Source organism: Pecten maximus, chromosome 1 (genome assembly GCF_902652985.1).
Source record: "Pecten maximus chromosome 1, xPecMax1.1, whole genome shotgun sequence".
NCBI classification, from domain to species: Eukaryota; Metazoa; Mollusca; class Bivalvia; order Pectinida; family Pectinidae; genus Pecten; species Pecten maximus.
In genome coordinates, this window is record NC_047015.1 from 39,950,867 (window position 1) to 40,095,045 (window position 144,179).

The window sequence follows — 144,179 nt, forward strand, 5'->3', positions numbered from 1 at the left end:
TATTATATAATGTATAGCTGGTCTGTCTTTATATATTATATAAAACCTATATGGTCTGTGTTTATATATTATAAAACACATAGATTGTCTGTCTTTATATATGATATAAAACATAGATGGTCTGTCTTTATGTATGGTATAAAGGCATAGATGGTCTGTCTTTATATATTATATAAAACATAGATGGTCTGTCTTTATATATTATATAAAATATAGATGGTCTGTCTTTATGTATAAAAGACATAGATGGTCTGTCTTTATATATTATATAAAATATAGATGGTCTGTCTTTATATATTATATAAAATATAGATGGTCTGTCTTTATGTATGTTTAAATACATAGTTGGTCTGTCTTTATATATCATATAAAACATAGATGGTCTGTCTTTATATATTTTATAAAATATAGATGGTCTGTCTTTATGTATGGTATAAATACATAGTTGGTCTGTCTTTATATATTATATAAAACATAGATGGTCTGTCTTTATGTATTATATAAAATATAGATGGTCTGTCTTTAGGTATGGTGTAAAGACATAGATAAGTCTGTCTTTAGGTATGTCACTATGGACATTCAGACAGTCGGGCTATTCCATTGCTATGTAAATGACATTGGGGAATTGAAAGTAGTACAGCGTTTTTATATTGGTATGATCATTCAACTCTCAGAGGACATTAACTGTTATTTCTGTGTTCCTCATGCATGGATGAATCAAATGCCTGAAACATAGATCGTCGACAAAAGCGCCTCAACTGCTCAAGGGATTTTGAAATTCTCTTCTCCCTGAAATACGTTCGTTAGTTGAAAATTTGCTGTTGTTTATTACTTTACTCTCTGTGCAATCTCTCTGGACATTCGTCTCCATATGATTTGTAATTTGGTGTTGGAATGTATACAGAATCCGATTATCAGGGTGATATATTAAAGAAATGGTTTTTTTTTTCAATTCTGAACAGCGCTTTAGTTTGGCAAATGCTATATATTATCATCACTTTACTAGATTCAAAAGGACTGTACACTCGCGTGTCATATATACAATCATTGGAGCTACTTTATGTATCTACCATATGCGACACGTAATCATGTATGTATCATATACATAGTATATACCTCACCAGCAACCATTTATAACCACAACAATGAAGACATATAGTACGCCAGTGAGCGATAAATCACCATACCCCATATAAACTGAGGCTACATAAGCTTTTAAATAGATTATAATCTCATCTACACATTCCCGTCCTTATTTTCACTGCTATACAAAGGAGATTGATTCGACTTTTAATGGATTTTGGTCTTCGACGGTTACCTAGATGTCCGCTTAGCGTCTTAATGCCCTCTTTACAAGTTGGTTTGTTTGGTTTGTTTTTGTTTAACGTCCTATTAACAGCCAGGGTCATTTACAAACAATATGTTATGCATATTTAGAATTTCCAAGAATCGGATTCATTTTCACGGGATGGAAATCTTGTCTTGTTTGCTAAACGAGAGCATTCATGTTTTTATGCTGTTTTTTTTCGAGCATGAGAGAGGCGGACCTGTTTCATGTTACATGTTAGTTCTCTAATCAATTTAAATTGTCACGAAAAAGATCTCCCCCGAGGTGGCATTTAAATGAACCCTGCTGCAAAATGACAAATACAGGGTTGCTATAAATAGCCTTTCCAGAGAAGTTTTGTTGATGAGCAGCCCAGACATAAAACAAAAATAATTTTGAAGTTATGTGGAGGCAGGAAAGATGGTCGTGCTATGATTCTTTGGTGCGCGCAAGTAAAACATGTCGTGGATTTAGTTTGTCTTGTTGACAATATAGAGCGATTATTAGCCGTGTAAACTACCTAGCTGTTGTTACTCACACATTTTCTAATTATTCTTCCTTACTGTATCGGTACCATTATAATGCTTTTGAACGACTATTCATTCAACCATATTGTACTGAAGATATAAAAAAGGATTTGGCACAAGTTCTTACAACTCACCAGGCTCTTTCCTGGAATCGCAATACAAATTATATATACAAAATATAGCTGACACGCGAAGACAAAGAACTTAAGACATGATATTTATTATGAATATTGATATGAAAAAGAAACGGAAAGGAAAGAAGTGACGGACAAAATGTCGGTAGGATGCAATGCTCTAATTACATGCCGGGTTTCGTTGATGAAGCAGAAGACGTTTAACCTTCCAGAACACATGGTCTTATCCACATTGTACATTTTCAAGGATCTCCATTTACAACTTTATTTTTCTTGCATTTTCCCCTCGATTTAAAAAACCCCATTTCAGTTAGAATTGTTATTTTGTTTCATTGTAAGTATTCCTTGTTTTTGTTTTTTGTTTGTTTTTTGTTTTGTTTTGGTGTTTCTTTCATTAGTCAACTGATTCAAAACCATTTTTATGATAACAGTTTATAGCAATGCTGTATATGCATTTATATAGATGGGTATCAGAAATCTATTCGTTGTAAATTACAACCCCTACCGGATATCTTTTTTATCTTATGAGAACATTCTAACTGATTAAATGAAACCATTCAATATCAATTCATACTTACCTGTTCAATAACCACTTCATACTTACACTATGTACCTGTTCAATAACTTCTTCAAACTAACCTGTTCAATAACTACTTCATACTTACCTGTTCAAGAACTACTTTATACTTACCTGTTCAATAACTACTTCATACTTACCTGTTCAATAACCACTTCATACTTACCTGTTCAATAACCACTTCATACTTACACTATGTACCTGTTCAATAACTTCTTCGTACTTACCTGTTCAATAACTACTTCATACTTACCTGTTCAATAACTACTTCATGCTTACCTGTTCAATAACCACTTTATACTTACCTGTTCAATAACTACATGTACTTCATACTTACCTGTTCAATAACTACTTCATACTTACCTGTTCAATAACTACTTCATACTTACCTGTTCAATAACCACTTCATACTTACCTATTCAATAACTACATGTACTTCATACTTACTTGTTCAATAACTACACGTACTTCACACTTACTCTCTGTAATACTATTATGTCTGTAATACTAATATGTCTGTATACTATTATGTCTGTAATACTATTATGTCTGTAATACTATTATGTCTGTAATACTATTATGTCTGTAATACTAATATGTCTGTAATACTATTATGTCTGTAATACTAATATGTCTGTAATACTAATATGTCTGTAATACTATTATGTCTCAAATACTATTATGTCTCAAATACTATTATGTCTCAAATACTATTATATCTCAAATACTATTATGTCTGTAATACTGTTATGTCTGTAATACTATTATGTCTGTAATACTATTATGTCTGTAATACTAATATACATGTACATACGGCTTCATTTCATATTTATCAAGTAAGAGTGTATCAACTTTCAAATCAATGCTCGACATACATCCTTTTTGATGCCAAAAACCTATTTAAATATCCCATTCACTGGCTTGTCTTTGTACAATAATTTGTTGGCAGAAGCAGCAAACCTACTGTAATGCGCAATTTTGACTTATTTCCCCTGAATATGGTTTTGACAACGCGATTGATATTAAAACTATCGTGAGTAAACGCATCTGTATCGTGCTGTTGGTACAATGTTCCAAGTATATTATACACTAATGTTACATATGTTTAGGGACACATTTTGACAGTTTTACGTTATTCCAATTCAGACCTGTCTTCAGTTGGAGGGGCTCTCACTTTTTAGAGTGGGGCAATCTTTCTGCCCCCTCCCCCCCCCCCCCCCCCCCCCCCCCCCTTCCACTTTTTGTCATATAAGATTTAAGGAAAAAAATAACAAGGGATTTTCAACTTAACTTTGGTAAAATATCTGTAAATTTTTCAGTTGAGCGAAATTAAAATATGTTCCTGACGGTACATGTATCGTTGTAGCTAGCGTTACTACTATCAGCCTTATCATTTATAGTCAGGTAGACATAAAGGTAAGATATAACATGAAGTCTAATTATTATTTGGAAAGGTTATTAATGCAATCGTTTATTTTAATGAATCATGTCTGCCGGTGTTCAAAACTTCGGGAATATTCCGAAGTTCATAAAATAACGTGTAACATTACTACAATGTACTATGTATATCAACCCTCAGACTTGTCAGTCGTTTGCATGAATTGGAAAGTTAAAAAGCTATAAGATATAGAAGGAAAAATATAGTTTGAAAGTAAACGTTTAGGTAAATTAAGAAATTTACTTAAGGATTAACATCAATTATTTTTTCTGTTATACAGTCATAACAGAAAAAACTGGAGTGTACTCTAAATAAACCGCGAAGTCATGTTATGACTGTATAACAGAAAAAAAAATTAATGTTAATTCTTATAATTTAATTTCGTCTTATACACACCAAGATATTTCACTTTCTTTGGCGAACTCTTTTCTGTGATAAATTATTACGCAACGTCATCAGCCAATCAAAAATGACGTTACATTTCGCATCGTGAAAAATTTTGTTATGGAGGTATAACAAAATTATTTCAGCCAATGAAAATGCGTGTTTCATACAAAATTAAATTATAAAAAAAGAAAAGAAAAAAAAAAGCAAATAAAGAAAGCCTTATAAAATGTAACAATGTTACCAGTAACGTTTATTCCAATTATTTCAATGCAACATGCTCTTCCATGTTTTTCCATGGGTTGAAAATGGTTGTGTTCAATTGGTTTTGATTACAGAGGTAGATAATTATGCATCTGAACATTTGTAATTTGTGTTGGAGTTTAATATAATTATTTCATTTTCACTTTTCTTTTCTTTGAACTACGTCGAAATATTTTTGTGAAATTGCATGTTAGATATATCTATTACATGTGATTATAATAATTTCCACATCATCTGGCGGTCAATATGCGTTAAAACAGGTTTGAAAACAAATCAACATAAAAAAAACAACAACAAAAAAACAAAAACGAAATCCTACGACGTCGCGTTCCTTCCAACACATCAAAATTGCTCTGCAAAATGACATTTTGACCGATTCAAATTTGGAAAAAAAAAATAGGAAAAAAAAAATCACTTCTGAAATAAAGAAGGCAATATTTGTTTTTGTCCATCACACATCCATACAATGAATACAGAAATATAATTATTGTAACACACATGCATAACATACACGTGGGATCGGATTTGAATTGGAAAAAAAAAAAAAAAAAAAAATTTGCCCCCTCACTTTTTTAAATACCTACACCACTGCATTAACTAGCAGAATCATTACTGTTTCAGAAGTTGAAGACAGTTGAAGAGGTAGTTTTTCCATTTTTTATAACCACTTTTGTTTCAATTTTAAATACACCAACTCAATATATCAATCTATCAGGACAGGAAATGTCGCTTCAAAACATACTGCTCTAAAATCCATTAATAAAAATAATGCCAGCGGACTAGTTCACACTTAGAGTGCAAGTTGTAGGTTGGATGTGTCTTGCCAGTGACGCCATTAGCCCTCTGACGGAGGAAGATCTGACGCCCTTCAAACGTTATACAAGAGTGACCTCCCCTCTTTCGAACATATTTTCCTTGATGTGGCTACGGTATAAACATATGATTGCATACAAGCGATATAATTTATTTATTAGCTGTTCAAAAAGAACCAGGAAGTGAAAGAAAGTCGCCTTTAGGTGCATTTGGTGACTCACAAAGAAATTGAAGACCACGGTTCGAAGATATTGAGTAATATGTACCAATGTTAGGGAAACCTTTTCAGTGCGCACGAAAACGCTAATTAGGCATGCCTGTTGTTTGTATACAGATAAAATAGATAGCAGGAAAAGCGAATGAGAAAAAAACAAGTTCACCGAGGACGGAATCAATCGTTGTATATCTGTGTTGGTCGATTGAGGTGTTTGCAGTGATAGGAGAATGGTGTGTCCTGGTTGTTTTCAGTGTATCAGTACAATATTATAGAAAGATAACAGTATCTGTGTTGGTCGATTGAGGTGTTTGCAGTGATAGGAGAATGGTGTGTCCTGGTTGTTTTCAGTGTATCAGTACAATATTATAGAAAGATAACAGTTCAGAAATAATTTTCAAAAAACACCAAAAACCAATAATTATAATTATATTATTTTCCGTAACACATCTCTTCTCAGCTTTCCACATAGTGGACTCGCAAATTTTACTTTGAACTGAAATATCCCATAGGTGGTTTGGTTGATACCTGGAAATGTATCAACTCTTACGATATGTAAAACGCCAAATATATACCAGGTGGAATTCCTCGTTTACAAAATAGATATCAGTATGAGGTAATAACAGCCATATGTCATTTAGAAAATGTTTAGTAGGTACGGCGGGATCTATGACAGAACACGTGGTATGAACACACTGTCGTCATTAGGTAATTAACGATATATACAGGTTTGTGTATTTCGATGTACTAAATTAACACGTGACATACTGTATGTATCTTTTAAACAATCAATGATAAAGGGTCAAACATTTAAAAAAAATGTATACAAGTAAATTACGTCTTTTAGATATATTGTTTGAATATGTACATTTTTATATAAGTATTTGAATATGTAAACATTTAAATATTAATGATAATATAGATTACTAATATAGGACAAAGGAAATTTCTATTTTGGATTTAGAAATTTTAAAACTTCATGTTCACATAATTATTCTGTACTATAAAGCATATAACGGTGTGCTCAGATAACAAATGTTTTCGGTGGACTTTTTGTTGTTGCTACACAATTAAAAAAAGATGTTTAGGATATATTCAGATGATTTATCTCCACGATCTTTCACGTTTTGTACATTATGTTTCAGTGGCCATACAAAACATCGAATGTCATCTTTAAACAATGAAAGCCCTTGGGATGAAATCAGGACACTATTTCACAGTTTACATATGATTCAAAGCACACCTACATATATAAACTAAGTTTCAATACTAGCTAACAGATGTCAGCGGAAGTTCAATACATTTAAACAGATGTGTAAACTTAGGCGTGACGCCTACCGTAATACTCAATATTACTGGCACGTTTTATTTGTACTCTTAGGACTATCAAGTTAAGTGTTACGTTATCATTTTGATGCTAAACAAGTGAAATCAATTAATTCCAGAGAATTCAAAACAGGTATAAAGCATTTTGTTTATGATCCGTTCTTGAAATGACTTTGCCCCTCATTCCAAAACGATAGAATCCTTTCGCTTTGTTCGTATGATTTTTTAAGGCGAACTGTAATACACACACTGACATTTCCTTTCGTTTCACATGTACAGTAAATCAATGCTTCTCTTCATATACCTTTACTTTGCTTACACTTCTACCAACCAGACAGGCTTACAACTTAGCTGTATAAACCTCTACCAACCAGACAGGCTCACAACTTAGCTGTATAAACATCTACCAACCAGACAGGCTTACAACTTAGCTGTATAAACCTCTACCAACCAGACAGGCTTACAGCTTAGCTGTATAAACCTCTACCAACCAGACAGGCTTACAACTTAGCTGTATAAACATCTACCAACCAGACAGACTCACAACTAAGCTGTATAAACATCTACCAACCAGACAGACTCACAACTAAGCTGTATAAACCTCTACCCAACCAGACAGGCTTACAACTTAGCTGTATAAACATCTACCAACCAGACAGGCTTACAACTTAGCTGTATAAACCTCTACCAACCAGACAGGCTTACAGCTTAGCTGTATAAACTTCTACCAACAGACAGGCTTACAACTAAGCTGTATAAATCTCTACCAACCAGACAGGCTTACAACTTAGCTGTATACAGCTAAGCTGTATAGCTTTCTACCAACCAGACAGACTCACAACTAAGCTGTATAAACTTCTACCAACCAGACAGGCTTAGAACTTAGCTGTATAAACATCTACCAACCAGACAGGCTTACAACTTAGCTGTATAAACATCTACCAACCAGACAGGCTTACAACTTAGCTGTATAAACATCTACCAACCAGACAGGCTTACAACTTAGCTGTATAAACATCTACCAACCAGACAGGCTTACAACTAAGCTATATAAACATCTACCAACCAGACAGGCTTACAACTTAGCTGTATAAACTTCTACCAACCAGACAGGCTTACAACTAAATGTATAAACTTCTACCAACCAGACAGGCTTACAACTAAACTGTATACACGCGATGCTTGCAATTTCAATATTAGATACATTTCCATTTCATAATGGTAACATCCATGTTCCCCAATGTACGAAGTTTGCTTATCGTAATTAATTTGACATTTAATACTTAAGACACAGACGTCTACTTAACATTACAAAGGAACTTTTGAAGGCTATTATGTTAAGGGTTATGGCCATGAGATGTAATGTCTTTTTTCCAGATATTTTCTGTTCTTATTCGATATGAAGTTTGCCGTGTTCCGTGCTCATTTATAAGCTAGGTGGACCCATTGTCACAGCATCGGTTCTCATGTTGAAAACATAGATAACCTAGATTCGGCCACTATTTACACGGCGGTTGTCGCCGATTCAGCGAGAGGAAGATGCTTGTTCTTACTCTCTTTGTAGGCTAATGACTCTCAATGTAAATATTTCCTTCTTTCATATTTTGTTCTCGTTTAATTGATGCTAAGTTTTGAACAGAAATCAGAACAGCTACCAGTCGAAATTGATAAAAATCGACGTTGGCAACTAAGGCTAGTTTCATATTAACGGATTTATAAACCAGTATTTAACACATAGGTCCTACCTAAAGAATTAGATTTATTTTTATCTCATTTGATAGTGCATAATTACTGTTTTTCATCCCTTTTTGTATTATTCATTACCAAATATATATCATTCCACGCGAGCTCGTATTGACAGGTAGGGCGCCCCCTACCGTCAACGCTGTTGTTACGTGCAACCGAGCTAATACACGTAATCATTGTAGCCAATGGAGCCATAAGCCTCGGATTTCAGAATCTGTCATGGAAAGTTATCCACCATTTATAATCAACATTCAGAGCGTGCGTCTAAAGGTCACCACACACTCTGAACTTATGACCCCTATCAATAGAGCACAATCCAGCCACCAGAGGGAGACATATACTCGCTATTATAAAAGAAATCTGACAAACTCAGTCTTTGAGCTTTCTTATCTGTACTATTAAATATGTTATTCAAGGCTAAACAATGACCATTATTGAGAATTCTTCCAAATTTTCTTATTTCGTTATGTGCCATTTGATTAATAAGTAAAACTCAACATTTTTGAATTCTCATCATCGACGAACTGCTGATACATGCAGGGAGCAAGTTATGATAGCATGATCATAAATCTACAGCAATAGTAGACAATTAATTGATTTGGCTTGACGTAGTGGAACTGTACATGACCTCCACTATATATATACTACATCTCATTTAAGTTGGAGTTTGGTGTGTTTTATTTCTGTCAATGTCCTGTTAATCTGGAGTTGTTGCCCTTAATGACTAAAATGATCGATGGGCCGTACAACAATACAATACATGTACAGAGGTACAGCCCGCAAGGTCATATTTTCAACTTTAGAATATGCCTGAAAATCGTTTTAAATTATATTATTTACATCTTGAGTTATATAACGTAAGAATACAAAACGCTGACTTGGTGGAATTGTGTTTTTAATGACGAAATGTTTCCAGAGACAATCCCTGTGAAGCCTGTTTACACAAGCTGTGGAAGTCTTTTCTGTACCTATTAAATAGCAAATGACAACGGAATGGTAAAAACGTAGAAACGAAACTCGTCAGAAAGACCCTAAGGAACTGACTGGTATCGTTAATGGCGTTACCCTGGTGTCCTGTACTTGAAGTAGCATGTTTTATTTGATCTTTAACATTTTGATAATTATTTTGTACAAAATGTTCGTAATGAATGTGAACTATGTTAGTAAAATACCATTCCATCCAAATTAAATATTTCAAAATTAAAAGTATATATAGCGTGTCAAAGGTTTTTGATATTTTAACACATGTGATATACTTTTTGAAAAAAAAAATATAAAATTTCAAATCTGTTAATTGATACATTTCAATTTCATAGAAAATGAAATGTATTTAACATTAAATATATCAATCAAAATATATATTGAGTTTCCATTAATACGATAATCTGTAGGTTAATATCAACTGCACGAGTCGCAACGTCATACTTATCATGACGTCACAACTGGTCCATGATATTTATAACAGTATTGGGAATGTGGTGATTGGTTGGTTGCTATTATGTTTGTCACCTATAAACACATTAAGGTCAAAGGTCAAAGGCAAGCGCCCTGGCATCTCTCGTCGGGATGGGCCAATTATGTTTCCAAGTGCAGCTATTTCATTGCGTCATATATGGCTCCTTTATGTCCATTTTAATGTCTCTGGGATGTCACGCACAAGAAAAGAACATTAAAGATCCCTCTAATTAGGTTGATGTTCAACGTTTGTGCCACAATTGAGATAGGGTCAAGGGATATGTTATAGAAAGAAAATATTTTAGAGTTTAGAGAGGAGAAAGGTAACAGAGATCTCAAATTGAACCGTCTATCATGAATCTTCTACCGGAAAAAACAAATACCCTACTAACAGGACAATGATGGACTGGTCTGTTTATATCAGACGTGGTATTGCAAATCTTTATTCTTAGTTGTAGGATTAGAAAAAAAAAATAATGCAGCACTGTAAAATTAATTATTAAAGAGAATTGTTCAAACAGGTAAATAAAAAAACACTTTATCTCCATTTACTTTCATTTGTTTAGGTACACACAGACATGATGTTCCATGTACATCTATCATACTCCATGATGTATCCTCGGTAAGTAGACGTCCATGATGTGTTTGATCGGCGGCCAATGAAAACAGTCAACGGATCACACGTAACAACTATATTGACCATTTTTTTTTTTTATAAAATATCAATATGCTTTTCTGTCCCATGAATCAATATCTAAAGATAGCAAAATCCAATCTACAAGGAAACAAATATTGTGAATATTTTTGGTGATTTCTGCCCATTTATGTTGACTAAATGCTGTGGTTTTGAAATCATTCAAGGTAATGCATATCTGTTAGTATTCACTCGGATTTGGTTTCGTTATATTTAAGGTCTTTAGATACTGGGACACAAATAAAAACACGCGAATATTTGTATCATGGATTATAATCTCTGTCATTGTACGTAGAAATATTTGTACTTTTAGGCAAAATCTGGTGCATATGTCAGACAGACAATCAAAGTGACCATGTCGTATGAAAATAACGCACACTTGATGTAGATAGCGAATCTATATTTCAGATTTCAATAAAAAAATCCTATAACTCTATGGATAGAGACAGTGTTCATGTGATATATTCCGACGACTTACCGGAAATTATATTTATGAATCAAACGATCTGTCTCTATGACAGTTTCAAGTTTTCTTAATAAACATAGTCAATTGATGATAAATCATTATCTAATTTATCATTTGAACATGAATCGAGATTTGGAAAAATAGCGCTAAAAATGATATACTATGAAGCATAGACGTCTGTAACTCTCCGTTAAGGATACAAAAGAAAAGGAACAATAGACAAACCTTTTGTTTGCCATCCTCCTGTCCTTTTGGGAGTTTCTGCTTAAATACGGGGTCATCGGGACTTAATATAGATAAAAGTAAAACATTCGGCCATGACCAGGGACTTCATACATTGTAGGTATACGTAATAGTTCTAATGGATTCGGGATCGGTACGTTACATCATAAAAAAAGTGTGTACAGATATTTCTGTGACAGATCGACTGGAATCGCTGCCCTTAAGGACTATTAAACACCGGTTCAGAGGTCAAACAGTCAATCGCGAAAGGATTTAAGAGACAAATCCATTTCGTCGCATCCAATATTTTTTCAGGGGTATTCCTCTTAAATGAAGTTTACACGGGCTATCAATTATATGGGATTAGATCATCTAAACAAAAATCACCAACAAATCGGCAGAAAGGTACGCGTGGCTTTGTAGATTCGTAAAAGCTGTCTCATTTGAAGGAAGATGAACATTGTTAGTAATACCATGTTTTTTAGCTGGAGAAAGGCACTTGCAGTGTCCGTATTGGACTGAAGCTGTAATAAAAGTGCTTTAAAAATCCATTAGAATATTTAACTACGTAGAAGTTCCATACGCTGGTACATTAGCTTTGGTCTCCACAATCGATATTTGCAGATAGTTACATTTAACTTTAATTACTCTGAATGCTTGAAAATAATTTGAAAGATTTATGTGAAATCTGACACTTAAGATGAAAGAGAATTGTACACTTCTTTCCTAATTCGTTACATTATACGGAGAAAGCAATTCCATCATGTCTTGCGCAATGGCTGTACCATTCTAATACCTTTCTAAAGTAAACGGAGGACAAACTTCAGACTGTTAACCTTCTTGGTTGATGTCATCAAGTACAGGTGTAAAAAATGGTTTCCTGAGTGAAATGACCATGCGTCATTCCTGTAGGGAAACAAATCGTATTTTTTAATTACTTGGAGGACCATTGGAATGTCGTCTTGGATCGTTTGATGCAGAACTGACAAATTGAGTCAGATTTATACTCGAGACGTGACAGTTTATTTTCTCGCACTATATAGTTCATTTTGCAGCGAAAGCCATCAACAATAATAAAGTTGTTATTACCAAAACCAAAATGAATTCTTTAGGTCCATATTTTATCATTTGTAAGAATGACTAAGCTTTCAACATACTATATCTGAATTCATGTGACTTAATTGAGATTTTAGCTAGATTTTGCATGACGGGTGTGGTCGATGAGGAAGAAGACGCTTGCAGATTCGGAACACATGGGCATTTATTCTCCTTATTATCCTTGTACGTTTTAAAGGGTTTTCATGCATATCTATATATTTGTTCGCCATTTCCCCCGTTTTGTCAATACCGAGTTAGAATCATGGTATTATATATGGTGTTGAATTACAAACAATTCTGTAAGTCATCTGCTACATACAATGTATACATTCAATATAAATTGTACCTTGCGATGCATGTTACATAATTGCAGTTCCAATGAGAATAGCGGCAAACGAATTGTAAGTCTTGACAGCGTAGCTACCCTGAAATATACATCATCAAAAGGAAATATGAAAACAATGACAAGGGAAGCAACTCTAGACCAGAGTTGTGGAAGGGAAAGTACATCACTATTATAACGTATGTGACAGTGATACATCATAACCGTCAGACAAACTGTGCCTGTCTGTGTCCCAAACACATGTGTTTAGCGTTTTCTGGTTTCTACGTATACACTTCGGGAAGTAGAAGCGGGTTGTATTAAGGTAAGCATCATGCTGGGCTACGATACATGTCACGATGACATCGGGAATGATGATTTGCTGGTGAATAGAAACACACTGGCGTCAGAGTACAGCTAGAGATACCAGTGTCACATATAGTTAATTTTCTATACAAATGCACCTGTGATATACCACAGAGATGTCAAACGATATTGAAACATGGCCAGATTCTCGTTTCAGTATCTTCTAGCTGTAGTCATGTTTGTTGAAACGTCCGCAGAATGTCGAATGACTTAAATAATTAAAACGCGGATACGTTAGGATCATCTCCTAGATGAAAATAGCATCATCACTGGCTTTTAATTGGTTTTTCAAAATAAAAATACCGCTCACGGATAGAAATGCATAGCTATTATTTGAGTTGTTTTAGATTATCTTGCGCTGGCGATCACGCAAGGCGATTCGGTATATCATTCGTTCTTTATAATGTATTTGATGATAATACAGAGTAAAGGTTACCCTTACAGTGCAGACATTAAACTATAGATCGAATTGAATTAATTCTAACCCATGCATGTTTTCTTTTTTTTTCTTTCCATTTTCAAAGCCTCATCTTCAGGGTAATAAAACTCTAATTTATTCTCTCTATAACCGGTGATGAAACGAATTTAACTCCTATCCGTATTCATTTCTTCTTGTTTTTTACAATATTTTCAGATGACAGAGAAGTAACCCTGCCGGCGGACGTCCCCGATGTGCGTCGTTACCCTGTATGCCATATTGTTTTATTCTATTAATACATATTTTATTATCTGTGAAACTATCAATATCAAAGTAATATGATTTTAATTAAATTATCTCTGAAATGCACCAACTAATATGACTTTTAGTAATTTTATGTCTGTTTATAATTTGTTTTAGTTATTTTCCACGCTTTCCTTGTGGACTTCCCACACATTTATCCCTTAACATCACTGGCGAGTCCTAAATAGGCAAAACAGTTGTGTGTAGTATGGTTAAATTGACAAATGTACGGTGGTCGGTAACACGCTTGCCTTTCACCTTGGTTACTCCGGTTTCCTCACACAGTCAAACCCATCCGGGCCAACAAGAGTTCTTATTATCAGATAATATAGCTTGTTTCGCAGTTGTTCTAAAATAAATAAAGTTTACCTCTTTTTATTAGGCATCAACTGTTTCTTTGACTAAATGGTATAAAGGTGCTGGTCACCTGTGTGTCTGACCTTTGACCTCGCCTTTTCAGGATATCAGACATAACCAGACAGCATATTTAATTGTAGTTCCATAAAGGTTTATAGTACTCTCTATAGTACCTCTAGCCATAGCTACATTTTTATACAACATGTCATGTCATTCATATGTAGTCGATGGACACTTTATACAACTTCAAAGGAGATCATGGAGATTCCGAATATGAGGACGAAGAGGGCGTAAAACTTCAATAATATATATGAAGTCATACTTTTGTATGATTTCATATAATCATTAGAAAATTGTCATGCCATCTTGGGGCTTTTGTGTCAAATTAAGGATAGCAAATATGGCATCGAGGTGGTTTGGACTCTTCATCAATCGTCTTTAGTTGGCTTATGAACAGCCTTTCCAAAAACAAATATGTTGATAAAAGTTTTAAAGGAGACGGAACTAATTTGAGATAATTTATATATGAAGATAATAAAGTTACGTAACTCGCTATAATTCCAACCCTGATTATACAATAACGGAGTCTGCACACATGACATGGGCAATAAAACGTCACAATAAGTCTCCGTGGATATCTGTCAATCAGAAATACTAATCGGGTTAAAGCTGATAGGTTTTTTTCCCTTGGAATATGAAAACTGCAAAATACTAATGAAGACATGTTGATCCCATATTAAAGATAGAACATATTCCCACTGGAAAATACTCCTTTTATATCAGCATTAACTCGCCTTTTATGTCGAAAACCTTGCTATCTCTGTATGTATAAAGTGTTAACGCGACATTATGGATGGTAGTGAGTTCCACCGATACAAACAAATCTTATACTCTGATCGATCGCATGGGATAGATTGAAATACCGAAATATCTTTGAAATGCTAGCTTTGTTGCATCAAGATACCAATTAAATTAAAAACATTGATGTATGGGCATGCTTAATCCATGTATATGCAACAGGCCCTGCTCAGTTTACCGGTTCATTATCGGCCGACAATCGATCAATGCAGGTCCCTTGTTTTTTATTACTTTTTTTGTGTGGATGTCTGCGAGAGTTTGACTTATACTCCATAAATTGAGATCATTCAATATACTCTCAACTCATGTCCTCAATCTATCACCACAATCTTAATCCCTTGTGGGTTTCAATAACATATATGTACTGAATTCTTAAAAGAACCAAACTATTTGCCAAAGCTCTATATAACTGGCTAATGAGAGCGCATTAGATTCTGTTAGTGAAATACGGTTTTTTAACATTCATATCTACCTGCCTTCTATATTATCTTCTAAAGTTCTCGATGCACACTTAATAAATCCAGTCAACGATTTGATTCACATTTTACTTCCATTTCATCTCAGGTTCAAACAGATGCATCAATTATATTCTGAAAAGTCCTAGATAGTACATGTGTGCAACTGGTCTCTGTGATATAGATAACCAATATGGTTGTTATTCACCAATAAAATGACTGGTGCTATCTTGACATAAAACATGTTTTTTAAAAAGAGGGCAGATACTATCGACTAATTCAGCTAAATAAACATAGGTATCAACGACGTAGTTCAACCGTGCGTCATATCCATGATGTCTTGACGATTTTAACATGATCCGTATTCTCAACAGAGTTGTGTATTTGAATATCAATTGAATATCAGTAGCAATGAATATTGCAACAGATGTACAATGCAGCATTAATAATCCACAGATTTCACGCGCTATAAATCGGTGATAAATCATCGCTCGGCCAATGAATCTGTCAATAGCATCAATGAAATTAATGACCACTTCACGAGTTAATGCCTACATGAACATCTGTAGCGATCACGAAATAGAAACAGTCCACCAACGTAACCCGATATCATATCCATTAAAGTCGCATTATTTTTTGCGTTTAATGATATTGCTGATGTTATGAACTGTATCTATATTACATGCATTTACAGGCGAATTCTACTTCTGATTAGTTATACAATTATATTATCTCTGTACTGTAGTCTTGGTTGAAGCCAAATATTCTGTTAAAAGAGCTTCCTTTATATCGATATTGCACCTTTTATGATGATAAAGCGCAGGGAACCACAACTCAACTATCGAATTCGGGTCTCCGGCATGATTATCCAGGACTTCTGCGTGATAATCCACTGCCCAACAAACTGAATCAAAGAAGCTTATTCATGCCGGCAACTTAAAGATAAAGACAGTATTTCCCAAGGATCTCAAGTTGAACACCAATGTTGTTAACTGTTTTCTCCATACTTCACCGTTGAATTTCCGTTTTTCGTAGGGGAAGGATTAATAGAATCTTTCACCCCTCGGGGGGGGGGGGGGGGGGGGGGGGGGGGGGGATTGTTAAATTCCCAAACCGAGGCTTCCCGAGTGTCTGGGAACTTAACAATCTCCGCCCCGAGGGTTAAGATCCCTCTATCTCATCTCAAAAAGGGGTGAATTAATTATTTTTCTCTTACACTGCTTCCAGTCGTAGTGTGAACAAAATCCATTACGTATGTAAACAACAACACGTGGACGGCGGATGACTGTTGTGATAAGGCTGCAGCAGACGCTTTACACCTTAAGATGTTGATTTTTTATTTGACCAGACAGTTACCAAATCACCAATTTTGAACATTTTCACTACGTTTTAAATCTTCCTCAAATATTATGCACACAGGTAAACAAGCCGACGAACATATGCATGTGTGTGACTCCATGAAAGGTTCCGGGTCAGGTCATAGTGAAGTCACCCTATCGAGAACAGGAGCACGTTCAAAGAGCACGTGTAGCTTGTCGTTTCCCTTGGGTGAGATAAGAAAATCTCACCCGGGTAATAATGCAGATATCCCTGTCCAGGGTAAGAGAAAACTCTTTCATTATATGTAGTATAACTACGTCGCAAATTGATAACTTCATCAATTTTGACTCACATTTCAAGCGCAATGAAAATAGTTCGATGAATAAAGTTTGTGAGAAAAATAATCAAACATGGGCCTTTATCGTGGACAGAAATATCTAAACCCTCGTGTAAGAGATTGGTCTTCGTAACAGGCCCATGTAAGATGATATTATTCCCTCACACTTTACAGGCATATTCCCGGACAAGAAAGCATTTCCCTACATAAATGAACACAATTGCCCATAACGTATACAACGCTTCTCACAAAGGAGAATAAAATGTAAAAAAAAACATAAATACAAATATCATCTTAACATTATTTCTCTAAAACCAAGAGTTTCACACAAAATATAGAAGCGGAATATGTCTTAAGGATGCAATTGATTATTTGTTTACGTCAGATTTGAAAATAAAAATAAAAGTTCATGGAGAGTGTTGATATCGTGAAGTATATAACGACTGGTATCGTAAAAAGATACACAACAACCTATTCTTATTTCCAATCCACCATAATTACTTTTTGTCGACGATCGATATAGCACCTTTAATGAAGAGACAACTAACAAAAGCCTGTTTCTGATAGCTTCACGACTTTAAATAGGAAGAATTTATAATTATCTGCAGCGTAATCATTTCCTATTTACACATGCGCCATCGAATGTAGCGTGATGCAATCGGTGCACTATTACAACTTGCGGTATCTAATGACAGTGAAGTTAGGGAGAACAGTATACAATCGATCGGTTGTCGTATAGCAAGCATTATACCATGATGCTATAACCTTACCCTCGTATTGGTGTGTGGCTATCGACCTCACACATAGGGGTGTCATATGACATTATACGAGTTATGACACCGCAATGGGCAGTAAAATTAAGGAATTATTACATCGGATTTATTTTTGAAATATACCTACGGTATACAATGTTCTGCTCTTTTCAATATGACCTTTCTACCTGTGACCGTAATCTGGGCATTCAACTCTATAAATGTTAGATGTGGGGAAAAGAATAAATCATTATGTAGGCGTGTGAAATAAGTGGTATTATATAATATAGGTTCGAATTCCTGGCATGCTCCGCTCTTATAGAAATTCTGTAGCCTACGAATATTCTTCAACAATGTAACATATGCTAGGTTAAGTGTTTGCATATTCCAGGCATCGTATCATTCTACATTTGTCAAAATTTGGCCAAATAATCTAATTTAAGTTGTACATGTACATGTATTTCAAATATTCTCCTTCTTTTGAGCTACCTCTCCCAAAAATAGTTTAAGCTAAAGGTGGACCAAATCCTGATATTCTTAACAAAGAAAAGGGTTTTTAAAGTTTGTTTTGCTATATTTCCCCCATTACGCCCCTTTGTCCCACCCCAAAAGGGTCACATCTTTCCTTTATACAATATTAGATTTCATTTGGCCGATTCTGCTCCAAACCAAATTTCATCAAAATCCATAAAGGCATTCCTGACTAACGGCTATTTTAAAGATTCACTTCCATTTTCCCTATTGTGCCCTGCCCTCCATTCCCAGGGGAGCCACACTCTCCGTTTATACAATGTTTTATTCATTTGCCCAATAATGCTCCATACCAAATTTCATCAAAATCCATTCAGGCGTTCAGGACAAGTAGGGATTTATAGAAATGATGACGGACGATGGACGTTACGCCATGGCATCAGCCCCTCGGCCCTTCGGGTCAGGTGAGCTAATGAATTTCTGATTTCCTTTCTTCCTCTTACCGATTCAATTTTATTTTTACTGCAATTGTAAAACAATGATAAAAACAAATAAAGGTCTCGGGGGCAAACTATACACGTGTATATATCTAAATGATAGGACTTTAATAGTTTTTTATTACACACATGAGACCTGGTGCCCTAAATAACGTAGCGACAAAACAATAATTTTGGAATATCAGATACATGTATATATATATACATTTATGTGAGGATCCAGTGTTATCTGGATTATACTGTTTATATTACTTCTTTGACCCATATATTCTATATAGGTCATACATGCCTGCATTGTCTAGTGTGGGAGACCATTCATAAGGCTTTTTGAGCTTTGATAAGATTAGAAATTCAAATTTAGAATTGCAATTGTTGATGACTTTTTATATGACATAAATGAGCAATGTTAAGGTAGCACACTACAGTAGGACAGCCTGGACATGGGCTATTTTTTTGTTAAGCAAATAACTCCTGTATTATGATATGCAAAAATAAATGAAAAAAATAAATGTTCACTACAATTGGTATATTCAGTATGAAGTAGTACATACAGGCTTCACATTTGTTAAAACAAAAATTAATAAATTGGTTCCGGATTTTAAATTTCCGAATTTTCCGAAAGTGTGTTTACACAGGAAATTTAGTTTTGCCTACAGCTAAAAATGGAAGCCCACAGAAAAGGCAAGATATCAGGAAAACTTAATTTACAACATATGTCAAAACAAGATTCTGTCTTTGGGATACAGATATTTAATCTAAAATAGGTTTCAGAAAAAAAATGTGTAGAGAATTGTGTCATTTTGGGTCAAATATCATAATATTTTGCAATTTTGAGCAATTTTTAAACAGTTACCATGGTATTCACAGCTCTAAAAATCACAGAAAAATATAAGTTTATTTTTCCTTCAGAGCTGTATTAAAATTGCAAATGTTGTACTGATTACACATATTTGTTTGTTTGTTTGTTTGTTTATGTTTTACGGCCCATCGACAACTAGGGTCACTTAGGGCCAAGATTACACATATATACCATCTTAACCAATGCATAGTGTTATACACAAGCTAAAGCAAATTATGTTGATAAATTACCAGGTAGTTTAGAATCGTGTCATTCGAGAAAAAATATAGAGTAATGATTTCATGATCGATATAATTTTTAAAGAATATACAATATCAAATATACAATATTAAATATCCAAATGGTAGTGTCAATTTTTGTGCTTTGATACAGACAACCTTACTGACTTAAAGACACGTACGTGTATATCGATGTGAAATATAACGTTCATCTCACTTAAGGTGACATTGGCTCAGCATTAACCTGACCATACTAACAAGTATACTTATTTATTTGGTCAATGGAACGCGTGAAAGTTCAAAATATATGTAGTTACTGGATTTGTGCTGGATGAAAATCTTTAAATTAACTAAACAGATTAGCTGAGATACCAGGGCTTAATATGGAAGGGCAATACCAAATAGCTTAGAAAGCTTATTTCTCGACTTAAATTCTCTACCTCCAATCACCTCAACCCCCCCCCCCCCCCCCCCCCCCCCCCGGAATGTTGTCGTTTAATCATTCAATTATATTTGTCTTTCTCCGTAATGATAGGACATATATATACTGTAATAAACTAAAGTTCAACAATTAAGTCGCGTAATGCTGGAATAGTTTAGCTATCCCAATAGTAAAAACCTTTAATTGTACTCATAGAAATATTGATGATATTTTAACTTTAAGTTATAAAAGCTTCATTGATCATTTTGTTGATGGGTGGTTTTGAAGGAAATACCTACTAAACGTATCTGTATCTGATCGACTCTTATCACAATTACCAGGTGATATTGGTTATGTATCACAAACTGTCCGGTGTTGTCTCAGTTTACAACTGTGAGATTATGTAGTTCACTCATTTCACTTCTATGTTCTATAGTTGACATATTATTTAAACATATCAAAATAAATGATGTTGCAAATTTGATTCATATAACATTTAGTTCTTGACAAAATATTATTTACCCAAGTAATTCCACCACAAAGGTCTTTGTTTTCTTTTGTTAAAATTGATGACTGCCTTTTTCTTTCTTCTTCTGCTTTATTCTGATTATTGATGATTGTTATTTTCGCATAATTGTATCTCTGAATATGGATCTGGTCTTTAATCAAATATAAGACTAGGAAAATCACATAAAGGTCTCCGGAGCAAACTATAGTTGTGTATTCATCTAAATGACAGGGAATTTATAGTTTTTCTAAACGTTACCAGTCTATTTTATTGCACACAAGGGACCCGGTTCTCTAAATAACGCCGCGACAAAACGATATTCTTGGAGTCATAGATACATGTATATACAATCTATTTTCAATTTATATATATATTTAGTAACATTAGAAATTCAGTTTTGAAATGATGATTATGTTAACGGAGTGATTCTCCAATGGCTTATACAAGTTTAAGCAATGTTAACTAACATTTGTACCAGTGAAAAGCTCATAATCAAATAACGAAATTGCTATACACAAGCTAAATTATCAGGACCAGCTTACAGTTAAACCGTATGATAATGGTTTCCATATCCCCAGTTGTTTCCTTTTCTAGATATCAACGCCCATACTTAACCTTCCTATAGTCTTTCAAAGACGTGTTTATATTTAATATTTCCTGGACAGAAGTTGACTGCAGACAAACATTCTGTTCACACTTGCTTAATGTAACACCGCAAACTTGAGTTCGTTAGCTTGCAGGCTATTTAGCAAACGAATGCACAAGGAAATATGATTACTATCCATAAAATTTGAGAATAATATTCTCCTCATGAAAACTATTCTGTTTGATTAAGATTGGAAATGTGTTTTATATTCACCAGTGTCACATCAATGATTAACATTTTCATAATTGAACTCGCTTTAGTATTACCTCACCTGGACATTACATCCGTACAAACCAGGGTAAATGACGAGTAATAATAGGATAAGATTGGTTTGCCTTAACAACGAAGCTATCAGTAACATCGGATACCTTCTAGTTACATCAATATTTCAAGACCAAATTCAGTGACGTGAAACCATGTTATAAAAATTGTTTTATTCTATGAGGTCATGCATATATACACTTATTGGACGTTTGTTATCTCTCATTCGGTATCGAACATGTTAATTACTATTTTCCCAAGCGTTCAATGCGTATAAGCAGAATGGGGTTGCGTCTACCATGAACTGGCATAAAACTGTAAGTGTTATAGTGCACCTGCACGGTCATTATCCACAGCATGGTAACAGAAAACATATAATGAAATACTGGAGAGGTGTATGAACTCTTATATGACCGATAGTGAGTTGAATATCGATGGTTTCATAAATGGATCTTCATTTTAGTGAGAAATGAGTAAACACATAGACGGCAGGTTATTGTTATACATGTATTTGAAAGGAAAAGTATTTTGAAAACGAAGAGCATCATGTTCAGTTTCATTCATTATTCATGACCTATTTTATATATCATCTATTCATTGCTTTCCACTTGTTTGTATTCCTCATGATACTTTAGAGGTCGAACGGCAACACAACAATAGTGATTTGGATTCAAGTTACATTCTCGAAACCAAAGCATTGTTTCATTTTTTTTCTATTTTGTTTTTTATGCTGGTAGAGATAAATGTTACAGGAGACAAAGAATTCATTTGCGTCAGTTTGCGATTTTGAAATTGATTTATCTGAATTTCAAACAAGGGCAATGGACACATTTTACAGGAGTATTGTTGGCAGCGGGATGTCATTGACACGGTTAGAATAAATTATTAGTTTTTGACAAGTAGGCTATCCACACGTATTGACCATTTGTCAGTAAGCGTTTTTAAAGTCACTTGGCAAGTTATTCTATGTCGATTCATTTGAGAATTTCATTCCGATGTAAACACATCTAAGCATAAACTAATATCAGCAATTATTCTTAACTGAATTAAAAACTAATTAAAGAGATAAACATTAGACTGGCCACCAGCCCCCAGGTCGTTTTGTCAGAATTGCTCAACTCAATTATAATATTGGCCTCCCCTAGTTTGAAAATTAGAAATCAGACATATCTCAGAGACCAAAAATCATAAAGGCCAATTTTATTGTTAATCTAAATATTCTAGAGACAAGGGCCAGTCTAGAAAACAATATGAGTAAACAATTAACTTATTCATACAGTTGATTTGATTTCGCGGGGAATTTAATTTCTGAATGTCAAATAAAGCCCGAAAATTAATCAAGCGAACGTTTGTACAAGCAAACAAATATACAACAATGTTATATACGGCTTACAAGGCGTGGTTGTGTGAAATCTAATACCTGCGAACAGGGCCTGCCTGGGATAACCGCGAAACATTAGGCCCGTGAAATTCAATAAATATACAGTATTGTGTGTTACTTGTACATACATGTATGTCATTGTAAAACTAACTTGATGTATGGAACGAAGAGTGGAAAGCTGAACCAGCTATAAGGATAATTATTATAATTCAATATTTACCCTTTCGCACTTTCGATCACCTATAGGTATCCCGTGGTCAAATTAATTGGTGTTGATCAAGATTGATTTCTGAAGAAATGCCGATTGATCATTAAATGACAGGTGGGACAAACACATCGATGGAGGTAAATCTTAGAGACCTTATCTTTCATTTCAATAGGTACTGAATAATATTTCCACGTGAGTTTCTATTAATGCAGCTTTAACTGTACCTTTTCAATTAAGCAATTCCATTTGTAATTTGTGGTTTACGTAGTTAAAATATATAAAATGTCAAACAAAGTACAATGCAAAAAGGTATATATTATTTACATATATTATATAATTTATATTTATAATAACACAGCAATGGTACCAGATATATTGTTGAATTAAATACTATATATACATGTATAAATTTCTTTATCGATAATTGTGGTAAGATGTGATTACCAGCAAACTTACTTCCCAAACAAGGTGTATTTAAATATAATTCATTTACGATATATAAGCATTCTAAATGGTTTTGAAGCGCTTTCTAAAGGAAGGTTTATATATGAAATCTGCTCAATTAGAATATTTTTAAAGCAAATATAAACTGAGCTCCACACGTGTCTGAACTTTCTATGCAAAAATCATTCCATGTAGATTCTCTGAACCTTCGCTGAAAGGTGACCATTTGACACTGAGTAAATTCAAAGCAGGAGGTAAGGGTACTGACTCAATTAAAATTAAGAGACTAAATGTACATGCAATTAAAACAAATCATGGTTATAAAATCAAAACAAAATATAAACAAAGCGTACAAATTCGGCGAACCTTGAAAAAAATCCAATGCTAATAAGATAGCATGCTACAGAAAGAAAATCGTCTTCTGCTTTATCGACACAAGGTGCCATGTACAAATCGAATTTCGTCAACAATCAATACATTTAACATGGACCAAAGGAATACAAACTTGGCCTATAAATAGCTTTTATAATTAAAACCACTAAACACCGTCAAAGCCATCAAAATCAAGAATTGATAATATGATTTTATGATGAAAACTTTAATATACTATTTTCATGCTAGAAAATTGAAATATGATATACAGTACCAGCACAATAAACTAATTGTGTTAATGTACTGTGAAAATACTATGATCTTGTTTGAAGCATATATATTCAAAACCCTCAATTGAAAATCAATCGAATAAGGGAGATCGAATAAGAAAAGATATCCATTCACGGTTACCAAATACATTTATATATGTTGCCATTCAAATTTACATCAATTTTCACATAACAATCGGATTCCAACCATTGTATCCACAAGAGCCCAATAACAGAGACTGTTTTATTGTGATTGATGTCCCACGTGGTCTGATTAAATCTTGCGATAGATGCCAAGGATCTGTTACGTGGATTGCACTTGGGCTAAGATAGGATGCCCAGCGTTTCGCCACTACTTAGATTCGCCTTGATTTCTATTGTAGCCTCGCATTATCACTACACATTGACTGGTTACTTGCTATTTTCATTGATCGTTATTGTACGAATGGAGGAACCAGTATATATTGTATCCCGTTGAGTACTAAAAGCCGTTTGACGCACGTTCCTACTCTCTTACTAATTAAATTTGGCCACTAGTTTAACTGTCCTTAACTTTCGCTAGTAATATCGGCTTACTTAGATGGAATATCATAAGTTTCGTTTTGAATGATGAGTAAAATCAAATTGATAATTTGGATCATGTTATTTTTTTTAATATCTTTTTTTCTAAGTGTGAACTGATTGTCAAGCAATCATTCTCTTTACACTTTGTTCGCCGCATATTTACAGAAAGCTATCATATTTATTGAGGCCCCGTGGTCAGAATACGATAATTGCCACTGCCCCCCCCCCCCCCCCCCCCCCTTTTTTTTTCTTTTTCTTTTTTTTCTTTTTAGTACATCTAATTTGCTCACTTTAACCGTTACGTCAATTTCCCAGTGAATACTGTTATTTATGAATATATGAGGTTCTATCGAGAATTTGTACCACAAAACTGTCTAGATATCTTGCAATAGCGAAAAATCTTGAATTGAATGAACTGAAATGTTACATCAATGTTTCCCTAACTCCAGACATGATAGCTGACGGTGATAGATTTCCATGTCACAGCTTTTTAACGAGAGGAGAGGATCTCCATACAATGACAATTGTATGAAGATACGAAAAGACATTCAACACTACATCGATCCTAATACCTTAACCATTGCATGGCCAATAGTGTATGTTTACTCCGATAGTAACAGATCTACCAAATACTCTACAAGCCAGGTGTTTGACAAGTTCTGGTTGAAATCCCACAATGTCTTCCTCAAAGAGAACAAACAATCTATTTATTATCAATCAGCATAATAAATATTCGTTCAATTAACGTTGTTGACGTTAAGTCAACGCTTTCCATGTTATTACTTAGATTTTCAGTTCTGGTCACTCTGGAGAGCTATTGTTAATATTGACATTTAATTTGTTCACATTTAAATTTTACTCTTATATCAGTCTGGGACAATGTGGCTAAGATGTGGAGTAAAATTTGTTTCTTGTTTTCAATTTCTGTTATTCTATTTCATACATATGTATGTTCTTGAATTTCATTGTTTTCTTCAATGTCCCTGGTAGGTTAGGTCAAACTTTACAATGGCGATGTTATCGATACACCATGTTAACTTCATAAATTTTAAACTTATATTGCTTTTTGATGAAATATAGACTTAAAGAGCGTTCTTTGGATCGCCTTCACTCTGCTGGTTCCGACTGTAGATCGACTGACATGCTATAGAAGACAATCTGTCTACTACACCCCCTCAGATCTCAACAAGCGACTATAACAGAGAGCTCGCGTACATCATTATTTATATAAATATTTAATCCATCGGGTCTGTTTCTTCAATTTACGGCTGCTAATTGAGATGAAGATGAAGTAAATGCGTATGATCGAGTAGGGTAGGTAGCACCTTTTATACAAGTCACGAAAGGGCGTAAATCGCCGCGTTAGAATCCTCATCAGAGGTCCCTGAAGACAGAGCTGGAAAACCGACTGATAAACGCTTGTTAATTGATCAGTTAAAACATTATTATGTTGTTTAAATTGTCAGCACACATTCAATGACGTAAAGAGGACAGCATTTTTTTCTTTCAACATTTTATCATCTGAAAGATTTAAATCAATACAGCTATACCAAAATTACAATATACCCAGGCGTACCAACCAAAGTCATTTATTTACCTAATTAATGACAATTAAACGATTCATGACAGCAAAATTATTCCAAATAAGCTTGAGCAACACGTTGGAATTTATTGTGCAGCTATCGCATATCATGCTAGTTACAAGATGTAGCATATTAGTGAGGAGATAACAATACATTTAATCATGGATGTTGTGTATTATGAAAGTCGATTCAAGGTCAAATTTGCACACGTTTGACTTGAAAGTATAATTGTAAATCGTACAGGCATACAGTGCGACAGGAGGGGAAGTTTTACGACCAATGATCCATGCGTCCGTACCACAGGGAAAGTAAATGTCTGTCAAATATACCGAATACCACAAATCAGTAAAACTCACTAAGAAGTGTTAATACCACATATACCAAGGATTGGAAACTGTCTTTTCTGCTGAGCTGTACCATACTTTATCATATCAAATAGTCATTAGTAATTGAGTGCCTTGTTTACAGACATAGAATAATAATACTGGTGATGTTTTAAATTGGTTTAACGCGCTGCTTTAGTACTGTTTCCGTACTATTGATTGGGGTTACCTGAAGGTAAACAAACGAGATTGGCCGGGATGGTTTAATAAACAACCCCTAATTGCAGACAGTTTGCAGTATATAAACTCTATTGGCTGACATATTTATGTGTTTTGGTTTTACTAAAAAATCTATTGACTGAAATGTCGAGGTTAACCACAACAAAGCTATTGTTAGGAAAGGATGCATTCGCACACTTAAACGTTAATAAACTAATTGTTATTGGCTGAGAAGGAAAGGTCCATTCGCAATTCTGAAATTGAATAAATATAGATATGTTTTGCAACCGAAAGTGGAAATACAAACATGACTGGATATCAACAATATATAAAATATTACAAAATATTTGGAAGTAAAAATGGTAATTTCGAGACCAGATAGATTTAGCTTTTCTAGGGCCAATCAACGCCATTTATATTTCCAGGTTTATCTTCTGAGGTCAAAAATACCTTACAGATTTCAGAATCTAGAAGGTAGAGTCTTTAACAGTTATGTGGTCAAAGAATGCTACAAACCTCGTTATCTCAAAATCTGATCGCACGAAGACTCTGCATTCGGTTTTAACGATAAAAACTTGGGATATTTCGATTTTTTTTATTGCCCAATTGACTTCGAGATAGCGAGGTCCGACTTTATTTATCTTATTTTCCTAAAGTGAATAACAGTTCAGCTATATAACATGTTTTGGAAAGCCTTTGATTTCTCATGTTGTTGTTGTGTTTTGTTTATAAATGTAGTATTTATGTTAAAACCAGATTTTCTATAATTATGATGGAGCATGTGAAAACTTCAAATGTCTCTTCAAAACTGAAAATTCACATAACATATACATGTACTTGTAATTAATCACATTGAATTATACATATACTCATTCTTTCTTTGAGTCTTATATACAATTTGTATTGAATCTTTATTTGATTTAAGACCATGTGCAAGTTGCAAAGTGCATTTTATCTGGACACAACACTGTATCAATAAAAAAACGTTTGTATGATGTACTTTTCAGAACGTTCACTCTGATATATAGCTGCGTTTTCTAAAATCTTCCAAACAGAAATGTCAGGAGAAAAGATGTGTTTCAGAGGAGATGGGACCATTATGTATGTCCTCCATCAACAATGTACGTACTCAGTGCCAGTCGTTGACTGTGGAAGATTTCATCTTGCTCTCGTAAACTCTCGAGATGTCACGTAAGTGACGTAGCGACATCAGACGAGGTATTTGTTTAGACACGACACTTGTGACCCACATGGTGAACACATTTGGCGAGGTATCACTTCAGCACTTAGAGAAACATACATGGGAGTGAAGGGTGCTCATCTGTCGTCCTCGTCTGCGGAAAAGTCGCCAATGATATGAAAAAATACCTCTCGAACGTCCGGTATTTGAAAGGAATTTCCAAGAGTTATGACTTAAAAATGTAGAAAGTGTATATATATATATATATATATTCAAGGCATTGTTTGTATTGCCCAATATACGTCCATGGCTATTTCGGCGAGACTAGTTTTCATCGATGCCCCGCACGCTCTATAATCAAATATCTTATATAATCGATACGAGATAATGACCAGAATGAAATGGAAACGGTCGGACTTGATGGATTGAACACGAAATCGGCTTGGATTTCGGTTGGTTTTATGATACGTATCACACGTGCCCTGTGTGAAATATTCACCAGATACTCAGTACTCTCTCGTAACACGTACCTATATCTCATGTGGATTGACCTGGTAAATGTATAGAATTTGTACAAGCGATTTATATCAAAAGACTGAAAAAACTCTTTCAAAATCTTCATCAATAGATGATAATGGTAGTCAAAATAAAGAAAAAGAAAATCCTTATCGCCTTTTCATTTGCATGTTCATTATAAAACGATGAAATGTATATGACGGAATAGCATGACACTACACTATATTGCATCAACATTTGCATATTTTTCTTGTAAAAGTGGGTATCCATATACATATGCCTAAATGGTAAGTGTTGAACATTTTTCATCAGTAACGAATAACGCTGGAATGATTGTAGCGAAGGATCGGTTTCTTGTTTTAGGACTGAGACATTTCAGTAGTAGCTATGACTATCATCTTAGATCATCATATCTTAAATATGGACATTGACTAACTTGAAATATTTTAGCTCTGTGCAGTTGCTCTAATCCTAACTATGCCAGTGACGGTCCAGTGTGTCGTGGTTCTTATCCTGCTCAGACATTTAGTAGCTGTGCAGTAATTTTTATCATGACCAATCTGACATTTCAGTAGCTGTTAAGTGATTCTCATCACGTACAGACAGTTATACCAGTTATACCATGGTTCCTATCATGTACAGACTGACATTTTTATAGCTGCTAAGTGGTTCCTATCATGTCCAGACTGACGTTTTCATAGTTGTACCATGGTTCCTAGCATGTACAAACTGGCATTTCAGTAGTTGTACCGTGGTTCCTAGCATGTCCAGACTGACGTTTCCATAGTTAGACAGTGGTTCCTAGCATGTACAAACTGACATTTCAGTAGTTGTACCGTGGTTCCTAGCATGTACAAACTGACATTTCAGTAGTTGTACCGTGGTTCCTATCATGTCCAGACTGACGTTTCCATAGTTAGACAGTGGTTCCTAGCATGTACAAACTGACATTTCAGTAGTTGTACAGTGGTTCCTATCATGTCCAGACTGACGTTTCCATAGTTAGACAGTGGTTCCTACCACGTCCAGAATGACATTTCAATAGTTGTACCGTGGTTCCTAGCATGTCCAGACTGACGTTTCCATAGTTAGACAGTGGTTCCTATCACGACCAGACTGACATTTCAATAGTTGTACCGTGGTTCCTATCATGTCCGGACTGACGTTTCCATAGTTAGACAGTGGTTCCTATCATGTCCAGACTGACGTTTCCATAGTTAGACAGTGGTTCCTATCACGTGCAGACTGACATTTCAATAGTTGTACCGTGGTTTCTAGCATGTCCAGACTGACATTTCAGTAATCGTACCGTGGTTCCTATAATACCCAATTGGGACATACCATTAGGCCGATACAGTGTGTAAAGGTGGTTGTAATCTGTCTTTATAAATTGCACAGTAGCGACTTACTATACTTAACGGTATATTTTCTCCCTGCAACTTAACCATGACTAAGTTGAATTCATTGTTTACATCACTGGCAGAGCGATGCGATGCGCTTCACTTGCTCTGTGTCTCCAACCAATTTGTATTATGTGTTGTATCGAACATAATCCTGTTACTAAATGGGTACGAAAGAAACTGATTCTTTATAGCAATTCATAGATACGGATAGACATAAAAGCTGGAGCATTGAGATAATTAGATTATTTGTAGAATCAGTGAGAATATTCTGAGGACCGAGTCAATATTTAATATATATATATATTCTTACATCCATCAAGGGCACCATGTGGCGTATCATTTTGTTGGCAATTGTCGCGGGACCCGATGACAAACATTGTCCGTCCTTGTCCGTTGGGATCAATGAGGAACAAATATCACCAATGGTCTAAATCAATGTATGTTTCAAATTCTAAATGACCCTAATCGATATAGCTATTCAAATCCTATGTACACAAGTCGGTTCGAGGTGTGAACACTGTTTTCTCTTTATAAATAGTCGTTGAATCAATTGATGTTTCTTCTTTGCCTATTAATGAGAATCCCGAGTGAAAGGAGCGAATACCCGGAAAGTGTATCGCGTCAGACGTGATTGTTCCTGAGATAGGTCTTGTTAGATACACAATTTAGAATTGTATTTAAAATTGTTTGTTTCATCTGCATTTCTATCATATGCCGATAGATATTGTCAAACTGGGTCATGAAACTTTGATTTGCATGGTGGTTTGGCACGCTTGGAGGAGCCGTTTCGACCCATTTTCTATTGATCCATTGTCTTCGCCACGTCACTCAAACTGCCGCCAAATGGTCAACGGTCCTCACAGATGTTAAAGGGACCACGATTTACGGGTCAGTTTATCACTAAAACACGTGCGTTTTATGTGAGAAAGAAAACAAAGCGTTCTTCGTCAAGCGTGAAACTGTTGATGATTATTTGATGAGATAGGTGATATATAGTCGACACGGGTATCCATATATCGGGTACAGGGCAACGCAGGAGGACAGGCGAGGCTGGCATGCTTGATGTAAGTACTCAACTTTCATGTTATTTATTTAGTTGCACAGCTCTACGAATGTTATACCCAGCTGTAAAATGAAGTATTAGTGTTTAAGTGTGTTTGTACAATAGCCGGACAGTGGATTACTCTCAGCAACTACTCACAATCAATTTTATACAGCCGTGCTTTGCCATATTTAGCTTTCGTTTGAAATTTGCTGTATTGACATAAGCTGACAGAACCGTATTTTCTTTCGGCACTATACAAATATTAATTACGGAATCATAGATTCCAGTGCCAATATGCGCGTGATATGCAAGTGATCCGCGTCACGTTGCAAGGATATGGAATTTGTCTTTGGCAGGGCCTCGTCCGAAAGTCAATGACAACCAAGGATGTCGACACGATGGTTTTATAACTTGTCTTTTTTATCATCATTTACAACAAAAATATCAGGAGTTTATATTAAACCGTTCAATCAATGCTTAGTGATATTCAGTTGAATACGAATGCTTTGATATTCTTAAAAATGTTCAAAAGACTTATAGCCAACTCAGTGCATTTATGCATGTACATGAAGAAAATCAAGCAGCATATAGTCTTTGGTAAGGGGACGGTGAGCCAAATATCATGTTAACCCTTAAAAGCCTCAAATAGATAGATAAATAAATAAATGAAATTCCGCATTTGACATGTTTACATACGTTTGTTAGAGATAAGACTATATTTAAATACATAACCTAGCTACTAATGTAATATATATACTATTTCTACTAATATACAGTATATATTATATTCTCGTTATCTCGAAGTCTATTGGACCACGAAACATATTATGTATCTATAGTATTCGAGTGAACCGAGTATATTTTGCGTGAAGTTTCACCGTCTTAACCAAATTTTTACTTCGAATAAAGTAGGGTCTTCGAGTTATCAGAATTCGAGGTAACGAGGTTTGACTGGTCTCTTTATTTTATTGCCTTTCGCCGTTTTTTTTAATGACGGATATTTTCCCGTCACGGGCACATGGCGCTCAGTGTAGTTCAACAATAGTTGTGTAGAAAACATGCAATCCCACTGTGTTAATAAGTTTTTTTGATTTTTCGTTACACTTACCAGTCGTTAAGCAGAAGTGTTGTCGCTGGGTCTGAACTACCCGTGTTCAATATATATGTATGTATTGTTTCAATCTTTAAGGAAACCAGTCACTTTGTCAAAACAATCTAAATATATTACGGAATACAGTTACATTGCAATACATGGTTATAACAGTTTGGTAACAATTCCTCTATCAATGAAAAGAAGAAAAATAATCAAATAAATCAAAATGAACATGAAATAAATAAATGAACAGAAAAATAGATATGATATAAAGAACAAGTATTCTTGAATTGTGAATGTTAAAGAATGTCATTTCAGCGGAAAAGAAACCAAAGGCTTTTCATCATGTTAACATCAGGTTAACCAAGATAAAAGGATGTGAAATATTGTATTTATTCTAAAATCAATTAGATGCTCCAGTATTTATAATATATGACGTATTTCATAAGTAGAATGACGTGATTCAGTTATAAATACTGTTTAACAAACCAGTATGAAAATAACGAGTTAAAAAAAAAAAATTAAATTGCGTTAATGGACAGTCCTGCTCAACGCAGAGAGGACAGAACTTTATCTATATTTCGAAGACCCTGATTACCTCCGAGTAAACATACAGTTCCGGCGGTAAACAATATTTGTAAAAGGTTAACACGAATGATAGAGATACCTCGAAGTGTTTACATGGCTGAACTGACGTGAAGATATTTGAGGTTTGACTGTGTTTACAATTTGAATTTGAAGGTGAATGATAATAATGATATAAAAGACATCTAAGGTTTTCTTACAAAATGTTATTTGAAAATTGCGTTAACATTTTCTAATCCCTTTGAGCATTTCTGGAATTTTACACGTTTTTAAATTGCGGTTGGTTTTTAAGATGCGGTATCTATGACGTGTCTCCAATGTTTTGTGTATATTCTGGTAATTAGATTAGTCGATATGGTATGTTATATGAACACTTAATGGTTTGGACATTGACTGTCCAGATAAATAGGGATGACCTGATAAGGGAGTTAACCATCAGATAAACTTTATATGTACCTACCTGTGGCATGGTATTTATTGACAATATTTACAACGAACGGATTGCTTCATAATTATTATTTGTGTGAAAATGAATACTGTACACGTATGTGTCTCGTAGTGATATTGTTTTAGCACTTTTCGCGTTTAATGCCTTCTGTTTAATTGTGATTGCGGTTATTAAGTTACCGTACATTGTTTTGTACAGGTGCACTTGATTCGCTACACTCTGTAGAATAGTGTACGTTGGTGAAAACAAGACGCTATCAAGTAAATCACAAGTTTTGACGTTTTGTTATAATCAGAAGGTTCAAATAATTATGGCGATCTACATCTAGCTTCTTGTGTTCGTGTCTTTGAAATGATTTTTAGGAGTTTGGCAGCTAATTGGCTCACCAAGCTCATAATAAGGAATTCATCAGACCTTAGTTGGTTTCTGTTTCTGTTTAAATATATGAAAATGCCCTTATTTTTCCAGTGATTGTCTGCCATATTTTTAGATACATTTAATGCTAGGACGACATGCTCAGTTGTATTTCCGCCATGTCATGTGTACAAAATATACTAAAATACTCTCAAACGTGCACTGTCGTATATATTGGCCGTACACGGTGTAGCGAATCAAGCTCACCCTACGGTAAGTGGTGTGAGCCAATTAATCACTGAGCAAATATATTGAAATTCAGTTTTTTGTGATATATATTTTGTTTCAAAAAAGAACACGGAGACATACGTCAAGTTGGCTTATATTCAAGACATGCGAGTAGATATATATCCGTCCGTACAGAATGATGTGTTTCACCACCGACGAGTGCTGTGGCTGACTTCTAACAAGTAATCCATCTCAGAAGCAGGTGCCTTCTCAGGACTGTGGACGAGAACCACGTGTTGTCCTTCCTTGCCCTAGATACACACAATCAGTCTTTTTATTGATTACGTCACAAAAACACTATTGTATAATATGTTATTTAGCTTGGATGTCCCTTTGACAAACATTCCTGGCGATAGGTGAATATATGACCTGTCACTATGGAGGTGTCTTTCATAATATTATTTAGATATATCACAAATAGAACATTGATTGCACGGCGCTGTGTTTGCCTCCGATAGGAGTATCCATTTAATGCATGTGTACAGAATGACTGTACACTTCCGGTAACCATTGTGAGGACTTCCGGGAGTTTTCGTGTTAAACTTCCGTATAATTTTGGATACGCCAATATTGGGTGAATGGTCGTGTGGACAAATACACCAAAATAAACCAAGCACATCTTCCTAAACCGGAAGAATCAACTATGACACACAGATTTCAATAGAATCAATGATAAAGAAGGAATTTAGCAAAAGTTTTATGATTCCATCTACGCCTTTGTGTAGGGATGGGCTTTACAATCGTACATGTAATGGCTGTTTAGCTTAAGTTAATACCGATATTGCTTTCCTTCCTTTATATTCCGTCAGAGTGGAAAGATTTAAGCTGATTACCTTATAAAATCACATTACGTAATCATTGATAGTGTTATTGTTCTGATTCCTTTCTCATGTAGTTACAAATTCTATTCGACTTTATGGCATAGCTGTTTCTACAGTGAAGTTGCCCAGGGCTGTTTTCATTTGCGTTAGCAATGCAAGAGAATATTGTGGCTATTTAGTATACATGTTTTGGATAACGTTTTACTGGTTTGTTACCTAACATCTCAAAGCAACATCAAACAAATGGCCTTCATTTACGTCACTGAAATATTAAATCTATATAAAACAATTGAGTTAGGGAATCGATCTTTCAACAAACTGGTTCACATTCAGACATGTAATGAGTTTTAAAAATTCTGGACAAATGACATACCTGAAGGATTTCACTTTTCTTGTAGTCGGATGCCTGCCTCTTTCCACCTATCAAACACAACATTGCCTGTTGAATTATATACTTCAAGCAAATAATGGAAATACTATTGAAATTGAAATATAGTCTCACACTCCTAGAAAAGCCAAATGTAGTCTTACACTCCTAGAAAAGCCACATAAGTCATGTATCAAAGGAACTACATCATTCGGATCTTACACCTTAAGACGACAACATATTCAGAAGGAGAAGGAAGGGATATGTACAATCGCACGTTCCCTCAAAATAAAAACACATTTATTTATAAAGAAAATACTACTAAAATACCGGAAGTCAATTAATGTTAGGTAGAATAAACCATCATAAGTATGTTATACTTAATATCATCTTACTTTATACTCTCAACAATTTCAAATGTTCATTGGTATTAGCGTTATGAACACAGTCCTGAGCATTAAATTAAAACCAGATGTTATTAGAACTATCAATGATTATGAATTAACTATCGATATAGAACCGTTCTCCGAATGGACCCCATTGAAGACCTTTCTATTGTCCTCTTATTTTGTGATTATCATTGTTTCCATCGTTGTATCATTTAACAAGATGTCACCCAATTTTTTCCCATTTCCACCAATACACTAATTGTTGTATCTCCTACATTTAATTCGAAAATCTTACTCTGGTTTGTATTACATTGTATCTTTGTTTGTATGAAGCCCCCGAACAGTCGTTTGGTATTATCGTATTGTCCTATGGATGATCTCATGTGATACACAACTTATTTTACGAAAGCTACACACATATGTGATGTATGATATTTACCCCTATATCATTACTCATTACTTACACACATATGTGATGTATGATATTTACCCCTATACCATTACTCATTACTTACACACATATGTGATGTATGATATTTACCCCTATACAGTGTATCATTACTCATTACTTACACACATATGTGATGTATGATAGTACCCTGTACCATTACTTACACACATATGTGATGTATGATAGTACCCTGTACCATTACTTACACACATATGTGATGTATGATATTTACCCTGTACCATTACTTACACACATATGTGATGTATGATATTTACCCTGTACCATTACTTACACACATATGTGATGTATGATATTTACCCTGTACCATTACTTACACACATATGTGATGTGTGATAGGAACTCTATATCATTACTCATTATTTCCACGTTCGTCCGATTCTGGTTTACGACCCATTTCCATGTTGTTTTTTTACCTGTTATTACCCACTTTCCTCAAAGATCATTCAAGGGTGACCACGACACTCCCCATTGTCTACTTGATATTGCACTAATACAAACAAAAACTGAAACAAATTAATAACAAACAAAAAACCACCAAGAAATCGAAAAAAAAAGATTAAAAATCACCTAATCATAACAAATACATATCAACGGTATTACAGCCAGGTCAACTATGACGTCATTGGTATTGGCAAATATGTTAAACAAATTAGTCTATCGACAACCTGTATTGTTTACACTTCAAAGCATACCCATTAATTGATCTATGTATAGAGTACAATTGATAAGAGAAATGACTGATCGGATTTAACGACAACAGATATGTTTGATGGCATTTTAAAAGAATCCGGTACACGAGAGTAAACAAGATCTATATGTCTTTATTCAGATAACAAGAATCTGGACAGATTTTCTGTATCCCTTATGTCTATTGTCATTTTCATGTTTTGTATCCGTGATAATATCGCTTAAATCACTTTCAAATCGGCAGTTCTCCTATTCCATCTGACATGGTCGTACCACGTTAGGGCAGGATATATCGAAATACCCTTCTGCAGCTGTTCGAAATTGTTCCAACACAATCGTACTTAGCGGCGGAAAGTGAAATACAATGAAGTGTTTTGAAGTTGACTATGGTTCTTGAGGTCAAACAAAAGCTGATGCGAGTTGTGTGTATGTCATACAAATTGAAGCTTTTGGGGAATCAACTGGGAAGCTGCAAGATAGTTCACATCCAAAAATAAGTAGTAGGTTCACATTGCTTGTCCTCCCAGCAGATCTATACTAATGTTAGTTTACGTTCTAAAATGAGAGATAAGTATGCGGAAAAAGTAATGCGGAAAACACTAGATTGAGTTCAATAGGCCAAATCCATGTGTTAGATGCTGGGGCAGTTGTAGGCCAAACCTTTATATATACGTCCTACCTCATCAGCCCTGCTATCCAATACAACGTCCCCGACGTGATTGACGTTTTCTCAGACTGGGAATTAAATTTCAGACAGAGAGTATCCATTTTACGTTAGGTGCGATCAAAGCTTCCCCTTGGTAGTTAGGCGGGTTGCCACTGCGTTTCATACTTTCAACAACATATCACTTCAGTAGCGCGATTAGATTTGTTTTGTTTTTCTTCGCAAAAATTGAAAATTGTCCAATTACTTAACGTCACGTCTTCATCTATTCTTCTGATGGGTTAATATAACAACGGCAGTAACGCTTGGTGATGTTTAATAAAAACTGGCCGATCGAGGCGACCTCACTTGTCACCCGTCGGACTGGCAGGCGTGATGCCGAGATTGATACTAAAGTGTAATGTATCCAGTGAACTAAGACACAGAGAGGACAGTAGCGGGTCCAGAATCTCCAAAATGGTATGTGGGTGTGCTAATCAGCCTCCAGAACGATATTTTATCTGATAGAATATTGCTCATGTTCAAGAATAAAGAATGCTTCCCTGGAGAGGGGGTTTTTACAGTCGAGTTTGGGCGATAAACACCAACAATGAATGCATTCCATGATTTCTGCATAACACTTAGGCGGAGATCTCAGGCGATATTACATTTAAACAAAGGGACGAAAGATCATGCCCGCCAAACACCGAATCCTTCCCTAGCCTCAGTCTCGAGAGTCAAGAATCCCTTAAAGTAATACCTTAAAACAATAAATCTATTTATAGTGAAATATGATTTTTCATCTTGACTTTTGATCTGCCAAACAGTATGTATACATTTTTATTAAATTTAAGAGGTTATTATCTTGAAGACTTTTGGAAGAGGGTTGTGTTGTCATTATACTCGTACATCTCCCTGTTCCATCTTCTGTACCCGGTTCTCATTTCAAGAACATGACATTGCATTGCTTTTACTTTGAAGTAAAATACGCTGGAACCGGAACCGGAATCGGAACATTACATTGCAATTATGTACTTTAATTTACATGACAGATGCCGTCGATGAAGAAGAATATACTTACCGGAACCGGAACCGGAACCGGCGCCGGAACTGGAACCCCGGAACGTGACATTACAATGATTTTAGTTTGAATTTACATGATAGCTAGGTGCCCTCAATAAAGCAGAATACACTAACCGGAACCGGAACTGGAACCGAAACGTGACATCACAGTGATTTTACTTTGATTTACATGACAGGTGCCTTCGATAAAGCAGAATACACTTACCGGAAAACGTTATCTTATATATATATACACCTTTTCAAGAATATCGGTAAAAATAGTTCTTTCGATTACATTTCTATCGACTTTGAACGAGTAATAATATTACGTCATTGAGCTAAACTTAGAATTTATTAATGGAAAACGATGAGGGCTAATATTTTATAAGTATTTGTCACGGAATCCATGTGATCATTTTAAACTCTATTATACAAAGTATCTTATTGTATATTAACATCCAATACGCCATATGTGATAGATCTACCGTATAGGTTCAAACTATTTTAATGACTTTTTGCTATCACAAAGGGTTGATATATATTAGTTGTGTTACTGCTCTGACAGCCGTAAAGGATGTCTAATAAAACACAGCATAATATTTAGAGTTAATGGAATAAATAAATAAAATCAAACAGGCACAGATCCCCTACATAAACGTATAGAGAGACATCCATTACAATATTATACATATACAAAGGAATATTGTATGACTTGGTTTATGACTACAAATCCATACACAGACTATAGTTTCCTTACCACTGGAGGGAATTAGGAGCAATATTTGCTGGCGATGTATGCAACCAGTCTTAGTGATAGCTACTGCAGCGTGGATAGATGTGATATTGAATAAAGATGTTTGATGCTGTTTTAATTCATTATTTCGCATATAATGTGTCCATTAATGATTATAAGATATGAAATGAGTTTGCGTTTCATATTATTATGAAGATTATGATTAGATTTTTTTAAACGAGTTTTCGGTTTTTTTAATTTTTTTATTTTTGCGATGCGAACCTCGAGGAGCAAAACTTTGAGACGAGTTTCGTGATAAATGAAAACAAATTTTAGATATTTTTTTTAACACATTACCTGGGTTTGAGTTAAAATGCGGAGGGAAATTTAAAACGGCGGCAGTCATTATTTTGCCCAGTTTTAGATAGCCTATATGACGTATTTTCATTGTGCATATTTATGACGTCATAATCGATTCTTGACTTGCGTAACCAATATAAAACGCACCAGAGTATATATTACACTAAAGACAAATACAAAAATGTTACACTGGCGATAATTAATTAGATAACGGGCCGATTCCGAGAGAAATCCTTAAATACCGGTTATAATGTGTTTGCCTTGTACTGTCATACTGCAAGTTCGTTTCAACTCGCACCCCGATATGTCATTACAGTGGACTTTTATTGAGGGGTATTGAGGAAACAAAAAAATTGAAGTTGGTTCATTTAGTATATTCACCTTTTTGTCTACCTCTCCACATTTTCTTTGTGTGCTTTTCTCCTTCGGTTAGCGTTGCCCTTTACACCAGTCCAAGATCGAAGAGACGTTAAAGCATTACACATCTAAACAGAGTATAATGTAATACAGGAGATTATACATACATATATAGGCATGTATTACTATTCGTTTAGACTAAATTATTAGAAAAATGTAAATACAAAAAAACTAAATTACTGCAGAATATGGGCTTGATTTTTATGTGCGTTCTCAAAAATCACTGAATTCACCTGTATATATTTATGAATTGATATGAATATATTTTATTATTTATCTATTTATTTTTATCATATCTTTGTTGAGAGGATGTTGAATTAATACTCTGACAAAGAGACGTGTAAATATGTATGGGACATGCTCGGGTACGGGAACGTATTCAGCCTGCCAGAACTGATATATTCATCCTCATTACATGACGAGCTTATACTCAGTTTGTTTTGCAAACAAATAAAAATAAATAAGTAAATAAATTATGAAACGTCACTGTGTATTGTATACAAACAATACATTGTGGCTGCAAATTGAGTGATGGTGTTTTTAACGATTACTTGACGTTTGTTGCTAACTACATGTCATGATTTTATTGTCAGACTCCAACGCGTGCGGGAAGAGGTTGTTGGGGTGGCACATGCCGACAGTGTGTTGTAAAGAACTGACTACTGTCGTTCTGTTATAGCACAGACCGCGCGACACTCGTCACACTGAAAACCTTGCACCCTCCTTGTAGTATCACCACAGACAGTTCATCTTATGTATCACAAATCAATCTATCAGAGCATTCAAGCAGCCATACAATAACGCCTTCTTTGTTTTCCACACAGGCTTTCAAGCAAGAGGGGATGGAACAAGATGTTTACAAAGTAGAGGATCCTAACTGAACGTGGCCGATCACCGATACTCACCCGGGAGTTTATAAGTCAAAAAGTAGCAGCGTTGCCTTATTGCTGTTCGACACGTACAATTGGCTCAGAGAGTTCGGTAGTGTACTCTGTTGAGGGATGTATGGGTAGCAAACCCCAGCGATAGTATCATTACCATTATCGGACTTCCGGAAAGTAACACTACCAATGAACAATTGGGATAATACGTGACACACGTTGTTTGATTGTTGGATATGAGTGGTTGTATTTTGGATACTGTCATCGTTCTGTCAGTTCTTTTCTTAGCAGTCATTGGTGAGTACTTCATTTTTGTTTTTTTGACACGATAACTAGATATTCCTGTCAATTGATTTATGTTTCAGGCCGTCCATGTTTAAATATTTACACACGCATGAATTACAGTATATGCACTTGTGATTTGAGGAAAAAGCTTCTCTGAAATTTATTTATTTATGGTTTGTTACCTGATAATGGATTGTAAACCCGCGTAAACTGTAACAGTCTGTTTACCCTTGTTAAAAGTCTGTGTTTACTTACGTAAAGGGGATGTATTGTTATACACACTTAGTGGCAATGATAACAATACACAGATGAATAGTTAAAACCATTGCAAAGCTACATGTACGTATGCTCGACAAGAATGGAGAGTTCTGTTTGCCTTTAATTCAACTAATCTAATATTTATCAGTAGTAGAGGTGTGCTAATTGATTTATATTTAAATACCTAGCTATGTGTAAGCGTATTCATTCGTCACTAGTTATACAGTTATTCAGGTAAATCCTAATTTTCAAAAATAATACAACCTACCTTTCGCAAATTTACAAAAGCTTCATTTGATTTGATTAAATATGTTTAACATCCTATCAACAGCCAGGGTCATTCGAACTTGAAATTTGAAAATAAAATAACTGTTTTTATGAAGACACCTGGCAAAGTATATATAGTGTAACTAACAGATAAGTCTACACTGACCCTGTTATATACAACTGGTTGTACAAAAGACACACAGGAGAACGGCGATGTTATTAATTTAGGAAAGTATGCAATATTTAATGTATATACATGTACCAAAAATATGTAAATAATGCTTCCCCATACGCAATTCTGTATTATGCATACAACGGATATATGATATTTTACTACTAACTTTTGTCAAAGGTATGCTACAATCAATGTGTGCATACATTGTACTCTATATAGCATTGTATTTGTGTATAACAATACGAACAAAGAATTCTTTGCATGTATATTTCAACGTTATAGTTATGATCGATTTAGCTTGATATGTTATTTTGATATAAGCATACAACCTCATTGTCCAGTTTAGAGATATCTTATCATTTAAGATTGGTAATACTTTCTCTTTGGTGTGATATGTTATTTTCATAAAAAGGAGAAAAAATATAAAGCCTCATGATCCAGTTTAGAGACACCTTATAATTTATGATCGGTAGTATTTTTCTTTGCGAAAACTAAAGTAACGGGTGTTCCACCTTAAAATTTCCCTGCAACCCAAAATACATTCAACTCTACTGGTAGAAGGCGTGTTGGTTTTGAAGACACGTGGAAAGCATTGATTCTATGTGATGCTTTATGTCAACAATTAACTGCAAGATTCATATCCTTGTATAGCGGAACCTGATTATACACACGTGTATTCATTCAGTACACGCGCGTTCACGTGTGTCAGGTACATTTAAACATTGAACGGCTTTCAGTTGGCATTCATATTGACTATGAATGCCAACTGAAAGCCGTTCAATGCTTATATTTACCATCTGCGATTTTTTATTTGTCGTGCGATTTTTTTTTTGAAATTTTTCAAATTCAAATTTCAGTTGGCAGTTCATAAGCTGGTGAACTCGCAACTGAATTGGTAGGGTTATATAGTGGCAGTGCCATACAATGGTAAATATACATGTATGTTCAAATATTATGCGACAAGTGTACCTACTAATAACATGTCCCCGCTTGAGTACTTACACGTGTGCGCAATAATGAGTAGTATTGTACATTGTAGAGATAAGTATTTATACATATAATGGTAGAATTTCCTCGTGTATACTTCTGTCCGGTTTGAAACCCATTTGATTAGCAACAAGAATTTTATTATCGAAATAAAAACATCATGTTCTTTGATAGTGCATGCTTGATAAATACAGATTAGGTTTGATAGATATGACCAAGTTATTTTTGATTCTTCAAAACGATCGACCCACAGTTAGATGGGGGCATGCACGCGGAGTTGGAAGTAGGAGGGACTGGCAGATGCCAGAACAAGATTGGATGGATTCCAGCGTAAATAATAACATTGTCACTGTTAATGTCCTCCCTCAATACTCGTGAGGACCCGAACCTACATTTAGCACCGAAATAATTATGTGCTATCGTAATAGCTTTGAAAAAAGGACGATTGTAGTTGAAAGTTGAGGCGTTGCAGTGCTGTGCGCCCGTCATCGCCAACCTTAAACTCCGTAATAAGCTTTCTGATTCAATTTTGAGCACCGAATTAGCATAAATTGGCCTTTGCATATACCAAAGGTCCAACTTGGTCTTAATTAGCCGCCTTTGTAATGATGCACAGTAATTATGGAATTCGTTTACTAGCATATGATACTTGCGGCAAACTGTGTTAGACACATGGCCAAATTTTTAACATGTTATCTGGCAGAGACAGAACGTGCGCATTATAATTGATAAAAGTAAGACTATTATTATGGCATTCCAAGAACGTTGGTGTCAGAACTCCAAATTCACCACTTACAAGATATAAGATAGTGTTGGCCGTAAATTAATCTCAAGAAATAAGAGACTTCCTTAACTAGTAACATTCCCATGAATAACACATACCTTCAAAAATCATCACGTTCCAAGAGCTAAAATACTAGTTTTGTGGTCTTTCTAAAACAACTCGAATGCTTTCTGTAAAATGCATTGATAAAAGACAATAATGCAATGGCTTCGTTCGTAAATAGGATTTTCCTTCATAACTACTGTCTGCTCCATTAGCTGTTCTTGAGATATAAAGTATATATTCTCCTTGCTAGAAAGCATTAACCAATTTAAAGTCTATGTTTTGTTAGTGACTGTATTTTATTTCAAAATAATATTCTATGGCAGTGATCTTACGCTATGTGTGGTATATGCAATCCATTGCAGAAAAGCTGGTTATCTAAACACCGAAGTTATTCAGCGATAGATATGTATAAACAAGACTTATAATAAACAAACCGCTCCATCAATACACAGCTCTCTTCAGATTCCCCACAAATAGCTACAAACCGTTATCACTGCCTACCACAGCTCGATACTGTAAGTGTAACGCACGGCAATGCGTGTGAAAAGGTACTGATTAACATGTTGGAACAACAAACAAAATAGTTCGTGCATCAGTTTAAGGCCAGAAATTTTATGTTGAAAGTTCCAGCTTTTACACAAAACTCGATTTAGGAAATTCCTTATCGCCGATGGCTCTATCGGTATGGTCCCTGTGTTAACACCGACAGTACCCAGTTAAAAGAATTTCTGGTTGTGTGATAGGACGTATCTGATAATTAAAGCCCTGCAATGTTACTAATCATCAGCCATTAAACAAAAAATGCATTTTGTTTTAGACTAACACTAGAAACTATCAATGTTGACTGTCTTAGATTAAAGTGCGGTAGTTGTTTGAAAAAAGAGTGGAATGAAACGTCTAGTGGCGAGTTTCATCAATATATTATTTAGAGAAGTTTCCTTAACTAATGTTTCCCCTAAATTATGTGATGCTTTCCTATGGAAAATTTTAGATAAATTAAATTTCTTTAAGTTAAGTAACGATGATTAAACAGCGGCCAGAAGTATTTGACCATCTTTAATGGTCTAAAGATTTAGTTTAGTTGATGGTATAAAGATGTTCAAATACTTAATTAAATCAAAGGTTAGATTGTTAAAGACAAATTTTAATGACTTTATAAGATTTTATCGGAATATTTAAGCCATATGCTCTGTTGACTGACATATTTAACAATTAAACGTGTAACATATTTTCAGAAAAAAACCCATTTTAATCGCACGTAATGTCATATTTTGTTTAAACCGAATACATGAATATCATAAATAGCGTTTTTGTTTTGCAAATGACATAGCGAGGAACAATTTCAATGTGTGCAATCACTCGTATGTTATGACCTAAGAGATAAATCCCACATGAACATTGTGACAATGACATACAAAGACAATATCATAATGACACGTAAGCATTGTTTCTAAGCTATGAAACACAATGTAAACAATGGGGAGGTACACTGTACTACCATAATAATCACAAACAGAAAACTTTCATTCCATAAAGAATATTTACTTCTGAGAAAAAAATATATTACCGTTCCCGTTTGTCTTGAAGGACCAAGGGTCCGCGATAGTATCATGGTGTCCCTATACTTTAACACTAGCCCTCCACCTCTAGGCTACGAGTTCTAAACCCACGTGGGGCATTGTCCTGGTACTGACCATAGGCCGGTGGTTTTTTCTCCGGGTACTCCTACTTTCCACCACCGCCAAAACCAGGCGCGTCCTTAAATGACGCGAGCTGTTAAAAGGAGTTAAACACAATAAATCAAAAATCCGAGGAACAATATGCTAAATCACTTTGCATAATTTCCTTCGAAAATGAATGGAAATAAAGTTGGTATGATTTCGGTTGTGACCTGGTGACCTTGTATGATTCCAGACCAGGGTCTCAGACGGATTCAATTATGAATGGTCCGTATTTTTTGTGAATATTGTTACGAGGAGTTATAATCAGAAAGTTGTTTTCCAGAATCCAATTTTATATCTTCATCAGACCGCAATCAATCAATGTGTACTATTTTTTTTATCTTGAGTACAGCGTCATCTTATTTTAGGGAGACCATTTCGAGGCTCATGGGATGCGTAGTGATATTAATAAAGTCACAGTGGGGGTTTGTCAGTATAAGGAACACGCGATCCTTTATCATATGCTTTTTACATGTATGTAACAACCTAGTGAAGCTCGACCAATGCCACACATGGCAGTCCTTATGGACTGATTATAATGTTAATGAAGCATATATAATGGATTCGTTATCTTTATGGACATCACACATATTTCATAATTCAATTCACGCTAATGGTACACACCAATAAAAGTATGAGATGTAAACACGCGACACTCAAAAATATATAGTTTGCATCTAATAATGTTTCTCTGTGTAATTCTCGAAATAGCTGAGGATTGCTTGTTACCTGCCAAAAAATGACATTTTTGACGCCAATTAATTGGAGACAGCTTATGTTGTAAGATATCAACATATACAATGTACATGTGTTTGACAGAGAACTATACCGGACAAGTATCATAGTGTAAATACCAATGATATTCATACATTGCCAAAGAAATTAATTATAAGTATGACACAATCACTCGATGGTATGTTTACCTTAGAGAGAACCATGCCTTTTGGGCGTGACACAATCACTCAGGGAACCATGCTTTTTGGGCGTGACACAATCACTCAGAGAACCATGCCTTTTGGGCGTGACACAATCACTCAGAGAACCATGCCTTTTGGGTGTGACACAATCACTCAGAGAACCATGCCTTTTGGGCGTGACACAATCACTCAGAGAACCATGCCTTTTGGGTGTGACACAATCACTCAGAGAACCATGCCTTTTGGGGGTGACACAATCACTCAGAGAACCATGCCTTTTGGGTGTGACACAATCACTCAGAGAACCATGCCTTTTGGGTGTGACATTATCACTCAGAGAACCATGCCTTTTGGGTGTGACACAATCACTCAGAGAACCATGCCTTTTGGGTGTGACACAATCACTCAGAGAACCATGCCTTTTGGGTGCATTAGAACTAAAATGTGTCGGGAGGGTGTCACAATCGCCCAATGCTATTTATACCTTAGAACAAAAATTTAGTGGTAATGTATCATGAGCACCCAATGGTATTCTGAAATTCGTACATTGTAAAAAAAATAGTAACCTTTTCTTGAATGGTGACAATTATCCATTGGTATTCATTCTTTGGCAGAAAACTGTACCATAATATTGACACAGTCACTTCATGGTATCCATGCCCTAGCATAGAACTGTATCGACTGAGTGTCACAATCGCCCAATGACATTCAGTCATTGGCAGAAAATTGTACCACAAGGTTAACACAATCACCCAATGGTTATCGTTCCCTGGCAGAGATCTATTCAGGGATAGTATAATGTATTGCCAACACACGATGTCTTTGTGTGACTCCGGTATTAGGACGATCAATATAGTGATATACAACAATAATCGTGTTTGTCACCAGACGCTCAGATAGAACTAACCCATGATAAGGTTACGGAGCCGAGCTATCAAAACTGAGATCCGCTATGAATACCGATACAGAGTAAACTGTCGAACTCTATGTATTTCACGTGGCTTCCACAGACGACATCTTGTAGACGGTATCGTCCAGAAGGTAGTGTCTTTTGCCTAACTCTATCAATCTGTACTAATTCCCTGAGCTTGGCCGCTGACGTACGTTCCTTCCATTGCAAGGATTGGACCTGACTAAAATGTCTTATTTGTTGGCATAATAGCAACAACACCATCGTGACAATACTAATCTTAAGATATTACATACGTATTCCTATTTGACACACTGAAGAAGCCACCTTAGATTGAGGGAAGGTAGCTTTAGAAATGTATTAGAAATTCGTTAATCTCTTTGTATATAAGATGGCACACGCTAATGTGTATGAATAGATTGAACTGCGTTTGTATTGTGTTTATGAAGAATAAAGCTCAATTATCAGTTTTAAAAACGAGGAGAAACTACACTACATGTAAATCCTAGATCCGGTTGCTATGGTAGCGAAAAATATAGTATCATAGTACTATGAGAAATTATCAAAAGGCGATATCGATTACAGATATTTATTAAAAAAAAAACAATTAGTGCAACAGAAGTATTACTATAAACTTCATTACAAGTTCATTACTATACATAGTACAGTACAAACGTAAAGGATCCGGAAACAAGCTGTAGTGACTAATATAAATCCGTTCCCGACAGAAATATTAAAACATACATAAGTAAAGCATACATTAGGAACACGAAGGTGACATGCGTCTCAAAGATAACGATGTAGCTAAAGTTTGAAGCGACTGCCTTTTTGGAAACAAAAACACGGATATTTATTGGAGAATTGCAGCTACAGACCGGCGTTTATTAGCATTTTGACGTTGACGAATTCCTTATCTCGTGGCTGAGAAACAGAGACAACATTAGATTGAGCAACTATATGTTTACATGATTCTGACATTTTTGGGGGTATATAAAATACCAGAAAATGAATTTTAGGAATCTCTGTATGATGCAGTGCGTGATGGATACAGAAAAGACAAAACAATATCAGAGACAGAAATTATCAAATCGACCTTTGAGTTCGTTTCAATATCTCTCAAAACATGATTTCCACGTGTTTCAGGATTATTTAGTGCAATAAAATAAGCATAATCCAAATAGTCATGAAATACCACATATTACTAATATCTTCATGTGATCAGATTTGAAATAGCAAAATCTCATCTCCAATCCTCATTTGACCTAGATTTATATGACGCATGACGTCGATGAAGTAGGAGACGCTTACTCTTCCGGAGTGCCCGGTCTTATTATCTTTGTACATTTTCAAATGGACTCTCTGATATGTATTAAGTTGGAATTTTCGTTATCCTGATGATGTCGGTATTCCCTGCTGTTTTGTTTGAAAGAGAAAGTCGACACTATACTCAGGGAATGGATATTTTTTTATTTGATTGGTCAGGAACTTTGATATTTCCTGATGTCCTTTGTTAATTCGAGATATTGTGAGCTAATCTAGCAATTGGCTTGTGTTTGGAGTTGGTGGAAGATATTCTATCCTTTGTTTGAATGAGTTTAACATTTTGCGCTCGAGACGTAAGCTGTTTCACACAAATGAACTCATCAACTGACATCGCTTAACGATAAACTTCCGATGTAAATTTGATTACTACACCGAAATTAATAGACGGTATCCGGATTATAGAGTATTATATTAAACATAATGACCGGTCCATGTTTTTCATTACATGACCACAGTATCATAGCAAGCCTTATTTACTAGTGAATACAGGCTTTCTATTACCACAATACATAACCTTCCAGTAGGTACAAAATATCGCGCCATGCCGACTGCTGGACAATTTCAAAGCTCCATGGTGAGTTTGGGTATCCCTGTGAGACCTTTACCATCAATATATATAAAAGGCAAACCGCCATCACGTGCTGTGTGTACTTGTACTTGTATTCCATTTGTCGCCGGAACAAGAGACTGATTATACATGTATGTATTGGTGTTAGTGTTAATGAATTATTGAAGTGCCTAACAAGGTGGCGTGTCAGAATGTAGTCGGAATCAATAACACCTTTTATAATGATTCCACATTAAACTTTTGCGAACGTCACTGACAATCATAAAAACACAGTTTAAGCGATTTTTATATATGACACGATCTGTCCCAGTTCATCCTTGCATGTTGGAACTCCATATTCTGTCGGGATTTGAGCTGACAGGTCTTTCATAAAAAAAACCCTGATCTGTCCGAATATAACACGATCTGCTCCAGTACGCCCTAACATGCTGGACTCTGTTGTTCGTCGGGATGTGAAGCGATCAGTAATATCTTTTCCCATCCTTGATGAGTTATCTGAAACTTACGCAGTCAGTTCAATTTGTCAACAAAAAAAATAATAATAATAATCTCAGATGTATGCTTACCATTGAAGATGGTCTGGTATTGTTGATTGCGAACCACCAGTGTGTGTCTTGCACCCGTTGTAAGAGAGGATATTTGATGGGGAGTACATGAACAAAGATGTGTCGTTGTAGAGAAGGGGATAGAAAGAGTACATGTAACCTTTCTAACCGAAGTCTTTCTCTTTTCATTACTTGGTTTTTGTATGAGTTGGTTCAGACATCAAGCGTCTTTGTGATTCAAAACATCTTTCTGTTGTTATTGGAATCATTCTGTGTTGGAGAACATGTTTAATGTGTCTGCACCCATTAGCTTCTTATAACACTAACAATAACAAGCTCTAGTTAACTTCAATTTTTTTACATTACTTCGTCAAAATTATCAGAAAGAAATGGATCGAAAAGCATTAAAGAATAATAAGGAAAATACAACATACTATTAACAGCAATCAATGCTTCCCACTAGCGATTCTACAACAAAGTGTGTGTCCAACTATCTATTATGAAAACTGGCATTGAGTCGCACCGCTTATTTCCCAACTACAGTTGTAAACGTGTGCTCCACTGTCTAATATATAACTAACAGTGTGTCACATCATCAACGCCCATGTACAGTTTGTCGAACTGTTGCTTTTACAACTGACAATGTACTCGTTGTTTTTATATACAAACGACTGTGTCCAATTGTCGAATTATACACATGAGAGTGGGTATCACTATATATTCGTTGACTGCGTGCGTCTTACTATTTTTTAATCTCATAGCGTGTCTCTGTCTATTCTTCAACTGACATTGGTATGTCACTCTGTCTATTCTAAAAGTGAATGTGGTGTGTATCTCTTTCTCTCTACTACAGCTGACAATGGTGTGCCCCTCTGTCTATTCTACAGCTGACAGTGGTATGACCCTCTGTCTATTCTACAACTGACAATGGTGTGTCCCTCTGTCTATTCTACAACTGACAGTGGTGTGTCCCCCTGTCTATACTACAACTGACAGTGGTGTGTTCCTCTGTCTATTCTACAACTGACAGTGGTGTGTCCCTCTGTCTATTCTACAATTGACAGTGGTGTGTCCCTCTGTCTATACTACAACTGACAGTGGTGTGTCTCTCTGTCTATTCTACAACTGACAGTGGTGTGTCACTCTGTCTATTCTACAACTGACAATGATGTGTCCCTCTGTCTATTCTACAACTGACAATGGTATGTCCCTCTGTCTATTCTACAACTGACAGTGGTGTGTCCCTCTGTCTATTCTACAATTGACAATGGTGTCCCTCTGTCTATTCTACAACTGACAATGGTGTGTCCCTCTGTCTATTCTACAACTGACAGTGGTGTGTCTCTCTGTCTATTCTACAACTGACAGTGGTGTGTCACTCTGTATTTTCTACAACTGACAATGATGTGTCCCTCTGTCTATTCTACAACTGACAATGGTATGTCCCTCTGTCTATTCTACAACTGACAGTGGTGTGTCCCTCTGTCTATTCTACAATTGACAATGGTGTCCCTCTGTCTATTCTACAACTGACACTGGTGTGTCCCTCTGTCTATTCTACAACTGACAGTGTTGTGTCCCTCTGTCTATTATACAACTGACAGTGGTGTGTCCCTCTGTCTATACTACAACTGACAGTGGTGTGTCTCTCTGTCTATTCTACAACTGACAGTGGTGTGTCCCTCTGTCTATTCTACAACTGACAGTGGTGTGTTCCCCTTTCTCTACTACAACTGACAGTGGCGGGCCCCTCTGTCTATTCTACAACTGACAGTGATGTGTCACTCTGTCTATTCTACAACTTACAATGGTGTGTCCCTCTGTCTATTCTACAACTAACAATGGTATGTCCCTCTGTCTATTCTACAACTGACAGTGGTGTGTCCCTCTGTCTATTCTACAATTGACAATGGTGTGTCCCTCTGTCTATTCTACAACTGACAATGGTGTGTCCCTCTGTCTATTCTACAACTGACACTGGTGTGTCCCTCTGTCTATTCTACAATTGACTCCGTAGTGTCCTTCTAGCTGTTTCTCTGTGCAACTATGAGTGTGTCCTTTGTTTCTTCTTCTTCTTCTGACAGTGTGTCCCTCTGGCTATTATAAAACTGACACTAGAGTGTCTCTCTGTCTTTTCTACAACAGACAGTATTTCGTCCCTCTGTCCCTTCCTCAACTGACAGGTTGTCCCTATGTCCCTTCCTCAACTGACAGGTTGTCCTTCTGTCCCTTCCTCTACTGACATGTTGTCCCTCTGTCCCTTCCTCAACTGTCAGTTTGTCACTCTGTTCCTTCCTCAACTGTCAGGTTGTCCCTCTGTCCCTTCCTCAACTGTCAGGTTGTCCCTCTGTCCCTTCCTCAACTGACAGTGGTGTTTACATTTGTCCATTCTACATCTGGCACAGGTATGTCCCTCTGTCTATTCTACAAGTGAACGTGGTGTGTTTCTCTGTCTCCTCTTCAATTGACTATGGTGTGTCCCTCTGTATATTATACAACTGATACTGGAGTGTCCCTCTGTCTATTCTACAACTGATACTGGAGTGTCCCTCTGTCTCTTTTAACATGGTCACAAGGCAACACATGATTCCTCTATTGTTTGTATACATTCACCAGGGCCTTCTATGTGAGTTGTAACGGTACGCTTCCCCAGACAAAACAAGTACCCACTCCACTTACCAGGGATATGATTTTTGTGCTTTGGATTATCGCTTACTCATGTTTCCTCTTGACTGGAACTCTTACATGGCTGGTTTGAATGAGTTCAGGCGTAGTAACAATATATACGCCCTCGGTGACAGCTGCATTTCGAGGTTTGCCCTGATACCAGTAGATTACGGCGCCGACATAAAACCATACTAAAACATCTGGACAAGCATAACACAGAGCTAATTAAAAATAAACAGTACGACGTGTAACCGGCGACAACTTAAAGTTATCTGCCCTTGTTGTGCCTGGATACGAACTATTTAACCCTGTGTCGGCTGGCACATATGATATTAATGCGCACTTACGATATCTTTTTTCACCTCAAGGAACTACAATAACGCAAGTGGGACATGTCTTTATGCATTGTAGCGTTTTTAATTAGAACTAATGAAAGCGTCATCCTGCGTGATGTGTATACAATATGATTCGGATCGGTGATATTTTGGCGGATGGTAACCCTCATACTGTAAACGTGGTTATTTTCGCGGGGTTAATTTTGCGATTTCGATATGTTAACTATACGCATTGGGGTAATTTTTGCCATCGATCCACATTCGTTTGTAGTTCGAAATTTCTCAAATTGATATCAAAATAATACGCGCGAGGGATTTTTTTGCGATCAAAAGGATTAGCGTCAATTTCCCCTCGCGTCAATTTCCACGTTTACAGTATCCAGTAGGGTATCAATATGAGGGGACCTTTACACACGTTATGAATCCTCATCGCAGCAAGTCTCTCATATCCCTGTTATAAAATTCTAACGTACATCATTACCATGTACCTACACTTATTTTATTAATTAAGCTTCATTCTACACTCTCAAACACCATCTACTGTACCAGAAAGGCGAGCAATGTGCCTCTACTGGGACTCAAACCCACTTACTCCGGTATGTCAGTCCGCCGCATTACCGATGGAGCTTAATGTAAACTTCCCTGGCGCGAAGCTAAAAGGCAACCTATCCCTATATACACTATATTTGTTCCTACGATTACTGGGAACTGCCTTACGAAATATCCTACACATTTTTGTGCGAAGTAAATATTAAATGCATTTTGAGTACTAGAGAATGAACAAAAACATGCACACAACGGAAGCGAATCCTGAAATAACTTCAAACTCATCGCAAACGCAATGCGGTTTTTAAGGAGACCGACGCCCGATATGTAGGGCACCCTTGGCCTTTTCACGCGAAGCACTTCTTCAGTGTATGGTAATACGATTAAATAAAGTATCGAAATAAAGTATACACGACCGATGAGGTTAACCTATCTCACCGCAGGAGGAGGAGGCTTCTACCTTCATTTAATAATATAAACATTTCTTGGCCCAACTGTCTTCGGCGGTTAAACTGCGCGCGCGAACTTAAAGGCTCGTTAGTTTCCAAAGGTAACGCCGACGATTGTGTACGTGACGTTATGTAATTATGAACAATTCTTCATTTTGACAGGATAATGTAGGTATAATGTGGAGTTTGGAACAACTCGAAAATCGCTGTTATTTTCAATTTTCCTGATGTAGTGATTAGTCCATTCCACGGGCGATGACGTGACTAATGAGCCCATAAGTTTGTCATTAACATTCCGGCATCCTAACAAAAACTCGATATCTTTGTTTCATCGCTTAAACACTTAAGTTTATAAGATGAGTGTTTTTATATTTATAAAATTCATGCGTGTGTAATACTCTTAATTGCCAGACAATGTGGCAATTTTGGAGAAGTACTGCTGTACATATATCGCGAACTGACCTCGTCAGGCGATAGAAAATATGCATCTTTCTTATCTAAATGTCGACTTTCGCACACAATTGCGTGTAAAATATACATCAGATAATAAGATTCTTGATACCCTAGTTGTCGGACCTATCTTTATGAACTATATGAAGTGAGAAATCAGATAAAAACATTACGCAATGATTGACGACGATTTCTAAATGCCGTGCTTTGAAAAAAACATCTCTGCCGCGTTCGCTTAACATATCTGCTACATCACGCCCGTAAAGGTGATTCAGCTTCACAGCTCTCGCTCGGGACTTTGTCCCTAAAACAAAACACAATGTCATCATACCAGATATGCCTTTATTAAAAAAAACAGTTGCTTGACAGTGATCTCTAAAAATACAAATATGGAGGCATTTCTATAGAGCACTGATTAATAATGCTGTTTTGGTAAATTTGTCTCCACGGGTTTAGCACGCATGCGTCGGTCAATCAAAGTCCAAGTCCCATAGTTCACGGAATCGCATGGTGTGGTCTAATGCTCCCCGGTGAACGCGGATACAATCATCATCTGTTTTAGAAACGGAAGCTAGAGTGGCGATCAACCCCGAAGTCGACGCTGGGGAAAAATTACCCCTTTACTAACCTTGTGTGGATCTTGCTAAATATGAAAAGCGATACACATCATATTGTTTCTAGCAGAAAATCTTCCTTTGAAGAACGCAAAGTGTAGGTTTAACAAAGGGCACATTCTGTATTAATGACCTGATTGTTATTATAATTTCGTCGATTTCTTTTGAGATAGTCTTTAAATGCCATATTCTAATACAATGGGATATGAAATTGGTAAAAATTAGAATGTGTAAAAATGAATTGGATTATGCACAATATCAAGATTTTTGATATAATACAAAGTTCTCCATTTAAACATTTGCTGAATCAATACAAGGTGTTTTTAGATCTTAAATTAAGATATCAGATTTAGATCTCGATTAAGAATACTTATATAACATATACTATTTGAACTTTAAACATGATGACTAGCTTTGTTAATTTAACTGTTCGTGGTTGTATTTGATCTTTAATCTCTTTCATTCAGATATGCCAAAGGAAATTATAATTAATTACTCCTCAAAACATGCTTACCAACCTAAAGGAATAGTGTCTATATCAAAGGAATGGCGTTACGCACGTGCAAGTATTATCGTAAAAGATATCTAGATATTTAGCAGAATTAGAAGATAAAACGTTTTTTAATACTAACGGAGGCTGCCTAATAGGCAGTATTTCCATCCATAATGCGACAACTGTAATACAAGCATCAACACATTGCCAAAACAATTGTCATTCTTAAGGTTGCATAATTACCACCATTAGAAAAAGAAAGAAAATAGAAAAAAAAACTGTGAAACGTATATTGACCAATTAAATATATAATTGGAACATAAACGGTAGTTAGAGTTTAATTTTCTAGATATTGAAAATCAAAGTCATTCTTAAGATTGCATTATTTTCCCTTTTTTAAAAGGAATTGTAATAGAACACATTCTGTTGAATGTATATCGGCCAATTTCATGTATAATTGGAAGATAATTTGTGGTGAGAGTTTAATTTTGTCAGCACATTCCTTAGGAGATTGAAACATTCTGAAGGATATTCTGCTTTGAATGAACTAGATAAGATTAAACTGATGTAAGTACAACAATCTTAAGGAAGATGGTTTAATAATAAAAACACAGGAAACGGTATCAAACAGTTTACTTATTCAGGTTTGTTTGATAATATGAATTCCGTTCGTTTATCTTGGACTGATTGGCAAATTTTAAATGGATTCGTCTTGATATCAGCTAGGTAAATATTTTAGGCTAAGTCCTTTAAATTTTGATGGCTATGTGTGAAATAAAGATGCTATAATCATTGAACAAAATAATTTGTATTATATTTTGTTGTGCTATTTTAGACCAAATTGTTCACTGTCGTTAACCTGTAAGGGAATGGGCTTTTTAAGACGGCTACGATGTTCACAGAAAGCAGATGTGCACTATAGGCTATACAATCACTTATTTACAAGTACTATATGACCGGGAAAAGGACACAGACTAACTCAGAAAAAGTTCAAATTTATGTTACAATATCTATCTGCTGCTGTTTAGTTCATTAACAACTGAATTCTTCACAAAGAGGACGAAGTGTTAAACTCGTCATCGAGCCGTGAATCACCGTGAGTTTTTGCACATAATGAATGGTTAAAATAGACTTGTACTTATGTTCATTGTCAAAAAGACTCCCTGATGACATCTGCTTTAAAGTAATATGATTTTTATGTTAACAGCACCTATGGTATTTACAAAAACAAAGGGAAAATATTTTGCAGCAAGTACATGAGAAAATGTTAGGGATTGGTTCCAAAACGTGATGCATATATATAAAAATCAGATATATTTAAAGCAACTGTCATTGGGGAGTTTTCATGACAGTCAAGATTTGATCGCGGCGAATCCCGCCTCAATGCCAAGTTTAACAGTTCTCCCAAATTTGCGAAGGATTCAGTTGTTTATGAAATAAAATGCAGATAAACATTTGATTATAAATTTCAGCTTCATGTTTTTCATAGTTTGATTTTGTTATTGTCTCAGTAAGATTGCACATATAGAAAATTGATTATGCAGCTTTGAGTGTTCATCTACCTTCTGTCAACATCTGTGTTCGCCATCTTGAAAAAGACTATTCCCTAACGGGTTCACGAAAGTATTTAAGATAATAAAAACAACTCCATTTCTAGTTATCGAAAATGTATAAAACGACTCTACGAAACGCCTCTGTAAATATCTTGATGGAGTAGACAGACTCAGTCATTGTATTGTTTTGACTCTCTGTCAAGGGTCACAATAATCTAAAAATAGCCAGGATTTCAGCGTAATGTCGCAAAGTGTAAACACCACCTCCTGAACGTCATACTTTGGAAATGTGATGTCCCCTTGTTTTCACTATTTCTATATTTTTCAGATATTACAACATTCTGATTCCTAGTAACCTTGTGATTTTCTATGTCCTTGGTTTTCGTGATAATATTGTATGTTTATGAAATAAAGGCACAGGAGGTCGACCTTACTTTCTCATGATTTCTTTTGACTTGATAAGAAACTTAACTGTTCATTAGTCAGTACAATTTTACATGCTTGCCAAACAGACAATATGTTATTTTGTTGAAACGTATGAGATCAGTATTATATGGCAGAAAAAGTGGTGTCATCAGCTTTTACACAGTTTGTATTGGCCAAAACCGATATGCCTTATTAAATATTTACACACTGATCTTACGTTATGGTCAAATTTCCAATTAATGTGAATGTCCGCCTTCCTAACTTAAACATGCTTTATCATTATAGGTCACTGAAATTCAAAGGTAGTAAATTTACAAGGTTTACGATACCATCGGATTTGAAAGTCAATGGTAACATGGACATATCGTCTAGAATGCGACAATCTTTTGAAAATCATAAATATCAGTGACAAGCATATAAAATGGTTTAGAAGTGACATCCGTTTATATCTCTGGCCTGGTTCCATTTTCACAAAACAAAGTCAGAAATATGGTCCAGCAGAATCGACGTGTAGAGAATACTTCAATCATTGGTAATTGGAAATACACTGTTAAGACAAACGGATCTCGTATTGATCCGGATGGAGTGATCTCGTTATACTTGGTAGGCCCACACTTCATAATAGGTTTTACTTGCGAATATTACTGATGGACTGTATCCACTGGACAATGACAAAGTAGTGAACCTCGCCAGTCAATCGACTGACGCCTATATAACGTGGGCAATTGACTAAGGCGGTAGTGGAACTTAATTTTAAGGTCCAAGCAATCATATCTCAAATAGGAAACACGCTGTGACTGGATAGGTAAAATATGTGTTTTTTCTGTATATCAATGCAAACATGGTCAACAGTTATTAACCTCTAATGAGTAGGTTATTATATCGTAGTGTTTTTTCTCGGCATGTTAGGTTCTGTATCGATGCCTCATAATTAATTTATTTTAGGTTTTCCTCTCTGACGCATCATACATGTTTGAATAAATTGGTGAATTAATTTAAGGACATGGAATTCTCTTCATCTTGCACTTATACGCATTTTTGTTTTTAAATGCCATTTTCAAAAGCTACAAAGCAACTCTGAAACATACTCTCTGGACTAGGGAAATGTGCTAAACGGACCATAGTTATGCTGTTTGTTTCCACTCCTTCGTTAGTACATAAAAGTTGTATAATCATATTGGCTTGTTAAATAAAATATCGCTTAAGTCGAAGGCAGTCTTGTAACACGTAAGACATAATTTGCTTTTGCCAATTAGTTTACACAATTATGGGTCCAGTGGGCCGTTTGGTAAAACCAGTCAAACTCCGGCCTCCAAATTAAGGAGTTTAATATCACAACACACCCAGAGGAATCATTGTCGTGTTTAACTACACGATCCAACACGTGCAACCAGTCACGAGGGAGCGTGGTATTCATGTCGACGTAATTAAATTACAAGTGGTAATTAAAATTTCTTCTTATTTTAAAAGTATCATTACCTCTTAATCATCCTCAGTGCAAAGTTAATGTAAGAAAATGTACTCAGGTCAAACTGTCAGAAAAAGCTTTATTTTGTCCTTAACTATTTAGGGTTATACCAACTAAACACCCATATAAAAAGATTGACGAGCCAAAAAAAATCATTTCATCGTTAACATTGTGGGGAATTTGTGACTTATTACGTGATAAAGAACGTATTTTTAGCCGACACCTCGCGAACTATAGTCACTTATTTCTTAAAATACAATTATGCGAACGAGAAAAATTGTTTAACGCGAAACTATGTACAAAATTAGTGACGAATATATATATAAATATATATATATATATATACATTTGTATATATATGTATGTATGTAAAGACTAAGTATTTCCAAGGTTAATATCATTGGTATACAAGAAGGTTAGCGTCCTTTTAGATCGTGTCTGTCTGTATTGGAACATTTACTACGGGCGATGCGTATATGTTATAAGTGGTCTAAAAGCTCCAAGTCAGGATACCAGGGATTGGCTTCAGAAAAAAAACCTATAATCAGAACACCAGTGTAATAAAAGGATAGCCAGTATACAAATTTGAGTCCATTTGTACCGACCTGAAAAGCTTAAATATGGGCGAATTGATAGAATGCCAAGCACGGAAATGCCGACACTGACTGTGTCTATGTATGGTAAATGTAAATCAAAAAGCAAAAACAATGTAGAGTTAACAGTAGTTCTTTGTGGTCTTACCAAGTGAATCCATATGTGATGAAGTCATAGATGCTTGACCCAATTTTGATTATTGTTTTCCAACACAAATGCGTGGAAAGTCGCTCGTGCACATGTGCATTTCATACAAAATGTCGTTTCCTTTTTAATGTAACCACCCTAGCTTCGTGTTATGTCATTTTCTTTCAATTACCGCCATGTCGCTTTCGGTCAGGAACGCGATCTGTCTAACAGCCGGCGGTGGCGTACGGCTCTGATTGGAGTGTGTGGAAGCATTTGGAGCAGACAAGTTGTGGCATCGTTACTCATCATCTTACAATTGACCATTTTGAAAAAAATGGAGAAGAGATGAGACGATCTAAAATCTCTCCAACCAATATGATAATGTCCGAGACTACGCCTCAGTCATACATTATCATTTAATGTAGTAGGCCTTCATATTTCCCTTGCAACAACGTATGGCAAGGATTTTTTTATTTACAGCAAGATAAACATGGCTTTTGTTCGGAGGGAAATACATTTGCCTTTTTATTTAAATCAAAACTTTTAATTCGAAGCAAGAAAACTATGACTTGTTTTCATGCGTAGCAGGATGAAAATAACTTTCCCTTACTTTTATATTGAAAGCCAGAAAACAATGACATGTTTATTGAAGCCTGATAACAACCTGCAGTGCGGATTTAACAAAGGGCAAGTGTCTTTATAATGACTATGATATCATTGTTTTTTCACCGATTGTTTTTGTGTGTAGCTATAAAAACCTGATATAATGTGATGTTACTTTTAATGTGTAAATTTTACCAACGCTTAGTCACAAATATGTATGTTCTTTTTCACAAAACAAAGCTCTGGATAAAACATTTCATGAATAAATACTATTGTTTAAGCTTTCTTTAAGAAGAAAGATTAAGTTAATTTTCATTTGAATCCAGTTAGACTTGTTTCTATCAAATCAAAAAATGTAATCACTACACCTAAATCAGTCCCCCTACTTCTACCTACATATACATCTACTTACATGTACACCCATATATCTACCCCCACCTCCAACTAAATATACATCTACTTACATGTACGACCATATATCTACCCCACCTCTATCTACATGTACACCTATATATCTACCCCACCTCCAACTAAATATACATCTACTTACATGTACACCCATATATCTACCCCCACCTCTATCTACATATACATCTACTTACATGTACACCCATATATCTACCCCACCTCTATCTACATATACATCTACTTACATGTACACCCATATATCTACCCCCACCTCTATCTACATATACATCTACTTACATATACACCCATATATCTACCCCACCTCTATCTACATATACATATGCTTACATAACAAAAAACATGTACATGCACACACATACATCTACCCCCACCTTTATCCACACATGTACACACATAACTCTGCCCCCCTCCTCTATCCACACATGTACACACATATATACATTGTTTTACATGTACACACATCAATCTACCCCTACCTCTACGTAACAAACGCAATAAACAGTGGCTGTATCTCCCTTTGCTGCTACAGGCCAATAATCCAATCGATGTCATATCAATTTTTCATTTTTACAACGTTTCGTTGATTTTGAAGGCCGTTTGATGCGGGTGAGTTGATATATTAACAGAGACGACATGTTTACACTGTATATCTTTCCAAGACACAGCATTGCTGATCTATAATTAACCAGACTCTGTTATTGTTAAGCTTCGCTTCTTGATTTGAATTGATATTTTATTGGGATATGTCTACATCCTGTATACTTGTTTTGATAAATGTAGTGATGTATAATATAACTTCATTCTTCACCAATTTATTCCACGACTTGACTGAATATCCCACCGTCTAAATTATACAAAACTGTGCTTATTTGTCTGGTTTTTAGTGTAAACACCTCACTTATTTATAGTATTCTGTGGACACACAGTTAATTAGATTCTTGCATGCTGTATAGATATTTACATTTGTTAGCGATGTTTATAAATGGCTGTTATTCCCAAAAGACTGATATCCACAAATCAAATATTGTAAAGGGTTCACATTGTTGTAACAGTACTAAGGTACATACAGCTCCGACAGTTCTTGATCTCGATCAGGAACGAGTCGGGACTGGGCCTATGGAGATATGATCCATTACCAAGGATCACTTCTACAACAGCTTGCTTGATGCTTTACACTCATAACAAGAAAACTTAAACAACAAGTTTGAATGAATATTGCCACCAAAATGGTTACCATACACATTAGAGTCATTCTCCTGACTCCTGACTCAAAAACACGCCCAAAAACACAATTCGTTATCAACATAAACAATAAATACCAACAAACAGTAATTGCAATAAACAGCCGAAGCAACTACTGCAGAGGTACAACATCCTCAAAACAATGTCAGACAGCCTAAGTAGGGTTACCACAAGTCGCCGCTAAAACACTTCTAACCGAATACCTTATTCACTCATTTTCTACGCCATATCCGAGCTCACCAACGAAACGACGCCACGGAATGACATGGTCCTGGTTTTTTTCTCAAATTGGTTTGTGAAAAATCAGCGAATGTTCTGGATAAAGTTTTGCTGTTGTCTTTTATGTTCACCTCCGAATGACCTAACATTACACTTGTACGGTAATGTCATCCTGTGCGTATCTGCCGTTAATCTTTGTTTTATCGGGTTCACCAAAAGTCTAACATCAAGAATGGATGAACTTGTGAATAAGTCGTCAGGATAAGATTAGCAAAACCTATTGTATTCGCTTTTACTGTAATAGAAACCAGGATGCTGTTCTTAACTGAAATGAGATGTTTGCTATCAAAACGGAGACAACATCCGTCTGTGATTGTCTGTGTGGACATATGGGTCTTGATAACATCTTGATGTACTGCAGTAGTACTCAATATATAGCAATAGACTGTGCTCACGTAATACTCTCATTCGTCAAATCCCATTGGATGGACCCTGAGTTTGAACTCAGATCTATTGTTCATCAAGGTTAAATCACGTGTTCCTGGTACCATACAGATGGCTGACAGAACTATGTGTTACTAGAGTCTATCAGATCTATTGCATGACATTTACACAGATTTCAATATTTTTCATTACATATCACCTGTGCATTTAACTCAGGTGTTAGAGAAATGATCTAGCTCTTTTGACTGACAGACGGCTTGATGAATGTGATATATTGTGTAATATGATAGTCCTGTCCACATCCATATATATATATATATATAGAGAGAGAACTATATCAAATGTATAGTCTGGCTGCAGTCGAACGATCCGATTTTCATTAGTTTCAATATCTTGGTTGTAAGTTTATCCAGTTGGGTTCAAACGATATTTGTCGGTGGTGTGACAGGGGATCTCAATGTTTGGTCATTAATCCTTTAAATAAATGTCTTCTTATATATCTTATCTACACTATCTCTCAAATAACTGGAGTATATTCAAAATAAAGTCGCACCTTGGTGGATCTCAGTTACCGTATTTATATGTGCATGTGATAATATGACATCTTTATTAGAGCGAAATATCGCACGTTTAATGTGATCATGTGTTTCTTTAACATCAAACGGAGAACAACTGTGATTTGCTGTAGGTTGCAATATTGATGCAGTAGAAATGGCACGTTAACCATATCGGCACGATAAATATTGTTTTCATGTGAGATTTCAAACCAAGATGGAATAGATCGAAACTTTCCATTTTAAATTTTGCCTGATACAATGGATCTCAACTTGTCACTTACTTTTCATTTAACCCAAATGCTCACTGGCAGGAAATTGAATTCTAAACCATATTCTTGTTTCGCAAATTGAAAAGCTGTAGAACACTTAAAGAAGAAAAAAGATAAATAACAATTCCCCAGTATTGTTCATGCGTGCAGAATTACAAATAGCTTTGCAATATATAACAAAGAAAAAGAATACCTCTAGCAGTGATCATGTCCATTAATATCATATACTTGCCTACTAGTATATACATAGGTTGATTTGCAATTCAATTGAACGTAAAAATAATCATAATTGATATACCTTATTAATTACAAAAAAAAAATCATTAAACTGACAAGCAAAAGTCAATATAAGGACGTATAGTTCAATGATATATGAGGAGGATATCACATGACCTTGAATGGTTGTTTAATTGACAGCACATACGGCATTAATACCTGTGCTTAAAGATTTCCGATTTGAACGTGTAAGTTCAGACAATAAATCACACCATTTGTCGATGATCTAATGAACAACAAGGTCAATGGCATGCTGTAGTGAGCATTGATATAACTTGGTACCTATAAATACAGCCTAGGTTTATAACCGTCATCACCATTAGATTTTCCACATCTGCCTAACAAATTACTTAGACATATCCCTCGCAAGCTTGTTGACTCCATCTTCGCCTATTTATACGTCATTGCAATATCTGCTCTGTATAGAACCATGTTTGATTTTACAATGAAATGCAATTGATGTTGATGAGTTAGAACCGGTGAAGACTTTGTGCGTCAGGGTCTTGAGTAGAAGACACTTAATGATGTGTTCTGGTTTATGTACAGAACTGTACTCCCCAGCGATGCTTCCAAATATTTAGAAAACATGATAATTAACGCATTCCTATTTGTATTTATGTTGCACAAGGCACGGTTATGGGTCTCGTGGAAGGGTTCCTAGGAACTGATCTGCTTATTTTTATTTACGGTTTGTTTTCCTTTGGCTGCTTCTGTTCAGCGTTTTGTAGAACCCCACGCACGTGTGTTTACAGTCTAGAGCTCTGAGCCTAAGACATCTACCATATAAACAATAGACATGGCCGACAGCTCCTAGGATTGGTCAGATGCAAGGTTCACGTCGGAAGTAATCTTAGCTTAATGCTTTGCCGTCGCCTTAGGCCAGAATTACTTCCGATGTAAATTTTGAAAATTCATCGACCCGTGAAACGGCGAGGGGAGGGGTGAGTATTTCGTGTTACTAGGAAGACTGCACAGGGAGGGGTGAGTATTTTATTTTCACACCAGCTCGCCCTGGCCAACAAGATGCCAAGCATCAACAAACGCCTGATGTTGTCTCCTTGTTTATTTGTTTGGTTTTGTAGTGGTCATATTTTACTGATGTAATTATGTACGGTTGAGAGATTTTTTCTTCTCATTTTCATATTAAGTTATTCCAAATCTATAGAAGGATATTCACACTGAATATTATTGAAATACTGCTATTGGCATTTTGAAAGTATTGAACAGACATCATTTCAAGGGAAAGTACTCTTTTATACCCTTGCCCTATGAAAGAGGTGTAGTGACTATCCCTCTATAAGAAATTATCATGTATTAGTTTTGTAAGTGTACAAGTATTTACTGTTTATTTATGTGGACATGTGTGTTTTAAACATTCATTTCATATTTTTTGTTTTGTTTTTGTTTTTGTCTTTTACTTTTAAATGTTTTATTAGCTTTTATACCATAGTTAAGGGGGAACTGTACGGTACTCAATATTCCTTTCAGAACAAAACCGTAATCATTTCCTGCAGGTCGATTGAAATGTAAACTTTTTGCTTTAAATTCTGTTTCGACAACTGGTAGAAACATTACCATTCTGTATTAAAACTCGATGCAATCTTCAACGTTTAATTGTGATTGGTAGGAAGTGGATATTTTGTATTGGTAACGGATGAAACCTTTCTTTATCACTTTTATTTTGTCGAGAGGTGGAGTCTTTATAATTTTGTATTTGCAAATTTGTGCTGGGGAAACATTTGAACCTTTTCCAGTTTTATCTTAACGAAAGGTCCCCTACCTATCGTTGTAATTGGCTCATATTTCGCTAATGCAGCATGAATATCTACTTGTTCACCTCTTTTTACCTGTACCCGTTGATTGATGATACCTGTCTATTTTCCAATGGCTGTTGCAATATTTCAGTGTTTTATTCATACTTGTCTATGATTAATGAATTGTTGGTTGTTACCTGTAGCCTGTGTCTATGATTGTGACCTGGACAGTGTTTTGTTCTTATCCGTGTATATCTAATTAGCTTATTGAGGTTGTTACCTGTTAATTGTATTTATTATTGCTACCTGTAAAGTATTTTATTGATACCATTACCTGAATACGACTTTTTGGTTGTTTCCTTCGAATTGTCCTGATGATCGTCACCAGTCATATATTCTATCAGTATAACGTGTATAGACTTATAATGAGAGTTAATGTTTCACGCACCTGTCGATATGTCATTTCATTACCTGTATTTGTCTCAATTCTACACCAGCGTCCCAGTGGCACGGGTCGATAATCTTGTTAACTACAATGTAAACGGCGTTTTGTCAACGTTACGGAGCCTCAACTCATCAATCCTACCTTTGAATAATTAACGATCTATCTAGCTAGATGTGGAGTTGAAGGCACTGAAAATGTCACTCTGGATCTTTTGGAGTTTTACCTGGGTCTTGTTTGCCCTCGCCCCTCCCAGCATGTCCCGCCACAAGAGTAAAGGTACGGAATGTTCTTTGTAGATTTTTTGCCATTTTTTTTGTCATTTCCGTGTGTTGTTGAGACGTTTTGGTGGATTGTGTGTATGCATCAGTGACTTACCGTGTCGCTAACACCTTGTTGTTGTATTCCCTCTATAGTAAAGCCAGATCGATTCCGGGACCTTTGATACAACTTGTCTAACTCTCGTACTAACATTGTAGCTTATGAAATATAACAATTGTTGACAAATTGTGCCTTGATGACAATACCTGTGTTCTGTAACTGGTCACTATTAAAACACATGTGTTCTTAATCTGTAAAATGTTGAAATATCTGTTTTGTACCTGTACAATGTTGACGCACCTGTGTTATATATATGTACATTGTTGATACACTTGTGTTATGCCCCTGCACATTGTTGACACACCTGTGTTATGCCCATGTACATTATGAAAAACCTGTGTTACGTACCTGTACATTTTTGTTACACCTGGGTTATGTATCTGTACATTGTCACACCTGTGTTATGTACCTGTACATTGTTGACACACCTGTGTTATATACCTGTACTTTGTTGTCACTCCTGTGTTATGTACATGTACATTGTCACACCTGTGTTATGTACCTGTACATTGTTGTTACACCTGTGTTATGTACATGTACATTGTCACACCTGTGTTATGTACCTGTACATTGTTGTCACTCCTGTGTTATGTACCTGTACATTGTTGACACACCTGTGTTATATACCTGTATTTGTTGTCACTCCTGTGTTATGTACCTCTACATTGTTATTACACCTGTGTTTTTTTACCTGTTCTTTGTTGTCACTCCTGTGTTATGTACCTGTAAATTGTCACAACTGTGTTATGTACCTGTACATTGTTGGCACACCTGCGATATGTACCTGTATATTGTTATTACACCTGTGTTTTTTACCTGTACTTTGTTGTAAATCATGTGTTTTGTACCTGTCCATTGTTGGCACTCCTGTGATATGTACCTGTATATTGTTATTACACCTGTGTTATGTACCTGTACATTATTGACACACCTGTGCCATGTACTTTGTTGACATGCGTGATCTGTACCTGTACAATGTTGAGACACATGCGGGGTAGTAACCTCTACATTGTTGGAACACCTGTGTTTTGCACCTTCTCATGTTGTTACATCTGTGTTCTGCATCAGTACATTGTTGACATACATGTACCTGTTCTGTTCCTATGCATTGTTGACACACCTGTGTTATGTACCTGTACATTGTTGACACACCTGTGTTATACACCTGTATTTGTTGTCACTCCTGTGCTATGTACCTGTATTTGTTGTCACTCATTTGTTATGTACCTGTATTTGTTGTCACTCCTGTAATCTGTACCTGTACTTGTCGTCACGCCTGTGTTATATACCTGTACTTGTCGTCACGCCTGTGTTATATACCTGTATTTGTTGTCACTCCTGTGTTATGTACCTGTACTTTGTTGGCACTCCTGTGTTATGTACCTGTACATTGTTGTCAATCCTGTGCTATGTACCTGTATTTGTTGTCACTCCTGTAATTTGTACCTGTACTTGTCGTCACGCCTGTGTTATATACCTGTATTTGTTGTCACGCCTGTGTTATGTACCTGTACTTTGTTGTCACTCCTGTGTTATATACCTGTATTTGTTGTCACTCCTATGTTATGTACCTGTATTTGTTGTCATTCCTGTGTTATGTACATGTACTTTGTTGTCACGCCTGTGTTATGAACCTGTACATTGTTTCAACACTTTTTTCTGTACATGTATATTACCAACAAATATATGTTCTGTACCTGTACATTACTGACAGCACGTTTGCTCTATACACAACATGTACCTTTGTTTTTTGACACCGCCTCTGTTTTGAATCGTAACCAAGTTAATGTTGACATTAAGTAAATATTTGTTGATCCAAGATGATTTTTAAGTTGGAATTTGAGCATGAGGCCTATCTTTCCAATGATACTTAGTCAATTAGCGATTGCATAATAATGGTAACGTCAGCCGATTGTTAGTGAATAATTCATCATTCAGGTAAAATGGTATACAAGTAATCAATTGTTTCTGTTGTGGCTACGTGTTAAATTCAGTTTCCAAGATTTTGATATCAGCATGATTCACGTTTTTATACATAACCTAATTCTAAAATAAACACCGTTATATAGGCATCCATCCCACTTAAACTCTCAGATTTTGGCGTGTGATCATTATGGGTCCTTGTGCCTCACGTACCACAGCTGTGTCCCCAGAACTACATGTATTTACTAAGGCGGAAGGTGACGTCCTTGTGTGGCGACGTAAAAGATATCCGTCTGGAGTAGTGATTGCTCTGTCTGTCCAATTTTGACAGATTGTTAGGTTAATGAATTGACTGTGTTCTACAAGACTGCAATAACAACGATACGCACAGTAAACATTGTCATCCCCATAGATTTAAAGTAGTGACAACAAATATGTGATGTTGTAATTTATGGTGACATACTTGTTAGATGATCACCTTTTTGGTTTGTTCTGTATTTATTCGATGACTTAGGATATTAATTGTCCACCGCTGAGTCTTACAGACCGTATCAATTGTCCTACGGATTAGACGGTAAGGTCAAAGGTATATGAAACAACCATCCTCGCATTTTATCTTCCGTTACACCAGTCTTTCATTGTCATTATTGTCTGTCCGACACCTGCAAAAACTTTTGGACAAATATCATTAAACATCAGTCCCAGTTCAATTGCCCATGCTAATGGATTGCATAGAGGACGTATAGTACGAATCTTAAAGTGACTATAATTCAGATTACATACTCATTAAAGCGACAATAACTGTAGATTATATACTCATTAAAGCGACAATAACTGTAGATTATATACTCATTAAAGCGACAATAACTGTAGATTACATACTCATTAAAGCGACTTTAACTGTGGATAGCATGCTCATTAAAGCGACCATAAATGTGGATTGTATACTCATTAAAGCGACTAAAACTGTCTTCTGCTCATTAAAGCGACAATAACTTTAGATAGCATACTAATTAAAGCGACCATAATTGTGGATTGTATACTCATTAAAGCGACTAAAACTGTCTTATGCTCATTAAAGCAACTATAACTGTTTTATACTATTAAAAAGACTATAACTGTTTTATACCCATTACATGGTGATTTATTCTTACAAATAGTGAAATATATTTTAGATATAGAAATAAGTAAGTCTATACTGTAAAAAATGTTCTGTCAATTATTTTTCGGGCTTCAAAACACTGTTTATCTTAATTCATGTTAGTTAAATTCTACACGGAGAAAGCCGAGTGGAATCACGTGGGTACGAATGACGAGTTGGCACAGCGCTCTGCTTACGACCGGTAACATACATGTACATGTATGCATTCCTGTAGGACCATTCGAATTGTAATGTTGTTGTTTTGCACTAATTTATACTTTTTAGAAAATCAGTGTTTGCGGACACTTTTAATTTCCGTTAATAAGGAAAAGTCTTGTTTTTTTATTTATACTTTTCAAAAATATCACGCCCGATAATGTTTGTCAGCAGTGATTTTACAGTTATCACTTTAAATCCTCATGCTCTTAAATATATATATGTATGAATGCTACCCCACATTCAAATCATGAAGTGCAGAAGTCAGAAAATGTTAATTTGCAATGGTTTTTGAGTGATATCCCTCCAAAATCATGGACAAGTTCCACCTAAAAATCTTGCTGGTTGTGTTCTCAGAAATTTAAAATCATCATCATACAATTCCTGGGATATTAAGCATTATACATTCGTTGAACCGATGATGCATACTGCACTAGATCGATGTGTATTGTGCCTCTCAAATAATTTGCGTTTTTAAAATTTGTGTTTGTTTGTTGTTGTTTTGTTTTGTTTTGGGAGGGGGTGGGGGGTGGATGTGTCTTTTTTTGTGGTTTGTTTTTTGTTGTTTTTTTTTTTTCAAACGAAGTAGAGAAAATAGTGTGAACCTGTGTTGCTATGTTAACGACGTCACTTTACATGATTGATAGGGACAGAGGTCCTTATCCATTTGTTCAATATTGTTTAATTTTGACCACAATTTGACAGCAAATGAGACGTGGGTACATAATTACTCTTTATATTTGCAATGTTAGATGATCAATAACGAAAACCATTTTGTTTCTATAAAACACAAATGGTGGTATTGTGTGATATATTCAAACAGGTGTTTTTCGTGTTAAATTAGCTGTGGATTCCCTAGTCTGCTATACCCAAACCTTGCATTAACGTCACTTATTAGCCTAATATGGTAAACCTGCACGTTAGACGAGATGTTTGGAACCTCTCAGCCTAATATCATCACCCTTGTACAACGTGATAATGACCTTATTAGTAAGAACTCAAGATATGCCGTCAGTGCTTCTATAAGGGGTTGTTGACCACAATTAATAGTGATAAAATACAATACATATACATGTCACTTTAGTGGTCATTTTCACTGAGTTTATTTGCAAAGAAGACAATGGAATACAGTAAAAACTCGTTATCAGGAAATCTGATAACTCGAAGGCCCTGCTTAACTTGAAGTAAACATTAAGTTACGACTGTAAAACTTCTGTAAAATATACTAGGCTTTCCCGATTACTCGAGATATCTCGAAGGTTTTTATGACATCCCTCACATTGACATCGAGATAACGAGGGTCGACACTGTAAGGATGTTCATGGAGATATACTATTTCTATGTTAAAACTTTGTAATCACCAAGTATAATTCAGAATTAGAGTTATTTTTGCCATCCAGATGGTATTCTGTTTTTTTTCCAGTTTTGAATTCTTACGACTGTTAAATACAATTTATTTTCAACTGACTCTCGTTGTGTGTGACACACCTGTAGCATGTCATAAAGCTAAAATATCAAGTATGATCTAGTGAAAGACATACCCATTCCTTCCGTCATATCACATAGAAGTGACTTGACTTGAAGTTTATCTTCAAGAGTTTTCTGAGATACCAAGTGTAGGGAATGTCTCATGTACCGAGTATGACTTCAGAAACCCGACCTCTGTACTGGAAATAATGTACCATAAATGAAAGATGAAAATCAAATTTATGTACCAAAAATGATGTCCCATACATTTGTATATATACGAGACGATGAAGCCCCTTTCTTTGTACTGGAAATGACGTTTCATATATGGACGATAAAACCCGATCTTTGTACCGGAGTGGACATATCCTGCCGGCAACATTAAACCAGTCTCCGAAACTGGTAGTTAGGTACCGATCTCTGTACCGGAAATGACGTACCCTACAGAAAAAATTAAACCAGTCTCCGAAACTGGTAGTTAGGTACAGATTTCTGTACCGAAATGATATTTCCTACAGGAAAGATTAAACCAGTCCGCGGAACCGGTAATTAAGTACCAATCTCTGCACCGGAAATGTCATTTTCTAAAGGAAACATTAAACCAGTCTCCGAAACTGGTAGTTAGGTACCGATCTCTATACCGGAAATGACATACCCTACAAGAAAGTTTAACTAGTCCGCGGAATTGGTAGTGATGAACCGATCTCTGTACCAGAAATGACATATACCCTACAAAAAAGTTTAAACTAGTCTGCGGAACTGGTAGTGAGGTACGTTCCAGGAGCAATAAGACCGAGTTTTGAAATTGAATATAATATTTTTTCCAAACACTAAGATTTAAAAGACATAATAAAATGTAATTTATGTTTTGAATAAAAAATAATCTAGTGTCATATTGAAAAGACAGATTTTATGAAGAACATGCGAATTGATGAAGCTATATTAAGTAGATTATTGTATTTCATGGTATGTGCGTCATTGCTTTCTGTTCTTAACTTCACATTATCAATTAATATGTGGCTATGAATGGTTGGCAATGACCTGTTTTCAATGAACATGTGGATGATATATACCAAGTAAAACTGTATCTCTCTGAGTGGCATTACAATAACTAAGTACTGCCTGACTCCGTATTGGTGACAACCACCACTGGTTTCTCGTCAATAATTAAATGACGACCTTCCTGACCCTGTGAATTCCACGGTAAGTACACGTGGTCAACAGAGGAGAACAATTACCAGCATGCAGCGCAGTTCTTTTATTCACGACAACGTTTAAATATAATAATTAATAACAATTTAAGAAAGTATCTGAAGTAATAAATCTAATATTGGAATCGTATAACCTTTATTAGCCTGTATCTAGATATAGTTCCCCGACAGAAAACAATAATGACAGTGTTTGGTAATGGAATGTTGGCCCCATTATGTCTATATTGGAGTATATACTTATAAAAAATACAATACATCAAGATATAGGCAATTAGTAAAAGCCTAGAAGCATTAATGGATCATGTTTTCCTAAACAAAGATGTACCAAGGCAATTTTGGAAAATGTCTTCCAAAATGTAAAAGCACAAACGAATCTCGGGAAATTGTCCTTCAAAAGCACAAAAAACATTGTTTTTGAACGACTTTACCTCTATAAACGAGAGGCCCAAGTTCATGATATTGCCCGAGTCATTAACATTGTTTGGAATAAGGGCTGCCAACTTAAATCAAATGAATAACCTCAACATGCTTTCAGGGAAACACCAATGTCAAAGGGACTTTCAATAACTAAAAGGCTAAGGGTCATGAATACAGGGTTTCTGGGGAAAAGGTGTCGGTCATGGTTCGGTGTGTCTGTTTATAACCACTGCATCGGCTGTTCAGGTCACGCGCCGCCAGGTGGCCTCTTGGGATTCATTTGACACTAAACAAATAAACGATTATTATCGTTCAAATGCATGGTCACAAAGATCAGGTATTTTCTGGTGTCCTCGGTCACAAAGATCAGGTATTTTCTGATGTCCTCGGTCACAAAGATCAGGGTTTTTCCGGTGTCCTCGGTCACAAAGATCAGGTATTTTCTGGTGTCCTCGGTCACAAAGATCAGGGTTTTTCCGGTGTCCTCGGTCACAAAGATCAGGTATTTTCTGGTGTCCTCGGTCACAAAGATCAGGTATTTTCTGTTGTCCTCGGTCACAAAGATCAGGTATTTTCTGGTGTCCTCGGTCACAAAGATCAGGTATTTTCCGGTGTCCTTGGTCACAAAGATCGGGTATTTTCTGGTGTCCTCGGTCACAAAGATCGGGTATTTTCTGGTGTCCTCGGTCACAAAGATCAGGTATTTTCTGGTGTCCTCGGTCACAAAGATCAGGTATTTTCTGGTGTCCTCGGTCACAAAGATCGGGTATTTTCTGGTGTCTAGGTCACAAAGATCAGGTATTTTCTGGTGTCTAGGTCACAAAGATCAGGTATTTTCTGGTGTCCTCGGTCACAAAGATCAGTTATTTTCCAGTGTCCTCGGTCACAAAGATCAGGTATTTTCTGGTGTCTAGGTCACAAAGATCAGGTATTTTCTGGTGTCCTCGGTCACAAAGATCAGGTATTTTCCGGTGTCCTCGGTCACAAAGATCAGGTATTTTCCAGTGTCCTCGGTCACAAAGATCAGGTATTTTCCGGTGTCCTCGGTCACAAAGATCAGGTATTTTCTGGTGTCCTGGGTCACAAAGATCAGGGTTTTTTCCGGTGTCCTCGGTCACAAAGATCAGGTATTTTCCAGTGTCCTCGGTCACAAAGATCAGGTATTTTCTGGTGTCCTCGGTCACAAAGATCAGGTATTTTCTGGTGTCCTCGGTCACAAAGATCAGGTATTTTCTGGTGTCCTCGGTCACAAAGATCAGGTATTTTCCGGTGTCCTTGGTCACAAAGATCAGGGTTTTTCTGGTATCCTCGGTCACAAAGATCAGGTATTTTCCGGTGTCCTCGGTCACAAAGATCAGGTATTTTCCGGTGTCCTCGGTCACAAAGATCAGGTATTTTCCGGTGTCCTCGGTCACAAAGATCAGGTATTTTCCGGTGTCCTCGGTCACAAAGATCGGGTATTTTCTGGTGTCCTCGGTCACAAAGATCGGGTATTTTCCGGTGTCCTCGGTCACAAAGATCGGGTATTTTCTGGTGTCCTCGGTCACAAAGATCGGGTATTTTCTGGTGTCCTCGGTCACAAAGATCAGGTATTTTCCGGTGTCCTCGGTCACAAAGATCGGGTATTTTCTGGTATCCTCGGTCACAAAGATCGGGTATTTTCCGGTGTCCTCGGTCACAAAGATCAGGTATTTTCCGGTGTCCTCGGTCACAAAGATCAGGTATTTTCCGGTGTCCTCGGTCACAAAGATCAGGTATTTTCTGGTGTCTAGGTCACAAAGATCAGGTATTTTCTGGTGTCCTCGGTCACAAAGATCAGGTATTTTCTGGTGTCTAGGTCACAAAGATCAGGTATTTTCTGGTGTCCTCGGTCACAAAGATCAGGTATTTTCCGGTGTCCTCGGTCACAAAGATCAGGGTTTTTTTTTTCCGGTGTCCTCGGTCACAAAGATCAGGGTTTTTTCCGGTGTCCTCGGTCACAAAGATCGGGTATTTTCCGGTGTCCTCGGTCACAAAGATCGGGTATTTTCCGGTGTCCTCGGTCACAAAGATCGGGTATTTTCTGATGTCCTCGGTCACAAAGATCAGGGTTTTTTCCGGTGTCCTCGGTCACAAAGATCAGGTATTTTCTGGTGTCCTCGGTCACAAAGATCAGGTATTTTCTGGTGTCCTCGGTCACAAAGATCAGGTATTTTCCGGTGTCCTCGGTCACAAAGATCAGGGTTTTTTTTTTCCGGTGTCCTCGGTCACAAAGATCAGGGTTTTTTCCGGTGTCCTCGGTCACAAAGATCGGGTATTTTCCGGTGTCCTCGGTCACAAAGATCGGGTATTTTCCGGTGTCCTCGGTCACAAAGATCGGGTATTTTCTTGTGTCCTCGGTCACAAAGATCAGGGTTTTTTCCGGTGTCCTCGGTCACAAAGATCAGGTATTTTCCGGTGTCCTCGGTCACAAAGATCGGGTATCTTCTGGTGTCCTCGGTCACAAAGATCAGGTATTTTCTGGTGTCCTCGGTCACAAAGATCAGGTATTTTCCGGTGTCCTCGGTCACAAAGATCAGGTATTTTCCGGTGTCCTCGGTCACAAAGATCGGGTATTTTCTGGTGTCCTCGGTCACAAAGATCAGGTATTTTCCGGTGTCCTCGGTCACAAAGATCAGGTATTTTCGGGTGTCCTCGGTCACAAAGATCATGTATTTTCTGGTGTCCTCGGTCACAAAGATCAGGGTTTTTCTGGTGTCCTCGGTCACAAAGATCAGTGTTTTTCTGGTGTCCTCGGTCACAAAGATCAGGTATTTTCTGGTGTCCTCGGTCACAAAGATCAGGTATTTTCCGGTGTCCTCGGTCACAAAGATCAGGTATTTTCTGGTGTCTAGGTCACAAAGATCAGGTATTTTCTGGTGTCCTCGGTCACAAAGATCAGGGTTTTTCTGGTGTCCTCGGTCACAAAGATCAGGGTTTTTCTGGTATCCTCGGTCACAAAGATCAGGTATTTTCCGGTGTCCTCGGTCACAAAGATCAGGGTTTTTCTGGTATCCTCGGTCACAAAGATCAGGTATTTTCCGGTGTCCTCGGTCACAAAGATCGGGTATTTTCTGGTGTCCTCGGTCACAAAGATCAGGGTTTTTTCCGGTGTCCACGGTCACAAAGATCAGGTATTTTCTGGTGTCCTCGGTCACAAAGATCAGGGTTTTTCTGGTGTCCTCGGTCACAAAGATCAGGTATTTTCCAGTGTCCTCGGTCACAAAGATCAGGTATTTTCTGGTGTCCTCGGTCACAAAGATCGGGTATTTTCTGGTGTCCTCGGTCACAAAGATCAGGTATGTTACGGGTCATCGGTCACAAAGTGATATCATCCCTTGTCTGTTGCGAAGACGTTGAATGTTTTGAAAAATAGATAAATATCGCAGACCTATCACGGCTACAGTTAACATATATGTTTAAGTCTTTGGACAATTGTTTGGACCTTAACAGACAATGAATGCTAGTAACTGGTACGTATCAATATGCAATAGTCTGATGATTGACTATGTTGAAGTCTATGTCGAAGTACAATGTATGATGATGGTGGCACGGCGGTGGTTGAGCATTTGAATGAGGATTCTTTGGTACCTGTTACCAGTCGTCAATGTCTTAATGTATAGGCTAACGGCCTCTCGAATCAATCACTGGTGACGTCATTGATCTTTTTCACGCGTAAAGTTGCTGAAGTTGATGATGATGTCACTAGTATTTTCCACGTGTACAATTTGTACTTGTGTTGACGAAGACGTTTCCCACACTATATCAAGCCCGAACGTTGCCATTTCAGTTAGGAATTTTGGTGACGTGCTAAGTGGCAACAAGGCCATGACAAAAGCACTGATGATTGCTTCTGATTCGGATATAATACTTGCAGCCCACTTTCAGAGTGAAAATTTGGCGTTTATCATGATCCGAAACATTCGCCATAGTGCCATACAATCATGCCAACCTTTTAGTGGAGATGATTATTTAGAACAGCCGCGCCGTAAATACAACTATACCTCAAATTGGTCGGACGTTCTGTACAGTTGTATACGGTATGGTGTTAATATGTCTTCAGTCTATACATATGTAATGTACCGCTTAAGAACTCATAAAGTATGTATGTTTTTAATGAATGTTTGTGGTTTATATCTGTCAGTATGATATTTTGAATTAGATACAATAAGATTTGTGACTTACTGAATTTCAAGTGAAAGGTAGAAAATATTCGTTAAGAAGTGTGGCTATTAATTCAATCCAGATGCGAACTGTGTGTTTAAACGTACTGTTGTACAATTGGAAAGCAGCACTTACCTAACAAGAATAATAACATCAATAATAGGCGTCAATTTTAAAGTGTTCGCCGTGATAGGTAGAGTAGTGGTGTGGCAATGGGAGCAGTTAGACGTACAGCTGAAGATTAAAGAGAGCACAATCGAGAGCGAAGATGCATTATAAATACATTGTATACGGCCTTCAAAGAGGCATTCTTAACATCTGAGACTGTCTACAAACAACCAATCTATGTATACAGTGATTTTACTATTCTATATACCATGTATACCAGTTGTTCTGATATTAATGGGCGGTATCGTATGTTGTCCGACGTAGTCTCTATTGGCTAAAAACAACTTAATTGCACAAACCTCGCCGCGGATCATTTGTTCTGTACTGTAGTTGAACAAAGACACTGGAACTCATTTTGACGATGTGTGTTATTTTATGAATTACCCTGGACATGTCCTTACTTTTACTTGGCTAAAGCTTTAGTCAGCACGTGCAGTAGTTAGTACGGACGCTTCTAGTGTAGTGTGTCCGGAGTTTTGAAGGAGTTAATACTTATCTGATCTAACACGTACAAACCTGTCTCTTAGTTTGCTGGGAGCGGCCGGACCTTGGCTAGACTGAAAACAGGATGGTTACAAGTCCCGTGGGGTCAGGGAATCTCCTCTTCCTCCTCCTCATCCTCTGGTCTCTTTCTTGTTCTGCGCTCAAAGGTAGGAACCATTATGACAATACAGGCCTATAATTCCTGTTTTCTACTTCCGGTACGTGCAAACTTGGAGAGGGTGATATAAGAATTGAACTCAATTTGAAACTAATCCAGCTTACAGCAGGACTTTTGTATGTTTGTCAAATTGACTGTGATTACTTACACCATCGCCTCCAAGCTTGGGTACAATGTTTGATATCGTGATCTAGGTGATGCTGCTGCATGATTTCCTACCTGTATTTCGTACCGCTATAAACACTGATACTGCCAGGGTGGAGTCGGCCACTTTATGCCGTCACAAGGTGCCGAGATAGGGTCATTAATATTTCTCATATATAGTATGTAGTATTGTTTAATGAACATTTGTGGTAAAAAGCGTGGGTAAATTGTTTCAAAAATAGTCGCAGAAAGTATTAGGGAAAAAAGCAAACTTCAATCGAAATTCCTGGGTGGAGTGGATAGCATTGATAAAATCGATTCTAAAGAGCTTTTAAGTACAGTCATGGTAGTATAATAACATGTCGCCCACCACAACGCATTACAAAGGTTTGAACACTGTGGTAGACGATATTAAACGTGAACTTGTGATGTTCGTAAGTGATAGAACACAAAATATGGGTGGTATTTAGTGTGCCGAGTGGTGACTTTTACTGGTAGAACACAAGATATGGGCGGTATTTAGTGTACACGTGTGGTGCCTTTTACTGGTAGAACACAGATAGGGGCGTATTTAGTGTGCAAGTGTGGTGCCTTTTACTGGTAGAACACAGATAGGGGCGTATTTAGTGTGCACGTGTGGTGCCTTTTACTGGTAGAACAAAGATAGGGGCGGTATTAAGTGTGCACGTGTGGTGACTTTTACTGGTAGAACAAAGATAGGGGCGGTATTTAGTGTGCACGTGTGGTGCCTTTTACTGGTAGAACAAAGATAGGGGCGGTATTAAGTGTGCACGTGTGGTGACTTTTACTGGTAGAACAAAGATAGGGGCGGTATTAAGTGTGCACGTGTGGTGACTTTTACTGGTAGAACAAAGATAGGGGCGGTATTAAGTGTGCACGTGTGGTGACTTTTACTGGTAGAACAAAGATAGGGGCGGTATTTAGTGTGCACGTGTGGTGCCGTTTACTGGTAGAACAAAGATAGGGGCGGTATTCAGTGTGCACGTGTGGTGTTTTTACTGGTAGAACAAAGAAAGGGACGCTATTTAGTGTGTACGTGTGGTGTCTTTTACTGGTAGAACAAAGATAGGGGCGGTATTTAGTATGCACGTGTGGTGCCTTTTACTGGAAGAACAAAGATAGGGGTGGTATTTAGTGTGCACGTTCGATTCCGATTAGTGGTATAAAAAAGGGGCGGTATTTAGTATACACGTGTGGTGCCTTTTACTGGTAGAACAAAGATAGGGGCGGTAATTAGTGTGCACGTGTGGTGTATTTTGCTAGTAGGACAAACAAAGGGCGGTATTTAGTGTGCACGTGTGGTGCCTTTTACTGGTAGAACAAAGATAGGGGCGGTATTTAGTATGCATGTGTGTTGTCTTTTACTGGTAGAACAAAGATAGTGGCGGTATTTAGTGTGCACGTGTGGTGCCTTTTACTGGTAGAACAAAGATAGGGGCGGTATTTAGTATGCACGTGTGGTGCCTTTTACTGGTAGAACAAAGATATGGGCGGTATTTAGTGTGCACGTGTGGTGCCTTTTACTGGTAGAACAAAGATAGGGGCGGTATTTAGTATGCACGTGTGTTGTCTTTTACTGGTAGAACAAAGATAGGGGCGGTATTTAGTGTGCACGTGTGGTGTCTCTTACTGGTAGAACAAAGATAGGGGCGGTATTTAGTATGCACGTGTGTTGTCTTTTACTGGTAGAACAAAGATAGGGGCGGTATTTAGTGTGCACGTATGATTTTCCTTAGTGGTAGAACAAACATAGGGGCGGTATTTAGTGTGCGCGTGTGATTTTCCTGAGTGGTAGACAAAGATCGGGCATTATTTAGTGTGCACGTGTGATTTTCCTTAGTGGTAGACAAAGATAGGGGCGGTATTTAGTGTGCACGTGTGATTCCCATTAGTGGTAGAACACAGTTCGAGGGCGGTATTAATTGTCGATTTAGTTTGCCTTACACAGACCGGGCAGTAGTTAGTTTGCACGTGTGGTGATCTAGTGATAGACCACAGTTCGGCGCAGTAGCTAGTTCGCACGTGTGGTGATATAGTGATAGACCACAGTTCGGCGCAGTAATTAGTTCGCACGTTTGATGATATAGTTCGGCGCAGTAGCTAGTTCGAACGTGTGGTGATTTAGTGGTAGGCCACAGTTCGGCGCTGTAGCTAGTTCGCACGTGTGGTGCTCTATTGGCAAACCTCAGACCAAGAATGTTGCAATTGTTTAGTGTGCACGTGCGGCGCATGCCAATAGTTTATATAAATTAAATCCGACGTTTGATGTGGTAGCTCCTTATCTTATCATTATATATTTATATATTTCTTCTGTATTTATTTCTTATATATTTGTTGATGGTGTTTACTTCTAAGCATAACTTGCATAATATATGGAACTTTATTTGTATCAAATGTGTTTATCTTGTTATTGAACATTTATGTTAATAATTATGACATGTTTTATTTACTAGGTGTACCCTTGTATTCACTAGTAATATTTGGAGTTGGGTATTCAGTGTAAACTGTGCAAAGATATGGCTTCACCGGAGTGTCATACTGAACTTATGAATGCCCTCCATTGTCGCTAAATTTAACGGTACCGTTAAATAATTATAACGATTTCGCATATTGATTCCAATTGCAGAAACTAATTGCCTTTCCGCACGACGACGTCAGTACAATTTCAAACATATGTCAATCATTATTTTTTTTTTTATAAACGAACATGATTTTAAACCCCGAATTAATATAAATGGGCATATATTGAAAGAGAAATACATCGGTATTATAATATATCTGACTTTTGAATAGGATGGCTATGGTACACCTGTAGGCAATTTCACAGTACGTGTACATGTGATATCATTATGCGATAATAATGCGTATACTTTAAGGGGGTATCCCACACTTGTGGATATGCAGTTTGTCCCGTATACATGGGTATATATCATAACTTTATTATGTACATGTATGTATATGCACACTCGTTGATGTTTTATATACTTACTATATTTATCCTATCCATGTACTTCTGAATATGAAATATAATTGAATGCCATTTAAATTAATGAAGATACATACATCTATCAAATCGTGAGAAATGAAAATCAATTAAGCTATCTTATATAATTATATTATATTATTAAAGATTTTGTTCAACGCATGCATCTACGATAACTTTCGTCAATATCACATCAGTTACGATAATGACAATGAAAACAAAATGACGTAAGGTATTTTTGTATTCGTTAATTCAGTTTAACAGTCATTTATGCATATGAGTATCGTGAGTACATGTAGTATGTCTTTAATCAAATTATTTAGGAGAAGAAGTTTTGATTCTCATGATCTAAATAAATTTATTTCAGTTATTAACAATTATTTCAAATCTTCATCAGACTTATATCTAAATAAATGAGACGTACTAAGTCAGCATGTGCTGAATAAATAAATTAATCAAAAATTGTATCATATGTAACACATTACATCATATACCACAGATGTTGATATACAGTTTTGTAATCTAGAAACACCAACAGAACCTACAAATACAACATATATACGAAAACACCCTTAATCATAACAGTCTAAATATTTTATTCATAAGCAAACATTAACCAATTTGATTGATTAATTAATTGATTGATTAAATGATGGATTGGTGTCATTTGATTGATTGATTGATTGATTTTGATTGATTGATTGATCTTTGTGAAAAACACAATTCCGGAGTGTAGGTATTTGTTTTTGTAATTTGACCAATGGAAAACCTTCCAGGTCAAAGTTGACCAATGGCAGACACTGTTACATCACACTGTGTCTATATTTATACAATGTTTATCGTTTGATTTAAGGCTGTAATAGCCGACGTTAAACCCATTACCAAAAGGATGCAGTCGATAACTAAACAAATATCATGTAACTTAAATGAGTTACACGGTAGTGGAGCGGCCGTAAACCAGTTCAAATAAACAATCTCAAGGTAGCCCGCGACGTTTTACGAGATTATAGTGATAGCGTAATATATATTTTGGGTGGTCGGTCGGTTTATGATTATTGCACTCTCCCTTTACCTAGTTCGTGTAAAGGCACAGGGACTTGGCACAAATTTTCAACCCAATCATACTTTTTGTTAATACTTAATGCAAAGTCCCTGTGTGTAAATGTACTGTATGTGGTCCCTTCCCCGACCAACTGGGTGTCTGCGATGCTCCGTCGTTCTCAAACTCCCCAACACCCGTGGTTTGATTTACATAATTTGATACAGGTGACATGTTTCATTAAAAGTTTATTTAATAAAATTTGATAATGCCATTAATCATTAATGAGTGATGTCGGAAATAGATTTGGCTGGCCAACAGGAATTTGTAACAAATCACCAGGTCCCTGTGAATCAACCCCTATCGCAGCGAAAAGTTTGGCGCCATCAGACACACGATTTATGATTTCAGAAAAAAACCCGTGAACATTTGACGGAGATGATGATGCTGGAACTGAAACACTAGTTCAGTAAAGGAATAAACCAATTACCGACAAGTTTTGGCGCTAGACTGTACATTATATATGTAGAGAGATGTGCTACTCAGACAGAAACCTCATACATCAAAGGGACATAACTCAATTAGATATGTTTTATTCTTCTATTTGGTAAAGTAGTTTTTATCATTTGAAATAAACGTTCAGCCAAAACTACATGACCCCTTAAGTGACACCTTCTTGTTGGCATATGCAGCAACCGACAACTTCCCGGCGCATAGCTATAACATTGTGTCTGGTATCATCTTTTCCAGCATAACTTGTATTAAGTAAAGGCATTTCCTGTTGATTATTATAAATAGGGATAACTTTAAAAATAATACATGTAGTACATGTGCCACTGTGAATGTTTCTGTAAACGTATTGAGTATATCGGCGTTACACCTGTGTATAGCATTATCGCTGGCTATCTATGTTCATTGGCCTGATTTAATCTCCTGATTACATTTTAAGACATTTGTGCATACACGCTGACATTAAATCCAGGCATGTGCGATTTGCAACGAACTATGTATTGTTACTATACCGTGACAGTAGATGTACCAGCAACAGTGCTCCCTCCCTTATACCCATCGCGTGCATCGTAAAGTGAATGGACTGACTGTGTATACGCCCGGGTAGACAGTATAACTACATTGAAGCTTCTCTATCAACACATCAGTAAACATTCCATCGATAGAAGTAAACAACAATATGTCGCGCGAACGTATGCTGTCAATAAGCGATATGTAAGGTCGTGTGTTCAGTGTCAGTACAATACATATCGCGTAAGACACGGTGGAGTGTCATGATCTGACGTGAGAAGAAAACTTGACCGGAAGCGGAAATTGATTCTCGAAGCTGACTTTGTCTCGATTTTGAAATTCAATAAAGGAATGTGAAAACATGGGTATAATTATAACATGAAGTGTGACGTCACAAATAATAATTTCACTTTATTGGAAATTGCTCAATGATAAGAAGGTGTGCAATTGGAAGTTGGTAACAGTTAAACGCCTTGCATTTATTATTGTACGTGTGTTTACGCCAGGTACCGACGTATACATTATCCTTATTCGTGAGTGGCTGAAGGATGAGAAAGGGATTATTTTATATCGATGTTAACCTCACTGTGACCTTATCGATGTTACCTGGTACATTTTATACCAACACTTTGTTTATCAAGGCGGCATGGTGTTAAATTGGCGCGGTGCGATGTAGGGTTAATATCGCTTTATCTTCAAAATCACCAGATCATCCTTACAATTACTTTTGGTTTAGACAAGTAGCCATGTGATATCAGAAAGTTGTAATTGATAGACGAATACGCTTGTCCGGAATACACCACGTATTATATTGTATACAGCTAATGGACACTCGCACCTGCCTTAAAATGATTTTCTCCAAGCATAGTGTATGGCATTGAGTACACGTGTTTTTTGTTTATTTAAAGATATCTAACATCAATATTAGTACATATGAACTTCCCAGCGAGTTAGGTAGTATATTTTACATATGCCTGATCCTGAACAGCTTATGATCCCCCATCATCTTCCTTCGGAACGAAATCCCGACTCTCCCGTTCCCTGACAGTACCGGTAATTGCCCCCGGCGGAGGCCAACACCCTCTATAAACCTTATCTCCCTCTCTCACATAAATCGATTTGCAAATCTACACTGGCGTCCTGCAGCCACAGTAAATAAAGATTTAAATTGTGTAGCATTTTTCTGCAAATATTTTTCTTCTGTGTAATCCATTTATAAATCTTTCTTGCACATCAATCTAGTTTCGCTTTGATGGTAATTACACCTGCGTATCTCTGGCATTCTCCCCAGGTAAGAAAGGTCCTGATTCCAATCAGAGGGATAAGGAGTCTAATGTAAGCAGGATGTTTACGCGTACACAGTATCGGGAGAGGGTGAGCCTATATCTGATTATCCCGCCATCACAGTTGTTTCAGGCTCAGTAGGCGTTTTAAACATGAACTCCGGGTAGTAGTTATACAAGCGTCTTTCAAACCAAGACTTGTATAGTTTGCTGGCCGATCTTCAATCAATTAGATTCCCGTCTATTGGAATTTAATTGGAAACTGTGTGGTTGGTATAAGGCTGTAAGATCCTACTGGATTCTGATTTAATATTCTAAATGCTGAAGTTCCTTTTGATCAGATATTTTCCATAAAACAGTTTAAGTTATCCTACACCAATTTGTTGAAACAGATACAAGGGTAGCGGTTACGGAGAATATGCAGGTTGGCCTGGGATCGGCATCGCACTGCCGACATATGGTCCCCCTGACCAGTAAATTAAGTATACACATGTACTGTACCAGACCTCGACCCCACTCTAATCCTCACCCCCCTCCCCCAACTCCAATAGCTCTCTTCCGTTCCAACATTACCCCCACCCCCACCTCCCCCTATTCCAATACCCCTTCAATCTCTCGATTAGGAAAACACATACCAGAGTTCTATCCCAGAGTTAATAGTACTCCATACGAATGCGGACGTTTTCGTGTTAAAGTATGTAAGAAAGAAAATGCGCGTGCTTTGTCTGCCATTACTACAGGACAGTCTTCAGCCAAGCGATGTCGTTAAAGTGTGGTTTCACACTGAATCACAATGTACAGTACCATAAAACACTCCTCGTTAAACAGAAGGTTAAGGTGACCTCCATATTGTAATCTTTGTATTGTCGGTTAAGAGAAAAAAAAAGCCGAAAGTTTTAAAAATTAAAATTGAAATACACCGAATACAACAAAAGTTTGAATTCAATGTCGCCGGCCTGTAAGTGTTTGGTTATATATGTTAGCCTGCTAGAACGATGTGAGGAATATCACTTGCCAGATGTGTTATTCGTGTTCCTGGCAATTCCATAAACTAATGATTTAAAAACTTTTCCTGATAATACGTCGTACACGTATTCCATCATGATGCTGAAAGGAGGTCAAAAGTGGTTTATGGAACACGGTATGCAGTGTACTTCAGCAGTTATCATAATAATATGTGAATATTTACCATACAACTGCCGCCAACGTTAGGGCCATGATATAAGGCATTTCTACGAGAACCATAATTGTGATCAATGATATCGGTTTATAGGAACATGTCTAACGAATATTTGTACCCACTGATCGCCTTTTTCTGTACAAAGTGACAATATAAATATGACAAAATACATAAAAAGCCTACAAGACTTTGATTTGTAATGCATAGCGTGCTAGTCCGCCGTTTATGCTGCAATGATTTCCATGCTGAATATATCAAAATTCCAGATGAATAAGAAATCTTCTTTCAGCTATTAGTAATCTTTTTACCATTATTGGTTTGAGATATATGTTTATGTCAAATTCAAGCCATAATAAATAGTTCCAATCATTTCTTCCGCGAACAGATTGACGTATATTTGATTGCTATTACACATGGAATAATACAATCAAAAACGTATTTTATTCAATAATCGTGCTGTGTTATTCATCCGATGGCGAGAAGTTACCTTCGTAAGTGTTCGGCTGATTACTCAATCACAAAGGGATGTTAGCGGCGAACCCCGTGCGTCGCGAGATTGCCTGATGACCGTCCTCGTGGTGTCAGGGACGGAAATATGGTACAGACGCGTGTTTGTGTTCAGGAACGGGGCTATGGGGAGGTTCCGGTTTATGCAGACTTATCTTGACTGTGAGTTTAGGGAAGGGTTCAGATCTGGATAGGTTCGTCCCGACGGGAAATGCGGAGAATTTCCGGGTGATATACTTTTATCTGGACAGTGTACGGCAGCGCCCAGGCTTAATAGTTTTTTTCCGGGTTAGGGAGGTTAATGAAAGTCTGGGATAAAATGTAATCCAGGGTTGACAACATTTGTTTGTACCGGAAATGCATGCTTTAGTAGGTTTGTCAGGACCAGAAATGTTGATATAGTCTAGACTTGGATGGTATACGTTTTATGAACCAGGCATCAAAAAGGGGGGAAGCCCTGTATTTAATAAGTTTGGGCTTGTCTAGGTTGCCTGGATCAAGAGAAGTAAATCAAGGTTAAGGGTTGTCTGACGGAAGAATGGATAAAATCCGAGCTTATATAGACCTGTCTAGACTGAAGAATGGGTAAAATCCGGGCTTATATAGACTTGTCTGAACGGGAAGTATCAGTAAAGTCCGGGCTTATATAGACTTGTCTGAACAGGAAGTGTGGGTAAAGTCCGGGCTTATATAGACTTGTATGAACAGGAAGTATGGGTAAAGTTCGGGCTTATATAGACTTATCTGAACAGGAAGTGTGGGTAAAGTCCGGGCTTATATAGACTTGTATGAACAGGAAGTATGAGTAAAGTTCGGGCTTATATAGACTTGTCTGAACAGGAATTGTGGGTAAAGTCCGGGCTTATATAGACTTGTCTGAACAGGAAATGTGGGTAAAGTCCGGGCTTATATAGACTTGTCTGAACAGGAAGAATGGGTAAAATCCGAGCTTATATAGACTTGTCTGAACAGGAAGTGTGGGTAAAGTCCGGGCTTATATAGACTTGTCTGAACAGGAAGAATGGGTAAAGTCCGGGCTTATATAGACTTGTCTGAACAGGAAGTGTGGGTAAAGTCCGGGCTTATATAGACTTGTCTGAACAGGAAGTGTAGGTAAAGTTCGGGTTTATATTTACCTTTCTGAATGGGGACTGTGGGTAGAGTCCCGGTTTACATATCAGTTTGTCCGGATCTTGAGTGTGGGAGAAACCCAGGTTTATGATATGTTACTCCGGACTTAAATGATTTACTGCACCTGAAGTATGAGGAAACTACGGGCTTATAAAGCTTTGTTTCGAGAGGAACATGTATATATTATACTTAAAACAGCTGGGGCATATACATACATGCTTGACATGACTTGTAAGCATCTGAAATATAGGAAATCGCGCCATCATTACGCAATTTTCCTCCAATGATCGCATTTTTATTGGCAAAGCAGATAAATAAGTTATCAGGTCCTAGTATGTTAATTATAAAAAGGTTAGAAAGTAAAGCTCGGCTAGAATCACTGGAGTCTGTAATGACCCGCTGATCAAAGTGGCGAGTCGGTAAACTGAGCACTTAATAGTTACGTACCAATCCTATACTGGCCAGTCAGAACTTGCTTTACCAGACCTATGAGGACATTTAATATCGGATCGCCTTTATTTGACGGGTCGAACCGGGCCGTATACAGTTTAACGGAAGAGGAACAGGAACTTAAACTGTTAAGTTGTTATAATGCAACTGTAACGAAGTATGGATGCTGGTTATCTGAAGAGTCAGATGTCCTGTGTTATTGGTGGGATTAATCACGAGTTTTCGTGGCTCGCTGGCAGCTACCTGATGAACGCGAGGAGGGGTGAGAGTGAATTATTCATAGTGTTCGGCTGAGAGTTAAAGTGATCTTACGTTCTCCCCTGTCCTTCTCCACAGCACGCGACAAAAGGAACATGTCTATGGAATTAGTCTCCCGCTGAGATGTGCAGGTCGCACGTGCATGTAGTGTTGAGTTATGTATCGACAGCTCGTCTCGGCATTTCTTATGATAGCCATAGTTCTGTTTGGTGAGTAATAACACGTGTATCATCTATATCTCGTAATAATGTATCAGGAAATTTTGACATCAACGTTTTGTCATAGATATATAGGAATTCCCCTCACATTACCGGTCTTCAGATTATAATCAATCTTTAAAGCAAATTATTTTGGTACCTTATTGAGAAAAAAAAAGATAATTAAAAAAGATAGTCTTAAAACAGTTTTATAGTCGCTTTAACTTGTGAGATTTAGGTGATTTTCACAGCTACATATATTTTCTATCATGTTTTCATTTCCAATATCTACCCAATATCAAATTAAGTATATAAACAGTATTGGTTTTAAAAAAGGTAATTTTCTTATAAATCGCTTTCTGCATAATAACGTATGTACCATAATATACATATGAAGCTTAGACAAATTATTGGTTTTTGAAATATTGAAATATTACACGTTTTCAAAGAAGATAGGATCAGTAATTATATATGTATATATACATACTCAAAAGTTAAAAGGATATGATCATATTGGACGTGAGGTAACGGTGTATATAACGATGCTTATACAGCTCCGAGATAGACAGGGTGCTTTTGATTGATTTCGTGTATTAACAATGTTCTGACAGATTTATATACAGTACAAGGTACATTTGGTGTGGCACGTGAATTTCACGCGCATTGATATACATATAGATATAGATATGATATACATTGTACCAGCTGTGAAGTTCCAGTGCCGCATAATTATGTTTACAGAATATGTCACGTATTCCGTACTGCGGTGTGGATGTTTGCGTTGTCACATTTGTATTTACAGCAGAGCACGTGTAAGCACGTAGCACGTGCTCAGAGTTGGCATCTTATTGATATTTGATTTTGATAATGTGTAGAAATATGAATACATGATTACGCGTTGCAACGATCTAGATATTTGCATTCTTTATTCTATAAAGGAGCTATTGGAAATCTCTATAATAACACATCCCAGGTGGCCTGGGTTTTACTGAACAGTCTAAACGGCATGCACAGCATAGCAGTGCTTTATGGCCCAATCACGATCACTTTTCGTATAATGTAAAACATGGGAGAAATGTTTTAGGACTAGAGACGACTGCAATCAATGATATTATGAAAAGTCATTGATTAAGCGAAATTATCCCGGGAGATGGATTTCTGCGCGCTCTTTCTCAGTCCTCTAGAGAGAATTAGGAAGACGCCGTGTTCGGTTAAGACAAATTCGTAAAATAACTATTAAAATGTCAAAATTAGATATCGAACGGAGTTTTACACGGGTTTGTTAACTGCACCCCGTTCATTTGCACTGATGTCGGGCGCCCCGTGCACCGATGGGAAAAGATAACTCAGATTTTGTGTGATAAACGTTCCTGGTCAGTCACGCTAACCATCGGCACATGTCTGTCTAGGAGAATAATCCCGATAGCGGGGTGATAAGTAATTTTAAGTTTTGATATTGCTCCTTTATGTCCACGAATGATGATACATTGGTGATCAGCCCATGGTTCTGTCCCGACCATCAATAGACTTGCTTCCTCGGTACAATCACCGTCAATAGTAATACCACAGACGTTGGCACCCAGCACATACAAACAGGACTGCCGGAGTCGACGTGATATAAGTACATTGTGTAGTGTCATTCTAATCTAAAATTAAATATATCGGGATACATTAGGTCGAACGATGTATTCTATAACCATATAATGGCCCTAATTTAATTGGCCTATTGGAAGACATAGCCGTGGTTTATACTAACACGGGGCGTCATTGTATTTCACTGTTATCGTTTTTTTAATCTAGCACTGAAAGTAGTTTGAAGTGTCCTTGACATTTTAATAGTTATATTTGACAGTGTTTGTATTTAGAATGACGTGTTATAGGTAAAATAATTTGGATATATTCTTTGTGTATTCCGGATCATTTGTACGATATCTGTTCACGTGACTATTGCCGGTAATTGCATCATTTGAATATGAAGGATCGTTTGAATATTTGATCTTGTCTAAAGCTATCTTTGACGTCTGATAGATATAACACGTGTAGGGAGAAATTCTGAAAGAAAAGCATGGTGTGTCTGAAAACAGTTAGACCATAGTGCTACTATCCTCAGACTCGCCACTATAGCCTGTTATATCTAATAATGTTTACTCGATTTTAGAAATAATTGATAAAACATTTCGGAACGAAGGCAGAGCCATTTATTTTTTCAACCATTTTGTTGCTAGATTTTGTAAGCTTCTCTAATTTGTTTTAAAGTTCTTTCTGCGTTGATAAGTGGTACATTCATGTCTATACCGTCGGCGTACCGTCTGAAGTCAAACGCGGGCCTCAGTTTCCCTTTATTCAACTGTAATAACCGTTGAATTCCAAAGCTTTATGTTCCACGATCTATGCTTTATGAATGTATGTATACTATTTTAGCATTTAAAAAAAAAAAGAAACAAAGCACCCTTTTGTGAGATATTTCATACATTGCTACGATTGTGCAACTGGCATTGTCAGTCGACCCAACCCTTATTGTATCGTCGGCCCCCCACGGAGTCTTCTCTTTTTCATTCTGCTACTTTTAACCCATGGGAGCACTGTCTTGTTCATATCTTTTCGACTTTGCTTTGACACAGTTTCTGCGTTTGCTAGTGCGACAGGACACGGTAAGACGCAAGGCTTGAGCAGTGATATTTTGTACTATTCCGGATGTTTCCATAATCTAGTTTGGTGGTGAGATTTAAATAAAATTAATTTTCTTAAATGTAGGGATCAGGTATTACGTCCAGTTTGAATAGTTCTACAGTATGAAAATTAACACAAGGGGTTCTTGCACAGTTTAGAAATATTTCATTTTTTTTATTTTCTTTGGTAGAGCATACAGGTATATTAATTGTGATCTGAGGTCATTGGTGTGTATTTGCCATCTTGCCAAACAGTTAAGAGCATAAACAAAAACGTTTCTGGTTGGCCAGATTATTTGAAAAAAAATCACCGGAACCAATCAGATAACTTGACTTTGGTTATGGACAATACACGAATCCGACCCTTTATACCCTGGCAGGATCGATATAGGAGGAATGTCAGGTACCGATGATGGCTATATAGTAAGGCTTTGTTATTAGGGAGAAAACATGTGCACTTTCATTTTAAATATCAATTTTATGTATGCTGTATGATTCGGAAATCGCACATGTCATCTTAGTCATTATTGTACATTACATTTCTATGTAGACATATATTTATTTACAAACTGTTTATATAAACATACATGTCTATTTATTTTATTTGTTTGAATTCTGATTCGTTGTTTATATCATACATACACCATTTGTTAAAGTGTGTATAGTGACGTGTGTCATAGTAGAGTAGTCTGTATACATATATTTCGATGTTTTTTTTTCTTTAAGGATAACTTGAATATAGTTCTATGTTTTAGCGAAACGATTTATAATGAGACTCCATGGTTTTTTTATACACTTTGTAGCTCCATCACATAAAATATATTAAAGTTAATCCTGATTATTCAATCTACTCTATACAATCCCCGAGTAAATCTACTTTTAATGCCGAACTCCTTTCTCTTAGAAATCATAACGCCGCTGCATTAGCCAATCAAAAGCGACCTTACAGAAGGCGACGTCATTTTTTATGTTCTGAGCTGATTACGTAAGCCAATGAAAATATTTGTTACAAGCATGATTAAATTATTTATAGATGATGTAAGTATAATATAACAGTATCATTTCTAAGGTTTGGAACATTTAGCCTATTTTGTTGAGCTAAAAAAAACAAGCCAAATAAAATAAAAGTAGAAAAACGATAGAATAAAAAAGACAAAAAACCATATGCATAATTGTGAGACATTATCGATAGAAGTCTTTGATAGGTTGGAGGTAAACAGAGAGAGGATTAATTATAAAAACGAGACGGTGAAAATACTCGGTAAGAAGGCATAGGATCGAAATCCAGGTTCTTTTAAATCGACATATGTTTGCTATATCACTATGCGCGAAATAAAACAATTCTTTAGGGACACAGATCTTTTTCTGCTGCCTTCCAAAATGGTGTAATTTCTCCCCAGTAAATTATAATTGGATGGAGGTGTAGCATCACTGGTTTTGGGATTGGGCGTCACTGTACGCGGCAAACAACTGTTGAGTTTACAATAACAGTCCTTGCTGTACAATTACCACAGTGTGTCAATCACGTGACTAAATGTCTAAGGAGATATTAACAGGAGAAAACAAAGTGAAGGAAATAAAATAAATGACTGCAGATCCAGCTTTTGACGCACCATGTAGAGACACAGCGATGGTTTGTACTCTGGCATGTGATGCGTTAAACCAAGTATAGATAACGTCACAATGACAGAACAATCGGAATGCCCAATCGTTATATTTCTATAAAGGTTACATTGTGTGTCCAGTCAGCCTGTCTAATCAAGATTTTAACTTAACATCTATTTCATCAAATTTTAAGCGATATCTTATATAATTATGTAAGATATATTATAGATAAATCTTATATCTATATTATATATCATAAGATACCGTATCTTATATGATATCCTTTATAGATTATGAGATATCTTATACATTATTGTTTATTAGATAAGACAGCTTATATATCATAGAAGATATCTTAAATACGATATAAAATATCTTATATATCTTATAATATATCTTACATAGCATCTCCTTCAATTCCTATATAATATATCTGGTTTAGTGTATGGCATTTCTTAAATAATATGTAAGATATATTTAAATTATTACATAATGCGTTTGATTTTCTTTAACTTTACGCATAAGCTATATTTTGAACTATTGCACAGCTAAACTGAATATTGTACGGTCATGTGCGAACACCGCGTGACGTTTCGGAATTTAGTCCTGCTCTTTCAAGCGTCTAAACAACTCAGACGTCAACAGTACTGAGCCCCGTTCGATTTGCACTCTTCTGATTCTAGAAGATATCTTCCGGTCACTCGATTTGAAGCTCTTCTGCTTCTGGAAGATCTTCTACTCTTCCGTCTCAAAGCTGGAAGATTTATCTTCCAAGATGGCGGCGACCATGTTTTAAGTGTGCGAGTGATGAGTTTCACTAGAGAAGGATTTATAACACATACATGCACATGTTTGTGTCATCGTGTTTGAGAAAACTTAAAAACTTGCTTATTTTTGTTTTATTCTTCCGGTTTACTCGATTTACATATAACGGAATACGATCTTCTTAGAAGGCTTCTCTTCTTAGAAGAGTGCAAATCGAACGGGGCTCAGCCAAACGACAGTTAATGCGACTTCAATGCCTACTACAGGAAAGTCGAGATTTCTGTGCTTCTGAGTGTATTTTAGAGATTATGCAATAGAACAAGTTTATCATTGGTGTCTGAGCAATGGTCCAGAATATTTGACCCTCGGTACTGGGAATCGACCGATGTTCTATTTGCACGAGGCCTAACTATTGCACAAACACCTATGATATATTTGTATAATACACAATTTAAATGAGATATCTTATATCCTTTATAATAGATATCTTATTTACACTGTATATATATATTGAAAAACAGGACCGACATTGCTGCTTGAATAAAAGCTAAGCTGGCTTGCCAGAGGAACTGGTACTTTTTATCGTCTAGTTTGTCATTTCATAGGTCATTTGTTGATCGTCTGATCGATGACACAATATGCGCGTACTGTATCGCGAGATGGCCAAAATAACCTCCATTCATTTGAGAACTCTTTTAGGGGAAAATCTTATGAATGGGAATTCCGAGTAGAATGGACTACCATTAGAACATAAGCATAAATCTGTGTAAAAGGTGTTACATTTTGTATCTCCAGATATTGTTTATTCGAAAAATTCTATCACGATATTTACAGGATGTACTGTAATTATAATCAATTATCTGTACTATTGACAATTACGATTGGTTAATATCGTCGTACGTCGTATTAACATGATGAGGTCATTAAAACCGAAATGTAAGGTTAAAACTCAATTGATGATTTAGGAAGAATATGTGTTAATCACTTAGTCACATGTATGTCACATGACTCACAAATCATCAAATATTTATAAATTTGAAAGTATAACACATTTACCTAACACATTTTTGGTGACAATGATATCAACGATTTCGGGATGATAAATGATTTGCAATAAACTATGCATTAAATATGATGATGTGGATGAGTTGTCATATTCTATAAAGTAACCTACTCGTCTGTATGTTACAGATGTGGCCGATTTGTCGCCAGAAAAGCGCCTGATAAAAACCCTGTTAGCAGATTATGAGGAGCGCGGGAAAATGGGTCGCCCTGTGGAGCATTTTAACGACACCCTCCTGGTCAACTACGGCCTCAGTCTCATACAGATACTGGACCTAGACGAGCGAAACCAAGTCCTCAGTACCAACGTGTGGGCAACCTACGTAAGTTCTATCACATTAGTCGCCTCCGTACTAGATGTTGTTTTAGGTAATTTGAATAGTTAAAGAATACATAAATAAATAAATAAATTGTATTTGTTCTTAATTAAAATTAAAGATACATATAGTGCTAGTCGTCTCCGTATAGGATATTCTACAGAAGTTGAATTAAATATTCTAATAAAACATGTAGAGATTAATCTTCAGATGGAGATACACAAACTAATGTACGTGTAATAATAACGTACTCCATCAAAATAAAATAAATATGTCGTATCAGGCGAAATAGCTTCCAGACAGTAAAATAATTTGCTAGCTTGTGATTGTAATTTAAGCGTGTACCCTTTACCCAGGCAGTCTGGATACTTTGGATAGAAGCGTATATATGATGTCAAAATGTCGGAGAAATCATTGTGGAAACTGCGTTAACCTGCAGAGCACAGGGCGTTGACACAAACTCCTAGCTCACAATCCATACACATGTATACTTACATGAATTATGTCGATTCCCTGTGTCGGCTAATCAATCCACAGAATCGGCGATAACATATTTTGTCAATTGGCTCAAAGAAATTAAAATTAATGCATCGCCTACAAAGACCTACTATGATTGATCGAAAACAAAAAAGGCTGTTGTATATTTTATACAATAACAAAAGTCCACTTCTTTTGCGATATTACCATCCTTCAAATGTGTGAGCTTCTAGTTACATAATTTTAAATAAGTAAATGATCGACTGCATCCCTTTTTATTCATTTTTTTCGTCATCAATAACATGTTTTCATTTGTGGATAATAATTAGATATATCTACGACGTGAGCGTCAGTTTTTGGTGACATCCAGTGTGTACGCTGTCGGCGTTTTAGCATTGTTAATTTGTTTGGCCGAAACACGGAATTCGCGGGTTTAAATGATTTGCAATCCACTGTGTTATACAGACAACTATATATGTCTACGTCGCTGTCTTTTATAATAAACATGTTTTTTTGTATTCATCCATGCCACGATGTTGATGGGGAATGCAGAGATGCTTTCCGTACATCCAAATAATTGTTCCGTCTTAGCTTAGGTTTAAAGTCAACGACGCAGTTTAGGCTGCTCTGAAGAATTCATTTGTAGATGCTTAATTTGTTTTCACGCTTCATTGGCATTATTGCGTGTAAACAGAGTCGCCATGTTTGGTAAACTTCATTCATTACATTTTCGGACTCAGTACTGTGAAACTTTGTTTAGATAGCTTCGTTTTCATTAGACGACTGTAAAACTGTATTAGACTCAACGTTCAGATATTGCGAAATACATGCGCTAACGTTCTGTATCAATAATTAATGTTCTTTATAAAGGCGGATGCATCATTGACGCCCCCTACCACACTTAAGCGCATTTATCGTTTAGGTACAAATACTCGGTTAATGTAAACATTTCCGCGCGGTCGATTAATCTATGTACAGCAATTTAATGTTACGAGTGTGCTACTAAAAGTGAAGGGAAAACGTACTGCCGACATATACCAATACAAATAATAATATCTTCACAGATGACGGGACAGACATCCAATGATATGCTTCGCTGAAGCAGAGTGACTGTCCGCATGATCTGTTCATGCAATGCACTTTACATTCCCCGTGAATGTCTGCAATCAATGAGCACCCCCACTGCCCTCCCTCCAGATACTATCACATAATTTATAGAATTATTTTGTTTTCAATTAGCAAAACATGGAAGCAGTTTTTGCTGCGTTTTTTTTTTTTTTTTTGTGTAAATTTGATTTTACTGCGAGGTCTGATTAAGAACATTTGACAATTCCTCGATAAATCAGAAATTCTCTGAATTGGTGTTATCAGATCAACAATTACGAGGCGTCGTATTTCACAGTCACCGCTCACGGACGTGTCAACATTGAATCCTAACGATGCATTAGTGCGAGGTAAACCCTTTTAGAGTATTTCCCCGACCATTATAGATTTGTCGATAAGGTCAGTATATGGCATGAGAAAGCTCATCACACGTGTGTTCTTTTACAGACTTGGCGGGACATCTACATGCAATGGGACCCCGAGAAATACAGTAACATCACCAAGATTCGCGTGCCGAGCGGCAGCATCTGGCAGCCCGATATAAAACTGTACAATTAGTGAGTAAAACCTCGTGTAGCCATCATAATCGTGGGTTTAAATCGTCATCACTCAGTCTTAAAACTAAGATATCCATACCGTAGTAGCAGTGATATGGGAAAACTGGGCATGGAAAGGCGAACTCAATAATGCTACCAGGATTAGACCTGGGTTATCGCCCCACCCAATGGAAACTGTTAAATGATTGAGGTCCCAGCCTTTCAACAATGTATACAGCTCTAACTGAAGACAGCAGTGCAATTTAATTGCTGAAATTGCATAGACGCAGACACAAGACCCCATGTGTTAGAGCAGTTCACAATTAAAGGGAGTTTGCTTTTCTTAAAACAAACTTCTAAAGAATTTTAATTTATACTTTCCTGTTCAGCATTGAAATATATGTTTGTTGTATTTATATTTTAAGATTGATGCCAAGTATAAACCTATTAAGATCAACTCAGGCTATCAGGCTATATTTGAAAATGAGCTAAATATTTACAGTAAAAGACTTATCATCCTTGTTTCAGTGCGGACGAACGGAGGGAGGAGAAGCGAGATGCCTTATTCGTGGTGGAATCAGACGGGTCTGTGCTCTGGATCCCACAGGCCATTTTCAAAAGCTCGTGTGCAATTGACATAATGCATTTCCCGTTCGACGTTCAGATATGCAAGATGAAGTTTGGTTCCTGGACATATGATGGCAGTAAGATAGACCTTTCCTTTGTATACACAACAGAATCAGGCTTTGACATGACTGACTACGTCAAAAGCAACGAGTGGGACATCAAAACGTCCTACTCTAAAAAGAACGTTATCCGATATGCGTGTTGTCCGGAACCGTTCGTCGACCTGACTTTCATGCTTGAGATACGCCGGAAACCAGCCTTCTACAACTATATACTGATACTTCCGTGCATTCTCCTTTCCTCTCTAACATTGGTGCTCTTCTGGCTTCCTCCAGAGTCCCCGGCCAAAATGCAGTTGGGTAAGTTGGGCGAGATCGTGTGACAGGTGAGACTAATAGTATAAGGTTAGGCAAGGGCATCTCAACTCGAAGGAGGTTCTGAAGTTGACAAGCATGAGGTTTGTCGAGTGTGTTCTTACCCTGTTTGTCCTCAGATGTATCCTATATTAACATTTCATCATTACAAAGCAGTGTTGACATGCCGTGATTAAATTGCTGGCTTGACAACATTTCATTGTTTTGAAAAAAGGATTCCCCATCTTACATTCGATACACGACAGAGTAAAATAAGATACATAAGATACATCGTATGGTAGAAAGTACATCTCTTAGAGCTTATCTGGTGCATATTCCACAGAGAAGAGTAACCGCGCTCCATCAATTATTCAGTGGACCAATCGTCAAATTTTGAAAAGAGTGAGATGTTATATAGTGGGCGTTTCTTAGCCACGTGACATATGAATGGTGTCTATATTAGATATAATGAGTACAGGTGGAGACAGAAACCACATGACTTGCCCCTCTGTGGTTAGTCATGTTATAAAGCTGTCGCCGACCATGGCTCGTAATCACATAACATGTTGTTGAGACAGTCATCTCAATCAATTTACCACTTTTGGTGATATTATTAGTTTTTATTCAGGTACTTGCGATCGACAATAATCAGTAGAAGTGTCCCCAATGTCCACATTTTCTCGTAACCCTGTCGTCTGGTTGAGAGTTTATCATCAGGTCTCGCCCTCCCACGGCCTGAGCGAGATTGCATCGAATTTAAGCAACACTCGAGTCATCAGTTGCTGTACCGCGAACGGGAAGGTCACACGCAAACTCGAATTGATGATTTTAAAAGAAACATATGACATTTATTAAGCACAGGTTAACCAATAGTTTCTTGGATAGTCTATTTGTACTTTACAAATTATCTGTACATATCTGGGAAGTGTACATTCACGATAGTAATCCATCACTGCTACAGTCTGTAAAATGTCTTTAACGTCGACAGCTAAAGAGCTGTGAAAATAATAGCTAGATACATAGACATTTTGTATCAAAGCAATTACAATTCCGGACACTGCCTTCGTAAACAAACGTAGTCGAGGGTTAAAACGGAAATTGTAACACCGGCTGGTGCACGGAAGCTGGTGTTTGTCCGATTCTTTTACTTCTCTCAAACACGAGTGTTTCTTAACCGCTGCCAGCACTACATCTAGACAAGAGTTCAGTAGGCTTTACGTAATGTTATTAGAAGGGTCTTATTAGATAATTTAGTTTAGTATTGAGCCCGGATATATTACTCAGCAGACTGTATCAAGAATGCATTTCGCTGTTGTAATATAGCACGAAAGCGAGACTTGGAAGCGATTTTACCACCATGAGTTGCCGGCACCATTTGGGCTCTTGCCCTCTCTATTTCAAATCCATCGTTTCGTGACTTGACTTCATAACTTGATTCTCCTATTCGATCCATTAATTAGCCAATTACAAGTAAGTCTTCAGTAATTCTTCACTGAATGTGTAATACGGAATTGTTTATAACGTCTTACCAGTCGACAACATTCTATGATATAAATGAAACAGTATTTTAATAAACTTTCGGGAAAAGTAATCATCTGGAATTGACTTGAACCGGTATTTGTGTATGTGGGTACTGGTGATTTTCGCGACAGCTGCTGTCACGTTAATTCAATAACATAGACTGTTAGAGAACTGAAGCGGTCGTCATCACCGATAATTTGTTTCTCTGTGACAAGCGTCAAATTGAAAGAGAAGGTCGCCTCTTCTTAAAGGATTTAATGATGGAATGACGACTCATCGTGCAAAGGAAACATTGGGGTCGGTGAACGGTTCTAGAATGACATACAAACTACTGGTGGCAGGGGGAAGGAATGCGGCCGGACAAAGTGTACATATGCAAATACTGTTCTGTAGAAAAGATCAATCGTCGGTTCGAGGCCAAAAGATCATGTGCGGATCAAAATCTTTGTCGGTAGAATGTAAAATTAGTTCTACAAAAAAAGGTTGTCAAGAAAAAGCATCGTATATGGGAATATATACGAAATCTATATAGATCTACTGACTCTCAATTGAAAAAAAAACGTGCAAAGAAAACGTCAAGAACAAAATGTAGATTTAAAAAGCAACCGTTAAAAACAATGATTAAGACCATGTGTTTCGGAAGGGTAACCTTCATGTGTGTCATACACGACACCCGCTAGATTAATCTCTGTCAAATCCAGGTTGTGTCTTCTTGTCAAAGCTAGAATCAGACAATGGCAACAGAAAAGTTAAGATATAGATAAATAAAAATTGGAACAAAACGAGTCGTAAGGCCTTTTTTTTCGTTTTTTTGTTTGTTTGTTTGTTTGTTTGTTTGTTTTTTATTGGTGTACAAAGACCATTATAACACAATTTCTCTTTTCATAGGTATGAACATATTTGTGGCGTTCTTCGTGTTGCTGTTACTATTGGCGGAGTCGACGCCCCCGGCCGCCTCCTCCATCCCTCTCATTGGTGAGTAAATGTATTACAACTTCAGAAACTATCAGTAATATTACCTAAAATATTCAGTGATCATGAGTACATATTTCACGGTTGTCCCATTTCGACCTCGTTCACGAGTATTACATGTTTTGAGACCTTGACTTATTAACAATAGTCAGTAAACAGTGTGTATATATTTCGCGCTATTTATTGACAACGAACATAGCGTAATTAAATCTCTTCAGCGAATATAACAAACTATTCAGCGATTTAGTTGTAAGCTGCCTCTGTTGATCACACTTTAGGTAAACATGGAACAAAATAGATGTGCAGATATGATCACCGTAGAGTGTTACCGGGTAATGTGTCTTGCTGGGTGTTTCTGGCAGTATGCTTCAGTGAGGTAGCACTATAAATCGGCAAGCAATTCGTACTATCACAAGGAGACTTAACACGAATATACTGCAGCCTTCCAAAACCATCATACACACTCACAACACGCATGCATGTCGCATGCACGGGGGTCGTCCTTAAATGACCTTAGCTGTTGATACACTGTAGAACGTTAAACAATAATTAAGAAAATCAAACAAATAGTATTGACATTGATAATATATGCCTTGTTATTGATGAGAAGTGAATCGATGAATCTGAAAATCGAATGTGACATGGTCATCAGTAAAAAACGTAGATATTTTGATAAGCTATAAATCAAATCTCGTATGTAAAATAAAACTCGTCGGCTAATGTGTGTAAATATTGCTCGCACGAGTATGCCAATCTAGATTTTAATTAGATTGGCCAATATAATGTAGGAAAACCTTGCAAGCAAACTCGACAATGATGGAGTCTATGAACAGTCACCCCATGAGCGTATTAATCTCCGTTTCAACTTTTATTTCATTTTTGCCTATGTTCTGTCTTTCACGAAAAATGTGTTGAATATTTTTTATGTTCTTAGTTCGTTCCGGGGAAAGCGCTCCTAACGGATGTGTGAATGCGTTCTTTCAGTTTGGAATTAATTACCTTGTATGTCAGAAAGAGAAAAGTAAACTGTTACATTTTTTTCAGGAATGTATGCTCAAATTCGATGAAACAAATTCTTAGGATATCGTAAAAGGATTTTTCTTAAGTTGCTGAACCAAATAAAAATGAGCAGCTAGTCCGTAAATTTTAATGTTTTCTGAAATAAAAGTTTTCTGAACATGTATTTTAATTTGTTAACGTACAGGTGCTTACTACTGCTTGAACATGGTTTTGATCACTCTGTCCACCTTCCTCTCCGTCATCGTAGTGAACCTCTACTTCCGGGGCTCGCGTACGGAGGTCCCTCGAATTGTTAAAAAGGTGAGTATCGCAATGCATTATGGATCTTAAGCATGGTTAAAAGAACACTCTGATATGAAGCCAAGAGTCACATACTTCGTTAATAAGATTATATTTTGTGATCAGCTTTATCGTAGTTGATTAATATGTTTCGGGTGCGATGTCTGGTATATTTTGACAAAGGTTAATCACGTCTTTGTATTTCAGGTGTTTGTGGATATCTTAGCGTGTTTAATGTGTATGAAAGATCAAATTCGCGAAAACCCCAAATTGAAAAATCAGGGACAAGTGATCACAAAAGACAAGAACTGCAAATATGACAAAGTTGGTTACTTTGAGATGCAAACAGAAGAGAGTTGGAAATGCCTTTCAAATGGTACGTCTGGTTTGAACAATGACCCTGAATCGCAACCACAGACGGCGCTACAAAGCACTATCAATGGTCTAGAGTCGGACGTGCGCGAAATCAAGATCCATCTGCGGCAGCTATATGAACGGACGGTACAGCGGGAGTTAAAGGAGAAGACAGCCAAGGAATGGAGGGTCGTCGCTCTCGTCCTCGACAGACTCTTCTTCTTCGTCTACCTAACGGCCATTGTTGTGTCAATCATAACGGTATTTCAAAATGTCCTTTTCCACTCACTTTCCTAGCGTGTCGCTCACAGTCAGACACTCAGACTTTAATCTTGATTCTGCACGGTACTAACATGTTGTCTTTAGTCCCTAATAATGTCGCATTTGACATAATCTAGGGGAAGGAGCACTGCATGCATTTTGTAAACTTACGCTCGCCTGATGTACACTGATTTCCGGTCGGTCTTCCTGGCACGGAGATGTGAATGACATTTAGACCACGCTTGTGGGACATGTTAGAACCATAGGACAGAATTTACACAGCGATGCGCATGCTGGTGATATTATAATGGTAGAATAAACGGTTTGTATGGGTTTAGAACTAACGATGTAGGCTTCTTGGTAGAAAGAAAAATTATAGGCAATGCTAGTTATAGAGTTCCTCAGTTGGATGAAAAATCTACCACAACAGCCCGGACTAACACTAGAACCAGATATTGCACGGTACCTGTTTTGGATGGTGAAAGGTACCCTTTTTTTCTTTCTCTTTTTTGCACTACTAACTCGGCATGCATTTTGTTGAATTAACAACTTTGATTTTGTTTCAAACTATTTCGCAGACAATGTATAACATCCAAAGCGGAGGGACGAACCATATCCGGAGTGTACACGATATAAACTGACTGGATGAGGACTTGGTGGAGGGTATAGTGCGTGCGCTGTATTGGTGAAGGGAATATGCATGTAGCTTTGGTGTTGAGAACTTATTTTCAGTCTTGTTTCTTGGGATAAAAATATGACTTATGAACGGTGGCCTACTTTAAACGGCCAACATGTGCCGATGCCTTTTTATTCCAACTACTGAACACAACGCCCAGGGCATATGGCCAACGACCAACCAGGAGAGAGGATGTCGTCGCTAGTCTTGGGATATATCGGATACGAGGACCATATCCTTCTAAATAAGGATGCCAAGAGCGATGTGAAATTGATGAATAGTGTAACACGTCAGAAGTCTGATGAAACTTGCTCTGGATATAAACCAATGAATGAATATTTTGACAGAACAAACTTTCTGAGTTCATTTTCTGTCCATTTGGAATGATACGATGAAGCGGACTGATATACACATACACTGCTGATTGCAAATTATACTCAAAAATGTAATCAGCTGACAAGCTTCATAGCAAAGGACATCTTTTTTCAATTACAACATTTCAAATCTTCGTAACGTTCTCGATCGTAATCGGTCATTCGAGTAGGCTAATGTCGTTTATCTGTGGCACTTTCAGAGTTGCTGAGAGATTGTGCATTTTCAAAAAGTGTTCATGTTTTTCGCTACACGTGTTGATGCTGGAATTGTTGTTAATGGGAACGCCTGTTCGTGATAAAATGACGTCATAGACTCGAGGGAGGACGGAAGAGACACGATGACGCGGCTCCCCAGTAACTGTGTGGAGTACAGGCTATTTTAATGTTCTCGGCTAGAGCAGCACTGGCATAGTTTTAAGATCTTGTTTCGGTGTTTTGGTATGGGAATGTCAATCATCATCAAGGTCATGTATTTCCATTAATGTACAACTTATAATTCCAATACACGTATTTACATAATTGAATCGTAATATGAAACATTAATCTGATCCTTTTTGGTATTGATTCATTTTAGCAAGACTCGGCAAAACCAATTTTAGGCCGGGTATTAATATCTGGATTTGCGTCGTATGGAACGTGTTATATGCATGGTGAAAACTCGTTTTGGCGTAGCTGAGAGAACATTAACAGCGCCCCCTAGAGAAACTGTGTATATTACTTTGCAATCTGGAGAAATATTTTAGTGTACATTATAACTGTATGTATTCATCCATCCGTCGACTCATCTACATTATATGTATGATAATTTAAGGTGGAAAGTCCCAGCGCTGTGCGTTGAATCTCCAAACAATGACGAATTCCTTTCTGTTTGCCATTTTCCAGACGTTGCGCTACAATTCCATACAAAAAATTAATAATTTGATTTCTCAAACAGATATATCCATGGTAACGGGAATTCGCTTCTTTTGATCTTTTGTTAGTAAAGCACGTATCTTATCATTTGAATACCGTTTGTGATATTATGTATAGATTAACTGTTTTTTTGTTTTTTTTTTAAATTGTAACTTTTTAAAATTTTCGCAAACAAAAACTTTTCACTACGCATTTAAAGGAAATAAATGTGAAATAATTTCAAATAAGTGTCGGAGTGGAACAGCGGTGGGATTCCCTACCTTATACTTCTCGAATATTATTGAACATTATAAGACATTTGATATATTCATTATGGAACCGATAATATGATGATGCTCCAAACATCGTAGCCCGTCCAAAGTTCATAGCCAACTGATTTTATTTTATGTGTCTCATCCTTATACAAATTCACTGGTCAGGACATGCATAGTTGTGTTTTCCTTCTAATATAGAACTAACACCAGATTCCCTATGTCGTATGTGAGGAATGCATACGTAGATTAGAGAGACAATGCCACTGCATGGTATACTAGCAGACCATTAACAGTCACATATACACATACAACACGTTTTTATTTTCTTGGACACACGATAGAAATCAGGGTTATTCAACTTATACAAAATGAATGTAGCCATAGTGAGCCATTACTCGATGTATTTTACTACTGATTTGGAAATGCTGTGTAAATATGGTACATGTTACGTGTCATGACAAACGTACAATCTATATTTACTAGATATCCGTCAAAAGAATTAATAATTAAGACGTGGATTGTAAGATGCATGTAGCAGCACCATTTGTACATAATGTTGACAGATATATATATAACCTTCTTTCCTCGAGAAAACTACCAGACACGTGACTAGGTAACTGTCATCTTACATAATCCCGTGTACGTAATGTTGACAGATATAACATTCTTTCCTCGAAAAAACCAGACACGTGACTAGGTAACTGTCATGTTACATAATCACGCGTACATAATGTTGACATATATAACCTTTTCCCCGAGACAAAAAACGGACACGTGACTAAGTAAAATGTAAAGTTATTTGATCACGTTAAAATGAAGTTGGTAGGGTTATCCTTTCACACGAGAAAAACCAGGACACTTTTCTATACCACATTCAGCATGATGTACATGTGATAGATGCATAAATGTCAACACTGCGTGCATAGATAACCGAAACGTAATATGTACATGTAATAAAGTTTTTTTAGCAAGATTACGTACAATTAACTGGCTATCAGTCAACACGATGGACACGAGACGTGTAAGCTACGTGTGTCTGTCACTGTGTCATCTGACTGGTATCTAACTCATGGTCTCAGTGTCCAAGCTTGTCTATATGTGGTCTCCACCACCGACACCACCACACACACACACACAACCACCTACACACACCCTTACTTACGGAAGCCCTTTTAACAATAAACCTCTTCTACTACTATGTTATGTCCATGTACATAGTAAGTGTCGATGTTGTTCTTATGCTATTTGTTTGTACATGGTAATATTGTAATATATTTATATTGCAAACAGATGCTTCCTGATAGATATATATGTTTGTAACGTATCTTCACAGAGATATGTGACTTTCAGTTCATTTGACTGTCTACATGGATGTGCATGTTTTGTTGACTATACACTGTAGCATGTGCGTTAACAAGTAAAATTCCCTTTAGTTAATCTAATACTAAATTACCAAAGACAAGTTCTCTGTTGTAATCAGTTGTTAATTACTGGTTCTCCTTCCTAAATTAGTTATACCCCAAAAACCATGTAGACGCTAATTATTTTATTACGTCATAAGGCAGAATAAATTTAAGGGAGATAACTCATCAGTTTCATAATCAATACGCTACTTTGATATTAATTTGGGCTAAACCTCAAGTCGTAAAATCACATTTTATTTTAAGTATGTAACAGTGCTTTCAATGGGGGCCGCAGTGGCCTAGTGGTTAAGGTGTCCCGACATTTTATCACTAGCCCTCCACCTCTGGGTTGCGAGTTCGAAACCAACGTGGGGCAGTTGCCAGGTACTGACTGTAGGCCGGTGGTTTTTCTCCGGGTACTCCGGCTTTCCTCCACCTCCAAAACCTGGCATGTTCTTAAATGACCCTTGCTGTTTAATAGGACGTTAAACAAAAACACAGCAAACCAAACCAAAGCTTTCAATGGACATTTATAGACAATATAAATGCTAACTGTCGTGTTAAACTTGCCTTTTAGTTCAGTTGGCGTTCATATTGCCTGTGATGGATAATTGATACAGTAGTTCATAGCTCATATTTCATATTTTGTTTAGGCTATATTTTATCTCACACAGTAATACATTTATTGACCAATATCTACCATTGAGTTCAGCCAAGTGCGTGTATCGCGTAAAACAATAGAAACAATGGAACAGCAATCTTCATTGAAAGGCTAATGATATCTAATAATATAATGTTGACGTCATAATTTTTATTATCTTACATTTATATATGATTATGTATATGACGTCAACAATCCTAAATATAATGATGACGTCATACGTTTTATTATGTAACATTGAAATATGATTATGCATATGACGTCAACAATCAGTCAACCATGGCATATAGATATATGAATGAATGCCTCCTGAATGTACTAAGAATCATAGGAAAACAAACAAAGCAATTGCCCATGTACCATGGATGAACCTTCATAAACAAAAGAATTTCCATCATAACCCTCGCCCTCTCTAGTGCGTGCTCTTATTAAGCTAGTCACTTATCAAATATAAACCCGAAGACTTTCATTATCAATATCTGTAGCTGATGTCCGAAACTGTGGTGCCACTATACAATCGCATTAGTCTTTGAATAAATGCACCATCTATTCTGGTTTGACGTAATCAGAAGTCTTGTAACAAACAATGCTATTATTTCCCCGACTACCACTTACCGTTATGTACAGCACTTACAGTATTGAAAGCAATACGGCGCTCAAACCTATATTTTACAATATGTGAGTGCCAATATCTTGTTCACACATCATGGTGGCCTAGGGTTGTGGATACGTGTACTTTATTTCATGTCTACATCGACATGTACATAAAACTGTATGTGTCACACACACGCAAACACGTGCGCTCTGGTCATTATTACTAATTATTCCATACATCTATACGGTTTATTTATAAAACTCACACATGTGCAATATAAAAATCCAAATACAAATGCTTCACAACTGCAATGCATGAACTGCTACATGTATGAACAATTACATATTTCTGTTCACACGTGCGTATCGACAATTTGTATTTGTAGCTGTTCAAATACACGTGTGTCGATAGTTGTATGTATTTATACGTGTGTTGATATGTGTATATATATGACAGTGCCCCGTATTTGTATATGTACAACGTCAACATATCGTTTACACATACTGGTTATTGTGACGAAAGGTCTAACTTGCACACGTGATCGCTGATAACAAGTTCACGCACACGCGTACACTGATATCGATTTCCGGTACATGTGTACGACAATGTGTTGTATTTATACACATGTGCTATCTTTTCCTATGTATATGTGCTACCGATGACATGTCACTCTGTTCAATTCATATATGACAAACAACCCTAGTATACTTTGTATTATCTTCTTGTCTCATCAAACAAAGGCGCAATTGTACATGTACTATATATTCTTGTAGAATCTGAATTTATTTTGTAACATATACGAGCAGTTTTCATATGATTGTACTGTGGTTGTACTGCATGTCAAGACATGCTATCTACTCAATGTGAACGTGAGATAACAGATTGAAATAAAACAACAAGACATATATAAGATGTGTTTCCTTTTAATTGATGTCGTATAGGTAGTGTTTCATCAACGTTCTTAGCTTAAGGAAATTCCTTAACTGAAACTTGTTCAATGGAAAGCATTATTGAATTTAAGTGGAACATATTAGTGAAAGAACCTTCCTTCAATTTTATAATGCTATGGAAAATTCTATGGAAAATTGGAAGATAAGGACTTCAATAAGTTAAGGAACATTAATGAAACTAGCACCTGGACCAATTTCAATATACTTGCCATGTTTAGCAGCGATAGACCACTGCAACCTGCATAAAGGTTTACATTGAAGTTAAGGCAAAGATGTACACAAATATATACTTTATAAACAGGAACTACGGAGGACATGATCAAGAACTACTTTCTTAAACTTATCAGCATTGCTTTACATGTTTGCATGCATCTTAGTATATCGTGGGGTGATGACAAACAAAGGTTCGGACACCGTATTGTCAATGAAAGTCTATAATGGCAAACTTTTTCATGTTTCGTGGAGCAATGTTTATTCAGTATTAATCAAATCATGAACGATGTTTATGTTTATGTATTTTTTAGAAGATGCCTTTAGAATCAGCTCAAATACGGGATATACATTAATTTATGAACAAATGACGACTTGGCCTACCATAATCAGCTCCTTTCTTATACACATTAGCTTTGCCATTCGTAAACCATTTATATTTATGATCTTATCCAAGGTTTACCAGTGAACGATACAATATAGAAAAATAGATTTTCAACATATTTTTTCGAGCTCGAGCTTTCGAGAAAGCGAAGGTCAATAGATGGTCTCAAATTTTGATTTTTATATGCATTGCAATATGAATGCACATCCACAATATACTATGCTATACCTTGCGTTCCTTAAATCATACTCTGAAATCATGCTAATTCATTTCAGATCACTCAAAATTTCTCATTGGATACTTAATAGATTTTCTAATAGCATCTCTTGGTCGTACAGATAAAGTCAGCTAACATTAAACAGCACTAAAGTAATCCAAAACTGAAACCATCACCACAATGTGAGACAAACGTCGGAATGCTATGGATGGCCACTAAAACACCTATATACATGTCGAAAGAAACGCTCGTTTTTTTCCCCAGAATGATAGACAACATTGATTCAGAAATGCTTGAATTGGCTGGCAGAAAATCAGCAGGGATCGGAGGGAGCGCACGCCAAGCTGCTATTCAACACGTGCGCTCAGTGCGTGGTCGTGCTCCGACCCTCTGAACAGCTAATTATGGTATAGTTACTAGGTTCTTGTTTACAAAACCAGCTGAACTATTAGAACAGAGCGAGTTAATGATGTATCCGTTAGCTGTTTATTAACCAGTTACTCTAAATCGCGATCGTAATCGTTTGTATTATCATTGCTGGTAATTATCATTGAGTACACAACTCTCGCACAGGGAACCTAATATGCTGTATTAAACAGCCATAGCCCGGCACTTAGGCCATCGCACTTGTCGAGGAGCGGCGGTTCTTACGTTAATCAATATTTCGAGTGTATGTAAAACGTGTCAACACTTCCCTACTACTCCGGGGAGAAATTCCGGGTACGATTCATTGTTCACAGTGAATATTATTTAAAGTCATACCGAAGAAATCATTATCCTTTTATCACTCCGTTTAGATTCTATCGTCGTAAAACAACTTAACTAAAGACTTGATATAATAATTGTGTATTGATTGTACCTCCAGCGGTAATAAGAACGAAGTAATTCCACTCCACATTGTTCGCTAACGCCTCCATATGTATTCACATTCAGCGGAACAATCACAATCTTTCGTTGATTAAATACTAACATTTCGAGAAGCAATCGTCGACATAAAACATCATTGTGATTATTCGGAGCTGTGTTATAACGACGCTCACAAGACAGATCAAACGTCAAATCTCGTAAACTGTTACTAAATATACTTTATGCAAACGACACAATGCTGAAATATTAATACTCACACAATCATTTTATCGATCATTGGTGAGTTCGATTCTTTACAAAACATCGATAACAGGCTGTTGTAGTTTGTGGATTTGAATCTGACTGGTCTTTGACAATAGATGTATAGGTCTATTATTTACGATAAATATTGAATCAACCCCAGCAAATGTCCGCGATAAAGCGAGATATTATTAAGTATCTTACAGGAGCTAACATCCTATTGGAATCGTCCTTAATACCAGGTTCGTGATAACATTACATTTCAACAAATCGTATTAGCTGATCCAACGATAATTATGTTAATTTCATAATAGTATCGTCTCTGTCTCTAAAAACATTATTTTGCACGATTCATTGCCACAAAAATGGCCATGTATTATACTTATCATTATTGACTTTACGTTAGATTGAAGTGATATCAACCAAGGCCAGGGACAAAAGTAAGTGTAGCTTTGTAAATGGTCTTTATTCCGTGTATGTATCTTATGTTAAGTCAATAACTGTTTTTATTATATAACAAAAAGAAATTGATTAGAAGGCGACAACGAATCCTCAAAGGCGAATATCAAACGGTCTCCAGTAAGTAACAACAAAATATATTCAATAGCTTGTAGGTTATTGTATTCATTTCGTGTGATTGTGTTTGGACAAAACTTTACAGATTAGTATACAATATTAACCTTATGTAGTTGGATGCAAGCATTGATCAACCTTAGAGTGTAACATTCTCTGAGGTCAGATACCAAGGAAGATATTTCTTATCTAAAGACAAGAAATAAGCTTATAAAAATCCACAATAATTGTTATTGTTATATGAAACAGTACAAAACACAGTATTCGATTATACTGTTTTGAAACTCGAAGAAACTACCTTGCCAGCAATAAGTTTTTATTATTTTTTTTGTGTGATAATAATGCGTTACAAAAATCAAACATAAAACGTATGTAGAATCATTGATGGATATTGGTCTTGCGTTGTCGACCATGTTTAACACAAGTAATATAACTTCCTCAACTCTCAGCTTCTCTCAAAGGGGATAGCGACAGCGACCTGTTAAATATTTTGTAAATCACTATCTGGTACACAGTCTAACCAATTCTTGACCTAAGTCATAGAAGATACGGCTGTTATAACCCAGTGATCGACGATCTATGATATTCACGTGAAAAATACATGTCTAGTTTCAAGGGAAACCACTCTCAAGGTGAATTAATGAATCTAAAAATAAGCTGGTATGGTTTTGTTTTCACTGTCACAATCGTGACTAAGGGGATATTGACGATTGTTTTGCGAGTCATGCCAACTCATTTTTGCCATATGCTATTTATTGCCTACCGATTTTCCACATACACACATCGCATTTCTCGCGTAATATTCAAGGTATTTTGTCATTACACATTATATAGTTATATCAATCCAAACAGAAAATGTTTTTTTTTTGTGATGAAATATCGTAGAACCTTTACGTTTACTGAAAGCTCTTTAATAGCTTTTACAAAGGTTATAGGCGTGCGAAGTTGATTGGGCAACAGGCGACCATCGATTTCAAGTCTGCATTGCAGTTTGTCAAGATCTGTAAAAAAGGTCTCAGCAAAAGAAAAACTGAAATTAGAGTCTTAATGACAATCACGTGATCAGTAAAAGTGACGCCAAGTGACATTTCATGAAATATTTCCGAAAAAAAAATGTTGATTTCAAGTGTGCATAACATACCCTTGATCACCGCCAGAGGAAGCTAAAGAATGTTATAAGAGCCATGTTAATAAAAAAAAAGTTCATTCAAAAGAAAAACACTCACATCCGAATTTGGCATTCACGGACTTCCGTTAGCAGACCAAATTAAAGATCAGTCGATGATTTTAACGTCAGTGGGTCAGGTTTTAAAATTCCAGCGTCATGTTTATTCACCTGGAAGTCTACACTGTAGATCTTCAAAGCTTTATTAACTTACCGAATAATGGGTCAAAAACCACATCGTTATAATCAACATGCGCCTAAATTTTATATCCGCATGCAGAGAATGAGCCTAACTCTTACATAGACGTTAAGGGTATATTTGCATTGTTAATTGTTCTAATTGGGGGAAAGCATTTCCTACTTCATGTTTGAATATCACATCCTATTGTTCTCACACTCCACGATTTTCGTGTTGGGAGAAAGAAGCCACGGGCAATGAGTCAGGATTTCAGGAATGCATTCATCCCTTCATCGGAGTTACAGACGAATTTTATGCCGAACACATGAAGTGCAAAGTAACATGTTCGAACAATTTCAGCTTCCCTGTGATGCTAGCTTTGTTTTCGTTCAGCTAATATTTCCGTGATAGTTTAGTGTTGGTCTTTTCTCATTAACAATTTTAAACTTTAAAAATATCACACCAAAGCACCAGCGGAATTAATAATAAATAACTACCATCCGGAGTTATTTTCTTTTTCGTAATCGAAGCCGCTAGTTTGCTAATTAAACACGACGATTTCCAGATTTGTACTCTTTATTGCTGAGGCCTACATGTAGGTGTGCTGTGTTCAACGAGTCTGGACGACTTGACCCTTGACTGATATTCTCACGTGTTTCAGTAATCTTAGCAACGAATTTTTGTACTTAGAATAATTAAAGAAATATTCTCACAATATTTCAGCTTTTCATGTCATGGTATTTTGCATCTGAGCAACATGAAGTGCAATTTTATATCGCTAGAATATAACCCTCTTTTTATGCTTTTGACAAAATACAATCGTTATAACAAAAGTATAATCTTTGAAAAGAATTGCATTCATCCAAAGTACACATAACCTTTTATTTATATAATCAGACGTTATCATACTCACGCCTTTTTTGAATGGCTAAAACGTGAAATTTTCGAATAATTTCTTTTCAAGATGGTGTCTGATGGGTTTAGTAGAAAAAACACTTACGTGATTGCTGATACGTGGTTCTCCCTAAAGTATTTCAAATTTAAAAATATATTTAATAGAGGGTTGTTTCATGAAGCCGTTCAATGTGTTCATTACTTTCAACTAAATCCTTCAGTCAATATTCCAAACCACGAACCGCAGACAAGATAAGGTAAAATAAAATGTTAACTGCAGTGACTTCAATACGTCTATTGTGTTTACTACTTCATATCATCACGAACTGTTTATCTCACTTACGTTTACGTAAAGATATGAAGGATTTCCGAACGTATAAAATGATTAGAGATTAAACGGTCAATCAACGTCAGTTGAAAATGGTACGCTGACCTACACTTACTGCGGGATGACACGAGACGATCTCCGGGATATGACGATAAAACCCGATGTTTGTCGATAGCCACGATGCGTATGGATACCAAGCTCCATTATAAATTAAACAAAACAAGACTATCAGCTTCTAAATGATACTAATAGACTCTTGTCATAACAATTTGTGATAAAAAAAAACACCGCATTCAAGATCACCCACCCTTGCTGTGGTTATGTTTTAAAAATGTGTAATGTTTACAGAATGTCAAAGATAAGATGGCAACATCAATCTAGGAATATCTTATCACAGTCCGGTCCAATCAAAATAATCCAATAGGGTGGCCTATTTTGTTTATAAAGGAAAGTATTTAGACATCTTCAGAAAACATTACCTTAACATGTACTTTGAAATTCTAACTCATACTATCAATAAAATTAAGTGCCATCGGCAGCGCTTATCTAAGGTTTCCGTACATCAATCGAGCTGACGTCATGCTAAAACAAAGATCGATTTCTGTTTCTACCTGTAGAAAAAATATAGCATTTAAACTGTCTTGATACAGATAGCGGAATACGAAAACACCGTACAAACACATGGTGTATAGTTTTATGCTCCGTATCCTTTGATCAATTAATTCATATAGTTGTGTGGTTGAATATCATTCAGGTTACCTATCTACCATGGTACACATTTTATCAATACAATATTTATACAGAATATTGCTGGAAGCTACATGTACTTCATGATATATGAGTTCGAATTATATATGCTGACGGGTTCCCGAGAAACATCGCCGAAACTGGAAAGACACGGTAAAAAACAAAATGACGAGTTCTCCAATGACCAAAGCCCAGACGGCAACAACAAACATCAATAGGCTGTTCACAACGCACAATAGACGATGAAAACGACTCCCGAACCTGCAGAACATCCCGCATCAGTTGCCTCATCGAAATATTCATTCCCCGAATCTTAACAGAACCAAGAACATACACCTCATCGAAAATATTTAGAAATAGTTCTTACCTTTCGGAGGTCTCTGACGATTTATTTTTTTTCATATTGGGGATGTGTCACAATAATTCATGACACGAGGGAGGCTCATAAGTAGGACAAACGAAACTTTGAAAAATTTACCACCAAAAGCATAAAAAGACTTCTCATAAGTATATTTTTCATTTTTCTTTCACCAATTACTTCAACAAAAAAACAAAAAAAACACAAAACAAAACAAACAAAAACACACACAAAACCCCCCACAAAACCTGGTACGTCGCCTTGTGCAAAATTCCAAAGCCTTCACATGGGCCTGAAGTCAAAACAGCGTGGGGAAGAAAACATAAATAGGAAATAAGATTTCAGAGATCAGAGTGAAAAATTAAGATCCTAAACATATTCGCCTCCTATAAAACACAAAGGGGACAACAGGTGCAATTGCATGCATTTTTGTGGGAACGAACACAGGAGAAGAGTGCACAGACAACCCTAGCTTCATTATATATTAAAGATATGTTGTAATGCAATTCAATAATTAGGACAGTCACTCAGAAATCAAAACTAATTGCGTTTAAATGATTTAGTGAGAAAGGGCGTGAAAACATCAAATAAACTGACGTCACTCAGTGCGTTTATCTAAGGTCCTGATTAGTGGGTGTGAACAACGTGACGTCGCATATTAATTATGTAGGTGTCAATTCTCGAAATAGCTTCTTATTACAGTATAGCAAAGGCATAAACCTGGAATATATTCACATTATATAAATAACATATTTTCACAGATAATGGTTTTACTCTTACATAACCCTAAGAATTGGATTTAGTATAATATTTGCATCCCTTATCAAGGCCTCTGTGTTGTGCCATTGTCATTCCTGTAATATTTTATTGTCATCGAAATCTTCGTACTGCGGTCTCTGCATGCTTGTAAATATCCCCATGGACGTCTAAACCAACAGAAAAGACACATTGGGTAACATACGGGCCTCAATTTATATCATGTACGTAATAAAACAAAACATAAATAGTACCCGTTTAATCGGCACTGTGATAAAATATCCCGCCACACTTTTTTTTTGTGTTGTTCTTGTCATCATTTAATCTGACATTAGAAAAAATACCAGCTACCATCCATGGAGCAAATATTACAATTAATTAATTTCGCATTATTGATTTTGACTTCGAGCTTACGACAGATAATTTCACTTTCAGCGTCAAACACCCTTAATCGTACAGTTCACCATGCACTAAAAATACATACACGCATAGGGTCGCTCATAAAAGGCGACTAAAAGTTGGCCCCTGCAGAATCGTGTTTTTCTCGTGACTTCTACAGTCTGTATCTAAAGGACACGGAAGGTACTAAACTTGATCTGTTACAGCTATTGCAACACTGTGGATAGTGATATTTCAATTCTTTTCCTGTCTACTCTTGATTTATGAGCTTTCTTTTCTTATTGGCGCCTTGACACTATATGACCCTGGCTGTTGTGAAGAAATCGTCACGAACCTTCGTTCCTTATTACAGAAAATAGCTGTTTATAGGACGTTAAACAATGCAAAACCAAGCAAAACTGGAAAAAGGCATGTGGTTTAAATGTTAACGAGGGAATGAAGTGTCTATATACATTGATTACACTATAAGCATTCCCCCTTACAGGTTTCTGATAAATAGGTTTGCTACATTATACCGAATTCTTTCCTCTAGCAAGTCTTAAAGAAGTAGGCTTTATCTTCTGTCAGGTTACTTGGACACTAATATTTTATAGTGACCCCCTGGGAAACCTTCTTGATATTATCTTATCCACAAGGGAGGTAAACCATTACAAAATCAACATCGGCTATTTGAGGCTTATGTAGATAAGCCAGGTTTAAATAGTTAAATAACATTTACAACACTAGTCCATTGTTTGACACAATATATAGCTATAGATGTTCACATGTAATAGATATGGCCAATGCTAGCCTGAGTCTTGTGACACCTATGTTTATGGTACGGATATATTTATGATCATGAGTTAATTGATTAATAAGAAACAGATGTGTTCAGAAGGATATCCCATATACATAATATGGGCCCGAGGGGTCCAGTGGAGTGACCGGTCACGTGACATGAAGTAGCCATCTGATTAGTCCTATCGTAGTGACCAGTCACGTGACATTAATTTGGGGCACTCAGCTATATTATTATCATAATTTATCAGAGTTTGGGCAGTACTTTCATGTATAAATATAAGGGTTGGTTAAAAAACCAATCTCTCATGAAAATTACCCCAAAAATATTCTAACAGTTCTGTTTTTAACCTACTATTTATATATAGGTCCAAAGGCTGGAGCAATGTAACCAAAGAGTTACAGCCAGCCATTATTATAAGTTAAGCTGGAGCAATGTAACCAAAGAGTTACAGCCAGCCATTAGTATAAGTTAAGCTGGAGCAATGTAACCAAAGAGTTACAGCCAGCCATAATTATAAGTTAAGCTGGAGCAATGTAACCAAAGAGTTACAGCCAGCCATAATTATAAGTTAAGCTGGAGCAATGTAACCAAAGAGTTACAGCCAGCCATTTTATAATAAGTAAATAATGCTGGAGCAATGTAACCAAAGAGTTACAGCCAGCCTTATGTATGACAGATACATAGACCTGTAACAAGAGTTACAGCAGTGTCTCATGGTAGAGCTGGAGCAATGTAACAAGAGTTACAGCCAGTTCTACAGACATCTATAGCTGAGTCTTGCCCCATGTGCCAAATTTATATTTTATATGTTTGTTGTATGTGTAATATAATCTTGAACTTTAGTGTCCATGTACAATTGTAGTATTTTTATGAATGAGTATGTTTATATATGTAAATAAATATGGTAACTATATATCAATCATCATGTTATTTGTTCTACTTAAAATGTACTTTATACGCCTAGCCTACCATACCTACATAGTATGCATAGTGTCAACCAGTAAACCTACGTACACTGTCTACCAGCCATTTCTACATTGAAAACAGCTTCTTCCATTGCTTTGTCATCTCTGGAGGAATATACTTCATAGTCAGACAACAGTATATCGCATTTCAAAACAAATTGTGTAGATCATTCTCCAGTCACTACGGATCAGACATATATTACTTAGAATGGTATCGTGTCACAGCGTTTCTTGTAGGTTTTTGTATGTTGTGTAAACAGGTATTCCAGATCTATTGTCAGAAAGACCAATTACTGTCCGTATACTGGGGCTTATAAGTCAAACGCTTCCTGCATAATGCTGAAACGCAGACTAATATCTGGTGAATGTTCTGTATCCCTTATGTAAAAAATATCGGTTATTACTTTGAACCCGAAGAAATACTATCCATATCGATTTCGTTAAGTTACGCAGTAGTGTGTTGTAGGTTTAGAAGGATACAATGTCCTTTTAGATACTGTTGAACTGTTCTGTCTAATACCTTGCATTTTATTGTGGTCTAGCCAGTTAATGGAATACAGAGCCGATTTGAATAGCGTCCATATTGCGGTAACTATTAATGTTAAAACATCCAGAGGGTTGTATTTTATTCGGCATTGATAAAAACGTTTTATTCAAGAAAATGTCAAAAACGTTGTACTACCGAGGGGTTGTACAACTTATGAATGCTAACTGTAAGTTTTTAAATCTAACTTTACAATAAAAGTATTTCGATCCTGTTGCATTCACGAAATTCATTTTCGATGACAGTTTTGATAAATAGGAATGAGAAAAACAAAATGATACTGCCATGTAAACTAAGCCTTAATTCTAATCAATAAATCTAAAAATAAAACAACGGCAATTATGAATAATTCAGATACGCATCGAGACTATTGCAAACGAACTAGGGCAATACAACAAGGCGTTACGTTTGACTACACAAGATAATTATTGAATGAAGTGTTTGACACAAATGGGAATTCACACGGTCAAACGAACATAAATCATTTATCAATTATAACTCAACAGTATTATATAGATAATAGCTCACTTTAGCTAGTTATTTATTCTGGTCTATTACAAAAAACAGTGACCGATGACCACGCGTCTGGTCGAAACATCTTTTCCTATCTGAACTCATGAAGGAATGCTTGTCAGTGATCATATCGCGGATCGTAGGTCCTTGGGTGACATAACTCTCTTACCACATACCCACATACCCACATTTCGTGCACTACTCAGCTTTACCTATAATCATGAAAAAATTATCTAAAAAAAAAACCAACATTTTCAGGCGGGATTTCATTGTAGTAGTTGGTGAATGCCTCACTGAACAACACACGGGAAGCCCGTCGCATCACATCCAGAGCAATTCGCGTGAAGTGTCTTGCCAAAGCACACAACCACAACAGGACAGACCGGTCCGTAATCAGCTTCCCGGAACCGTTGGTATGGAATTTAAATTTAAAGCAGGTACAGTAACTTGCCGTGGGCTTGAGACTTACATATTCAACTATCAGAAATACTTACACTAAAACCATTGAAATAAATAAATTATAAATGTTAATAGCCGTATTAAATGTAGATTTTTTCGACATAAAAGCGGATACGATTGCAAATTGATTTAATACATAATGTATGAAACCCGCTTGGGTTTTATTTTAATCCCTATAAAAGGCCGATAACTGCGTGATTAGTTTACGTAGGTGTCAATCCATAAAACTCCAGCGTTATCAATTCTGACATGTTGATGACAGGTGCTGAGGAGAGAGATGAGAGTGATACGAAACACTCTTCAAATATCGAATTTAACGTTTAGAATCACCCAAAGGAAAAAATAATCACTTTTTACTTGACGAGGGAGCTAGATATGACTCACCAGAATACAATTTAACGAGAGAAAATAAAAGTCGACTGACAAAATCATTAACATATATTATAAACGACTGAATATTTCAACATGAAGTGAGGACATTAACGTGAAGGGGTAGTGAGAACATTTGAATAGAGATTACATTTATAAGTATTTATTTAAAAGTAAACAATTTGTTCGCTGTGAAATGTGGCATTTCGATTTTCATTAACGTCAAATACAGCAGCGAAATGGTGCGAAAACAGTGAAAATGTACTTTACTTTTGCATATAATCAACTATCTGTCGTTTCCCAGCATGTCATGTATAAGTTTGTATGAATAGTCCCATCACTTAGGAAACTACACACGTATTTGAAATTAATTTGAATGGTTCGATATGCTAAATTTACTACATTAGTTCCATCAGGGGGTAGCGCAACTACCTTTTGATATATCAACATTGGTTAAAGCGTTTTGATTTCATTCCCTGCTGTCTACACCTATCCCATTTTAATACTGACGGGGCCTGGAAGGACGAAACGCCTGTATGGTGCAGATTGTTTTATCATCATTATATTGTATAGTTGTTAAACGTAACGGGGACTAATCTTTCGCGGTTGTCCAGTCTGACCTATTTTGCGAGTATTAGATCGTCTCAACCACATCTTGTAAACGTTTTACAGTAAACGCTCCTATATGCAGTTCGGTGTATATATAAATATATGTTCACGCTATATTCGCAGACATGAGTTACGGACAATTAAAGTAGAATAAGGCAAATACTGGACATTCTACAATGTACATGTATATTGTTACCTGACTCCAGTGTAAATGTAAATTAAGTATACTAGCGGAAAAAAGAAATGTACATTTCTATGTAAGTTTAATTTTTCTTATATAGTTTTTAGACACGTGGTCCAAATTCAATTCAATTTCACACAGAGTTAACTCTGTGCGCTTTGAAAATGTTCCTCAGTTAAAATTCAGGCGGCCGTGACCCCGCTCGAAGCTGCAGGCTTTCATCAAGTGCATCCGGGGTACTCTTGCACCACATGTGCTGGTTAATCTTTACAAATCGAACACTGGACCATAACAGATCAGTTACATACCATTTCTTTTCGAAGTGATCGTAAATCGAAATGTCGCGATTGAGTGAAGTCGATAGAGGTAGGGCCATTGCCTCGATAATACAGGGGCATTCGCAACGTCATGTAGTCCAGCAATATGGTGTACATGAGACAACCATATCCCATAAAGTTCGGGTCTCAGAACCATGGGAAGATTGGGTGACCATTCCAGGAACGGACGCCCGCGCTTTTACGTCGCGACATCAAGATACAGTGTAGAGTCTCCCACACCTCCGTAACCGATTTGAAACAGCGACGGAGACGGCACGTCAACTTTTTGGCACTAATGTTCGGTTAGTGTGTCAAAGAACGGTTAGGTATCGGTTGCCGGAGTTTCATAGGGCCACTGCCCTATCTTGATCCGCCATTTACGCAGAGACGACGCCAACGTCGAATGCAGTGGCTGCTTGCACATGCACTTGATTGGTTTCGTTTGGCCAATTGGAGACGTGTGTTGTTCACTGACGAGTTTGGCTTTAACCTTTTACATGTCAGATGGACAACAACGTGTTTATTGACGGCGTGACGAGCGATATTCTTACGCTTACATAACGGAAAGCGACAGAATCGGGGAAGGGTCTGTTATGGTATGGGAAGGGATATTTCAAGGCGTGAAAATACCTCTCGTGTTATTCATGGTAATGTTGTACACCAATAAGAAATCGGGACCAGGTCTTAAGACAACATGGTCTTCCTCTTATCCATCAACGAAACTTTACGTTGCAGCAGGACAACGCGAAGTCCCGCGTTGATTGGGTTTGTCGTGACTTTCTGGCTCAAAACAACGTTCCAGTTCTTGATTGGCCACCATACAGTCCAGATAAATCACCGATGGATGATGTGGGGGTAAGGAGGTAAGGAAGCGCGTCAACGTTCAACATAACGTCGCTCAACTCAAGCAGGCCTTTATTCAGGAGTGAAATAATATCCTTCAAAGGGCAATAACCACTTTGATGTCAGGGGTGGGCACACACTCTACTGATTTTCATCAAGAGAATGCGTAACGGTATTCACGGAAACGCCGTCTGCGATAAGACAACAAAAATCATCAATTGCATTCAATAATGATGAATTCACCGACAAAATCACACCAAGGAACACATCATCAATTAATCTTGTAAAATATTAACTATCAAAAATAAACCTGCGTTTTCTTTTTCCGCAAGTATGTTTTCGAATGTTTCCGTTTCCAGGAAAATTGCTAGAAAATCATAACAAAACAGGCAACAGTCAAAAATGTTAACCGACCTGGAACATCCAAACACGCACAAATATTCAAATGATCAAATGTCTGATGACGCGTCTTTCGGGTCGTGATTGGCGATGTCTGCTACATACGGTTTGGAAATATCAGAAAAGGGGCTTTTGAGTCTAATTTTTAGATAGCATATTTTTGTCAATATTTTGGTTATTCAGGTTAAAACATCAGTTGGTTCACGCCTTCTATATCAGTCAGAAGTCAAAAATCTTTCCCCGAGGTGTTGGGATCAACGCACTGTACAGTTGCGATAATTGGTTTAATGTTTAGCAATGACATATTCAAGTTCATCAATAGGTTTACAAATCTTTCTATTTCGTTAATAAGACGTTGGCTAGGTTTGATGGCTAAAACGATAAAGTAAGTTTCTTTACATATATGTTATATTTCACATCTCTCATTGTTATAGATGGTTAAAGTCACTACCTAAAGCGACAACAATGCAATTGAAGGATCAGCAAAATAGTCATATCTGTGAGTGACGCTATGTCCTCATGTATGGTTGTAACAATTAACCGACACTTAGTTTATCAAAATCGAAACACAAACTGGAAATAATTACACTCATAGTTAATAAAACGGAATAGGGGTATTGAAGTATTTCCCTCCTTAATTCATCAACCTCAAACTAGGTGTAATTGAGTACTGAAAGGAGATATTTACTGAGACATATTCAAATCTGACCTCGACCTAGATTTGTATGGCGGGTATTGTCGATGATGTAGAAGACGCCTATCCATATATATCACCTGGGTCTGTATTCATGAAACCGTACTCATACTCAAATACACATTTTGTATTCAAAATCAAATACTTGAGAAATCTGACATCTGAATAATTGTTTTTTCGTTGATTTGAAGGAATTTCGGAAAGATGTCAAGTGTAATCATATTTTTGATATTAAGGTTTTTTCTAATAACTATTTCATGACGAAAGAGAATTTAAAGGAAACATCGTTCAGCGCAGAATTCATCCTTGTGTATGAAAACTATTTAATGAATTTGGACCCAAGTCTTCTTCAAGGATATTTATGTAAATCTTTATTTTGGTTTTCGTTTTCCCTTCGTTTTGTCTTTGTCGATTTGGAGTTAGCATCATGTTTCGTTTGGATGTTGGCTTTCTCTGTTTCGGAGAATAATAGTAATAGTAACGATGTGAGGGTGTATTTTTATGTAATAATTACACAGATGAAGTGCAAGTCCATCAACATTATCAACTATAAGAGGTAACGTGATTCTCCAAACCACCCGACAATTACAGACACGTCTTGGGTCCGGAACTTGTAAGCCATATTCGGTTTCCTTTCCACAATGTATGTTCATCAGGACGACAGTGATGCATGCCAAACAGTAATAGTACGTGAATTTCGTGGTGATTATGAAACTTAGAAGTGTAATCAGCCAAATGCGACGCGGGCTCGTCTTCCGGTACTCCGTACTGCTACCGGTCGTGTTCCACTAGACTTGGGGTTCCTTGGAAATGTACGCAGTACCAGTAAGAATGAACTGTTCACAGGAATCTAAATATCTCTTTGTTTCCCCATAAAGAAGCAATAAGATAATTTTATATCTTTGATAACGTAGAGATTGTCATCATGGTATGACAAATATATGTTGTGTTTTTTTAAAGAGTAAACAAAGCCTAACATGTACCTACAATCTACAAGGACTCACCGCTTAGGGTTTGTTTTACAAAACGAAACCAACTAAGGTAAGTGTAGCTCAGTAAGTTAGAGCCACCGAGCATAAAATTTTCATCTCGAACATATTTCTAAAGTCCACGCTTAATCCAACATCACCAAAAAACAGCTCAAGTGCTGTGACTACGCTATATCACACACTAATCTCAGACGTCAATCGCTATTTTTAGTCTTACTGTACATATAGAGTATTCGCTTAACTCATCATTCACCCAAAACCTATTTACAATATTCAAACTTTGCTTTCGAGAAGCTGATATCATATACATGTAAATGCAAGAACTATCCAACAAGTGTCAAAGTCACAATCTATACTTAATCAATCATGTGTCTAAAGTACAACTCAGATATACATTTACAATCCTCACAATCCACCCTAACGGTCTAAAACCACTGGGTAGACTATGCATAGATGAAGCATCAATTTTAGAGTTCCAATGATATGAATCGAGTATAGACTATGCTCGATCGGAAATATAAATAAAAAGGCTGACCTTTATTTAGTCCAAGCTGCAAACAATATGCACCTAAAAGTTCAAAACTGAGGACCAGTTCACCATTTATACGAATCTTGGTTACCGACACCTAAAAAGGACCAAAGCGTATCCTGTTAGCAATACAATTAGATACGTTTTGTATCTTTTTCAAAATTACCTCTGTAGGTCAGCTAAAAAAGGAAAAATATTATCAAAGATTAGGTTTGAAACCTCGTGGAAACGGGTAATTCTCTGAAATTGGTACTTCTCACCTAATTCTCCTGAAATTGGTACTTCTCACTCGATTCTCCGAAATTGGCGCTTCTCACTAATTTTCTTAAAGGTTAAACTTACCATAATATCAGAAACGCAATTTCAATATTTTACTTTTGAATACCACAATACTTTTTAAACTACTAGGTCTACAACCAGATTAGAAGACTAGAGAGCAACTGACTCTGCCGGTAGTGCCTGGTTAATGAGACAAGAATAAACAGAAATGTGTAAATCAAAACTGTTCTTCGCATGTAAACTTGTTCAGGCAAAGAGTTAATTAAAGAACCTTCAAAATATAACAGAAAGCAAAAGTTTGCGCCATCCCCATAGCGTTTTTAAGTATCAGGGACCCCAAACAATTACCCAATGTTTGACGTACTCTTAGCAAATCCTGCAGTACGACCAGGTACAGATATATGACCAGGCGATACACAAGGGTAGGCGTCTTCTGCTTCATGGCCGACACACATGTATCAAATAGGTCTAATCCAAGTAACGTTACGGTCCTAAAATGAACCAGGGTATTTGAAATGGATGCACTGAACATATCATGATTTTTTGTTATATCAAATTCATGTCAATTTCAAGTCAATATTTTTTCAGGTCACATTTACCTCAAGACATTTCACCTGTGTATAAAAGACGTTCACATTATTCAGTATATACTGAATCTATTGATATATTTATAATCAAAGGTTATATTAATTTTAGTTTCCTTTGTTTAACTTTATATAAAAAAAAAGATAAAGTTGAAAATTCTCAATGAGATCCTTACAAGTATAATTTCTCCATAGTTTAAATCATTTTTAACGATGCTCCTGCTCAGACATAAAGTAATTAGTATTTGAAATTTTATACAATACCCATAGTTGAATAATTTATGCTATCATCACCCTCTAAAAGTCTCAACTTCTGACTGTATTTTTTTTTTTTAATTTAAAGTGGAAAATCTTGAATTACATCTCAAAGATGTCCTACTCCACCTCTACCATCCTGTCGCGGTGACTTGAGTAGAATACGCCAGGGGCTGATCCCTGTCAAATACTCAGTGTACCTGTACAAACAGGTAAAATGAAAAATAAAATGATATCAGACCAAGTATTTGAAATGTTAAGAAGTATGTATGTTCATTTGTATGGGTTAAAAAAACGTATTTACATGTTTTAAAAAATCAAATACGTGTATTCTTGGTGATTGGAGTATCTCGTTAAACGTTGCCTGAGTCAACAAATGAGAAAAGAGAAAATAACTTAATAACAGAAGTAGAGGGAGTTAATACTCACAACAAACAACACACCAACAAAAACACAAATATAAACAACACACCAACAAAAACACACATATACACAACACACCAACAAAAACACACAGATATAAACAACACACACCAACAAAAACACACAGATATAAACAACACACACCAACAAAAACACATGTAAACAACACACCAACAAAAACACACCTGTAAACAACATACCAACAAAACATACATATAAACAACACATCAACAAAAACATACATGTAAACAACACACCAACAAAAACATACATGTAAACAACACACCAACAAAAACATACATGTAAACAACACACCAACAAAAACATACATGTAAACAACACACCAACAAAAACACACATGTAAATAACACACCAACAAAACATACATGTAAACAACACACCAACAAAAACACACATGTAAACAACACACCAACAAAAACACACCTGTAAACAACACACCAACAAAACATACATATAAACAACACACCAACAAAAACATACATGTAAACAACACACCAACAAAAACACACATGTAAACAACACACCAACAAAAACACACATATAAACAACACACCAACAAAAACACACATATAAACAACACACCAACAAAACATACACATATAAACAACACATCAACAAAAACACACATGTAAACAACACACTAACAAATACATGCATATATTTACATTCTGTGTTGCATTTGTCTATATATCGTTAGTAAACCAAATTGTATTCATGAGACTGTATACTACAAGTTACAATGATTCGGTCAGTGTAGGAATACAGCTCCAAGTGTTGTAGGTTAAACAATGGCCGCCAGTTACTTTCGGCCTAGAGAGCGTTGGAACGCTAGCATTTATTTACAGAAGCCACAACGAAAAATAAAGCAACGTCACAAGTTATGAGAGTATCATTTTATAATTAGAAAAATGTAGTCAACACGAAATTACTATAAGTGTCATTCTTGATATATACGAAATATGATCAAATTATCAATGTCGTCACACTCACAGGGGCTCGTTCCGAATTTTCAGAAATGCAAGACACGACAACATTAAAAGTAAAGCATTTATTAAAAAAAATCTTGTATAAATATCGAGAGTATCGACATGGTTTCCGGTTGTGTATGTGTAGGCCTACTGGATTTTTGTATTGTGGTTATTCACTGATGTCAAAGGCCTACCTTACAAAATCGAACCCCTGTGAAGTTGAAAATCGTCTGCTAAGTTAGCGACACTGATGTGACCGGTAAGACTGGAATCTGTCTCGAACAAAATATCCTTGGCATCGTTTTCCCCTACTGTGAAGACGACTTTCATTTAGAATTCAAGAGCTGATATTCTTCTTAAATAACGTAAATCCAGTCGATAGAAACATAAGTGTTTCCGAGGAATCGAGTCTGTCCTGTGCAATGCCCGATCAACGCCGCATCACTTCTAAATGTTAACCGTATATCATTGCGCAGAAACATAGTTTCGATTTTAAACAGTCAGAAATCATGCAATTGTGAACAATTTGACGATACCTACAAATGTATATGAAATTAATTAACACAATCTATCTATCTGCCACCCCAATTGTATTCATATCGACCGTATACTACCATTTGGTAACAGTTCAATGCTTAAATAAACAACACACTAACAAAAACACACATATTAACAAAACACCACCAAAACATACACATATAAACAACACACTAACAAATACATACATATAAACAACACACTAACAAATAAATATATATAAAAAACACACATATAAACAACACACCAACAAAACACACACACATAAACAACACACCACCAAAACATACACATATAAACAATACACTAACAAAAACACACATATATACAGCACACCAACAAAAACACACCTATAAACAACACAAAACCAAAACATACACATATAAACAACACACTAACAAATACATACATATAAACAACACACTAACAAATATATACATATAAACAACACACTAACAAATACATATATATAAAAAACATACATATAAACAACACACCAACAAAAACACACATATAAACAACACACCACCAAAAACACACATATAAACAACATACCAACAAAACATACATAAATAAACAACATCCCAACAAAAACACACATATAAACAACACACCAACAAAAACGAATAGATTAACAACACACCAACAAACATACACATATAAACAACACACCAACAAAAACACACATATAAACAACGCACCAACAAAACATACACATATAAACAACACACTAACAAAACATACACATATAAACAACACACCAACAAAAACACACATATAAACAACACATCAACAAAACATACACACATAAACAACACACCAACAAAAACACACATATAAACAACACATCAACAGTCTTTACGTCTTAAAAACGATCATTGTTAGGACATAGTTATCATTTTTCATTTGTTGGTTTTGATTAGAAAATTGTTATATCTTGAGTGCAATTCTATGCATTTTTGTACAGGCAGTGTATAGGCTGTCGGCGTTGTAGCATCAATCTCTAAACACGTGTTGGACGTTCATCAGCAGATAAGGCAAACATTTAATTGATTAAAAAATCGCATAAAGGGTGAATCGATATCGTGAAGGATTCGAAATTGATTTTTTGCTTCTTTTTTAAAAAATATAGTGGGCATCTTAATTTATGCGATATATGTTTATTTTCATTTTGTTAATTCCAGAGTCACTTACGAAATCCGAATAATTAACATAAAACAGTACTTTACGACTAAATATTTTTTATGCAGCATATGTATTAATGAGATGCCAATATCAAAAGAAAATCAATTTCGATTCATGAAAAGATACATATAAAATTGATACTAAATAAACAATTTGCATGCCTAGATGTGTCATACGATGATAACAACACGAGAAATTACATAAATAAACAGAGAAACCGAATATAAATGTCATTCTAAATCGTAAACAGAGAAAACCGACATGTAAATGTCATCCTAAATCGTAAACAGAGAAAACCGACATGTAAATGTCCTCCTAAACCGTAAACAGAGAAAACCGACATGTAAATGTCATCCTAAATCGTAAACAGAGAAAACCGACATGTAAATGTCACCCTAAATCGTAAACAGAGAAAACCGACATGTAAATGTCACCCTAAATCGTAAACAGAGAAAACCGACATGTAAATGTCCTCCTAAATCGTAAACAGAGAAAACCGACATGTAAATGTCATCCTAAATCGTAAACAGAGAAAACCGACATGTAAATGTCATCCTAAATCGTAAACAGAGAAAACCGACATGTAAATGTCATCCTAAATCGTAAACAGAGAAAACCGACCTGTAAATGTCATCCTAAATCGTAAACAGAGAAAACCGACATGTAAATGTCATCCTAAATCGTAAACAGAGAAAACCGACATGTAAATGTCATCCTAAATCGTAAACAGAGAAAACCGACATGTAAATGTCATCCTAAATCGTAAACAGAGAAAACCGACATGTAAATGTCATCCTAAATCGTAAACAGAGAAAACCGACGTATAAATGTCATCCTAAATCGTAAACAGAGAAAACCGACATGTAAATGTCATCCTAAATCATGAACAGAGAAAACCGACATATAAATGTCATCCTAAATCGTAAACAGAGAAAACTGACATGTAAATGTCATCCTAAATCATAAACAGAGAAAACCGACATATAAATGTCATCCTAAATCGTAAACAGAGAAAACCGACATATAAATGTCATCCTAAATCGTAAACAGAGAAAACCGACATGTAAATGTCATCCTAAATCATGAACAGAGAAAACCGACATGTACATGTCATCCTAAACCGTAAACAGAGAAAACCGACATATAAATGTCATCCTAAATCGTAAACAGAGAAAACCGACATGTAAATGTCATCCTAAATCATAAACAGAGAAAACCGACATATAAATGTCATCCTAAATCGTAAACAGAGAAAACCGACATGTAAATGTCATCCTAAATCGTAAACAGAGAAAACCGACATATAAATGTCATCCTAAATCGTAAACAGAGAAAACCGACATATAAATGTCATCCTAAATCGTAAACAGAGAAAACCGACATGTACATGTCATCCTAAATCGTAAACAGAGAAAACCGACATATAAATGTCATCCTAAATCGTAAACAGAGAAAACCGACATGTAAATGTCCTCCTAAATCGTAAACAGAGAAAACCGACATGTAAATGTCATCCTAAATCGTAAACAGAGAAAACCGACATGTAAATGTCATCCTAAATCGTAAACAGAGAAAACCGACATATAAATGTCATCCTAAATCGTAAACAGAGAAAACCGACATGTAAATGTCATCCTAAATCGTAAACAGAGAAAACCGACATGTACATGTCATCCTAAATCGTAAACAGAGAAAACCGACATATAAATGTCATCCTAAATCGTAAACAGAGAAAACCGACATGTAAATGTCCTCCTAAATCGTAAACAGAGAAAACCGACATGTAAATGTCATCCTAAATCGTAAACAGAGAAAACCGACATGTAAATGTCATCCTAAATCGTAAACAGAGAAAACCGACATATAAATGTCATCCTAAATCGTAAACAGAGAAAACCGACATGTAAATGTCATCCTAAATCGTAAACAGAGAAAACCGACATATAAATGTCATCCTAAATCGTAAACAGAGAAAACCGACATATAAATGTCATCCTAAATCGTAAACAGAGAAAACCGACATGTACATGTCATCCTAAATCGTAAACAGAGAAAACCGACATATAAATGTCATCCTAAATCGTAAACAGAGAAAACCGACATGTAAATGTCCTCCTAAATCGTAAACAGAGAAAACCGACATGTAAATGTCATCCTAAATCGTAAACAGAGAAAACCGACATGTAAATGTCATCCTAAATCGTAAACAGAGAAAACCGACATATAAATGTCATCCTAAATCGTAAACAGAGAAAACCGACATGTAAATGTCCTCCTAAATCGTAAACAGAGAAAACCGAATATAAATGTCATCCTAAATCGTAAACAGAGAAAACCGACATGTAAATGTCATCCTAAATCGTAAACAGAGAAAACCGACATGTAAATGTCATCCTAAATCCTAAAAGCGAGTACAAAATATCAACAAGACGTAAAAAGATAACAGTAGGTTTGAAAAAGATAGTGTTGTTTGATCGATCCACACTTCCTTACGTGTTAATCTAGGTTAAACGCAAATAATAGTACATATGTTTCAGTGAGGTAGCACTATAGAATTGAAAATACATGTAGTTTTGCACTATCACAAGGCGATCAATATGAACATACTGCATCCTCCCACACACAAACACATAAACTACACATACTCATATCCCACAGGGGAAGACGTCTTAAAAGCTGTTGATAGGATGTGAAACAATAACACGTCTTCAAAGTGAGAGCTATGCTGGTACGTTATGTATACATTTTGTATGAACGGGCATCTAATGCGTCTAATGCTATAGGGCCTAACTCACAAAGAAAAAAAATATTTCTGAATGGGAATCAAACATAACTACAATACAATAACATACAAAACAGAAATTGTAATAGGACTCAAATGTAATACAAAGATGAACAATACAAACTTGGACTCAAATGTAATACAAAGATAAACAATACAAACTTGGACTTAAATGTAATACAATGATATACAATATAAACTGAGACTGAATTGTAATACAAAGATAAATAATATAAACTGAGACTGAAATGTAATACAAAGATAAACAATAAAAACTTGGACTTAAATGTAATACAAAGATATATAATATAAACTGAGACTGAAATGTAATACAAAGATAAACAATACAAACTTAGACATAAATGTAATACAAAGATAAACAATAAAAACTTGGACTTAAATGTAATACAAAGATATATAATATAAACTGAGACTGAAATGTAATACAATGATAAACAATACAAACTTGGACTTAAATGTAATACAATGATATACAATATAAACTGAGACTGAAATGTAATACAATGATAAACAATACAAACTGGGGGTGTTAAGAATTCTAAAAAAAAGCATGGAATGGTACTAAACTCGTATAAAAAATGAATAACACACAAATTGAACAAAAAGCGAATTGCAGCTGAATGTGATTCAAAGAGAAAGAAAACATGAACCCCAATCACATTAGAACATATAATGTACGATAAAGATAGTATGGACATATAGTACAGATAACACTGTACTGAGGTAAAGCAATCTGTACATATCTAATTACATTGTAACATCCTCTCAAATGTCTGAGTTTACAGAACAGAACCAGTCAATGTCATTGCGGAGAGGCTTCGTAATGCCAAAAGGTCATCATGGCAATTGTTATGCCTGACATCTAGGGTTGATCATGATCGTTTGCCGCCATCAACATTTGCTATAACGTTGAATATTAATGAGATTTGGTAGTACTGTTGTCAAGGGAGTAAAATACTTTGTTATTGTAAGAAATAAAACGAACATCGAACAGCGGAACGTAATCTGGAACAATGGCACTTCAAACACGACAAGGGTTTTAACACAGACAGGCTAGTGTAATAAAATCAAATTAAATTCGGTATGAGAATGCGGATAGAGAGTTAATGTCTCTGAGCTGTTAGCTGATAGGATCTAGCAATCTAATGTCGTCCTAATACGGAATAGAATTTGTAGCGCGGTATGTATGAAGCCGCGAGCAGTATCCAGTAGCATCCAAGTAAACGTAACCTTCTGTGCTGTTACAGTTATTAACACCCAGACAGTTGAACTATGTCTTTTAATATTTTTTACTTTTTAATACGAACTTTTGTTTCCAAGAAATGCAGCGTTTTACAAAAGACATGCATTTCACCAAACATTTCACCAAATATTTCACCAAACATTTCACCAAACATTCAGAGATTTTATCTCCTGCTCTACTTTTTAAACATTTTTCTTTCCCTCAATAGGATACTATTTCTTCTGTCAACCCCTTGTGTATGTCAGATAGCACGTGCTGAAAGCAATTTAGGGATGACGACAGCAATATAATAACATCATGTCGACAATTCAATCACGTCACACAAAGAAGTCTACTACATTGAACAAAACGAGTAAGAGAAACATATTTCATTTACCTCCTTAGGAATAAGACAAGAGGATCACAACCCTCGAGGTAAGATTCTTAAGCTGTCAAATATTCATCAATAACTACAGTTTTATCAGCATAACTTTTGGATATTAAGAAACGTATTGGAGGATTTTAGTGCTGTCATAAAGTTGATCGTTATTTTAACCACTGGACCATGAGTAAATAAAAAAAAATGACGAGAAAAAAAAAATCTCCCCCTACCTAGAGGATGTCACAGAGTAATTGCCAACCCTCTGGTGTTTTCCTCGGCTTAGACAACAAAGAATATCGCTTCTCGAGTCGGAAAATTTCTCTGTCACATCTTTATGATTGGGAAAGATTCTATAAAACAATTATGAATTTAAACTTGAAAAGAGAAATATACAATATCTGTTTGATACAAAGTTTTAATAGACATGCAATTCAACGTTTTCGTCCCTCTAGTACTAAGTTGCGAAATCAGCGGACAGTAACAATGGAATTATATAATGACAATGACTCTCTCATTGGCTTGTGTCTGGCATTAAGTACATGCCAAGGTCAAACATAGTTCATGAGTTGTCAACCACGACGAACCTCCCAGCCACCCTGTATAATAAGAGAGGTAACTCCCATTATCAATATGAATAAAACTCTGAGTATATATGTTTGTTTTACGTCTAATATAATATACATCAATGTCTATAATTTTATATAAGTGTGTGATAACATGTTTATGTTTTTATATGAAATGACAGACTACATCTGAATGCTTTACTGTATTTCTCCTTCTAACAATGGAGACATTAGATGTACATGATCATTTTCAATTTATATGTTGTATTGTATTGGTTTGCCTGGTTATTGTGGGTACGTTAGCCATAAGCTTTTTAAAACCGCTCACAAGGATTAAAAATTTTAATAAAAAATAGCAGATATGGAAAAAGTATGGTGTTCTGTTAGGGCCATATTTCCAATATCGCTCCTTCGCGCGTTCGACCTAAACGCGAAGAAGCGAAAACACGATGGCAAAGGAGCGAAGAAGCGAAGGAGCGAAGGAGCGAAGGAGCGAAGAAGCGAAAATAAGATGGCGAAGGAGCGAAATCAAGATGGCAGAAGCGATATTTTAATTTGGCCCTAACGGAACACCATATAAAAGGCTGAGGTAAGATTTATCATGTTATCTTATCACTTTGTAAAGTACATATCTACACAACAACCCGGATCTCACCTAGATATGTATGACTGGTGTCGTTAATGCAGTAGAAGACGCTTACTCCCACTGTACATCTGGTCCTATTCCCCTTGTACTTGTTATGGGTGTCCATGCAGAGTGATCTCCATTGATCGATTTAAAGTATACATGTCGTTACTATGTTGACATTCTCTGTCGTTCTTGTAGTTGTTTTTTCCCGTCATTTCTTTGCTCTACTCTGGATTGATGAATTGATTTATGTACGATTGAATACGTATATGATATGTAATAGAAGAAAATTCATGTCAACAAAAACATCTACTAGGCATGCTTTGAGTTCAGCTTGCATATGTTTTTTCTTAATCCAAAATATTTAACCGACATGTAAAGTATCCAAAGAACAGCGCTGCAACTGATTATTTTCGGATAATTATAATGTAGGGTTATTGTAGTTACATATAATGTAGGGATATTGTATTTACTGTACATACATGTAAATAAATACAATATCCCCACATTATATATAAATACAATATCTCTACATTGTTTGTAAATACAATATCCCCACATTATACATTTGATTGTATATAGATACAATATCCCCACATTATATATAAATACAATATCCCCACATTATATATAAATACAATATCCCCACATTATATATAAATACAATATCCCCACATTATATATAAATACAATATCCCCACATTATATATAAATACAATATCTCTACATTATATATAAATACAATATCCCCACATTATATATATATACAATATCCTCACATTATATATAAATACAATATCCCCACATTATATCTAAATACAATATCCCCACATTATATATAAATACAATATCTCTACATTATATATATAAATACAATATCCCCACATCATATATAAATACAATATCCCCACATTATACATTTTATTGTATATAGATACAATATCCCCACATTACATATAAATACAATATCTCTATATTATATGTAAATACAATATCCCCACATTATATATAAATACAATATCTCTACATTATATATAAATACAATATCCCCACATTATATATAAATACAATATCCCCACATTATATATAAATACAATATCTCTACATTATATATAAATACAATATCCCCACTTTATATATAAATACAATATCCCCACATTATATATAAATACAATATCCCCACATTATATATAAATACAATATCCCCACAATATATATAAATACAATATCCCCACATTATATATAAATACAATATCTCTACATTATATATAAATACAATATCCCCACAATGACTCATTTTCGATAAATATCAGGTAAAATTTGATACAATATTTCAGATCATATTCGTAATCAGTAAACTTTTCTACAGCATTCTGTTGTCAGGGTAGTACCAATGCAGAGTATATTCACTTCCGTTCGATTACAGTCCTGACATAACTAAGTATCGTCCATGATACCTGACCTTACAGATATGCCACGCACCGCAGAAAATATCTGTCCGTCTCTTATACATGGTGTCGTGTGCAAACATTGGCGATGCTATTTGTTCCTCTCGTCTATTGACCAATGTATTAGAGGATTAAGAACGCCAATGTATCAGAGTTAATCCCCTTAGCCCGTATTTGAGGAATACGATTCTTGGTTAACATAAACTCGAAAATATTTTGTTATTCAGCAATGGTTCTTGTCTGCTATTCAGGGACCGGTTGTCTAACAGGTGATGCACTTTATTACTATTATTTAATTATTTAATTAGAGAAAAGCTCATTATTTTTCCGTTACGTGAAAACTTGTGTGTGTGTGTGTGTGTGTGTGTGTGTGTGTGTGCTATAGTTTCACAAAATTTGTTTAGTTTCATAAGAAATTACATGTGTTTTATCATGATTTTAAAATTGTTGTGAAACTGTGGTAAGTCTAATTACCTTTTGAACAACTGGGCCCCAGAGATTCTATATATTGCTTACTCAGACAGCATATCACCACCATACCTGAGCGTCTGGTAGGACGACTCGTGAAAGGTCTTAATATGCGAATGGCTTTATAAGGATCAATTTCATATGAAAAGTTAACTAGCGATGCACAGAATTCTTAATAAAAGTCGTAACTGTACAGAACAGTGATGTTGTCAACAAGAAATTCAATCAGTAACCCCATTGCTCTATTGGTATCCTTCTATTTCTCTTAACTACCAGTAAACCTCTCGTGCAGTGTTTACACTTCTTGTCTGGCGTTTACCGGTGTGCGTCATGACCTTTGTCTATTTTTCAAATACCCTTTATTACAACCAAGTAAACAACCACACAATTTCATTTTTGGAAAAGAAAACGTACTTCAGGCAGAGGTATTTTTGATGGATTAAAATACACTTTGAGGTGTTCTAATTCCATTTCCCATTGGTCCCACGACACACATTAACCTGTAGTCATACTTGATAACTAGGTTGGAGAAATGTTGAGTGATTTAATGTAAATAGTGGATAGGATAAACGAAACAAAATCCACATTTTCATAAAAGCATGAAATCTGGTGCAGATGTAAAACAGGGAATAACTAAACTATTAAGATATGGGGCATTATGATTGACGGGCAAAATTGTGAAGAATTAAAAAAAAAATGAAATAAGTACTATTCAATACTACATTAAGTGCTACATAAAACACACTGCTCGTTACATGTAATAACATATTTACATTCATATAAAGGACACGGGGCGCTTTAAGTGATAATATGTTTTGTTTTCCCCGTTTAAAAACTCTCTCTTCACTTTTGGAGGAAAACTGTCAAAAGTTTGAAGGAACACAATGTCATATATACAATAAACTATTGTGTTTATAGTGGAGCATTTGGACCAATACAGAAATTTGATCTGTTTTAGGCTATTGCTTCAAGCGATACTAGGAAGGATATCTGTAATGGTATTACTCCAACTCTAGAAAAGGTCGATGGGGTAAACAGAGACTTCTAACATAGACCAACAAACAGCATGAAATGTTGGGTTGTTTAAGCATTCAGCAGGAGTTTTTTTTTTTTTTTTTTAACCGCTTTGGGGTGGCCATGTGGAGGTCTGTGATATAGCGGAATTATGATTATCTATTAGAGTGTCATATTTTAGTTTATCGCTTTTTGGTTAAAAACAAAAAAAGTGCTATTTAATATGTACCGGTGCGAAAAATCCTCTTGGCTACTAATAAAAAGGTTTTCTCATTTTGCTTTTCGGATAGGGTAGAGTAGCTATACCATACCACTATGGTGGCATATAGGTGTCATATTTCCTTTTAGTTTTTTTCGCTTTATGGCGCTTTTCGGGTAGAAAAAGCGAAAAACACCGAATGATCTCGAAAAGGCAAACCGAATAACTCATTTATTAGCCATCAAAAACAGAATACGAAAACATAACGGCGCTTGTTTCTTTCTTTTCGCCCTTATCACTCCATATATATTCATTATATTGCTGTTCCACGTAAAATATCTTAATCTGGATAAAGTATGGAGTATCTTAGTGAGAAATCTATTCGCTTACACTTCTCGTTAATTTTTTTTAGCTTGCTTTAAAGACAGCATCGATAAGGATTTTAAACTAGGACTTCCTATAAAAGGTTAAGAAGATCTCTAGCCTTGCTATTACGAACTAAGTTGAAGTTCATGCCAGTATAGTTAATGACAAGACGTCTAGCATTCCTGGCTGGATAGGGCAACGGTCAGCTTGACACTGAGATCGTAGGCACATGCAGCTTTTGTTTATAGTTAAATATTCATATATAGTGTTTTAGCGGGTGAAAACAAACACTGGATGTGGGGGTCGTAATCTCGTGTAATGGCCTCGTGATGGCCAGGCGCCTTAAATAATTCTATATTAGATCATTGGCTTTAGCACGGTATTACTTACACGTTCTTGGTATGGGGTAAATGATGGCGTGAGAAACTGGTGTAGAGATAGAGAAATGATCTGAATTCTTCGATGTCGGAATATTTTATTTATTTATTATGAATGCTATGTTTTAAGCCCTATTTGGCGTTCTCGTTAGATAACCCAGGTGTAACCATAAACTGATTTACTGTGTAAAATTGTTTTGTTTACGATGCCACGATGCTTTATATATATATATATATATGTTGTTACCAGGTCATAAAATGATGATATCCACACATGATTGGGCCACGCCTTCCTCGTTTTGCCGGACTGTCTGCACGATTCTCAAAATCCGATATATTGCCAAATGATGCACTAAGAAATAAAGCAGTTGAGAGAATCCAAATCCAAAATGTATGAAAGCATTCTGCATATTCCTTGGGGTTTTTCTTGTGCCCTAAATAAAGGTACATGAAAACAAATCAACCATTCGATATAATCTCACATAAGTCGCCTTTTACGTACAGACAATGGGTAAAAAAACAGGCGTATTATTTTTTTCCTTCACCGGTTTATGTGTGCTATATTGGGTAAACTGATTGATGTGATGTCTTGTATGATCTCATTACTAGCCGTAATTACAATGGTGATATTCAAAATTGAAATATTTTCAGCCTATTGAACAATCACCGCTTACTTAAACCCAGAAACATTCAAACGTTACGCTAAACAGTAAATTATGATTTTTCCACATGATTTTGAAGGGACTGGCTCATCTGTGGTGAAAAAATGTATTGGAAATATGTTCTACCAAATGTACCTTGCAATGCATGTTTGCAACGGAAGACAGCAGGTAAATAAGGAAACACTAGTCATTATGTCATTGCATTAGGCAATATATATAATCCAATAAAAATAGCCTTAGTACCCATTCACTACTGTTGAACTTGGCGCAAGTTATACTGTGTATTTGTTTTAGGCACAGCATGCTAGACAAACCTAACTCTCACAATTCATTTTTGATATATGATAGTATTTTTTTATCTGAAGATGAACCAATAAAAATGTCAAGAAAACTGATGCTAACTTCGCCGTGTTATTTTACTATAATAATGTACATATTTGTATAAAGGGGAATTTAATCAAATGCCAATAGTACAATACTATATTGGTTTGTTTTCAAACAGCAACGAGAACGGCTCCATCACTATAACAGTTCCATTGTATGTTCCAGCTTAAGGTGTCACTTCATTACAATGTAGCGAAATTGAATTTGGTAAACGTCATTCCCGTGTTATGTATCGGGCACTTTTACGTAATAAGCAGAGGAATAGCTTTGGCGAGGTCGCGACTGATGTCGTCGGGGACACCATACAATAGGAATCAGTGGGCGAACTGGATTTAAAAACCAATATCATTTGACAAATACCCAAGACAATCTCTTTGAAAAAGTACAGGACTCAAGTTCACATTTTCCTTTTTGGTGCAACCAGCCCAGTGCGCCTGTAGAAAAACAACGTCAGGCACTCTACGTTATATTAGACGGTTGATGGAAGTTTTCATTGAAAATTAGACAGAAGACTTGTCAGGTTTGGTCAAGGAGGCCGGCACTAGGCTTCATCACAAGCATGCTGCGTCTGAAAAGCTGCTGGGTAATTGACTGGCCGGCAAGACGGGACATATAGGAACGTTCCCTTGAGAGGCTAATTTGTCTTGAGTATACCGGAAGTCAGGCTCTACAACATCTGGCGTGGTCAATACAGCTCGGCATTTTACAAATCACGTGATATACCAATGCGTATACAAAAGTTCATCATAATTGACGAGTAAACATTGCTAACAAATATATATATCATAAAATAAAAATAATAAAATCTGATTGAAAGAAATAATGTTTAGTCGATATGTTTAGTATAAATTATATTCTTCCGTTTTGGTGTATGGTGACTTAGATAAGTGACTGATGTCATATGTCGAGGTACTAAACAGTGACTGAAAAATTAAACCAATTATGGTAACTAACAGATTACATTTGCGTATATGAACTGTATTATATATGTGCTTTGACTTTGCACATTAATTATCGCTTGAACTATGTAATTCTTTTTTTTTAGGAAATTCAATCGAGTTACATGTAAGTAATCTTTATCATATACATTATATACGTCTTTGCAACTTTTGAGGAAGCCGGTAATTTACTTCAATTAGCAGTTCGAGTACGTCAAGACGTAATGGACAGTTGGAACGATATTTGCACCATATTTAGAATTTGGACATGCGTACAGTCCAGGTCACGGACGAACTGCAATAAAACTATTTTGGTATACATGTATATATCTTGGACCTACAGCTGTATTTATATATAGATGACGTCGTAAAACAATTTTGGGAGTTTAATCAAAGGTCTGTTCTCATTGTCGTGATTTCCAGATGCAAGATGGGCCTTCCTCAATACTGTCCAGATAACTAAATGATATTTCAAAGTACGTTATGGCAGATATTACAGTACCTAGCACGGACAGCAAATACTCATACCCGTGATATGTAAATGTACGATCATTTTGATTATGCGTTAAGATAATATTTTGATCTCCATCAGTAACTACTTACAATGTATATATATTTTGCATAATGTCCAATGTCCATGCTTGACAGAAAATTACAATATCCTCTCGTTAACAAAACCTGATACTTTTGATTCAACATCTATAACCTGAAATTATGAATAAGATGTAGTTTTATATGTTTACATAGCCTTAAAAACGTACACAGCTAATATGACCAGGTGATCAAGAAGCTTAAGTGTCCCTTTTGACATCTCTGAATTAATATTGGTCAAATGTCGCGTTCTCAAAATGAAATCAACTTGGATAAGTGACAATGGGATCACCACACATATTGTAACATGCTGATTTTTACATCATATAAAGGAAGTAAAGGGTTTTCCAATGAGATTGGGATGACGATTGTAATCTCAATCAATGTGGATCTTTCAGACCTCTATGTTGCAAGTTTGTTTTCTTTCTTTTTTTCGGCAGGAGACGGCATCGTTTACGTTGTATCGAGAACAATTCCTGGATATAGAATCCATTGACATTACCATTTAGAAATAGGACATTACCAGTAGGTAGATTTGAAATCACCAAATCTATCTTAAAGTTCAGTAGCTAAAGATGTAACTGTCGAAGTATGCTAGGTCTTTCGCGTTTGTTCCAATAAGTTCTTCATTGAATTCGGTTTAGTATAAAAAAAAAAAATAGACAGCTAAGGGGTCATGTTTTGTTCCTTTATGGGCATGTTGGAGTACATATTACCGCTACTGTAACTCAGGGGACATTACTGGTACTGTAACTCAGAGGACATATTACTGGTATTGTAACTCAGTGGACATATTACTGGTACTGTAGCCCAGGGGACATATTACTGGTACTGTAACTCAGGGGACATATTACTGGTACTGTAACTCAGTGGACATATTACCGGTACTGTAACTCAGGGGACATATTACTGGTACTGTAACTCAGTGGACATATTACTGGTACTATAACTCAGAGGACATATTACTGGTACTGTAACTCAGGGGACATATTACTGGTACTGTAACTCAGGGGACATATTACGGGTACTGTAACTCAGTGGACATCTTACTGGTACTGTAACTCAGTGGACATATTACTGGTACTGTAACTCAGTGGACATATTACTGGTACTATAACTCACTAGACATATTACTGGTATTGTGACTCAGGAGACATATTACTGGTACTGTAACTCAGTGGACATATTACTGGTACTATAACTCACGGGAAATATTACTGGTACTGTAACTCAGTGGACATATTACTGGTACTGTAACTCAGTGGACATATTACCGGTACTGTAACTCAGGGGACATATTACCGGTACTGTAACTCAGTGGACATATTACTGGTACTGTAACTCAGGGGACATATTACTGGTACTGTAACTCAGTGGACATATTACCGGTACTGTAACTCAGGGGACATATTACTGGTACTGTAACTCAGTGGACATATTACTGGTACTATAACTCAGAGGACATATTACTGGTACTGTAACTCAGGGGACATATTACTGGTACTGTAACTCAGGGGACATATTACGGGTACTGTAACTCAGTGGACATCTTACTGGTACTGTAACTCAGTGGACATATTACTGGTACTATAACTCAGAGGACATATTACTGGTACTGTAACTCACTAGACATATTACTGGTATTGTGACTCAGGAGACATATTACTGGTACTGTAACTCAGTGGACATATTACTGGTACTATAACTCACGGGAAATATTACTGGTACTGTAACTCAGTGGACATATTACTGGTACTGTAACTCAGTGGACATATTACCGGTACTGTAACTCAGGGGACATATTACCGGTACTGTAACTCAGTGGACATATTACTGGTACTGTAACTCAGGGGACACATTACTGGTACTGCAACTCAGGGGACATATTACTGGTATTGTAACTCAGGGGACATATTACTGGTACTGTAACTCAGGGGACATATTACTGGTACTGTAACTCAGGTCACATATTACTGGTACTGTAACTCAGGGGACATATTACTGGTACTGTAACTCAGGGGACATATTACTGGTACTGTAACTCAGGGGACATATTACTGGTACTGTAACTCAGTGGATATATTACTGGTACTGTAACTCAGGGGACATATTACCGGTACTGTAACTCAGGGGACATATTACTGGTACTGTAACTCAGGGGACATATTACTGGTACTGTAACTCAGGGGACATATTACTGGTACTGTAACTCAGGGAACATATTACTGGTATTGTAACTCATGGGACATATTACCGGTACTGTAACTCAGTGGACATATTACATGTACATATGACTGGTACTGTAACTCAGGGGACATATTCAAAATTAGCTTTTTTCCTTTCACATTTAATGTAACTATTGTATCATTGAAAACATGTAAACATAATTGCTGTTAAATTATCAAATAATCTAAAGTATGTGTTTGGTGATCACCATCAATAAAGTCGGCGACTGTTAAATTAATATTTTATGCCAGTCAAGCAATTCATCCAATAAAAAAGCACATACGTCATAATAAAGATGGATAGCCAATTGTTAATTTAGGACGGACATCGTACCTATTTGGTCACATTTTCGTGGCAATGCGCCGCGGGCAGATTGCATCGAAAATTTGACAAATATCTTTGGCCGTCCTGTCGTTATTGCTTTTCTGGTTATATATCAATTTAGGTAATATGTAAGGAGCGAACATCTGTTTTTCAGATAAAATGGTCCTGCTAGACCGTTTTCACGTTATTACTTAGATGTAACAGACCTACACACATGTTACGAGAGGACAGCGTTCCCGCGCTTCACACATTTATCGCGTTCACTTACCGCTGTGTTTTTTCTGATGGCCCCATAGCTAAGAGGTTTTAATGCAATAAATACTCAAAAATAGAAATCTGTGTTTAACAAAGGATTATTCAAATAACAAGATAACGAAACTTTAAGTATATTGTCCTGTACCAAATTGAAATGTCGATTTGTAGAATTCTTTAGATATGTGTACTTATTAAAATAGTAAAACGAGAAGAGCAAAGCAGGTTTTATGATTGTCTCTTTCATCAGATTTTGTTTTTATAATCATATCCTTACCGATATATTTTTGTATATGTTTTAACCTCGCATTGGCGAATAGAAGTTTGATCTTGATAAGTTAGGACTATATCTAACCTGGAAGTGTTATGTTGTGTTGTGTTATATCATGTTATAACTATATAATTTAGATCAGTGCCTATCTACAGCCAAACCTGCCTTAGTGACCTTTATTATTGCCTCCCTTCGAAGGTCACATATGACAGGTGCGACCGTAATTGCTAAAATACCTCTGCCAGTATTATATACCTTATATCGTGGATAGCTAATACTATCTTAAACCGTTGCTAATCTACCTGTTTTAGATTTGTATTCTTTTTTTTCCAGACTGTGCGTATTTTTGATGTTGAGGCCGATTGTGTCCTGGATAGCTGATGACAGACCTAACTATCGTCTTGTTCATTAGAGGTAGGGGTGTTTTCTCGTTGTTGCATGTTCATGTGGTAGCTTATGTAAACATGAATTCCGTTTAATCTACTTAATCAAACTTTTAATTGTCTTTCTAACCAATCGTCACCCTTAAATAATATAATTTTTGATCATTTGAATAAATAAAGCTTTCGCCAAAATAGATATCGTATTACAGTACCGTTATATGATGAATTTCATTTTAATTATTTAGTCGCTACCATATATTAGGTTTACTTCTGTCTCTGTGTACTATTATCACACGCCAGCCTCAGCGACCACAGTCCGCACGTGCGTGGTATTGGCGTGCATGTCGGATGGTATAAATCCACGTGTTTTTTTTACTAGTAGACAATCCTAGTGTATATAAGGAAGCAAGATAGCACTATTGCATGTGAGAGGCCAATGTATCACATCACTGGCAGATCGAGAAGATGAGGTGAGTTTGAAGTCCGTTTTATCGGAACAGTTGTCAGGTCACACAAATTCATTGAAGCCGTGAACAGTCACGCTGCCCATACTTTCCCTTCGTCCCCTTGCCTATTGACATTGTATTATAATCACATTAACAGGCTAGAGACAAAAGGACATGTTAGATACACGATGTATCAGTTCCGGGCCCAGAGGACAGATTTTTTTTATATACATTAATCAACAGACATATTACTCTATTACATATGGCTGGATGTCATAATGTTATTTCATTTATTCATTTATATATACTTATCTATTTATTTATTATATTTTTTTAGAGTTGTTTCAGGTTAAGATCAAAGAGGAACTTACACTCCACGGTAATCACTTTATTACGTAAGGATTAAATATTCCACAGTGATAATGATGTTGTTATACTAAAACGTATTGCATATTATGTACAAATCAATAGGTCTTCATTACAGAAAACCGGCTGTAATAATTTAAAAAGAGGATGTTATTGAATTCCATTGAGAGTAATTCGATGACCAAAGAGACACAGATCGACCTGTCTTATCTACTTTTCCTTTAAAAGAGAAAAACTAGACCAGGTGGTAATTCAACATAAGATGCTTTTAACATAATATTGCATCTTTGGCTTTTAAAGGATGGTCACGAGGCTTTGGATTTAACGTCTTTAGCCTTACGTGTCCTTAAACGATCTCGGGTGTGTGAAGGCATGCCTCGATACGCGCGCGTACGGTCATCATGTTTTTCTCTGACCTTGTCTATTAGACTATAAACAATTGGCAAGGCACAGATCTGGTCGAGTTTACACCA

General features: G+C 36.2%; 1 protein-coding gene across 5 annotated transcripts; it reads left to right on the top strand.

Annotated features, from left to right (window-relative positions):
* Positions 1-31,143: 31,143 nt before the first annotated feature.
* LOC117333604 (neuronal acetylcholine receptor subunit alpha-5-like) lies at positions 31,144-105,437 on the top strand. Of its 5 annotated transcripts, XM_033892985.1 has the most exons (10): positions 31,144-31,580; positions 41,105-41,458; positions 77,539-77,661; positions 94,116-94,309; positions 96,332-96,441; positions 96,949-97,406; positions 99,810-99,896; positions 101,098-101,213; positions 101,400-101,807; positions 102,386-105,437. In XM_033892985.1, the coding sequence occupies exons 3-10, from the start codon at positions 77,580-77,582 to the stop codon at positions 102,446-102,448; spliced, it is 1,518 nt and encodes a 505-aa protein (XP_033748876.1). In that variant the 5' UTR covers positions 31,144-31,580; positions 41,105-41,458; positions 77,539-77,579; the 3' UTR covers positions 102,449-105,437. The 5 variants fall into 5 exon arrangements, with proteins under 5 accessions (XP_033748876.1, XP_033748896.1, XP_033748883.1 ...); XM_033893005.1 differs by lacking the exon at positions 77,539-77,661; XM_033892992.1 differs by lacking the exon at positions 31,144-31,580 and having other exon boundaries at positions 40,974-41,458.
* Positions 105,438-144,179: the final 38,742 nt, after the last annotated feature.

What these genes read in the sequence shown, in the direction of transcription:
- LOC117333604 (XM_033892985.1), top strand. Translation starts at nt 77,580, where the DNA reads ATGGTTACAAGTCCCGTGGGGTCAGGGAATCTCCTCTTCCTCCTCCTC. An exon ending in GATATAAAACTGTACAATTA is followed by an intron (nt 96,442 to 96,948) that starts GTGAGTAAAACC and finishes TCCTTGTTTCAG; the next exon opens with TGCGGACGAACGGAGGGAGG. An exon ending in CCCGGCCAAAATGCAGTTGG is followed by an intron (nt 97,407 to 99,809) that starts GTAAGTTGGGCG and finishes CTCTTTTCATAG; the next exon opens with GTATGAACATATTTGTGGCG.